At 41.7% G+C, this 119,176-nt stretch overlaps 3 protein-coding genes across 6 annotated transcripts; 2 read left to right on the top strand and 1 right to left on the bottom strand.

Moving 5' to 3' along the window:
* Positions 1-19,914: 19,914 nt before the first annotated feature.
* Positions 19,915-69,226, top strand: MYH15 (myosin heavy chain 15). 2 transcript variants are annotated; one of them, XM_075767510.1, is made up of 43 exons: positions 19,915-20,196; positions 23,159-23,304; positions 24,413-24,516; positions 25,026-25,169; positions 26,878-27,034; positions 28,460-28,487; positions 29,582-29,675; positions 31,250-31,270; positions 31,872-31,964; positions 33,264-33,327; positions 33,424-33,522; positions 35,153-35,256; positions 35,690-35,828; positions 35,990-36,108; positions 37,198-37,347; positions 38,354-38,524; positions 39,611-39,790; positions 41,086-41,218; positions 43,042-43,109; positions 44,546-44,633; positions 44,864-44,981; positions 45,269-45,392; positions 46,083-46,219; positions 46,748-47,003; positions 47,431-47,673; positions 48,169-48,345; positions 48,873-49,018; positions 49,615-49,705; positions 50,670-51,059; positions 52,010-52,136; positions 53,223-53,341; positions 53,814-54,010; positions 55,041-55,390; positions 55,942-56,066; positions 58,403-58,518; positions 60,919-61,111; positions 61,821-62,024; positions 63,035-63,160; positions 64,533-64,703; positions 65,218-65,322; positions 66,446-66,541; positions 67,053-67,190; positions 69,096-69,226. In XM_075767510.1, the coding sequence occupies exons 2-43, from the start codon at positions 23,214-23,216 to the stop codon at positions 69,111-69,113; spliced, it is 5,814 nt and encodes a 1,937-aa protein (XP_075623625.1). In that variant the 5' UTR covers positions 19,915-20,196; positions 23,159-23,213; the 3' UTR covers positions 69,114-69,226. The 2 variants fall into 2 exon arrangements, with proteins under 2 accessions (XP_075623625.1, XP_075623635.1); XM_075767520.1 differs by having other exon boundaries at positions 20,111-20,196; positions 23,164-23,304.
* On the bottom strand, positions 44,013-90,899 carry HHLA2 (HHLA2 member of B7 family). Of its 3 annotated transcripts, XR_012837866.1 has the most exons (8): positions 90,822-90,899; positions 78,439-78,535; positions 76,961-77,281; positions 76,237-76,497; positions 74,126-74,416; positions 71,416-71,519; positions 70,214-70,362; positions 44,013-44,088 (listed from the first exon to the last, which is right to left on the bottom strand). XR_012837866.1 is itself a non-coding variant. In XM_075767583.1 (7 exons), exons 2-7 carry the CDS (start codon positions 78,500-78,502, stop codon positions 70,297-70,299), a joined length of 1,107 nt encoding a protein of 368 aa, XP_075623698.1. In that variant the 5' UTR covers positions 78,503-78,535; positions 90,822-90,899; the 3' UTR covers positions 68,372-70,296. The 3 variants fall into 3 exon arrangements, 2 of the variants coding, with proteins under 2 accessions (XP_075623698.1, XP_075623709.1); XM_075767583.1 differs by lacking the exon at positions 44,013-44,088 and having other exon boundaries at positions 68,372-70,362; XM_075767594.1 differs by lacking the exons at positions 44,013-44,088; positions 90,822-90,899 and adding an exon at positions 83,652-83,812 and having other exon boundaries at positions 68,372-70,362.
* A 235-nt stretch (positions 90,900-91,134) lies between these two features.
* On the top strand, positions 91,135-109,795 carry IFT57 (intraflagellar transport 57). The gene is made up of 11 exons (XM_075767529.1): positions 91,135-91,358; positions 93,712-93,874; positions 94,995-95,113; positions 96,026-96,116; positions 99,349-99,417; positions 99,967-100,089; positions 104,393-104,464; positions 105,082-105,213; positions 106,153-106,215; positions 108,054-108,120; positions 109,362-109,795. Exons 1-11 carry the CDS (start codon positions 91,150-91,152, stop codon positions 109,538-109,540), a joined length of 1,287 nt encoding a protein of 428 aa, XP_075623644.1. The 5' UTR covers positions 91,135-91,149; the 3' UTR covers positions 109,541-109,795.
* Positions 109,796-119,176: the final 9,381 nt, after the last annotated feature.

The following is a 119,176-nucleotide window of genomic DNA, read 5'->3' as shown; positions in this document are numbered from 1 at the left end:
CGTCATCTTACCACTCCCCTTCTCTGTGGTCTTGATTCTGCATTCTTTGATCTTTTTCCACTTAGTGCTAGTGGTTTATTTAGGCTTTCACTTTCCCCTACTTCTGCATCGCTCCACCTCTCTTTTGCCACTGATTCCAAGCACAGCGCCTACTGCTTCCTCTTCCCTGCTGAAGTCTTTTGTCTTGTGTTCAAATTAGGAAGCTTTTCTTGGGTGCTGTTTGGATCTAGTAGTAGAGTCTTTCCTACCTCTGGGATAAAACAGGCTGTGGAATTGAACTCTGAATTAAGTGCAATTGATCATCCTTGCCTGCACAGAAGATGGAACGTGAAGATTTTCCTGAATCTATTCCCATGTTGTCATTGTCCTCCTGCTATCCTTATCCCCGCTATAAACAAGACAGAGCATGTTTGGTTTTTTTTATTGGTATGGTCAAAATATCTATGCTGTGGTATTTGTGCTAGCTTGTGCAACTTAATGTAGGTAAAAAAACCCTTTCCTCCTAGGCTTGTGAGACTTTGCCTGGAATTTTCTTAACTTCAGGATGAAGTTAACATCCTGCACAAACGGTAGGTAGGACTTTTGAGCCTTACAAACTGAAAGCATGGCCTTGCTGTAGGAAGTGATCCTAAATGTAAGTGCTGGTAAGTAAGGCTGTTTAAAACAAGCAATATAATGAACAGCTGATACAATCTCTGATAGATTTTTTTTTTTCAGTAAGTATTTAGTACTAATTGTGAGTAGTAGGATTTATTTAGAGATGGTGTAAACAGAATATAAACTTCCGACTAAAGTCTAAAAAAAAAAAAAAAGTTTATGTTACGGATTCAGCAGTGCTAAAAGTATTCACTGCTGGCCAGGGTTTATGTCTTTTTTATGCTTGCAATTTGCTTGATTCAGAGGTACGTGCCTAGTTCTCAAGGAATTCTCTAGCAGTGTGCTTTCCTGGAATAAGCGCAGGTCAAAAAATGGGACAAACGCCACTGAAACTGTGACACCCAGCTTTACAGATTTGGTTTAAGTGTTCTTGTGAAGATGTAAGGAGAGGTCCTCCGCTCCTTTTTCTTAGCGTTTATTGTTAGCAGCTAAAGATCAAGTATTTTTAGTTAAGTACTTATTTCACAAAAAATGCTTTCAACCTTGCAAAGTTGATTTATATATAAACTCCTCCATGTATTCCCATCTGGTTACTTCTGAAATCTTCAGATTTGTTCACTGTCTGAAACAAGCTTCCTTTCCAACTCTTTCTCACCAATTTCCATTCTGCAGCGTGATGAAATTGGGAACAGTCTGCTAGCTTTATATCCCCAGTGACACATTCATGTTTCTCTACCCCAGTCCAGTCTTAATTGGCTACTTTCCTAGGAGTACATAGAAATGAGGGATAACTAGTTAGGCTGAATCATGCCACACTGAAAACTGTGTAGAGCTGTTGATGTAAATATCCTGGTAGTCCCAGACCATGCCCGACAACCAGGGCAAGGTACTTCCCCACCTGCTGAACGGCAGCCTGGAACGTTCTGGTCGCTGCTGGAAAAATTAGGTACCTTTTATCAAATAAGGCATACACTTCAGGACAAAAAACCCCCAAAGTAGTATGATCCTCTTTTTTTTTATGTCCAGCTTCTGTTTGAATCTGCTATGCCCAAGGTTCTCGTAGTTACAGTATGTTAAACTTCCTAAGGAACAACCTCACGTCCCTTCTGGCATGTTGCCCTTTCACCTGGGATGGTCACTGATGGTCTTGACTGAAGAGCTGGAATATCTTGTCTTATTATGAATGATTCTCGTAAAGGGGAGTTAGTAAGAGCAGCTGGATCCATGCATGTGTTTCACACTTGTCATTAGTGTCATATATATGTGATTAGAAACTCTCTATATCTCCTCTTAAGCCTGCATGGCTTCTAACAACTAAAAATGTGGGTTTGAGTCTAGAAGGTGGGGGTGGTTTTGGAATGAGGTTTTTTGGTTGGGGAGTTTTATGGCCATTAGCTTTTGCCTGAAAATGAAAGCTCAGGAATTATGGGAGCCCTTATAAGATACGTTGCTACCATTGACGTGTTTACAGTCTGTCTTCCTAACCCATTATTGTTGGGCTGGTAATAGAAAACAGGTAATGGAAAACTTTATGGGGGCAGGAAGGAAGAAGGTACAAAGGACCTTGAAGCGTATTTGGGAATGATCTGAAGGATCTTTTCAGTCAGTACACAATCCCAGTCCTGAACACAGCATACTCTGTGTGTGTGATGCAAACCTCTGTGACCCTTAAAGAAAGGAGAGGTAAAATCAAGGCCAAAGTACATTACGCAGGAGTGGGCATTGTAGCTCTTGTTGCTGAGATGGACTGTGAAAACACTGCTTGATTACAGGGCTTTAAAACATCATCTTCTAAAGCTCTGCATCAGAAATGAACTCCTCAGTGTTTGAGAAATGTGATGAGGGTGGCTTACACATTCCTCATTGCAACATGGGGAGCCTAGGGAGATGGCCTCTGCAATTGGTTTGTTTTGGTTTTGGGTTGGTTTTTTTTTTTTTTCTGTGGGAAGTTTCCAGCACTGCTTATGCTCTGGGATAAGGAAAAGAGAAGGCAGGGAAAGGGAAGGACTGTGTCACCAGATCCTAAAGAAATTGATAGGAGTGGAAAAATACCAGATTTCCTTGACTAAGCTACTGAGTATAATAGTTAACTGCAGTTTTCTTTTAATGTGGTTGGCTCGTGATACAGAGTCTCTGTTCTAACCCCAGCCTGTGGGTTGTCACTCAATACATGCTGATTAAATTCTGTAGGATCCTGTTCCTTTGGGCTGAAGTACATCTTTGAAAAGATTATCTCTGCATGGAGAATGAGCAACCCATACTGCTGGGATCTCCCACATAGCAGGGATGGCTAGCCCTTGATTTCCCCATATGTAGCTAAGTCTTTACAAGAGAGAGCAAATACTGTATTAGTTATTTTTTTCATCAGAGTAATTGAGCTATCAATATGTTTTAGGGATTTGCACTGTATTAAGTTATTAAAAACTAATTTTGTAATTAAGCAGCTGTTGTTTTGGCTCAATTTTACTTCAGAATAGTCTATCTGGGTGTATTATTTGCTTATATTGATACTCAAGTGTTGTGTTTCAGTTGTGTTTTACAGTACAGCCAGAATGTCCTATAACCTTTGAAGGAAATATAAGGCTATTGTGATTTAAAAATCCAGAGGCTTATGATAAGCCCCAGGGGAAAAAAAAAAAATCCAGTGCTGCTCAGTAACAATATACTGGGACCATGATCAAGAGCCATTTCTGCTTGCTTATGTGTCATATCAAGTACCTTAATTGTTTCTCTTTTTATCTCTTGAGGATAAAGCTTAGAAAAATATCTTTGGTTTATTTTTATCATGTATCTAGCAATTAGAAGTGAATCTAGGTTTTAAAAGAAGCCTTTAATTTTCTTATATTGATCCACCTAATCCTGAATATAACTTTTGTTGTGGCTTTCTAAGGCAGCAGGAAATCTCTGAGAGCTGTTGTGTTCGTTTCAGTATCAGTTTAACGGTTTGCTTCAACACCAAAAAGCTCCTCAGAATATGCTTCAAGGTGTTGTACTGTTGCCTTGCTTGTGTTCTGCAAAGACCAAGTAAATGCCTTTATGCCTCTTATTGGCAAGAGCAGAAATCATTTTAACTGGGGGCCTGGGAGTGTTAATGTGGTGGGGTACAGCACCCTGTCTGCATGACGCTGTTGTCACTTCTTCACCTGTTTAACGTCTGTGGCTTGAAGTGCTGTATATTTTTAGGTGTGGGTGCAATCTTTGGGCTGGCTAATGCACGCTGCCCTCCAAGGTGACTGTTTTCCCCCAGAGAGGTAACAGGCTATTTGACTCTGTGGACTGCCAGAATAGAGGTTGCTCCTACCTCTCCCTGCGTGAGCAGAACATGGCTGCAGCTTGTAACAGCTCAGACACGTGCTGCTCCTTAGACTGTGGTCGAACATTTGTGTATGTGCGAAGAACCTTTGCCAGTATGTAGCTATTAAACAGATGAAGATAAAATATCGAACTTGCAGCTGCTTTCTCACCCATTCATTTCTATATGGTACTTATTATGGTATCTACAAACAATTACCTTTATGCTACCAACAGAGAATCAAGATGCAAATTGGGGTAAACTGCTAATTTGGGGCTCCTTATGTGAAGAGTTGAAAGCCTCCATTTGTTAGTCCATAACACTTTATACACGCATGCACAGATGTGCTTTCTATAGCTCCAAAGAAGGTAGCTTTGGCTCAGCCCTGGCACGCAGTACTTTCATGCACTTCCACTCAGAGTTTTCATGCAAATCAGGCAATTTCAGCCTAGTTGCATAGAAGATAAAACCAGTTATGGTGGTTCCCAGTCTAAAGGTTGGTGTAAATGGTTTGCTTGCCACCACACAGGTACTTTGTGGTGAAGACTCCTGATATTGTAATTCAGCAAGCAATTACTTGAATTGTAAAATCATCTCTCGTTTCCCACTTCTGACTCATATAGAAGGCAGCTTCTGCAACAGAATGAAAAGGGACATGCAGACAGCAGAGTCTCCTTCACCACCTGACTTTGCCTTCCTCCCCACACATGCCTATCTCATATGCAGAATGAGGCAGAGCCCCCAGGGGAAAAATAGCATCTAATCACATCACTGGAAGCAGAGTGCTTACGCACGCAGGTGCTGAAGCGAGGTCACGCAGCCTCCAATTTTAGTTCTATTTCTGAAGCCTGGAGTACTCAAATGACACTTTTCCTTCCCCCTTTCCCTCCTGCTCCCAAGACTTGTTTATTATAAATCTAACTACTCAAGGCCCCTGATGATAAACTGTCATGTTTATTCATGAGTTGGTGAGAAGAAAGGATAGAAGTTAGACCTAAACTGCAGATACAGTTTTATTAGCTTACCAAGTCTGCACACAAGGAGGATTGCAAATGATCATTGCTAGATGGTAAAAAGCCTTTTGGCTGAGCCCAAGCAAGTGCAAGTCCCAAGGTATGGTTCTCCAGGAGACAACTTCACTGTTTGATAGGGTGATGCTTGTTAAGTCTCCTCTATCTTTTCTTAATATCCTGTTGAGATAAAACTGATGATTTGTGTCAATGTCTCAGGTTAGAGGGACAGTGTTTAAAACATCAGTGTTTAAATTAGGTAAGAATTTTACCATCATATGTGATGTGTGCAGTTTAAAAAACTATTACACTACAGCCATAGATAGGCAGGCCATAGGAGTGGTTTTTGCTCCACAAGCTAAGAAGCATGGGATGGCTTACATTACGGAAACTGGAGCATCCCCTCCACCATCACCTCCCCAAAATTCTTCCATTTCTTAGAACTTAAGGTAGAGAATGATTAGAGGAGAGATAGGAGGAGTGGTGCTAATCTTTGGGAAGCATTTACCATTCATCGCAGTGTGGAAGTGTGATAAAATGTTTAAATCAGATAGCTGAAGTCTGGCATTAGTCTCTGTTGATTGGTGATAACATTTTCCTGGATTTCCCCAGACTCATTAAACATTGTCAGTCCCAGGCAAATCTGACAAGGACGTGTGCTTGGATGAGAACTCTGCTGGACTGAAATATTAAACAATGACCATTCATACCACTGATACAAACTGGTAATTTTTTTGTTGGATAGTTACAAAGATGCCTCACAACTTAGGGATGAGCTGAGGGATTCAGTGAGCTACTGATGCCAGCTGGGCTCTGGTAACTTCTGCACTTGTGCATTGCCCAAGGTAAAGTTAAGCTCAGCAATTTAGGTCAAACCTGTTTTACTGCTGTCTAAAATAAGTTGCTTTCCACAGTTCATGCACGTGGAGTAAGGTACGGTGTAACAATTAAAAGCATCACAATAGCTTTGAGCTTTTGTTTAGTCTCTATGTATTATTCCTCTATGCAAAGGTCTCTGTAATCTCTTTAGTGGTTTCTGGGGAAGGAGGCAGGATTTTCCCTTCTTCCAGGAACAGGTCTGTAGTCTAAGCTACATCTGAATCATTAACTATATATATATAAACACCACTATTTACTACAGAGAGCTCAACAACTACAGTAGTACTTGCTACATGTCCTTTTGGGGTAATCTTTGCTGCTTGGCTCAGTTCTTCACAGTGCACATGTACTTCCTTCTCTGCAATGTTTTCGTCTCCATAAAGGGTAAGAAAGGATGTGTTTATTTTTACCCATTTAGAAAGGGATAATGCTTAGATCAGATCTGGGGCTCGAGTTCAGCACTCGGGTAGCAACACTTACAAAGGCTGATCTAGGCAAGTAAAATTGGATTTTGCTATCTTGTGTTAAAGGCTCTGACTTGCTTATATCTTTAAAACACTAGAAGCTAAACGTCCTCCGATTCAAGAGCCTTTAGGCAGGCAAAATGCTGATGTGAATGCTAGCCACGAAGGTATTTTGTTCTGAAACTCCATGAACTCATTGAAAATGGTTTTCCAACACCTTAAAACTATTAATACCTTTAGCTGGAAAATTGTTTGGGGATATTACTACACATTGATGTTGCATTTTTAATAACCCTGGTTAGCAAAGAGAATATTGGCTGGTTTATATAGACTCAAGTGGGTCGATAAGTGGGTAACAGATGCATGTGACATGCTGGAAAACCACTTACAGAACAATAGCCAAGGTCAGTCCATGTCATTTCTGCAGCGTGTCACAGAACTGAAGAGCCAGGTCTCCCTCACCTGCTCTTCCAACCAAGAGAAATACAAACTCCTCTTCAGATCCATGCATAAATAGATTGACTTCAGAAGAGAAGGAAGACTCAGTGGCAGGAGCTGGTTACTATGGCTATATGCATTAGTCACTCTTGATGGAGAAATCAAGCCAACAATCATTGTATACATTAACTATATTCGTATATGAAGGAAGCTCATTGCCAGCAGCTGTGTGAAGGTGTCATGCTGAAAATCCAACTTTGTTCATGCCAGTCAAGGACTTAGTGACTTTCATGCATTTAAAGCAGTGTATACTGAAAGCAGCAAAACTTATGCACTGGGGGATTGGGTCCTTGTCCTCCATAAGCTCTTGTTTTGCTCTATGCAAAAGTGACCTCGGTTTCCTCACCTCTGTGCCCCTAGTGATCCTAGAACAGCCCAGGTTGGAGGGGCCCTTGAAAGATCATCTGGTTCATCCTTCTGTGGGAGACAGAGCATAGATGAGATTATCTAGCACCCTGTCCAATCACATTTGGAAAGCTTGCAGTGACAGGGGCTCTACTACGTCTCTGGAGGGGGGTTGTTTCACTGCAGGGGGGAAATGGCATGTCATGATGCTGCCTTGCAAATTACAAAGGTGCTAGCTGGCCCAGGCTCAGGTGCACAGAATATGAGGAAAAACCAACTTCTGCCCATGTTGGCTTCAGAGTCCAGCTTCTAGCCAGCTACTGACTTGTAGGAGTGTCACCAGAGTCACTTTCCCTTCGTCAACTATTATTGGAAGTGATCAGTGAGGGTAAAAGTAACTGTGGGTGAGGAGAGATCTATAGCGCAACCACAAGCCTTATTTTCATTGGCTACAAGCTTAAAATAAAATATTTTACCTTTTCTTTTTGACATTATCCACTGAAGCCGGTGTTTCTGGCAAATGCGGTTCCCTTATTTTATTGCAGGGTGACTGTCAGAGCTGGGCATTGGTTCCCCCCTTTATGCAGTGCCGCACAAACAGGTAGGTAAGCGTTTGGTGGGTGAGGGGGATGAAGCTGAGGCTGTTACCACCACAGGCTCTGGCTGAAGCTCTTGTTTCTGTCTTCAGTGCCTAGATTTTCAAGCAAGTGGGAGCAGCGGACTCAGGTGTTCTTGAGACACGATTTGTAGCTTAGAGCCTGAACCGACGGAGCATTTCTATCACCTGCTGTCAGTTGTAACTCCACTGTTAAGGCCGAAGAGGTTTTTGCACTTAAAGTAGGGGCTGAACCTTTAATCTGAGCAGAAAATAGAGTATATTTTCTGCAGATGTAAAAGACTTGCCTTTTGAAAATGGACTAGCCTGTTGCAATCTGCAAATCTTTTAATTAGCCTGAGTTCAAATTAATTAAAAACTGTCATTTAAAGAATGAAGCATTTGCGCATTTTACTGAGTTCTGAATTATCTTAATGAAATAAAACAGACACTTAGAACTTTCCATATAATTAAACATAATTGAAATATCTTGCCTGCATGTATATGAAGAAATCAGCTAATAATTAAGCCAAGTTATTAACAATGGCTGTATTTAATGTTACATATAGAGTACAGCCAGGCTAAAAATTCTTAAATAGGTCCACTGTGACATCAGAGATACTGCAACTTATTATTGGTCTTCTGCAGCATTGTCATTTAACGTGGCAGGCAGCTAAAACAACTACACAGCCATTCGCTCAGTCCCCCCCAGCCCCAGTGGGGTGGGGGAGAGAATCGAGAAGAAAAAGGTAAGCCTCATGGGTTGAGATAAAGACAGTTTAATAGAACAGAAAAGGAAGAGAACAATGATGATGATAAAAGAATATACAAACCAAGTCATGCACAGCACAATTGCTCACCATGCGGAACCGATACTCAGCTAGTTCCTGAGCCGTGGTGCCTCCCAGCCAAATCCCCTTAGTTATATATGGAGCATGATGTCATATGGTATGGAATATCCCTTTGACTAGTTTGGGTCAGCTGTCCTTCTCATGGGCAGGCCAGTATATGAAGCTGAAAAGTCCTTGACTGCTTGGCAATAACTAAAATCATCGGTGTGTTATCAACATTATTTTCATCCTAAATCCAAAACACAGCACTATACCAGCTGCTAGGAAGTTCACTCTATCCCAGCTGAAACCAGGACATGCAGATAATTTGCAGGCAAGCACTTTACTGGCTGAAATGCCACCATTATGGGGGACAGGGCACACACAGACTTTCACTAGTGGATTGATGGTGCCACTTAGCTTTAGTCTTCAAAGGTTGAATGACTTAATAGTTGAGTGGCTTGCATATTTCTGCTTGAAATGTCCCCCATACCACTGAAACCTTGCCTGCTGGTGAGAATGAGGGAGAGCCACAGAGAACATCAGAAGTTTGGTGCTCACAGGACTCAAAGTAGGATCTTCACACCATCTCTTTGTGTGTTCTCACTTAAAAAAAAAAAAAAAAAAAAAAAAAGCCAAACCTGTGAATGGAATTGGCTGCTTTGTGAGGCTCCAGTTGCGCAAAATAGGTGCAAGCCTCTTTAGAGGACTGGAGACCACTGGTTGTCTTATGCTTCCCCAGTATCTCGGCCCTTAAAATAGCGCTCTGCTGTTCGGTGCTCTGCTCCTCCAGAAGGCCAGAAGTCTTGTGGAGGAGCCCCAGCTGGCGCTCCTCGCTCAGTCTCCACGTAGGCATTTTGAAATGGGAACTTCCTGAATGGGGGAAAAGAAAAAAAGCTTGTTAAAATGAATGAATGCTAGTGATTACTCATTCAATGACTTCAGAAAGGTGGAATCAGCTTAAAAAAAGCTTGTAGGAATACAAACACTCAGATGCTTTAGTCACAGTCTGTCCTTACTATAGAGCAACATTAAGACTTTCTGAACTCCCTAAGTATATGTCTCCAATTTCAATTTAGTTGGGGTTCTTTTTATCTAATCTCTTAATTTCCTGGATCAGTGGTACTAGGTTGGAGGCTAATGGCAGCATTCTGTCCTTAATATGTATTTTTCTTCAAACTGAATACATAAATACCAGGTTGGATTTACTTAGACTGGCTGATCAGAAATACTGTTGGTGCGGGAGGATGGTATATTTTCTGTGTATTTGCATTTTTAATCGTCAGTTCATGCAGAATTTTCAGCTTTTCTTTTAATGGCCCTAATCCTTTACAGCTAGGAAGATACTCTTTTAGCAAGTGCTGGACTTCCAAAGAAATTCTAAAGAAAGTGCTGAGTCTTGAGAATGATGAATTAGATGTCAGTGCTTAATATGTTTTGCCAGGTTGTAAAACTATCCAAGGTGATGTGTCCATCCTCTTGTTTCAATGAGGGGGTTATTTTGGGGTAGGACGGGGATGTCTTTGAAGACAGTAATGAACAAAGGAGGAGTAAGATTGAAACAATATCTGCTAATTATTCTTTCTTGCCCATGTATGATTGTTGTCTGTTTTGTAAATGCAGAGCCTCAAGCGATGGGCTCTCCTGGTGCTCTCCTTCTGCCACGTGCCTTCCCCAAGTCCAAAAAGAATGGCGTGGAGGGAGGTTACAGGTTGGCTCCTAGATCATCTCGTCCTTAGGAAGGGAGAGAAAGGAGGTGATGCTAAGGAAAACTAAATGATATAGATATATATAGAGATAGATAGATATATATAGTATTTATATAAAATGGTATATGTTAAGGCACAGCTGAATGGTTGTCATTTGGCTTGCTCCTTGAACGCACGCTGTTACGAGCAGCCTTCGTGACTGGTGGAGGTCCTTACGCACGCCCTCGCACACACGCGCTCTCCCCGCTCAGCCCATTGCTGCTGAACAGTGGCAGTCAGATACGAACCCCATCCAGTGAAAGAGCACTGTGCAAATTATCTTTCCTTTGCTAATACCTTGTCACTTCTGGTTCTGATAATGGTGGTGGGAGACGCTTAATGGAGATAGCTGGATTAAGGCAGGCATTGCTGACTCCCAGAGCTTGGCTATTGTGAGGGGACTTGGATGGCCCTTTTTTCCATGTTATAACTTTATCAGTGATTTAGTGTCAGAGGTCTGGAGCTCAGCTCAGCAGAGCCCCGTGTGACATGCCACACGTTGTTACTGCTAACAAACAGGCTGTGGTATGGGAAATAGGAAGAGACTGGAAGATTTTGTTTTGTTAGAATCTCCTTTCTATAAGCTGTACAAAAGGGCTCATTCATACTTGGCTTTTTTTTTTTTTTTTAATGTTCATTAAAATACGTCTTGAAGCCGCAGTCTGAAAGACCGTGTCCTTTCTGGTTAAGGGAGTATTTGGGTGGTTTTTCCCTTTGAACTTTATGCATGTGCTGTGATCAAATCAGACCTGCCTGTATTGCATGGGTATGGGATAGAATTGGTGCCCGCTGTTGGACTCAGTCTTAAATGACATGTGGTTTATTATTCGTGGGGAATGGATCTATATGTCTGTTTTCTGATTCTTTCTCCTATTGACATAAATTCTACTGATTGGTACTCCAATTTCCATGCTTCTTTCACACCAAGACACAGGCACCTTGTATGGCAATAGAAAACTGTTAGTTCAGGTGTATTCGGGACAGTTTTCTGATTGCTGCAAGTAGCTAAAAATCAAGTCTGTGTGTCCAATGGAGAGTGAGCCAAATTTCCCCGAGATGTAACTTGAAACGTAATGGGCATTGCTATTATCTTTGAACATATCTACCTGTTCTATTTTGAATAGCGCCACTTAGTGCTACTGTTCCTTATACTCCCAGTATCTAAAATCTGCCCCTCTTGTTCTTAATTCAGAATAAACTGGTTGGGCAAGAACAGCTTGCCATTAGTTTTTACATGAGTAAAATTCCTACTTTTTAAACCAAATGTGAAAGAGATGACCTGTCTAGTGAGCAGCTGATCTCCCCATGGAGAACGGTGAGACTCCAGCTCTCAGGGGTCTGTCAAATTCTTACAGCCCTATTGCCTGGTAATTTTTCCTGGTCCAACAGGGTGATCACGATCAGACTGCTCAGTCCCTTTTCTTTGAAAGTAATCAGTTTTGTAACTCCACACAGAGAAAGCGGGGGGAATTAAATGCCTCATTGTGTATATGTATGTAGCCCATACCCTTGCCTTGATCCCCTTCCCTTTCCTAGAAAGGTGTCAGTAGTTTCTATATCACAGTGATTATTTTTTTATTTATTTCTCTCCTTTTTTTTTTTTTTTTTTTAGGATGGATACATTGTAGATCTTGAAGTATGAAAAGTGTGTCAGTACTGGATGAAAGTAGGTATCCAGACCATGCTGGCAATGCAGTGGAAATCATCTGCACTTAAGCTCTGCAATTCCTTCTCTGCGGTTCTGGTGCACATTTGGGTGAGGATGGGAGGGGAGATTTTTCTGCTGTGGAAAATCCTTGTGCATCAACTGCAGTACAACAAGAAGAACCGGAGTTTCCACCAATATATCCTGACAGGCAAGAGGCAGAATAATTCAACTTAAAAAATAAAGTTCCTTTTCTCTTTTCCCATAGTATATTTTCATACCCCAAAAAGCCCACATTTTTGTCAAAGTTCTGTGTCAAATTTTGCAGCTAAGCCTTCTGCTGTAAATTTGGATTTTTTTGAAAAACATTAGTGATGATTTAAAAAAAAATACATCTTTCTATAGCTATATGAATAAAAATGTTATTTTGTTGCCCTGCAGCAGTGATTGTTAAGATCCCATTCTCTCCTCTAGCAGAGGCAAGGCACAGGCACTGGACCTGCAGAACAGCATCTGGAGAGACAAGATGAATAACCATCTGCATCCACAGGGCAGTACAGCAACAGCTCTTCAATCAAGATTGTTCCAAAATGCTCTTTTGGTGAATAGGTTTGAATAGATGGAGCTGCTGGTGAGAAGTTTCTGTGGGACGGGCTGGAAAGATCAAAACCTGAGGTTTTCTGTTGAGTGAGTTGTGATGAAAATTTAACAAGTTACTTAGCAGGGCTGATGGTCCTGTCAAACGAGCTGTTTAGTGTTTTCGTGCTGCTGAGCTACTGGTAGTTAAAGTGAAGCTTGAGGCCCCCCGTGAGACAGGGCACATTTCCCGTTCTTGCTCGGTGTTTTTACAGCAATCTAGTTTTGCATCATCATACCAGATGCATTATTTCATTTCTTCTTCCCTTTTCTTTTTTAGACCATTGTGTAAGACCAAAAAATATGTTTGTGGCAGGTACTTTGGATTATGCAATATGCTCTGTGGAAGCGTATAATTTTATTTTATTTTTTCCCCCATGTTCTCACACATTTTCTCTTTATAGGTGAAAAAATTATTTCAATTGCAAAAAAAGACATTTAGGATCAATTCTGTTACAACAGGATTAGCTGCTGCTGGGGAGCAGCAGGAGTTGTGAAGGGAGTTGTGCCTGTAACCTCACACATCTCAGCTGCTGCTCGCTGTTGTGGCAAAGGCAGTCCTCCTCCGCAAAGGCAGTGCCTGGCCAATCTTGGCAATGGTCTCTTGGTGGGTTTTGGTCTAGACATGCAGCGTGGCCTATCTTCAAAGGGCTCTGTGGGGTTTCTCTGAGTGGTCCAGCATGGTCTTTTCTCACTGCAGTCTCCTGGACCCCCTCTCCTGTAACTCCTGGCACCTCAGCAGTCCTGCCTGCCCTTCCCAAACTGCGCTGAAGCAGGGGGAGCGCAGCAGCCCGGCGTGCTGCAGCTCACCCCTTTCTGATATTGCCCTGCCGTGCCTTTTCAGAAACTCATCTGGGTATAGACGTGATGTGCTCATTCAGCAAAACAGAAATGCCCTCTGCACAAAAGAGTCTGAGCCTGAAGCGCTGCAGGGGTTTTTGCTGGTGGCAGGATTTCAGCTGTAGCGTCAGCCTCTGTGTCTTGCTGGTGCTGAGCCTGGGTAGCAGGAGCCTGGCACAGGGAAAGGGGGGAGTGCGGCGGTGGGGGAGTCCACCACAGTTTGGCTGTGGTACAGCACCAATTTGCAGGATCGGTTCTGCAGCTTTCCAAGGGAAAAGTTCATTTTATCTCATGTTAAGCTGTGAGGAGCATCATAGCTAGGAGGGGAGAGGTTAGAAAATAAACTCGTTTTCACATTTATAAATATATGTGTGTATATATATGTTTAGATAAATATATATGTGTGTGTTTATAGATATATATTTTATGTGCACACACCAGCCAGTCACTCCAGAATGTTGCTGCTGGAGAGAAGGATGTCATGTCCATTTTTGGAGGTGTTCAAATTTGACTGACAAGAAGCATCAAGTCATTAGACCACGTGAGAAGCATAGACTTGTGCTTTTTCAAGTTCGTGGTAGAAAGTAATACCTCTGGAAATAGATTTTTCTTTAAAAACTGGCCTTATTTACTCAAGGAGCTTTGCTGACTGAGTTTCCTGCTTGAGTTGATCAGCTCAGCATAGCTGTGCTTGGAAAGAAATAGCGTCGTGTCTTTGCTTACAGAATGTAAATGTCGAAAAACTCAGAGTCTGCTTCCTGCAGTGTCTTCTTGCTATTTAGTGTCATGTCAATCACATTGGGTTTATTCTGTTGGCACTTGTAATTTTAATAAAGTATCCCCCCCATGGCAATTATTTCACCAATTAAACTGTCACCGCATTTTTTTAGTATAGTTTGCAGCTGGCATAAGGTAAACACAAGATAGCGAACAATCCTTGACAGAAACTCAAGTTATGATTCAGAGTTACAGAAGCAAATATTGAAAAATTGCTTGTCTAAAAAGGCATGAATTTTCCTTTCTTTCCCCCCTCACGTTCTCTGAAAAATAAACCTCCACAGCAGCAAAACCAGGGGATCAGCAAGGACTGTACCCCCCTCTGCCCATACCTGAAAGGCAGGCTCTGAATCCTTGAAGCTGAAATGTAAAAAAGGCAACAAAAGGCAAGTTGTCTTGCAGGAGCTTGGCACCGGGAGCCTAGAATATGTCATGTCTGAAGGCCCAGGAGTATTTTAGGGCAGTGCTGCTTATTGAAATGGAAATGTGGTTTTCAGGCTGCTTGAGCAGAGAGTGTGCATCATAGTCACAGGCTGAAGTAGGGGTAATGAAGTACCCTGTCTTTGAAACCAGATTGTGTAATACAAACCCTAGAGAGACATTTATGGATTTTTTTTTTTTTTCTGCAATGATCAAGGCTAAAGTACTTCTAATGATTAACTTCAGAAGAGCATAATAAAGTTGGTGAATGGGCTACAGTAATTCTAGTGACGTACTGTGCAAATAAATGCTTAATTAATGAATACTGAAAAGATTGACCTGAACTACTTACATGCATTATTAGGGCTTTTAACTCCCTGCCTTCCCTCAGTGGTTATGGAAAATGCAGAGCAGTTTAAGGTGGGGGAAAAAAACCAACAAAACTCACTAGTGGCAATTAGGAAATGTGAAAGTCGGGAAAAGGATGCACAGCATTTCTGAAAACATGCCATTATGTACTGTCTGGCCTGACTGGCAAGGTGGGATGCTCAAGATTATTGAAGACTGAAAACTTCTTGGAGGTGATGGGGCACGTCAGCTTTTGGAGAGAGAAGAGTGAGAAGGCACATGACAAAAACCTTCTTTCCCTTCCCTTCCCTTCCCTTCCCTTCCCTTCCCTTCCCTTCCCTTCCCTTCCCTTCCCTTCCCTTCCCTTCCCTTCCCTTCCCTTCCCTTCCCTTCCCTTCCCTTCCCTTCCCTTCCCTTCCCTTCCCTTCCCTTCCCTTCCCTTCCCTTCCCTTCCCTTCCCTTCCCTTCCCTTCCCTTCCCTTCCCTTCCCTTCCCTTCCCTTCCCTTCCCTTCCCTTCCCTTCCCTTCCCTTCCCTTCCCTTCCCTTCCCCATCTTCAGGGCAGAAGAGCTGAGACCATTTATTTAATTAGGCATATTTCTTACTGTTTTCACCTTCCTATTTTTCTTAGGGCTGTGTGTCAGTTTGAGATTGATTTATCAGCGCTGCTAATCTGCTCTCAAAGCACCGTCAGTCTCACTCCCAGAAGCCGAGCTCTCCCATTAAAACCCTGACCTATTTAAACGTTCTTAAGATACCGTAATGATCGAATGTCAGCAGGGGAGAGGCAGCAATGACAGCTCTAAAATGTTTATTATCCTAGCGCGGGTTAGGAGGGGAGCGTGCCGATGCAGCCTGGAGCTCAATGCTTGGCACGGGATGAGAGGCAGGGGCCTGCTGGCAGCGTGGCCGAGGGACGGACGCTGCTGTGTGCTACCGAGCTAATAAGATCGGCTGCTCTTGTGGTTTTGTGCATTAATTCTCCACAGTCACTGGTGATGTCAAGCCGTTCAAAGTGGGAAGAGGTATTCCATTTCAGGGGTCTGCGTGCTGATAGCAATAGATCATGGATTTCAGTGGCTTAAAAAGCACTTAAAACATTTTTGGTGGCTTAGAAATTATTTCCCCAGGCATGTTTGCATGAAAGCAGATGCTTTCCCTAGCGAAATGTAAATTTCCTTTAGACTATCACTCCATGCAGTAGCTATCAGCAAAGAATTAAGTGGAGGAAACTACTTAAAAATGATGATTCTGAAAGGAGCATGAACAGAAGCTCCGGATACCTCCTCAGGTTGCAGATGCTTGTGTCCACTGCCCTGCATGTGCACTGCAGCAGGGGGAGCACAAAGGCTTGCAGAAACCTGAAAATCTCCAGTTCTAATAAGCAAATCTAGCTGTTGTAAGCACACTTTAAATGTACTGTTTAGTGCCAATTTTCTCATCCTTTAGAGGTGTAGCAGAATGCAACTATTTTTAAAGCTAAGCTTCTCTTCCCCACTCTGGTTTTGCTTTGGGACATCAATGGCTTGAAGAATTAAACCATAATTCCTCACAAGAGAAAGTACATCCACTCCTACAGAATGGACCAGGATTTGCTGCTGGGTACTACATTCGCATTTTTCTTCTGCTGAAACTGTTCCCACGTGGATGACCTTTTTCTTCCAAAGAGCATCTGACTAGGTCATTTTGGCTCTTTCCCATTTGTCCTTTAAATGGAGACTGCAACAGCAGCAGGGACCATTAGCCAGAAAAAAAACCCCAACCAACCCTGAGGTAAATAATAGGTTTTCAATCTCTTTAGATACAGTCACTTAGATGCATCTCGTGAAGGGATAGTCTTTCTGCCTGCTTATGGAGCAGTCCAGAGGATCCTGACTCGGAAGACGTTTTCTCCAAGCATCTCTATCTTGAACTAGTGTCCTTCTATCTCATTGATCTTGCTTTTCAGGAGTGCCAGATTATTACAGCGCACATTTTATTAAGAGTCGTCGAAAGGCCAGCTTTTGTCAAAACACAGCTGGCTGGTCGATTATTTTTTTTTTTCCCCTCCCCCTAAGAAAATAGAGAGGGTTCATAACTGGGCTTTTGCAGATCCCAGATGCCAGCTTTTCTATATAAGACCACAATATTGACACTATCTGTGCCTTGAGCTGATAAACGTTTTTGCATTCCTTTCCAATATGTAATGTTATTAAAAATAGGCTAGTCACAAGGGCTTCTTATCAAAGTCCCTTGTTTCCCTAGAAACGGTGACCAGCATTAACCTTTCTAAAAGTAGTCCCTGCCAGAGACAAATGTCTTTGGGTTTCACTGTTACAAATTTAATCTAGGGGAAATGTGCTGCAAATTCTGGTTCATATTAAAAGAAAGCAAATAAACTCTAGAAAGGCAGGAATAACATGTGTGGTATCAATTCACATAGGCTTGCAATACAATAAATTCATCATGTTTGAACCAGTGGCGGCTATGTCCCTTTTTAAGTGACACAGGCATTGAAATTGCATTGGCATCAGCTACACAAACAGTTGTTTGCAGCCCCAAAACAGAAAAAGGGAGGTGTGGGAGCGAGATTGTAGTGTTCATGCAGGACCGATGAAAGCAGAATATTTGCAGAACAGATAAAATGTAAGTGATAACAGCGTATTTGTAAAAAGATGCCGCCTTCTAAGCAAAGTAGATGGTAATGGGAATATTGTGTTTAGAAGTAAAGCTACTGGCAACGTGAGAGAGGAGCAGGAGGGAGAGAGCAGCAGCGCGTTATACCCTCATGGCATGAAATAATCATACTCTCAGTCTTCACAGCAGATTAACAGCATCCATAAATTTTGATGATGCATGCAATTTACCTTGTTTCAGATCACACTATTGGGAGCATCTGCTTGAGCTTTGCACAGTCAGTCACTGTTCAGCTAAGCAGCTGAGATCGCTAGCTCTATTTTCTTTTTTGCCAGATATGAAACAAAAAGGTGATGATTTAGATCTGACATCAACATACATCCCTGCTGCAGGGCACTGAGCACCTCTAAAGCAGCAGGCGGGGAAGGGTGGGAAATGATTCTGGTTTAAGGAAAGGAGTGAGAAGACGACGACAACCAGTTGAGTGCTGGAGTGTGACACACGCTGCTCCTTTTCAGCTCAAGCACAGGTTCCTTTCACAGATGTATCCAGGTCAGGACTGAAAGCCCCACCCCTAGCTTTAACAGACGGCCCTCTCCTCAACTTAAGTCAGTCTGGAAGTGGGCATGCCTCTAGCAAAGCAGTAGCGATTCACAGGATCATAGAATGGTTTGGGTTGGAAGGGACCTCAAAGATCATCTAGTTCCAACCCCCCTGCCATGGGCAGGGACACCCTCCACTAGACCACGGTGCCCAAAGCCCCATCCAACCTGGCCTTGAACACTTCCAGGGATGGGGCATCCACAACCCCTCTGGGCAACCTGTGCCAGCGCCTCATCACCCTCTCAGTAAAGAATTTCTTCCTAACATCTAATCAAAATCCACCCTCCTTCAGCTTAAACCCATTACCCCTTGTCCTGTCACTACACTCCCTGATAAACAGTCCCTCTCCAGCTTTCCTGTAGGCCCCTTCAGGTACTGGAAGGCCGCAATTAGATCTCCCCGGAGCTGCCTTTTCTCCAGGCTGAACAACCCCAACTCTCTCAGCCTGTCCTCATAGGAGAGGTGCTCCAGCCCTCCGATCAGCTTCGTGGCCCTCCTCTGGACTCGCTCCAGCAGCTCCATGTCTCTGCTGTACCAGGGCCCCCAGAGCGGGATGCAGTACTCCAGGTGGGGTCTCACAAGAGCAGAGTAGAGGGGCAGGATCACCTCCCTCGACCTGCTGGTCACACCTCTTTGGATGCAGCCCAGGACACGGTTGGCTTTCTGGGCTGCAAGCGCACACTGCCGGCTCATGTTGAGCTTCTCATCAATCAATACCCCCAAGTCCTTCTCCTCAGACAGGGATTCTCTGTCTCTTGGTTGCATTCCCCAAACGCTAAAAATACCAGGCCACTAAAGCCTGCCACATCAATCTCCTATCTCTGAGTCTATCACTTCCATAAATCCCGCTGTTTCTTACAAACCTACTTTGTCTGTGCAACCTGTCACTGTCCAGTCATCAGGACAACAGCTTTAAAAATAGCCGACTCAGTGCGCAAATGTTTTTCTTCTTGCCTGGTCACAAACCAAACCACTTGCTCTGCGGGTATCTAGGAATTCAATGAAGCTGCGGATAAGCTCCCTCCCTGCTCCCCCTTGCTGCCTTGGGAATGAGTTTTCTCAAGCACTAATATATTGTCTTTTCTTATGGCAAACAAGCAATATCCACAATATTTATTTTTTTCCTTTGTGCTTTTAGATTGAGTTTTTACTGGAACCAAGAGAAACCTATATATCTACCCAATGCTGGTAAAAACAAATCAGTCTGGATGTGTCAGTTGTTTTGTTATTTATGGGTTGAAGTGAAATGAGACCTGAGTTACTTATGGCACTTGCTTTACAGGAAAAATGAGTTTATAGTAAGAAGGCCAGATAGTGCCTAAATTCGGTCTCATAAATGAGTTTTCTGAGGCAAAGCACTCACTAAAATTGATGCCTACTTCATTCGGTATCTGTGGTTCACTTTCCAGGCAGAATCAATATATTCTTAAATTTCTTCATCGTCTCGCCTTGTTCATAAACTGAGGAATACCCATGTATCCCAAATCTGAGCCTATAGGCTTGGCTTTTATTCCCCTGAAGAAGGGGATTTAAAGTCCTTGACTGGGATGTGAGAACTCACATCCTAACTTTGTTCCTTGAAGGCAGTTTGGCTCACATAACCAAATTCCCTTTAAAATCACTTGTCCCTTGTGCAAGAAGTTTTGATTTTCCTATTCTACAGGAGTTATGTCTGAATGGTCTTAATTTCCATCCCACCCTCCCCCAAGTCCATGGTAATTAAGTTCTGAGGCACTTAGAAAAGCAATACCTGCCCCTGTGAAAACACAGAGGCAGGAAAAGCTTCTTCCATGAAGTCATGGAGCAAGAATGGTGCGGCGAGGAGCACGCCGCTCCCCACTGACATTCCTGCCCCCCCTTCCCCTCTTCACCAGGGCGCAGCCACACGTGTCCCCTCCTCGGGCATTGTCTCCTCACCCGGGATCCGACGGACAAATATAGGCATGGAAGAAAACTGATGATGCCTTTAAACAGTTATCACCAATGACCTTGAGATAGGAGCATATAAAGTCTGGACCAAACAGAGTCGTGACACTTTCTGTGTGCTCTCCAGGGTGAGTACCAACCTCTATCACTTCTAAATGCGGGTAGCCAGCTGGGCTCTAACACTGCACCGTGGGTTTGATGTGACTAAGGTTTTCATGTGGCTTAAGGTTTTTGTCATAATATCACTAAACATAGGATGACTATGTTAGTCATCCTAGGATGCTGCCTGAATGCTAGGATGGCAAATACATGTTTCTTCTCTAATATCAGCGCATTCATTTAGCCAGCTAGAATAACCACTTAACAAAGTGTCAAGTCCCTCGTAATTATGCGTCTGGGTGGACTGATTAGCCAGTACCTGCAAGTCATATCTTCTGTCTTCTCTGTCATCTGCAAGAGGTGGTGGCTTATGCAGTTTGCAATTTTAAGCAGCTCGTTGGTCCAAGGGGTTCTTTAATCCAGCCTGAGTTACAACCCTTGGAGGATTACTGGGTTCCCTTTCAGAGACAGGTGATGCCTGCTGTCATCGCTACTGCAGGCAAGCCGTTAGAACTGCGGTCGCTCTTCCAACAGCCCCAGCGAAGACTGACCAGGTCCCTTCTTTCCAAGTCTGAACACGCCACCAAATTGTTGGTGGTCCTGGGCATGCCACTTAACTTTGTGTAACAATATTGGCTTTCTACAGAGTGTAGGTGTTTTCAAGGATCTTCCAACATTCATATACGAGGGCTGGCTCTGTTGTTAGCTAGAACAGACTGAAAGGAAAGTGAACGTCTTTAGCTCTGCCTTGTCTTTCCCAGTTATACTGCCTTTGAAAAATAATCCTATGACCATAAACCAAACAACATTTCCAATTTCTCATCTCTGGCAATGGATTTGCCTCACTGAATTCTCTGCACCCGCCAGGGGTGTGCTGCCTGGGCTCTGACCTCTGTCATAACTCCAAGCACATCAGACTGCTGAAGAAAAAGGGATTCTCTCCCAGCTGCTGTAGTGCTCTTTTACACCGTAACATGTTTGCTGTAGTGGTTGGTCCTGAATACACATTAAAAAAATATATTAAAGAAATAAAATAAGGTGATAGCTGAGTGACTGTCCCTAAGAGGTCTGCATATGGAGCTAGGTTGCACAGAAGTGGTTTAGAGTACTTCGGTGTGTGTTAGGACTTGTGAGAATCTGTCCTGAGTCCCAGAGATTAACACTGGAGTGGCTCCTCTGGCATTTGCACGTTTAATGTGAAATGACACTTACATGCTCTAATACTGTTCTGTTTAAATGTATGAACTGATGTAATTTTATTGCTCCACTAGAGTTAAGACAGACTCCCCGTGGGAGAGAGACTTTGCCACACTAGTTTTGAGGTTTGCCTCCAGTTGGGAATTTCGGTCAGCTCAGATGATGTTAAAATAATTGGCGATAGTTGTGCTTATGTAGGACCTTAATCTTTAAAAAGGAAAAAAAGTTGAGGCTAGGTCTGAGGAAGACAGTTTTTGCTCTACAGCAACAAGACAGAAGGTCTCAAGCTTGTACTGCAGCAACAGGAGAGGGCTGAGTGTAAAACGTTTGGCAGCTCTGCTGTCTTAGGGCTTTACATTCCCCAGGAGGAATGTGTTGAAAAAAATCTGCCTTGGTTGATGAAGAGTTTTTATCCCTACCAGAATTTTGTTAGAAAGAAATTGAATTAAATTTTGAAAGATTACAGTGTCTGTCTTGATAGGGCTCTTGAAAATTTGTCCAGCTGCTCAGGATATTGCACAGTAAATAAAATAAGGGAAGAGCTAATATCTGAGGGTCACTTGTACAGCTCCGAATAATAATCAAATGGTGTCTTGACTTTAAAGAAAAAAAAAATCTCAAATTCTTAAATTTGTGTGTGTGTGTGTGTGTGTACACCTTTTAGCAGTGGAACTTCTTTTAGACCTTTTCTGGACAGCACCCTGTGCTGTGTGTGTATGTATTTGTGTATTTAAAAAAAAAACCAAACAAAAAAACCCAAAAAAACAAACCAAACATACCTGTACGATTACTTTGGGGAGTACATAACAATCAAATAGTTGCTTGGCAGTACAAATGCAGCAAATCAGTCTCACTTACACCCATGTCCCCTGCCATCTCTTTCATGATAAAAGGCTCCTAAACATCGTGGCCTTGTCGTTTGAGGAAACAAGTGTAGGTATTAAGCTGGACTAATAAACCAGACTAATATGCTCAAATCAATCTAAAAAAAACATGAAGCCCTTGCACCATCTGCAACATGGCAGATACATGTGCCCTCTGCCATGCCTTGCTGCAGGGGGATACCCCAAATGGTGAATTCGGAGGTACCAGCAACTTGGGAAGCTGCACCAGCACAGGACCTGCCTGAGCCGTGTTAGTCTCGGTTTTACTAACGTGCTAATTCGTGCAACCAGAGGAGCATGCTGCAGGTAGCAGAGCTGTTTCCAGCTTCAGTGCTGGCTTTCTCCAGCACAAGCGTGGGCACACATCCCTGGAGCCGCACCAAGGCTGTAACGCACACCCTTGCAGCAGTTCTCAGTTTGCAGCAGTGAAGTCTTGCTCCATGATTCCCAGAAAACGCCTGCCTGAGATAATGCTTGAAGTGTCTGAGTGGCATGGTCCCAGGGAGACGTGCTGGAGACATGCTGCATGCCTGCTCTGGGTGAATTTGAAAGGGGCCAGAACAGACCCCCCTCCAGCTAAGTGGTTTTTAAAATCACAGCTTCAAGTGGTCCAATTTATCTCCTGCACTTTAAGCACCATTCGTGCCACAAAGAAGAGATTAAATTCTCCTGCGGAGATAATTGCGACCCATGTCCAGGTTTTGAACTACGCAGGATCTGGCTGGCTTTAAATAAGCTGAGCCAGGGAAGGGTTTAACTAAGGGTGTAGTATAGCTCCAAATCTCTGTTAGGTATTTGCGATTCAAATTAATCATCACTTTGATCAGCCGCCTGCCACATTGTGCTAAGTGTTTTGTATTTCCTCAGATCATCCATGAAATAGACTTATTCCCCTCCTTTTCTTTGGTAGACCAGGTCCCTCTCTTTTTCTTCTTTGAGCTGTGCCACCTTGAACCCTTGCCAAGATGATGGACATGTCGGAATTCGGGGAGGCTGCTCCCTTCCTCCGAAAGAGTGAGAAGGAGCTGATGATGGCACAGACTGTCGCCTTCGATGGTGAGTTGCAGGACCCTTTATGCTGCCAGTGGCCAGTTAAGAGGGATAGTGGTTACGTCTAAGTGTAGCGGTGGGAATGCAGAGCAAAGCGGGATGCAGAGCTTCCGTTGTTGCTGCTGGGCTGCTGCTGCTGCTTGAGGAAGCTGGTTCAAGCTGGTTCTGGTTCCTTTATTCTGCAAAGCTCTTAAAAAACCCCAGGTAGTACTAAATAGAAATAATCTATCCATTTATGGTAAGTAAGTAATTAACTAGATTTAGAAGCAAGGCGTATTTCTACTGCCCTGCTAAAAGATGAACCACTTCTTTGTCCATCTGAAAGAAAAATGTCACACGTTGTTGTTCCTGTAATGGGAGAGATTCTGTGGCCTGACTACGTGTCTCATTATGTTGTACCTGTTCATCTGTTTGATTTGCAGGCTGTATGACAATCTTATGTTAGCTTTTACTTTCCCATAACTTATTTTCCATGAAATGGATTTATATGAGCCCTGAGGTGTAGTACTAAGTATAAATACACCAATAACCACAGCATTTCGCTATTCAGAATAGTTGCTGTAACTAATCACCTGAAGTCTAGTGCAGCTGCACCAAACTCTAAGAAGCTACATACATAACTCAATGTGGGTTATTAATATTGCTGTTTTTCAAGACAAACCTCAGCAGAATGTGCAGGAATAAGGTTGAATCTGATAACTGGCAGGCAAATAACGTGGGCTGAAGTCCTCACTCAGATTGCAATTTTCTGTGTGACTTTTTAGCAACTGCCTTAATTTGGGCTTGGATCTCAGTTCCTCCATCTGCACTCTAGTGATAGTGATTATGGATTTCCCGTGGAGGCTGAGGCTTAGCTAGCATTTGTGAAATATTTTGACACCTTGTGCTGGAAGGATCTAGAGGAAGCCAAGTGGTAGTTTCAAAGGGGAGACAACATTTGGGAGCCCTATGCCTTCTGCTCTGGCAGGCAGCTCTCCAGCACTGCCGATCTGCTGTGGTCCCAGAGGTTTTGTGTCGCTTGCACAGAAAAAGCAACCCAGCAATCTCGCTTAGCTAGGCAGGGTGTTACTGTTTGATGCAAGGCTGTGAAGCCTCAGTCTCCTTAATTTCACAGGGAAGAAGAAATGTTGGGTTCCTGACGAAAAGAAAGCTTACGTTGAAGCTGAAATTACAGAAACCAGCGGTGGCAAAGTGACCGTGGAGACGACAGATGGAAGGGTACAGAATTGTTTTTGTCTGATCCATGGCTAACAAGACCGGAGTAGCAAGCTCCAGAAATTACCTGTCCCACCTTAAGCTCAGTTTCCTGTTTCGTGAAACAGGCTGCGAATAGGAAGCCCCGGTAACTGATGCCGTATCAAAACGACACATGTAAAACCACCAAGGGAAAACCAGCGATGTGGCGGTGGGTGAGCGAGCGTCAGCTCGGGCAGTCTGTGAGCAGATACGCAACCAGCCGGTTCTGGTTTGGACAGCAGAGTTAAAAGCCTAGGCTGTAGCTAAATCGCACGGCTCCTTTCACAGCCACAGCACCGCGCCCCTTACTATTATCTCAGCCTTCCATTCGTACGATAGCTGTGAAAACAAATGGTGTTACATACATAGACTGGGTCTGAGCTGAAGGACTTCTCTCTGCAGGGGAAAAAAATATAGTTTCCTATAAGGTGTGTGAAGCAACAGAAAATCCCAGTGTTTTCCAGTGTTGCTGTACTTATTTGTCTTTGCAGACCATGACTATAAAAGAAGATGACTTGCAGTCAATGAACCCTCCCAAATTTGACATGATCGAGGACATGGCTATGCTGACCCATCTGAACGAGGCATCTGTGTTGTACAATCTGAGAAAGCGCTACAGCAACTGGATGATCTATGTAAGGGTCTTTACAAGGGTATATTTAGAAATCTCTCTTTCAAGTGCAGATTTCATGTTTGAACATGTTATGTTCTTCATATTCAGTTTACAACTTTGATAAGTCACAAAACTGAGGGTCTAGCTCATGTTTTCAGTAAAGAAGTTGCTTGGAGCTGGCTTGTGTGTGAATACAGACAGACAAAACTGAATGAATAAGATGGTGTAAATAAAATTCTTTGGTTTTGCTTGCTTGCCTTGGGGAGGGGTGTTAAGGGACATGTTTTCAGCAATCAAGGCACTGGGGAGACCTAGTTTATTTTTCCTCTCCTAATATTAATCCATGTCAATACCCGTCAAGAGGATTTCCTTGTTAAGAAACAATGCCTCAAGCTTAGAGCACACACATAACTTGTTTTAAGTATGAGCCTTTCTATCTTTAGTTCAGTAATATTATTCCCTTCATTTTCAGTGCTGACATCTCTCTTGTTTCACTCTGGCCTTTTCCCTTGCTCTGTATCTTCCCCGTGACATCATTAACATAATTCCTGTCAGCACCAGAACAAGCTTCAGTAGCATCTAATTTTATGAGGCCAAACTTTTGCTCTCAGTTTGCTGCATTCAATTGTGTCTGAAATCAGTCAGGGGAATCTATACATCTTTTTCTAGCCAATCTCTGTTCTGGGTTTTGGTGTTCATCAGAAGAGCAAATCCAACTTTTTCTTATTCAAATTGTGATTGTTAATAGTTTTCTGCGTTTCTCTAATAACCTCTGTATGGACATGTATGGCCTAAAGCATAGCTTTTCTTGCAGGTCAATATAGGTAGCAAATTAAATTTATCATCTTGCTGGCTGGGGTTTTTCTTTTCCTTGTGGAAAATAGGACTGAGGACTCGTGCCAAGACCAGTCCGGAGCAGGTCCTAATTTTTTAGGGGAAGACACCTGGATATCACCTGAACGTAACTGGGCTCATAAATCTATATGCACATAGTGCTTGTGGCCATATAATAACAGGGTTTCTTTGAAGATTTTTGCTTCAACCTGGACTAAGTACGTGAAAAGTTACCAGCTAGCACCGATTCCCTGGGCTAACAACTGCAAACTCATTCTTCCTCAGAATGACCAAGCCCCAGCTACCTGATGTAGATAGCCCAAAGAGCGACTATAAAGATAGATTTTTTACCAACTCTCTTTCTCCAAAAGCTGAAAAAAACCTCCACAGCTTTGGGGAATAACACTATGAAGTTGTTTTCTCTTTGAACACCCACCAGAAATTGCCCCAAGGTGCTCACATCAAATTGACAACGGGAGAATGTTTCTCCTTGTGAGAATGGAGTTCAAAGAGGAAAGCTGTAACTTTTCTTTCCTTCGTAAATGACTGTTGTCAAGAGGAAAGAACTCTCATGGGGTAGCAAGGCAGAAAGTCAGAGGTAGGTCTATTTGCTGCTCCTTTGTTTTGTTGAAGGGGCTCTTTCTGTTTCTGGTTGTCACCTTAAAAATACTTTTGCCCCTCTGGAAAACTGTTTAATATCTGTAGTTTTTATGTCAATTGCCAATAGGAAGTCACTTAGCGGACCAGTAGCTTTAGAAATTCAGATCAAAGGCTGAAATTCAAGTCAGAATTCAAACTCAAATCAGAAGCTGGCAACACCAGGTCCTGCTTGGTTAACTAAGACTTTTTTCTTATTCCTTGAGTGATGTTTCTCTTGGTTTTGTGTTCCTCTCTAGACCTATTCTGGTTTATTCTGTGTGACTATAAATCCCTACAAGTGGTTGCCTGTCTACAAGCCAGAGGTCGTTGCTGCATACAAAGGCAAGAGGCGCTCAGAGGCTCCTCCCCACATCTTCTCCATTGCTGACAACGCGTACCATGACATGCTGCGTAGTAAGTGGCACTGTTCACTTTCAAATTTCATTTCATTTTATCTAGCCGAAGTGATGGAAGTTTGTGAGACCTTTTGCAATGTGTAACAAACATGCAAATACCCTACAAGCAACAACAAGGGGCTTGGCTTGGCAGTCTGCATCAAATTTTTATTTTTTTTTTAAACTTCCTTGAATGTCCCTGTGGTACTTATGGTAACAGTAGGCTCTGTATATGGATTATCTACAAGGTGCACAACTTTAGCTGTCTGAACTGGGTGAACCCATCTGTTTGTAACAGAAATGGGGCCATGCCCCAAAGGTCTGTAAGTGTTTTCCCAACCTCAAAAATAAACTTACAATCAGTTTATGCTCAGTATTCAAGTGCCTATAAGATGTATGCATTCAAAGGTTAGTGAAGCCAGTTATCTACGGTGTTGCGTGCACATCGCTTGCATGAACCTGCCATAGGTCAGTGTTGCACTGACTGCCGTGGGTCTGGACACCAATGCTGCAGCAAAGAACTCCAGATTTTCCTGTGAAATTTTCTCACCCTGACCCTCAAGTTACTGGAAAAAAAAGAGTTTATCAGCGGAGGGCAGCAGTGAAGTGTTCCCCTCAGGTTCTGTAAGACAGCAGGGTAAATCCCAAAGAGACTTGGTGGGAACACATCCTGCTGTCACCTGGTTTTAATAAAATGGAAAGTGCCACAGCTGTGAGAGGACAGAAGGTGCTGTGCAGTGGCGATGTGTGTGTGGCTGCAAAGAGATGCTCTTTTATCAGATAAGGGTGAAATATGGCCAGGCTGCCCAATATGTAGCCTGTCATGATGACTGGAATTAAAAAAGAAAAGAGCAATTTAGGCTCAATGGCTTGGGAACGTCCTATGATTTAGCATTTGCTGAACTTGGTTGATAATATATTAAAGTTGCAAAGTGTTCTAATAAATACTTATTTCTGGTCAGGCCATTGACAGTAGGGAAATTATAAAACTCCATTCCAGCAGCATGGCCAGCTGAAGAAGAGTATGTATGCATAGTAAGGAACAGCCTGTGAACAAACAGCAAAATTACTTAGGCTGGTCTAGTATTGCAGGAGCAGAAGGGCCAGGTGCAAGCAAAGACTTACTCAAGAGTAAGAAAAGAAGCATTTTGATGACAGGAAATTAGTCTATTATAGTTTCCCAGACACAGAGGGAACGTGCATGACTGACAGGTCTTTAATATCAACTTGAACAAAACACAAGAGGAGGATTCAGGGCAGGGCTAGAACTTGCACTGCTGGAGGTCGGACTAGGTGATACTAGTTATTATCTTTCCGTCTCTGCTTCATGTGATTTTCCTCTGTCTTTGCAGGACTGATTATGGAATAGTTGGTACTTCTTTGCAATTATAACAAAAGTGATTTGTACAACCTACTAAGTTCCTCTTTCCCCCCCCCCCCACAGATCGGGAGAATCAGTCTATGCTGATCACGTAAGTGCTTCTTTTTTAACTGATTTGAGACTCTGTTGCTGTGAAAAACTTAGAAGACAAAAAAATCGTACTGAAATACAAGTCGTCCCTTGAAAGCTCAGCTAAATTGCCTGGAACTTGATTCAAGCCAACTAACTGGCTATTTGGCCATCTGATGGCTGCCTTGAGCCCCATGGGCAACGAGTAGCTAAGGATTTGATGGACTCTGGCCCGTTTCTGATCCCCATGTGGTGTTCATTCCAAGTAGGCATGAAAATAACTCAGCAGGCAGTTAAATAAGCTTCTTCCAGGGTTAGCCTTGCTGTGGCTGCCCTCTTTGGACACGGAAGACTCCTTTCACAATGAGAACAATTAACCACTGGAATAATCTGCCCAGGGAAGTGGTGGATTCCCCAACATTGGATGCTGTTAAGATTCGGCTGGATGGGGTGCTGGGCCATCTTGTCTAGACATTGCTTTTGTCTAGACAGAGTTTTTTCCAAAAAAGGTAGGACCAGATGATCCTTGAGGTCCCTTCCAACGTGGCATTCTATGATTCTACAATTCTTTTCAATGTGGTTGCTCCTGCTGCAAATTATATTTAAGAATGTTGTGTAGACACATCTAAATGGAGGGAGATGACCAAGGCAGAAAAGAACAGGCACGTCATTTACTGGCAAGCATGAAAGATGGAGAGTTGGGTATCTCTCTGTATAGTTCATATGTGCTTCCTGGATAACGCCAGCAAATTACTGCAGCTTTTCTGTATGTTTTCTAATTCATTAGCTATATATAGGTATACCTCAGATCCTCAGTCTGGATGTCTGTAATAAAACTTCATGCCCTTAAAAGAAGCTCAGTATAGCATGGGTTTGTACTAGATTTCTGAGTCCAGTCACGTGAAAAATTAATTGCTGCTATCATAGGCATTCACCTCTTCATTCAGTCACTTTAATATGGTTTCCATTGACGTGGCCAAATGACAGGCTGCAGAAATCGGAGTCAGTGATTCCAAGAACAGCCTGTGTGTGGGGAGGAGCTGGCAGGACAGGAGGGTGAAAGGATGAGTTACAACTGTTTGAGAAATGCCTATGTTATCTCCCTCCTTCCTTTAGTGGAGAATCCGGTGCTGGCAAGACTGTCAACACGAAACGTGTCATCCAGTACTTTGCCACCGTGGCAGCCCTGGGTGAACCTGGTAAAAAGAGCGTAAGTCTGCTGGTGGCTGTTTCATTTCACACTCCCAAGGTTTTCCTGTTGTGTACAACTAACCTCACAAGTCCGCATCCCGAGCACTAGACCATGCGCTAGACCTCAACAGGCACAGTTAGGAAGAAAAACTGTTGGAAAAAGATACTGACGCTTCTACAGAGCGTTACTGAGAGCATGCTGTTCTGAAGGCAGGAGGGCAGTGCTCCCCTGAACTTGCCACGCTCCAGATGCAGCAGCAAAACCTCTCCTGGTTCTGAACAGCTGTTTGTTGCTGCTGCTTTTTTCTAGGAGTTTTAGCATTTGTGTGTGTCTCAAAGGGTTCGAGATAACGACAGATTTGATTGGAATGTGCTAGTTTGAATTTATAGGCCCTGCCAGTGGGTTGGCAGGGGGTGCACAAGAAGTTGGGAGGGGACACAGAGAGGACAGCAAATCCAAAACATAGCCCCATACTAGCTACTACAACAAAAATTCACCCTCTCAGCTGAAACCAGGACAGTGTGTTAAATGTTTCTGATTGTGTTAAAGCTGGTCAAAAGATGGGGAGACTGTGAAGATTAAGAAATCTGGTTCTTTTCACAAGGAAAATAGACTTCAAAAGGACTAGGATTATCATTTCTCATCAAAACGTCTGTTTTGTTGAAAGCTTTTTTTGTCCACAAAAAAAGAATGTTTTGACAAGTATTTTTTTTCAATCAGCTTTTCTATATTTCTCTTTGGATAAGTGCTGTTCTGCTTATAAGTGCTCTCTAAGGTTACTGTGAATACCATATTCACGCTGCTTTTATCTTGTGTTGCTCTGAGCTTATTCACTACAAGCTTCACTGCACTTGAAGGCTCAACGCTCTTTTGTGGTGAATTAACTGATTCCTATGAACTATATTTATAAGGCCAAAGTTTCAGCTAGGCTTGGATTCTGTACGCATAATTCATGTCACCAAAATCTAACATACATTCATCTGAGGCCAGCAAGGGTCTCTTAACAAATGATTGAGTGGTCCAGAGCCAGCTTTCTGCGAGCTCATAATGGTGTCTGAAGCCTGGCGTGGTCATGGAAAAATTGTGCACATAACAGATATTGCAGCTGGAAGATATTCCATGTAATTTATCAACCCAGGTCACATTTTATTTTCATTATCATAACCTCCTTTTTTTTCAAATATCCAAGAGTTTAAATGCAGCACGAGCTAATTGTCTAAAACTTGTCTGTTTGCATTTACATCCTTTTATTCTTACTACCTGGCACCAGTCTCTTTTTTCTGTCCAGTTAGTTAGCCTTTTGGTTCATTGTGGAACATCTCCAGAGCAAAACCAGGTAGATGTTTGGAGCAGCGGTTAAAACAACAAGCTTGGTACAAACAGCACTCGGCTGTTTTGTGATGTATGGTGAACACAAAACAACAGTCGCACATGCTTTTTGAAGGAAGGCTTCAAAAAGTCCTACTGGTGTGTTGGTGCCCATAGACGTCTAACCTTGCTAATCTTTATCTTTTGTGATGTCCTTCATCTTAGTACTGACATTCTCTCTCTCTTTTTTTTTTTTTTTCTCTATTGTGTTCCTCTTTCAACAGCAACCAGCTACCAGAACTGGGGTAAGTCATCAGCTTTGCTATTTTATATTTTCCATGTGAAAATGGTACCAGGATCTGTCAGTCCGTGTCTCGAACCTCAGCATTTCACTTTGTGTGGTTCCCCTCATGAAGGATCCCTGAAGTCCAGGCAGTTAAAGTAGTTTGCTTCAGCAAACTGAAGTTTGTGTGAGTGACAGACAATGCTTTTCTCATCTCCAAAATCCCAAATATTACAAGCTCTGAATGCTTTCAAATCTAACCCATTTTAGTGCTTGTCACTGTCTTCGATAGCCCCTCTTCTACACATACTCACTTGGATGTCCCCACATGCTTCACAGTACATGGGAAGATATGGTGATTTCTTTCATAGGCAGATGGCATAAAATATAAAATCTACAAAGCAAAACAGTAGTGAGCAGCAGAATGTTTGAGGCCTTTTAAGCACTCATAATTGACTGATGATCTTGCTGTTATACCATTCACACTGTGCCACCCCTGGGGTGGAGCTAAATCACTTTGCTACCCTGTCTTGTCTGTAAGTGAAAGCATGGCTGAGTTATAGTTGACAGCTGAGTTTGTGGACAGTAGGTTTCTTCAACAATATTTCAACCTTGATTTCTAGGGAACCTTGGAGGATCAAATCATTCAAGCAAACCCAGCCCTAGAAGCTTTTGGAAATGCCAAAACCCTGAGAAACGATAACTCCTCACGTTTTGTAAGTCTGTAACACAGCGTAATGATGTCCTCTTCAACAATGGCCAGTTAATAACATCTCTGTAGTAATCCCTTCATAAGTTGCTTCTCATTTTGTCCACTAAAATGGCTGGATTTCCACACAGAGGAAGAATAACAAAGTAGGATCTAACCAGGAAAAACTACTGAAAAGATAACAAGAAACAAAGAAAGATCCACCCTGAATAATTGTTTAAACTGTACATGATCAGGAGACAAGCAAAGTCTGGGTTTATGAAGCCCTTTGAATAGTAATGGCAGATCTTCCGCCGGACTGCCTCTGCTGCATAGCCTTATTTTTCTACCATGTCTTCCACCAACCTAAGTCATTCCCTCTCCCTGTATTAGCTCTACTTTGTCATGAAGTGTCAGAAATGCACCAAGGTCCCTGCTCCCTCCCACAACTTACCCCTCTGCAGACCCACACATCTGCCTTTCAGCCATACCATTTACCTTTTTGGCTGAGTAAGCTGCCCCTCCTTGTCCCTCAGTGCTGATGTGACCTTGGGCCTCTCCTCATTTCCATCAGGCTTGCAGGAGAGCAATCCCCTTGGGAGCTCTGCCTCTGCCCCATCTGGTTGACATTGGCTCAGACATCCAAAAGGAATGGCATGAGCATGACTGAGTTTATAGCCCATGCTTCCCTAACAAATCCAGTTAAAAATGAATTTGGAAGGGGTGGAGAGGGTCAACGGTTGTAAGCATCTGTGAAAAGCTAAACAATTGTATAAGGAGTTTGTCAGCTGGAACAGAAATTAATTATTTAAAAAAGTGGATGTATTTGAATATGATAAATTAAATGAAAACTAGTCAATTTTTAGGAATTTTGGAGGATAAATATGCAAATTTAATGGGTAAAGCAGTGTAAAATCACAGCACTCTTTTGACGTAAGTAGTTGCGTGTCAGTTAGGACTGCAAATGAGGAGGAGTCAAAAAAAGGAGCCTGTGTGTCTCATGCCCGGGCTTATTGCTCTGAGTCCTGCATTACAGTAAACCTGCATCATGAAACTGGAAGCTACGTGCATTCCCCTGTCTTAGCCTGTCAGATAAGTACACTGTTATCCTTTCCCCACAAGCTGATTACATAGCTGCGTCTACAGATTTAGGCTTGGAAAAGTGTAATATCATTGTTCGATATTTCTCATTCAAAATCTGCCTGTGCTAAGCCAAGGAGTTAGCATAAACTGATTCTTTGGGTTAAATGATTGCCTTCAAACAGTAGCCTTTGTTTACCTGTGTATACTATATGCACTAATTAGAATATTCTTCTGTGTGAATTAGGGTAAATTTATCCGAATCCATTTTGGAACCACAGGCAAGCTGTCATCTGCTGATATTGAGATTTGTAAGCAGCAAACTCTCTCCTTTTAAAAAATACAATTGCTCATTTGAAAGCTTGGAGAGCCTTTCTTTCTCACTGAATTTTCCTTTGTGTGACTAGATTTATTGGAGAAATCCCGAGTGATTTTCCAGCAACCGGGCGAAAGAGACTACCACATCTTCTACCAAATCCTATCAGGAAAGAAACCAGAGTTACTGGGTAAGCATTACGTGGATCCACAGCTTTTAAGAACCAACCTTCAGCTGAATAGAGAGTGGCTGAGGAGGGATCAGGGGGCAAACTCACGTGCAGAAAGGCCCTTACGCTTCCACTTGACGAAACCAAACTTCCATTGGCAAATACACTCTTTTAAAGATGCCCTTCCAATGGCAGCAACAGCGACCATTTTTCTGTGATATACTGATGCAGGTACCCTATAAAGTGAAGTGATATTACAGATTCATCTAAGGGAATAAGACTCAGACAGGACTTTTAAAACGTAGCATTATAAAGGCAAAAAAATGTCACACTGAATTTGTGTAATCCAAGGTCTCGAAACACCTCGAAAATGCTACACCTCTAAAGCATTTGTGGTGATAAAACTTCAATTATTCATATTTTCACATATGAGGAGATTTGCTTGTAGGTCCATGAAGAAAAGCTAGTTTCCTCTTTCAGCCCAAGTGCCAATACAGGCATCCTGGCATGTTGTGTAGCAAGAGGGAATAAGCAAAGCTGCCTGTTGCTGATTGCGTGGCGATTACCCCTTTCAAGTTTTCCCTGGCTGAATTGGGTCCCGTAGACCTGCTGGAGAGGAGCGGAGAGCAGATGAGGTGTCTCTGCTCCCATCTCCTAATGCTTTGAATAAAACCTTCACTAGTTATTTAAGTGATGTGGTTTGCTGAATTTAATTTCTGCTCTGAAGATACATATTTTATAAAATACATTGAAAAGTCACTTTATTGCTGCACTAAACTGCTACTAAGCCATAGCATTCATAATCTGTTTTGAAGTCTTATTATCCTGACAGTGCGTGGCCAAGTCCCTAACCCTCTTAGCTTTTACTAGCCTAATTAATGACAATTACAGGAAAGATTTCAAGGAAGCATTGCACTGAGATTCCTGCGTGAATCCCTGTGCTGGGAAAATACGCTCTTTCTCATAAACGCTCTGTCTGTATACTCCACAACAGCACACACTTTTCTGGCCAGCACAAGCTTGTCTGCAGGCTCTTGAAGCAGGGCTCTCCCTGTAGTTTTGGAGTGAGCTAGCTTTCTAGAAAACAACTCTACATTTTGGGGTTTTGATGTGAAGGAAAAGGCAAGACGAGAGAAAGAGAGCACCATATTCAGACTTTTGTTCATCAAGAGCCAACTGTCTTCTGCAAAAAGTCCTGGAAGTTGCTGTTTTGTGAGACTGTTATAAAAGAGAGGAACTGTGCTCATTGTCCTTGTCTTGGATAATATTAAAATCTTTTTTCTCCTCTGTACTTAGATGGGATTTTTACCCCTACAGGCATGCAAGGCGGAAAGTAGGGCTACATGGGAAATGATGAACTCAGCTGCAAAACATGCTTAATAGATGCGTATGCAGTGTTCCCATATTTTTTTTATTCACGCTTTCTCTAAATCTTGGTCTTCAGATTAGAATAGTAGAATGAGAGTTGGTTGCTCCGTTACTGCCCTGCAGTTGTAAAAAAACAACCAAACAAACGAAACCCCAAAACCCACCAACAACTTTATACACAGTTGTGCAGAAACAAATGTATGTCAGAGTTGATCTTTCAATCACCATTTTTTGGGGATATCCTGAATAGATAGCAGTTTTGACCTTAGCAATTCTTTTACAGATATGCTACTGGTATCTACCAACCCATACGACTACCACTTTTGCTCACAAGGAGTAGTTACGGTGGACAACTTGGATGATGGAGAAGAATTGATGGCGACGGATGTAAGCCTGTATTGATTTGACTTTGTGCTTCATAGATTAGGTGTATGTGGGGAGGAAAAGTGCTGGCAGGAGCCTAACCTCTGTCACTGAAATTATTGGACTAAAGTGAAAACAGAAATGGGTCTTAATTGCATTCATACTATGAAGCACAAGGCCTGATAAACTATTATACTTTTGAATCTGACCTTGCTCCATGTAATGCCCATGGGCACAATGTTCTTGTAATTTTGATATATAAAATCCTAAAAAAGGGAGCTCTCCTCCTGTCTCCCAGCCACTGCTGGGTCTCCAGGGTGTTACAGTGGCTGCTTTGTGAGATAACACCCCTTGGCAGGTTAGTAATACCTGCCATGCACAGGTAGATTGCTGAGCTGCAAAATCCCATTGCTTTTGAATAGGGAAGTGACAAAATATCTGCATTTCCTTTTCACAGCAAGCCATGGACATCTTGGGATTTGTGCCAGATGAGAAGTCTGGTTCCTACAAGCTCACAGGTGCCATCATGCACTTTGGGAACATGAAATTCAAACAAAGACCCAGAGAAGAGCAGGCAGAGGCCGATGGCACTGAAAGTAAGAATAACACCTAAAATTGCTCCTTACCTTCAAAAGTCTGGCAGGTATCATGCACTGTGAGGAAGAAGCAGTGGATATACTTAGTACTTTTTTTCTTGGCTAGGCATGTTTCCGTGTAGAAGTTCAAAGCCAGTTGAAACCTCATTTCTCTTGATCAGGTGCTGACAAAGCTGCCTACCTAATGGGAATCAACTCCTCTGATTTGATTAAGGGCTTATTGCACCCTAGAGTGAAAGTTGGCAACGAGTATGTGACCAAAGGTCAAAGTGTTGAACAGGTAAGGCGAAGCTTTCAGGGTATTTGGATACCTGTCCCGTAAGCCTTGAGGATTCATCTGTAACGTCTCAGAGAGACAGACAGCTGCTAGAAATATTAACATCTACCTCTGGTACCTGTTCTCATTTTATATGCCCAAACTTGGGGAAATAGACAGTGAAAGCGCAGGAAACTGGTAAAGAGACTGACAAAGGAATAGTGGCTAGCACTGCCTTTGATAAGATTGTTTTTCTGATGTGTTAGTAGCAGCTGCCCAAGGAAACTAGGTGCAGTAAAACTACATGGGGATTGGTATCTAATTCTGGATGAGAATAGTTACCTAGAAGAGTTGAGCCATGGATTATTTATTCACTCATCACTCATTCATTATTCATATAATTTTAAGCTCTGTGTGACCTCAATCAGCTAAAAGCAATATCTACTTAAAGGTATCTCTCAATTTAGGAAACAAAAGTCCTTGGTTTAGCACTGCTGCAGCTGTAGCAGTGTAGTAGAAGACGCTGCAGCATTTGGTTACGATGAAAATTATTGTTTGAAGAGAGGCTGTGGGACAGGCTCAGAGACAAGAAAATTGCTGGAGAGGTGTCCATCCTATTGGTGCAGCCGTTCATAGGCTAAAGAGACTTTTGACAACCTTTCCATTCACCTGCTTATGCCATAGCATCCCTCAAAAATTAGAAGCAAATGGCAATGAGCAACTTGAGCAGAGACCTTTCCTATTCTGGCAGTAGCTCTGGGCATCATGGCTGGCATCCAGCCCGTGAGCTTTCTGGTACCTAACTTCCACAGCAATGTAAGGGATTAAAACATTTGCAACTTGCTGTCTACCTCTTTCCCAAGAGGTACTTTACTAGCACTTTATGTACGTGTTAGTATACATACATATACATAACAATAATTTGAAGAAAAGTCAGTATAGATAATGGGAGAAGCTGTGTGTTGTATTAAGTATGCCTTGGTGATTCCAAGAATCATTGTGAAATATCATTTAAACCATAAGCAGGGACTGAAATAGGCTACTGTACTGAAATTCTTTTGTTCCAAAGTGAATTCTGTTCCACATAGTGGTATTTTGAAACATGTATTTTAGGTTTTGTATGCTGTTGGGGCCTTATCCAAGGCAGTGTATGACCGAATGTTCAAATGGCTGGTGGTCCGTATCAACAAGACTTTGGACACTAAGCTGCCAAGACAATTCTTCATTGGAGTCCTGGATATTGCCGGGTTTGAAATCTTTGATGTGAGTATTAATGTGTGAGGACTTGGTGGAAGGACATAAAAGAGACCAAGCGATAGCTCTTGAGTGGGTGTTTGTTTTTCTAAATGAACAGAAGCAAAGTGTTGAGAAAGCCACAAAGGAAATAATGTATACAATTTTACAAGGTTTTGCCATGAATAGATGTAGAAAACACTCAACATCTAACACAGCTGGACAGGCTGACAGTTCCTGGGGAGGAAGAGGGTGGCAACCCTTAGCAAAGACAGCATCTCACATGCTTTGGGCTATGTTTTAGGAGAATGCATTCTCTTTCTCTTTGAGACAAAGCATCTTTTATAGGGTGTGATATTTCTTCCCCTTTGTATCTCAGTGTAGGAGATCTATCTTCATCTTGATGTAAGAAAGAATTTTTTTACAGTGTGCACAATCATTCACTGGAACAACCTCCCCAGGGACTTGGTAGAGTCCCCATCACTGGAGGTTTTCAAGATGCAATTGGACAGGGTGCTAGATAATCTCATCTAGGCTCCTTTTCTCATGAAAGGTTGGACCAGATGATCTTTCGAGGTCCCTTCCAACCTGGGCTGTTCTGTTATTCTGTCATCGTTGTAAACAAGTGCATGTGAGAAAAGCACATCACAACTTCTGTTTTTCAGAATCCATTCCTGAAGATAAGTGCTTAATGCTGTTGTTGCTATGTATTGCTCTCCATGCAGAGTGGAGCAAAAAGCGTGTCGGTTCTACTTTACAGGACTGGGGTGGCGTGCTCCTGAAGGAAAGGCACATGTGTCCTGAGTGACCTGAACAAATCTGGGCATCCTCACGCTGTGGGGGACAGTACATGAGGCAGCCAGCAGCCTGCTACTGACTTCCCCCTCCTTTGCCTTCAGTGCGATGCTCTGTAGTTTCTCAACCAGTTACTGTTTAGAAGGTTTTAGATGTAAACAGTTTCCTTCTTGCTGTTCCATCAAGCCCTTGCCATAGGTTAACTGTGGTGCAAATGCTTCTTTTTTATCTCCTTCTGCAGTTTAACAGCTTTGAGCAACTTTGCATCAATTACACTAATGAGAAACTGCAACAGTTTTTCAATCACCACATGTTTGTCCTGGAGCAAGAAGAATATAAGAAGGAAGGGATTGAATGGGTATTCATTGATTTTGGCATGGACCTGCAGGCCTGCATTGATCTCATTGAGAAGGTATGTACAGGAGTGCTAAGGTGTGCTTACTGAATTGGTTTTATTCATGATGCTCCCTTGGTGATGTCCTTAAGTACCAGAGAACAGAGCAAGATAAACAGCAGGACAAGTTTCTTGCCTTTCTACGTGCGATACGTAGAATCAAATGAAAATCAGTATTTATAGCATTTATGGCTATTTGGCTTTACCCCTTAAGTTTGCCTTACAGAGCCAAGAGTGACAATAAGCTGTTAATGTTAATTTGTGTGGCTGTATAATCTTCCTCAGGTTTTACTTTTGTCTTTCTCTGGCCCTATTGTTTTTCCATTTACTTAGTTTGACGTTAAGCATATGTAGAACATACTTGTCAGCTTTTCAAGGCAAATGCCATGTTTCAATCCCATGCCCTGTACCTCTCCCGTGAGGCCCTTGTTTCTTATGTTACATTACATTGCATGTTGATGTGCACAGTCCTTCATGCTCTTCCTAGCCTGGAACTATAGCTTCCTTCTCACTGCTTCCGCAGCGTGGGATATGCCTTTCCTTTTCCCTTCTTTGTGAGTATAATGTGGTCCTGGTGAGGACAGCTGTCCCTTGTTGTGTCTCTCTTTCTGCCATGTCTTATGGCATCCATCTAATCCTGCTGATCTGTGAGGAAAAATGAAATTTTGAGTCTTGCCTTAGCAGGACATTTGGAACAGTTGGGAGTAGAAAAGCTGATTATTAGGCACCTTTGTACTTGATCACTTTTTTCTCCAGGGGTAAGATATCTATATACATGATCCTAATCCCTCAATCTGTCCAGTGCTAGGAAGTTGGCTCATCTTTCCCAGAGAGACGGACGCTAAAATGGTAGTTGGTCCAACTGCCTTGAAAGGTAAATCAAATCCTTTCTGAAGTCATCAGAAAGCCTCCTAAGGCAGAAGTGACATACTGAATAGCCAAAGGTGCAGTTACTATTTTAACAGAATAGGCAAAGGTTTCCTCCTCAAGATGAGAAGAAATTTTGCAGGCTTAAAATTCCATCAGATCAAACTTAAAGGCTGCAGAGCTACTGAAAGCAGGCACCCAAAGCATTTTCCAACAAAGATCTTCTTAAATCCACAGCCGTTGGGAATCCTGTCTATCCTTGAAGAGGAATGTATGTTCCCAAAAGCTACAGATATGACATTCAAAGCCAAACTCTATGACAATCATCTTGGCAAGTCACCTAACTTACAGAAGCCCAGGCCTGATAAGAAAAGGAAATATGAAGCTCACTTTGAACTTCTCCATTATGCCGGTGCAGTAAGTTCCTCTGCTGGTGGCTAGACTTTGTATTAGAGGTCTTCCAGGTGGGAAGTCCGTAGCACACAATGAGGGAGGGTGGGAAGGATGAAGAGGGTACAGTGAGGAGTAAAAGCAGATGTCTACTCACTCTGCACAAGTAGTGCACCAAAATAAGATGTCACCAGACGCCAGGACATCCGGTCCTTGGATACACAAATAAAATGAAACAACCTAGGGAAAGCTAACAGTGCTTTTGCTGAAAATATGCCTTGCCTTGGTTTTATCACTTTTCCTGTAATCAGATTCAGACTAGTGATTAAACATCAGCAGCATCCAACTTTCCATTTTGGTTCCCTGAACAAATGGACTGAGTCATCTCTGCCTAACTTCAGGGATGTTTAAAAAAAAAAAAAAAAAAAGATTTGACATCCCTTTTAACTCGTGTTAGGACTGGTGTGTCAAAGTAGCAAAAGGAAATGTGTTTAATTCTGCTGTGAAGGTTTTTAGTTAACAGGTCCATTGATGATAGGGTGAATGAGAATACAATCCAGTACTGTGATACCTGAGCCAAAACTTGCCCAGTGTCAGAGTTCAGTTTACAGACCAGATAGGCAGAAAGAATTTGAGAGGGACCCGGGAAATTTTTCATCAAACTAGAGTTGATATGAAGTCTCAGCACAGCAGAGCTGGAACATACTTGATGTTGTTAATTTCAAATTATAATTGAACATTAAACTAATTTTGTATTCATTAAGAAAAATAATGCCCATCTTGCTCTTTATTTGTCATTGTTAAGGTACTCAGTGAAGAAAATTAGAATTTCTATCCCCTTGTGGTACTAATAACAGAGCCTATTTTCCCACTAAACAGAGCTGTGGAACAGTCCAGGAGTTAGATTTTTAATCATTGAATTCCTGTCAAAAGATCTTGATTATTCTGGTGTAGCATGCTGTTGTGAGGTGAAATTATTACTTGTGCATTTTATAGTTCAGCACTTATTAGTAGGGTTCCTGGGACACTGATATCATGTGGTACCTCTACAGCCAACCACATGGAGTCCATGAGAAGATGTAGGGACCAGATAGTTTGGAAGGGGTGTGTAGGATTCAGATGGTAATTATTAGGAAGAGAGGTTTGGGAATTAAGAAGCAGAAATTTGGAGGGGAAATGATGAAAAATCGGGTGGCTGGTACTGCTCTGAGAGTAGCATCTCACAAAAGGTCATTGGCCTCAAGCCAAACCATAAGGAGCTACTGGCTACTCTGAGGGAGAACATTTGCAGCCTCTGGTTTGTGTTCATTGCCTTGCTGCAGGTTCCCTATAACATCATCGGGTGGCTTGAGAAGAACAAAGACCCGCTTAATGAAACGGTAGTAGGTATTTTCCAAAAATCATCCAACAAACTCCTGGCAAGCTTGTTTGAAAGCTACGTTGGCGCTGACAGCGGTAAGCAGAATCAGCTCACATGGGCTTTCTTTCATTTCTGGGATGTGTGCTTGGGAATAAATTCAAGAAAAAACAATTCTCTCAACTGCAATTGACTCAGTGCTAAATGAGGCAGTGACTAATTATTTAGATGTGCACAGCATCTGTAGGAGTTTGCCAGTTATACCAAGGAGGCCATTAACTCAGCTAGTTTGAATGTGTAATACCTCTGAGCAATTTTGGCAAGGAAATCTGTGTGTTGTGAACACTCCAGTGGGAGGTTGAGCATGCAAGTGTTCAGATATGCAGTCAAGTGTTGCACAAATAATTTTGTACATAAATGCCTATGAACAAGAACAGCTCTTGTTTCCCATGCTGTAGTCTTCCTTGTTTGCCACTCTGTATTAAATAAGAAATACAAAGTTTAAGAGGGAGGTCTGGAATATTTTGTTGGATTAGTGGCAAGTAGACATTGAAGGTACCTGAACACCATTCCACACTGGCCAAAGTAGAAGATTTTGCCAATATGTCTTCCTTTTTGCTTGCTGTTGTTTTTTGTTTGACAAGATTAATGTATGTCTGAGAACTTAAGCTGTATGCATTACACAGAACTGTTTTATTTGTGAGAAGACAAATAGCAAGCATCCAGAAAATTGATCTTAAGTAAATAAGACTGGCATTCATTACAAAGATGTAGCTCTTACATCCTGAAGTTGCAATCACTTACAGCCTATTTATTAGTAACCTCATTTCTATGGAGGTTGTTGTCATGAATCATAAGACACTTTCTGAGGGAGCAAGCAGGCTGCAAACTTCATAATGTGAATGAGGCAGAGCTGAATGTAAATAACAAAAATCCTGCCACTAGCAAATTCTTGCAAGTTACTAACTGCCTATTTGCCTGTGGATATTCCTGTCTGTCAGAATACTACCTTGTTTTTCCTCAGCATCAGGAGAAAAGAACAGCCTGTCCAGATTAGCCTCTTCCAGTCTCGGCAGTGTCACTTTCAAAAGGGGGAAAGGCTGTGGATAATTGCATCAAGCATATTGCACTCTTCACTTCTCCTTTTATGTTAACTGTTGTTGACAGGTGACAGAATGCCAGACCTCCTGGGAATGATCTAATAGTTCAGTGTTTAGAAAGCTACCACAATTGCTGTATGTTTTTGCGTCAAGTTTGGCTCTTGTGAAACTTCGTAAAGGGCATGTCAGAAACCAGCATTCCTTTGGAGGATCTGAGTGGTTTTGACTCTGAAGCTTTAAGCAAAATTCAGGGGATGTAAAGCTACTACATCTAAAATTACAAAATAAATATTCGTTTCCCTCTATTCTGGACCAATGTTACTTGTGCATGTTCAGTGTCCGCATAGCAGTCACAGGACAACCAGTGTCTATACAGTACAATATAAAGTATAAATTTTCCCTAAGCGTTACTTTTCTGCATCGTCTCACCCTATAGGCTTTTAAATGAACTACAGGTGACTCTATTCAGTTAAAAGTTATTTCTCTTCCTTAGTCATATTTATGGACTTTCTGCATAACAAGTCATGTTGTGTAGGTCTGAAATGCAAACACAATCCAGAAAGCTTCCAGTGGTCTTTGACAAAAATCCTAAGTATGGACAGAGAGCTGCAAACTTGTGATATATCATACTTGATGTTCAGGATGTTTTGTATAAGATTTGAGCAATCAGAGCCATCAAGTCATTAGCTATGCCTTCCATTCAAAGAGAGTTGCACTATCAGAACAGTTCATCCATCTCCCATGCCCTGCCTGCACCCCTTACTGAGATACAAGATACAGATTATGATTTTTCTTTCTTTTTTCTTTTTTTTTTTCCTTAGCTGACCAAGGTGGAGAAAAGAAACGCAAGAAAGGTGCTTCTTTTCAAACGGTGTCCTCATTGCACAAGGTTTGTTTTCTTCGCCCCACCTGATGGTCTGAGTTAAGACAATACATTGAAGAGGAATGTTAAGGATTGTAATGGGCAAAAAAAATTGAAATCCAACATCAGAATTTGATTTAGACCTGGGTTATTGCCCTTGGCTAAGTGAATATATTGTTATTAAAACCACATGTGTGAGGGACTGATCCATTTTGTCATCTTTGAGCATTCAGGAGATTAAGAGTTTCCTATTCTATATGAGAAAGTATCACAAAATCTTGTGAACAACATTTATCACTTATTTTGTGGCTTATTGCTTCATGCATGTCTGTGGAACAGGAGCTGATCACAAGTAATTTGCTAGTTCCTATCTGATTACTGTTTGTAATTGGATCCCAGGGTTAGAGCAGTCATGGAAAACAAAAGTTGTTGAGTGGAATGTCATATAGCCTTTTTTCCTGAGCAATTCCCTTCTGCTGGGACTGGCATGTGCTCCTGGTAGAAGTTGTCACCAGGATCATCCCTGGGGAAAAATGGGACCTGTAATTTACCATTAGTACAATTTCTTCTGGGTAACACTGAGGAAGCTGTAATGTAGGCATACCTCAGGTAGGGAAGGAAGTAGTTATCTCCCACCAGTGATGTCATTTTATCTTGTTTGGAGGTACACCTCATGCAGGGAAATCACAGGAAATTGAGACTTGTGTCTTACCAGGTGAAGAATCATAAAGACAGCTGAAAGATCACTCAGTAATTTAATTATCCACAAATAGAAGCCCGCTTTCCAGCACACAAAGAGCTGCTAAGTACCCAGCTCAGGTTCTCATTTATCATCCTGCCTGGCGAATGAGGAATTTTCCATTTGAACTGTTGTGCTGATGACATTCTATTCCACCTCCAATGGTCTCTATTTTCTGCTTACTAGACAAAACACTTTCCTTCAGAGCTTGGTCATCACTGGTAGGCACTGAATGGTTGGCTTCTTCCCAGCCAGCTTGCTGCCTGCCTAGGAGATACCAGATTAAGATCAATAAAGGGGAAATGTTTGGCCAGGAGGACAAAAACCTAGCTTTTATGAGGAACAGATGGGAAAGGTGAACTATCCTCACTGAGTGGGGAAGTGAATAGGCAAAAATGCAGTTGGCTTTACAGAAATGCTCTGCAGGATGACACAGCATCTTGCTTGCTCGTCTTGTTTCTGACACTTCTGGGGTTGTAAGTAAAACACGTGTCATCTTAAAACTTTGCTAAAACTGATGTGGATTCCAATAATAAAGTTAATTTTTACTTTGGTTCATTTGAACACATTTATCTGTAATAATTTTGGTAAGCTTATAATTTTGTTGGAGACTATTTAGAGAGATGACCTTAATAAACTCAACAACCAACAAACCAAAGAAATAAGTGATTGAAATTCCACTAAACTACTAAAGCTAATTGTTTTTTTAATATGTCTGTTCTAGGAAAATTTAAATAAGCTGATGACTAACCTAAGATCTACAGCCCCTCACTTTGTACGATGCATTATTCCCAATGAATCAAAAACTCCAGGTATGGAAAACATAACAGTCTTAAAATTTTGGTATATTTGAACTATGTCATTCCAATACTTACTTCCAAGTCACCAGACTATACTTTAATACTGTCTGTGTTTTTCACCTTTTCCAATGGTGTTGCTCTTTCAGGAGATGACACCTCACATTTTCCAGTTTCCTTGGTGAAATGAAGATTAAGCCCTATGGAGAAGCTCCATTTAATTTAGCCTTGGTTTTCCCCTGTAGGTGCAATGGATGCTTTCCTTGTCTTGCATCAGCTCCGCTGTAATGGCGTCCTGGAAGGCATTCGCATTTGCCGTAAGGGTTTCCCAAACAGGGTGCTTTATGCTGACTTTAAACAAAGGTAAGGCAGAGCTGTGTCATCTCTCGTCCTAACCCATCAATCAAAATAAGCAAAGCATGTCTTCTCATTTTTATTTGAGCTATTTTAGTCAATTCAAGTCTATTTTCCATTCAGTTTGCCTGAACATGGAAGGCAGAATTCTGCTCTTGCTTGTGTCTGTGTAGATGCAAAGTAGGAAATTACCCTAGGTGATTTTTTTTTTTTTTTTTAAGTTTTGGGGGAAAAGGAGGAGGGGGGAAAAGCAGAATCTAGGCCAATTTTACTCATTGCTTTTCTGTTATTAACAGGTACCGCATTCTGAATCCAGGCGCGATCCCAGAGGATAAGTTTGTGGATAGCAGAAAAGCTGCTGAAAAACTGCTGGCATCTTTAGATGTTGACCATAACCAATATCGTTTTGGACACACCAAGGTAACCAGAAAAGACCATCACTGCTTATGTAAAGAGTAAAGTGATGTATCTAATATCTAATTTGCAGAATAGGACATTATGCAATTTCTGGTGGTGGTGATTAATGAAGAGTTAGTAATACAAGGAACCAGCCATATAGCAGCAAAGTGATATTAATTTCTAACCCGTGCTAGAAGAATTTTATTTATCTGTCTCAAGCTCCCACAAAACTTTTATCATAGCAACACTACAACTGGACACAGCAGCAGCTGATGCTCCATGCCCCCAAGTAAAACAATAGCTTATTTAATATAATATAGGTAAACTCAAACATATATGGATCACAGAATCAGCTGCAGCTTTTGAAATGAGGCCATGTGCAATTATGACATGATCCCATTAGCAGGGATATGGGAGTTGAGACTTGCAGTTCAGTTGACCTGCTTTGAACCCTGCCACAGCTGAAAAGTGCTGTGGCAATTAAAATACGGCAATAAAATAGTTTGGCCTATTCAAAACTGGGGACATGAGACCTGGTTTTAAAATAACTTTGGAACTGTACAGTGCAGTCCCTGATGCAAGTAGTATTTGGCCCTCTGTACTCTTTCACTTTATGCCAATAAAAATAATATTCTGAATGATTTCATTAAAGTCTGTAACTCTGGAATAAAATCATTTGTTATGGTGAAATGACATCTGTGCATGTTCCAGGTGTTCTTCAAGGCTGGTCTCCTGGGCCATCTAGAAGAAATGAGGGATGAGAGACTTGCGAAAATCTTAACAATGATCCAGGCAAGAGCACGTGGCAGATTGATGCGGATTGAGTTTCAGAAGATAGTGGAACGCAGGTATGAAGGCGTCCCCTTAAAACTTAGCAGATAATCACAGAATGGTTTGGGTTGGACAGGACCTCAAAGATTATTTAGTTCCAACCCCCCCTGCCATGGGCAGGGACATCCTCCACTAGACCAGGTTGCCCAAAGCCCCATCCAACCTGGCCTTGAACACTTCCATAATAATCATTGCCATTAAATTATATGTTGAATAGAGCCATTATTACAGTCCCTAAGGCTGTAACAATATATTAAAGGTTTAAAGATGTATGATAAAAATAATAGCAACTGTATATTAGTTGCCTGCAGCTCTGGTAAAAATCAGATTTGGAAATTTTTCTTGTCCTGGAAAATCAAGAGATAGGGAGGAAGTTTCTTGTATATCTTGGAACCTAGTACAAGTTCCCAATATTACTGAGAACAAAGACATAAAACTAACTAAGAATGAAAAAAAAACACCAACAAAAAACAACCCTAACCATTCTCACTTTCTCAATTCAGGCTAAGCTGTAGGGAATTTTGTTTGTTTTCTTCATAAACCAGGGATGCCCTTCTTGTAATTCAGTGGAACATCCGTGCTTTTATGGCTGTGAAGAACTGGCCCTGGATGAAGCTTTTCTTTAAGATCAAACCTCTTCTGAAGTCTGCAGAAACTGAAAAGGAGATGGCCAATATGAAGGAAGAGTTCTTGAAACTGAAGGAGGCCCTGGAAAAATCTGAAGCCAGGAGAAAGGAACTTGAAGAAAAGCAAGTCTCTCTAGTTCAGGAAAAAAATGATTTGCTGCTCCAGCTCCAAGCTGTGAGTAGACACACACATTCATATATTTATTAGATGTTCTTTGAAACAAAAAGGCTTACAGACTGGAGTGTTAGTACAATTCAATTAAAATAAGCTGTTGGTCCTGCCAGAGTCTTGCCAAAAATTAGAACAGATAGAAATTCTCATGTTCTAGCAATGCAAGTCTTAACAGGTCCTGTCCAAGGCAATGTCCGTGGCAGTTAGATGTGGAAGTAATCTTATATGTTACTAGCCATGCTCACCACTGTCTCATCCCGCTCCTTTAATTACTTGTTGGTCTTGTCTTCTGAAATGAGGAGTAGGAAATTTTCCTTATGCTGCTCTGTAGCATTGGATCAGGCTCTCTGACCACTTACAGGATAGGGGACAAGTGAGGAAATAAAAAGGCCAGGCAGTCATTGCTGTGCTCTTCTTTGTGCGACACCAGGAGCAAGACACTCTGGCAGATGCCGAGGAAAGATGCGACTTGTTGATTAAATCCAAGATTCAGCTGGAGGCCAAAGTCAAAGAACTGACAGAGCGGGTTGAGGACGAGGAAGAGATGAATTCTGAGCTGACTTCCAAGAAGAGAAAATTGGAAGATGAGTGCTCTGAGCTCAAGAAGGATATTGATGATCTTGAAATAACACTTGCAAAAGTAGAGAAAGAGAAGCATGCTACTGAAAACAAGGTACCTTTAGAACTCTACCATGTATTCAGAAGAGGTTAGGCATAGATTACCTTTATGACAAGGGCTACTGGTCTTTTGATGGTTTTACACTGTCTGTTACACAGGGCACACTGAAGGATCAGTATATACAGTTATTTGACCTTATGAAGGAAAAAGTGTTAACTATAAGCCTGTTTCCCTTTTACTGAAGTGAGTTTTGCTGCAAGTCAGCTAAATAATTATGTCTAGTTTGGGCATTTTTAAGTAAACAATTTTCTACTGTGGCCATGAGTTCTTAGAGCCTGTAAATGTAAAGCTCATCTCCTACTTCTGCCAGAGAGAATCAGAAGCTGGAGTCCACCACAATGAGAGTGACACTGAAAGAATCTAGTACATTTGAGAGGTCCCTTTCTTTCCATCGTCTTCCTGCACACAAGTTCAGTACAGTCATTTGAGCCAGGTTATGATGATCCCTTGCTTCAAAGTCTTACAAATATATCTTTCTTTCTCAAACAGGTCAAAAATCTGACAGAAGAAATGGCAGCTCTTGATGAGAATATCAGCAAACTTACTAAGGAGAAAAAGTCATTGCAAGAAGCTCATCAGCAAGTTCTGGATGACCTACAAGCAGAGGAGGACAAGGTCAACACACTGAGCAAAGCTAAAGTGAAACTGGAACAGCAAGTGGATGATGTAAGGTGGCTCTACCTTCATGTTTCCCCAGGCTTGTTTGTCCACCACTTACAGTTTGCATGTGTCTGAAATGTTGCAAAGCTTTGAAATGTATTCCTGTCCTTTTAGAAATGATCAGGGATTTAGAAATGCAGTCCTTGTATTGTCTGTGAAAGGTATAATTACAGGAACACTATAAAAACTTACCTGTGTAGTTCAGCCTTTGAAAGGAGTGTAATAACAAGGGAAAATACACTCAGTTTACAGTTGCAGTGTAATTGGCATGAAGTCAAACAGAATTTTGCTACTAAGATAACTGTAATGCTTGTACAAATGTAAAGCGTAGACTAGCCCTTATGTTGTATTTCTATAGCCCATATGCCCACCGACTGCTAGAAAACAAAAAAAAAGTAAAATAGGATGCTTGTACTTAAGTACTTCTGCTTCGCCACTTGCTAGAGTTCAGCACAAAGCTGGGCTTAGCGTACATCTGACTGTTGTAAACCATCTGTGTTCAACATATTTGATAAATGATTTTGTTCCTAAAGCTTGAGGGCTCGCTTGAACAAGAGAAGAAAGTGAGGATGGATCTAGAAAGGGCAAAACGCAAACTAGAAGGGGATTTGAAGCTGACCCAAGAGAGTGTCATGGACTTGGAGAATGATAAGCTCCAGATGGAAGAAAAGCTAAAAAAGTAAGAGACTGATTCTGTTGTACAAAATAAAGCAGCACAGTTACCAATGTCATTTCAGAGCCTTCAGATGTGTCATCCTGCTCTGATGGTGGCTAAAAGGCAATTTCATGAGGAGAGAGTGTGTAGCCAAGGAGGGAGGGAAAATCACTCTTACTTGTGCACGGTATTCCTGAAACACTAGAATTCATTACACTTTCCAGCATTTTAAAAAAAAAAAAAAAAAAGTTATTTATGTTTTTCATTGCTCAGAGGAGAAAGCTGAAGAAAGTCTCTAAAAAGTTGCTCATCCTAACTAGCTATGACGGTATTGTTGAAAGACCTGACTCTGTTAGATATATTTTTCCACCGAGTCTGAAAATAACGTTACTTTTCTATGACACAAAGATCCAGAAGTATAATTGCACAAATGCATGCAGAATCTTGACTTGGAAACTGCTGCTCAGAGGAAGATGTGTTTTCATGCAAATAGCAATACAGGAGGATTGGTTTCATTTTTAGATACATTAGTTTTATTGAACAACCCTTCAAAAATTGCAAAAGCCTAACTTGAAGCTACAGGGAAAATTGTCATAGTAGGATTTTTCTTTCCATGGCAGGAAAGAATTTGAAATGAGCCAGCTGAATTCCAAGATAGAAGATGAACAAGCTATAGTGATGCAGCTGCAGAAGAAGATCAAGGAGCTTCAGGTCAGCTTGCTTCTTTCTCATATCTTAGGATGAGTTTTTCTTTGTGCCTCACTGAAGGGCTTTGCAGGGACTTTTCATGGCTAACTGCAGCTTGGCTTTGAGATCCAAAGTGGTGCAACTCCATCGTAGCTTCCCAGACTGATCCCTTTTCCCCTCAGGGTGCTGCTCTACAGTGGTTCCTTCCCAGTAGTAGGACATATGACCACAGAATGCAAGGCAGAAAGTGTCTGGTATTTTATTTTAAGAAACAATATTGTTCCAAACCAAGGAGCTGAGGATGGTTGCTGGGGAGGAGTTCAGCAGTGATAAGCATGGATTTGAAATTTAGAGGAAGGGTCCAAATGCACAGGAAATTTTCAACAGAAATGAAAAGGCCAAAGAAAGTCAGCACAGTCCAAACAAAATGTCTTGACCCAAACTATCAGCTCCACTTTTTTGTAAATAAAGAACATTTGCATAACTTGGACATGAAGGGCAGGTTGGTCAAAATAACTGTTGCATAAAAAAGACTGCTCCCAGTGAATATTTGTTTTTCATGCAATTCTACACAGTTGTATTTGAAATTTTGACTTAACAGTCCTAGAGAGAAGTTACTTAAGTCACAGAGCTTTTAAAATGGGAACAGAGTCCCCTTCAATCACTATTTCTTGCTGCAACTCCTACTATCAAGTAACTTCTCTCATGTACTTCAGCTGAATGTCAAGTAACATGACTATAAGGTCAATATATTTGACCTAAATGTCTTGAACTTGAGCTTGTAGAGCAATATCTACTGTGAGAAAGATGTGACTCGATCAAGACCTGATTTACTGGCACAAATGGGCAAGTCCTTTAACTGTTGTGCTTCCACCTGTGTTGTAAAGTGTGGGCTGGCAGAGGGTTTAACAATTTTTAAGGTGCTTCATGGTCTTCTGGTGGGAATCATCATGAAGGTGATCCAAAGGTGCTCATGTCTTTTTGGTAGGCTCGTATAGAAGAACTAGAAGAGGAGTTGGAAGCAGAAAGAGCTGCTCGAGCCAAGGTGGAAAAGCAGAGATCAGATTTGGCCCGAGAGCTGGAGGAATTAAGTGAGCGACTTGAGGAGGCTGGGGGAGCCACAGCTGCCCAGCTGGAGATGAACAAGAAACGTGAGGCAGAGTTCCTGAAGCTGCGACGGGACCTCGAGGAGGCCACACTGCACTATGAAGCCACAGCCGCCACCCTGAGGAAGAAGCATGCAGACAGTGTGGCCGAGATGGGAGAGCAATTGGACAACCTGCAGCGGGTCAAGCAGAAACTGGAAAAGGAGAAAAGCGAGCTGAAGATGGAAGTGGATGATTTGTCATCCAACATGGAGCAGATGGTCAAGGGAAAAGTAAGGGTCCTAAGGCTTCCCAAACTCCCAGAGGTCATGTGTAGCTAAGGCTGGTCTGAAGGTTTCCCAGGACACTGAGGGTGCTTATGTGCACAGTGTTCCCCCCCTCCTCAGCTGATGCTATAACCCTTCTCACCTGGAGATGGGACAGCAATTAAGATGGCCTGTCTAAAACACATAGTGCATCCCCAGTTCCAGGTATATTGTTTACCCATATATCTCAGAGCACAAAACTGTGTCACTTAAATTGTGCTCCCCTAGGCTGGTGATGACTAGGGTGATGGCATCCAAGGCTGGATATCTCTCATCCTAAGCAGAGTCCTCTCAGATCCTGCCCTTGGTTCACAGTTTTGACCAATGTTAGCAAAGGGTGCAAAGCAAAGGCTTGAATGGCCATCATGTGCATTTTTACTTCTCATGTCTGAATTGTAGATTTTGTTTCCTGAGTAGATAGTATTGATAGCTTTCAGAGCACTCTAAAGAGTTATTTCCGTGTAAGCGAAGAAAAGAAATTTCAGTATTCTGAGAGTTAGAAAGCTGTCATCAAACTCAATTTGTGATAAATGGCAATTAAAGCAGAATCAGTAAAGCACTCTTCATTGGAGGCGATTTTCCCATCTAGCAATTATAAGGAGGCTATGCCTGAACTTCATAGGCATGTGATTGCTTTTGAAGTTCTTGCAGAGTATTTTTACGCTGGTGCTTCCATTCAGAACACAGTTCAGGGAAAACAAATGCGGAAGGTGGTCTGATGGGGAGACCCATCAGACTGGGTGACTGTAGACACAGGCTACTATATTCCCACTCTACTGCTGTGGTATTTGTGTGTCTGCTGTTTGCCGTTTCTCTGAAAGATAAACAAAAAAAAGGATACAATTGGAAGGCTACAGCTTCCAAATGGCTGCCTGGAGGCTACAGCTTTTTTTGTCTTTTCTCCTGATTCCCTTTAGGCAAATGCAGAGAAACTTTGTCGCACTTATGAAGACCATCTGAACGAGACAAAAACAAAACTGGAGGAAATGACTCGCCTAATGAATGACCTCACTACTCAGAAGACAAAACTCCAGAGTGAGAATGGTATGTGTATGTTCAGCCCAGATAGACTGTTTCCCAGTAATTTGTCAGGTGTACCTCAGCACTGCATAGGTGAGATATATTGTGCAATGACATCTGCCCTGAAGGTGACTGGATTAGGATTGCTGAATGGAGCAGTAGCTTTGTGTCTTTTGACATTCTGATCTTCAATATTTTTATAACCTTGGGGGGGGGGGGGGGGGCGGGGGAGGGGGAGAACTTTGCCTCAGACTGGCTTTTAAAACAAAATCTGTAACCATATTTACCAGCATACTGGTAAATATCATCTCATGAGCTGAAACGGACGTGCTCGCTAGGTACCCAGTTTCAGGAACAAGGTCTGTACATCTATCTTGCAATGCTAGAGGGAAGATGAAGGAGTTGGCATACTGCTGCTGCCTGTGTAAATACCATCTTCCTCAGGGTGACCTTGGGCATTGCACTCTAGAAGATGCCCACATCTGACCAAAAATACATTTCCACTAAGAGCTTGCTATCTTTTTAGCCAGAGTAGTACTATTTAATCTCTGCATCCTCATCAGATACCACTGCTCTGTATTTTCAAAGATATATTTTTCATTTCCTTTGTGTTTTCTTGTTAGTTCTATGTACTCCTATAAAGCTGCAGTTTGCACCCCACAGTGGTGCCCTTCTTGTGATAAATGAAGTTTTCCTTATGTATCCCTCTGTTCTGTACACTGGTTGTTCTGAAGTTCTCAGGGTGCTTTGCAGCCCTCTGAAAAGAAGTCTGTGGAAAAGCAATGTTAAGTAGTGAAGAAAAGTATAAACAAAACCAGCTACAACTTCACATGAAAGTAAGCATCAGCCTAGTCTGATCCATGAGCTGAACTAAAATTAACGAATCAAGGTATGAAACCACAAAACCCATAACAAACAAACAAATCAACCTAAGGAAAACTATCCTAGTGAAGTGTCTGATTGTTACAACTTTGGAAGAAACTTCACAAAAGGCCAGCCAGAATCACTGTTAGTTCTTTTCCTCAGCAGAATTGGACAGGTGGGACTTTAATTTTGGCTGGGACTTTGTCATTTCATCATCTTACTTTTTTTGGTTAAATCCTGTGGCAGGTGAATTTATAAGACAACTTGAAGAGAAGGAGTCACTGATAAGTCAGCTATCCCGTGGGAAAACATCATTTACGCAACAGATTGAAGAACTTAGGAGACAGCTAGAAGAGGAAACCAAGGTAATTCTTTGATTGTCCCCCATTCATTGAGATGGAAAGGGGAAAACTGTTCACATTCATTTGTAGCCTGGATAAAAGCTGAAATGAGACAGAGGAGTGAGAATGCTTCTTGGTAATTGTACTGATACAAGTTCCTGCCCCTGACTGATGCAAGTCACAGGAGAAGAGTATGGGAAAATAATCAGCTTCCATAATTGTTACATAAAACTTACTCCATAGATCACAGATCTTGCATCTTTAAAAGTTTGGATGCTTCCCCAGAGGTGTTAGATTATCTTCAGTCTAGATAGCTTCCTCAGCATGTCATCAGTTAGGGATGACTTCAAACATTTCTTACTTCACTTGGCCTGGACTGTCAAGGCCAGAGGCAAAAAGAAAAAAAGGCTTAACCCTCCTCTTGAATTTCTGGGGCTGTTTGTTTTGAGTTTGCTGCAGGTAACCCTGCAATGCTGTGACCTTTCTATCCCTGCAGTCCAAAAACGCCCTGGCTCATGCCCTACAAGCAGCCAGGCATGACTGTGATCTCTTGCGGGAGCAGTATGAGGAGGAGCAAGAAGCCAAGGCAGAGCTGCAGCGGGCTCTCTCCAAGGGAAATGCGGAAGTGGCACAGTGGAGAACAAAGTACGAGACCGATGCCATTCAGAGAACTGAGGAGCTGGAAGATGCCAAGTAAGTGGGTCATGTGGACTTCATCGTGCCCTTGGCTGGCAGGACTGTGCTCCCTGGGACTTGTTATAGTGCTAAGGAAATAGGGCAACCTGGCTGGAAAAATCCCTCTGGCTCATTGCTGTCATTTGTGGCTGTCCTTCTGTTCTTTTCATTGCTTGAGCAGGTCAATGCTTCTGTTAAGTCTTTGTCCATGCAGTAGTGGATGTGGATACTGGGGTTTATTTAAGAACTAACAAGACTGGATTACCCTACTCAGTTATCTTGCACACTCGCTTGCTTTGCCCTGGCCCAGTGCTATGTTCCCTCGGTCTTGACTTCCCTTCCCAGTAAGGAGATGATGGCTGCCCTGGGAAGGGAGGGCAGAAAGTCACACTGGCTCATGCTGTGCAGCCACTCCCAGTTACCAGTCTTGGGCATTATTGGGCAAGGTATCTGAGCATCTCCAGCACCTGCCTCCACACATCTCTGAGCTGCAGGATTTACCCCCACTTCCAGTATATTTTCTCCATCTAGCATCTTCACGTTCTTCTTTCTGGGCTCTCCTTTCTTTCTAGGACCTCTTCTTGCCGGGACTCCCAGCCCCATTTTCCCAATCTAAATAGTCTATGAACAAAAGCTCAAGGCATGACCAGCCTCCTAATTGGTGGTTCTGTCTCATATCTCTTAACTGGAGGAAGATGACACTTTCATTTAGACCAGGTCTAAATACTGGTTACAGCTAGCAAGTAGCAAGCTGCTGCTTGAGAGTTCAAAAGTTCAATTTCAAATATTCACACGCATGCACAGATGCACAAAATTATCTGCCGCATGTCAGCATTCATAATTTAAGCTGGTTTTATGCCTGTCATAGTACCTTCTCTCTAGAGGCTTGATTTCCCCCTCCCTTCCCCTTGCCCCCCCCCCCCCCCCCCCCCCCCCCAGTTTTCCCTTTCCAAACTGATTTATTGAGATAATGCTTTGGTGTCATATTTTCTGGATAACATGGCAGTGGTGGCACTCAGTCATTTCACTGTCTCTTCCCACCTGGTAGGAAGAAGCTTGCGGCTCGCCTGCAAGAAGCTGAAGAAGCAATTGAGGCGGCCAATGCCAAGTGCTCTTCTCTGGAAAAGACAAAGCACAGGCTGCAGAACGAGCTGGAAGACATGATGATTGACCTGGAGAAGGCCAACTCAGCAGCTGCCTCCCTGGACAAGAAGCAGCGCGGGTTTGACAAGATCATCAATGACTGGAAGCAGAAGTATGAAGAGTCACAGGCTGAACTGGAGGCTTCCCAGAAGGAGGCCCGTGGCCTCAGCACTGAGCTCTTCAAGCTGAAGAATGCCTATGAGGAGACGCTGGACCATCTGGAGACGCTGAAAAGGGAAAACAAGAACCTCCAAGGTAGGCTTTATTTGGGCCCCACATCCAGTGCAAGAGCCACACCAGTGGACACCTGCATGGCAGGTGCCCCATAACAGCTGTAGGGAAAGGCATTTCTCTCATTGTTGAGCCTAGCTTTCCAATGTGTTTGGAGACACTGATTGATGCTGGCGATAGAAATTGGTATGGCCAGAGGAGAACAGGCTTCCCTTTGCTCACCTGTCAATGAAACTCACTGACAGAGGTGCCAGTCTCAGGGGAGGAACAAGAAAGATGGCAGAGGTGCAGTGGATGAAGCCTAGACAGCTCCCAAAGCAGAGCACAGTGTTGCTAGCCTGCAGATCACAGATAAAAACTAATCTGCTATAACCACTTAAAAAAGCATTTACAAGGAAGTCTGTGCCTTCAAGTTAGGTAAAAAAAGTTGCTATAATTGATAGTAAGGCAGCGCTTGCATACAGACAAGCTCTTGAGGTAGTAGTCTGAGGCACAGGTCCTGTACTCATGCTCCATGAATTGCAGTATGTTTGGGACACTCTGATCGCTAAATCTGTCCATCCTTTTTATTTCAGAGGAGATTTCTGATCTGACCAATCAGATTAGTGAAGGAAACAAGAGCCTCCATGAAATAGAAAAAATCAAGAAACAGGTTGAACAAGAGAAGTCAGAAGTTCAGCTGGCTCTGGAAGAAGCAGAGGTAAGGAAAGAAAGTTCAAAGGAAGAGGAAAGAGTGTCTTTATCATGATTTTCCTTCCTTTTTCATCCTCTTGGCAACACAGCCAATGTGTTGATTGTTAGCAAGCACATCTCTGCACCCAGCTCCTCCGGCCTCGCTAGCTGGTGTTTTCAAGAGTGACTGGTGACTTTTGGAGATGTCAGCTCCAAGATCATCAGTGGAGGCCCTTTCAAAGGAGGTGCTTTGTAGGTTTTGGTTTTTGTTGTCGGGTGTGTTTGGTTTTTTTCCCTTTCAGGAAGCTCAGAAATCTTCTGTCCACCTACTGAAAATCAAGTCTTTGCTCTCTTTGGCATAGAATATTTAAGTCTTTCAGGAAACAGGAACTGCTGAGAATTATGGTCTTATACCATTTTATCAGATATTTCTAGTGTCTAGTTTCCAACAGCAAATTCACCATTTCCTGGTGTTGAGAATAAGAAGTCAAACCTCCTGATGACTCTAAATTTTATAAGGTCTCAGATAGTGTGTTGGATAATGCAGCCTGCTTAAAAAAATGGTAGCAGTCTCAGAAATCAAATGAAAACAGGCTACTTAAAAAATCTTTTACTACCATAGGAGTTTGGTAAAGACACTTAGCAACACTGCATTAATTTCTACAGTAACAAATACACATGTACCCCAGAGGGATGCCTTATCCCAGTTTCCAGAAACAAACCAACAATACGGAACAAGCCAACTGGAAATCCTGGTTATTCACTTCAAGGGCCCAGTTGTCAAGGGTTTTTTTGAAAGTTTGGTGCATTGCAGAGCGAGGAAGGTGTCTAGGTGTTGCTGGCTAGAAGCAACACAGCACATACCAAGGGATTTTTAAGTGACAGCTGCATTTCTTTTGAATTGTACTCTAAATAATATCTGCTAAAATGAACATCACCCAGTGACAGGGATCCATTAATACCTTAAATGCTGTGCAACTTCTTTTGTCTGTTACAGGATGCTTTATACTTTGCAGGGATTTCGCAGCCAAACAAACAGGTGTCACGATCAGAGCAGAGGAAAGAGCATCCCTTTCTTCCACAGCTCTGAGATGTGGAGAGTGATTATATGCTCTGTCAATAAACTTGATAGAAAGAATACATCAGTTCTTGAGGGATCTAAGGGGCACGCTTTACTTTCCTGGACTGTGTGGAATGGCTTCCTAAAGCTGAGTGATAATAGGAACTAACCAAAGTAAAGTGGTGATGTATCTTATTTTAATTGTAAAAGAAATGGTTTAATGCAGGTTTTCTCCCTTCCTCATGAATTTGGGTCTGTGGCAGTCACCACTGGTGACGCAGTACTTCTGCATGCTGTTTCCATTAATACGTTGTGGCTCCTTGGCATGAAGTGTGCGTTCGACTGACCTGTAGCTGCTGTGCGATGGCCAGAGATTAGCGAGGATTTTGCACAGCTTTGTCTTCAGAACCTCCGTTCTGTTTCCATCATCTCTTGAGGGAAGCATATCTAAGCCTGCCCAGTTCTACCCTTCAGAGAGCACTTCTAAAATATATGGCGTTCAGTTCTGTGCTTTCCTTCCCTGTTTGATGCAAGCAGCAAGGAGACAGAATGCCACTGAGCCTGGTTTATGCAAAACCTGGAAGTCAGGCGTGTTATTTCACTATGGGCTGTTGTCAGCTTAGTTCTTGACTTCCATACATGAGAGAAATGTAAGAACAAAGACACAGGAACAAATGTCCCTTGTTTCATAGACTTGTCTGCACGTTAATTGGAAAGAGCGGACAGAGTATTTTTGCATTTTGTCATACAGAGCTGATGTCTGTTATTTCTTTCCTTGAAGTCATATTGCCCAATAAGATGGTACGACTGGGAGGCTTTCAACACTTCCTGATTTGGAGAGATCTTTGTGAGCTGGGGGATGTGTGGACCCCTTCACCCTCCCAACAACAATCTTGTTTTAGCTTTTGCCTATCGCTTACAAGCCTGTGAATTTCTGGAGCGTGTCTGTACAGGGATGAGGAGCAGGGAACGTCTGTTGATATCAAAACCACACAGGCAGGGCCTAAGGTTTGGGTTTTTTTGTGAGCTGTGGACTGCTTGACGATTTGTCCTCTGAGGAACATGCTGCTCAGTTTTCCAGCTGCCAACTTGCATTAGAAGGCAAATAAATGCATTGTTTTGCCACATAAGCCACTCATGTCCTTGCCTAGAGGGAGAGGCAAGGAGGAAACAATGCTATTGGGAATGGGAATAAAAGTGTGAAGGGATCATCTTTGTGTAGCAGTTTGTGATTTTAAAAAAAAAATTAAATTAATAATAATAGCAACTCCTGGCCTACAAGCTCTTGGTGCTTTCTATTTCAGGGAGCTTTGGAACATGAAGAAAGTAAGACCCTTCGTTTTCAGCTTGAACTTTCTCAGCTTAAAGCAGAGTTTGAAAGGAAACTGACAGAAAAGGAGGAAGAAATGGAAAATATAAGGTACTGTGCAGGAAACAGCATGGTTTTTAAGAGGAAAGTCTCAAAAGACCAGAAATATTCTCAAGACCCAAGCCAGTCAAATGCACCACAGGTAGTTATGCCAGCACAAGCAGATACTGTCCATACCAGGAACCAAGACAGCTTTGGCTATTTGCCAAAGGGTAGTCCTACCACATTATATTTTCTTAGTTCAAATATTCCTGTCAGTTGATTGTCTGCTGATATACACATAAGCTCATCATACATATCACATAGCAGCCGTAACATAGCTGACTGGCACACCCAAAGTCTCAGCAGACCAAAGGCCACTAAGTCTATATGTTTAGACCATGGAGACAAGTAGGTCTAGAGAGCTGCCTTCTTCTAATCCTCTAGGATGGCTGCCTCCCAAGGGGAGTCACGGGCAAAACCAGCAGTACTACCTCAGTGTTGCTCAGACCTCTGTTACCTCAAGGCACTTAGTTAGTTTATGCAGTTATAGCTGCACTGATTGTGGGAGGACATGAGGCGCTTACTGTTATCTGTACACCATTTGGGTAAGCAGTGAGAATGGCTGAGGTACAGAAAGTATGAATATAAAAGAAGAGCAGCTTGCAGGTGAAAGGGGTAAACAAGAAAAATGGAAAGCAGTTAGATGAGAGGAGGATGATGCCTTTTGTGTCTCCCCTCCCACCCACCACAAATGCTAGTCTGAAGAGTTACACTCTTAAATGATGCTATGCTGGGCCAGATTTTCAGATATGTGTGAGTGCAGTCCTTCAGAAAACTCTGGCCTTGAATGAGTCAGTGTTGCAACACTATTAATCCAAGAACCATGACACCATTTATTGGTAGGTTAAAGGGGAGGGGAAGTCCAAGACCCACCTTGGCCAGCATAGATACAAGGATTGATATGTTAATTGTTCCAAAACCAAGAATGTTTCGTCCCTTTCAGATACTATCTTCTAATGTCCCGCAGATGTCTGGATTACAGAGATGTCAGGACAAGCTATCCTAATCAGTGCTTTCTGCCTCAGCTTCATTATGAATGGTTTGCTGCAAAGTTGTTCAGCAGATATGCTGTGTTGTTCCCTGGGAGTCTAGGGCACAGTTCAGCATCTTGCTGAAGCAATAAGGCCCTCAAGGTTTTCCTTGTTGACTCTGTGTTTTCCCGGAAGTCCTACATTTTCAGTAAAACTTGGCCAGCAGCAAGATAAATGTTTGCCTGTGAGAGTCATATTGTGTGCTTTGAGTTACCTTCTGGTTTTAAGAGAGCAAAACTTTCATTGCAGGATTTCACTGTTACCGAGTCAAGAAAATGAAGCACCTGTCTGTATATATTTTGCCATCTTTAAATTGACACTAAGCTGCCTTTCACAGGGGGACCAGGCTCTTCATTGAGTGGGCTTAACCTCTTCTGACTTTAGATGTCCGTAACAGAGATTTCTGTTCCTGAATTATTCTCCTTATAAGTAGCATAAGAAATGTTTTTCAACATCTACTTTAAGACACAATAAATTGTAGCTTACATGTGCCATTTACTATAAAGAGCACCTAGAGTAATTAGCTTAGAATGTAGCTGCTTACCTTCAGTTTGATTAATCATCTCCTCCACTAATGCCTTCATAAAAAGGCTGAGATATAAAACATAGAATGGTTTGGGTTGGAAGGGACCTCAAAGATCATTTAGTTCCAACCCCCCTGCCATGGGCAGGGACACCCTCCACTAGACTACACTGCCCAAAGCCCCATCCAACCTGGCCTTGAACACTTCCAGGGATGGGGCATCCACAACCCCTCTGGGCAACCTGTGCCAGTGCCTCACCAACCTCACAGTAAAGAATTTCTTCCTAACATCTAATCTATATCTCCTTCAGCTTAAACGCATTACCCCTTGTCCTGTCACTACACTCCCTCATAAACAGTCCCTCTCCAGCTTTCCTGTAGGCCCCTTCAGGTACTGGAAGGCCGCAATTAGATCTCCCCGGAGCTGCCTTTTCTCCAGGCTGAACAACCCCAACTCTCCCAGCCTGTCCTCATAGGAGAGGTGCTCCCAGTAAATGATTCAGTAAATATCTTGGCAAGTGTTTGCTAAGCTTGAAGTGCTTCTTGCTAGGTTCAAACCTGTACCTGCTTGAGTTTACAAGAGATCAGAGAGAACTCCTTGCTGCAATATTACCAAAGGAAACCGGGGAAAAGAATGCTATAGGTGCTTACAGATCAGGAGTTAGCTGAGGGTGTGAAGCACACCAGCCAGTTAAATGGCAGTGAGGCACTAGAAACCTGCACTATGTGTGTCATTCAGAAATACACTGTTTGTGGAAGTGAGACACTTTCAGAAAATGAAGTACCATTGCATGTAGTTCTGTGTTCCTGTGCAGAGAAGAAAATTACTCCATTCACCCTTCATGTCCTTTTCAGGAGAAATCAGCAACGCGCCATAGATTCACTGCAGTCCACCCTTGATTCTGAAGCACGGAGCAGAAATGAGGCCATCCGGCTGAAGAAGAAGATGGAAGGGGACCTCAACGAGATGGAAATCCAGCTCAGCCATGCTAACAGGCATGCTGCAGAAGCAACAAAGTCAGCACGTGTCTTGCAGACTCAAATAAAGGTACCGTGAGAGCTGCCAGTCCCAAGCACCCAATGGCAGGAGCGGGCTGGGTTTCGTCAGCACAGAGCAAAACAGCAATGGTGATGGTAATTAAGAGAGAGCTACTGCCAAGGACATGCAGGAAAAGACCTTAGTGATGATGTCTGGAAAAGAGAATACTGAAATATGGATTTCTTCCAAGACTTGCATATAAGCTGGATGACATCCAGTTATAAACCCCTTGCTGGCTACAGCCTCCTGTGGGGGCAGAAAGCTACAGCATGAGGAACTGAAAATCTATGATTTTCTTGTGAGCTTGCAAGTCCTTTAAAAGCGGAGAGCAAGTCAGTTGACAGGACTACACAGAGTGTGTGTATATTCAGCTTTGTTATTTGCTTTGACGTCTGTAATAGTTAAAAAAAAACAAAAAAGCGCTTTGCTAAGACACCTCTTAAGTCATCACCTCCCCCACACCTAACCAGCTAGTTCTGCCTCAGGCAGAACTGTGAGCTCTGACAGATACGAACACATGGGTTTTCCCTCCATTGCATCACACACCACAAAAGCTATTCAGCTTAACTTGTGGAAGAAGCCTTTCTTACATAAAGAAGCACTGAAATTCTTGAGGTGGGTCCCACACAACCTCTGCAATCTGGGGTCCTCTTATGTAAGCACAGTAGCTTGAAATGGAGTTGCACTGGTAAAAAGACAAGTATCTGTTTTGTTGTAGGAGCTTCAGGTGCAGCTGGATGATTCAGGACACGTGAATGAAGATCTGAAGGAGCAGCTGGCAGTCTCTGACAGGAGGAACAATCTTCTCCAGTCGGAGCTGGATGAGCTGAGGGCTTTGCTGGACCAGACTGAACGGGCGAGGAAGCTGGCAGAGCATGAACTGCTGGAAGCCACTGAACGTGTGAACCTGCTTCACACACAGGTTGGCTTTTTCTGTGCTCTGTCCCTCATTGGGTTAAACAGCCTTGTCTATTAAGCACAGACACTGCTTCTCCATGGCCATCATAAGCCAGACACACCTTGCCCTCCTTCAAGTGAGAAAATGAGTGAGAGGAATTAAGTCACTCTGTAGATAAGCCGCCTCACTCCCTTCAAATTAGCTGGAACTGATGATTCAGCCAACTGCTTTAAACAATTTCTAGAAAGAGCAATGGTGGAAGATAACAAGATTAAAATTTATATTTGTTTCCTTCTTTCATGCTGTAAAACCAGCCTCCTGCTTTAGTTAAGCCATATCTGGGATGGTGCAGCATTTCCTTGAAGAAACAACACAGGTTCTGTTTTTGTGCAGGGCGCTGCTCTTAGCAATGAAAACTGCAGAGGCTGCATTCTTACAATAGGTGTATTGTGCAGGGCAGGAAACTACCCCAGATCAAAGTGCTCGCTGCCACATCACAGGTCTTCATTAAGATAAGCCTTTGGACTTTGTCAATATGCATGCTGCAGTTTTTATAGGGCCATAGAGGGGCATGCCCTGACTCGCCAGCATTTTTGCAGCAAGACCAAAGCTTCGCTTCACAAAGTAATGATCAGAAAAAAATGAAAATGTGCTACAGGCTGGTGATCTTTTGCAATGTTGGTGCCCATTGGTGATATGGGGCTTCTTTTTTAATCACCTCCTTGACTAACTAATTATGGATCATTTATTTTCCAAAATGAACTGCCTTATTCTTTTATTTTATCTGAATCAAAACCTGAATATTTACAGCACTGAGAGTATTTTTAATATTTCCTCAGTCTGAAGCTACATGTGCTAGTCAAGGCTGGCCCTTACCACGTACCTGGGTCTCCCTTCCCAAATACTGCTCTGTGCAATCCAGGAGTTGCAAAAATCAGTAACCCTTGGTGTGCTATGGTATTTAGAGGAGTTATGTCTCTAATAATCACTTTTCTTCCTTTTCCACTGTTCCTTTGGGGAAAACTTAATAAAAGAACACAAGCCTAATCAATCAAAAGAAGAAGCTGGAGGGTGACATTTCCCAGATGCAGAATGAAGTGGAGGAATCGATCCAGGAGTGCCGGAATGCAGAGGAAAAAGCTAAGAAAGCAATCACAGATGTAAGTAGGCTGACTCCTTGCTCACTTTTTTCAGTACCACAATGTCTTAGGACAGCCAAGAAAGTATTTCCCAGGTCACCATTTCTGTGCTTGGTACAAAGCTCATACATCCAAAGCGCTCCACAGTTATCTGGAGGTAACTGATAAAACTAAAAAATTAAAACAGGCTGGAGGTAAAAAGAGAGGAAGGACATTTTCCTGATGTTTAGGTTTGGTTGTTTTCTTGTTTGGTTCCCCCCCCCCCAAGAATGCAATTTCCACTGATCCTCAAAGTCTCAGATCATGTCACCTTTGAATCAGGTACATCATATACCCAGACAGGCTAAACCAGTTCAGACTGAACAAGCGCTAACCGGTCTCCCCGTGTACATAGAATCTGATGTGAGAAACAAAATTACTGAATCCCAAATGAGGTTCCCTAGAATTAGCTGTCTATTGGAAAAACATGAGGCCTGAGATCCCAGGAGGAGAGACGGAGTGCACTCTTCCTCTAGGGAAGACATAATTGGGGCAGGTATAGTTTCATTTCCCACAGACCTGGGGAAATCCATGTCTTCAGAGTTCAGTTGATGTACCACATCATACCAACAGATAAAATGCAAGCTAAAGCTGGAGGTTTCTGCGAGTTACTTGTCTGGACAAAGCTATTCCTGCATCATGGTCTTTACTGCTTCTCAGCTGACAGAATTACTGCCTGCCAGACAGAAGATTGTCCTTGATTCAGCTCCAGCTTGGATTGCAATGGCTGCTCTCTTCCAATGACTCCTAAGTGATGGATACAAAATCTGTAAATAGCTCTTGGTGGCAGGCACAAACATCAAAGCAGGAATGAGCTAATTGGCACCCTTGTTACTGGTCTTACAGAACGGCCAGGGACTATGTAAAATGTTGAGACGGAGCTTTCTATCCCAGCACAGACTGCAGAAACTGCTCTGCTGTTACAGCTGCTCAGGAAGCTTTTGTCTGCGGCTGTGCAGGGAAATCTGTCTGCCAGTTGTTTTAACCTTTCAAGAGCTCCAAACACCAAGATTAGATTTTGGATAAATTCTATATAAAACGTCTGTAGTGAATGGCACAGACTTACCTGTAGGCAGTATAAATGAGGAGATGATATAGCATAGATACTAAAAAAAAAAAAAAACCAACCTAAAACCAAAAACCAACTCCTCCCAAAACCCCCACAGCATTAGAATTGGGAGGAGAAAAAGGCCTCCAAGGCTATTCTGTCCTATGGTTTCTCTGTCTAGGCAAGATATGCACACACAAGATATTCTCTGGAGCTTTGGGTACAGTGAATGATCCAAATAGGGGATAATCCAAGATCGATTTTTCCATCATTTAAGAGTTGCTGTAAAATGTGGTTGTTTTTCAGGCAGCAATGATGGCTGAGGAGCTTAAAAAGGAGCAGGATACTAGTGCTCACTTAGAGAGAATGAAGAAGAACATGGAGCAAACCATTAAAGACCTCCAGAAGCGACTGGATGAAGCAGAACAAATAGCCCTGAAGGGCGGCAAGAAGCAGATCCAGAAACTGGAATCCAGGGTAAGTTTGTGATCCAGCTTCGGACCACTGTCTCCTGCTTACAGGCCTGGGACCAGGTAGGTACCCTAGGGCTGCCTGGTAAGTTCATAGAGGCCAGTAAGGGATACTATGAATGCCTTTCCTCTGTTTCACAAAATGCAGTTGAGCAGTTCTCGGAGGCATGCTTCCCCTTCAACATCCAGCTACAATGAGCTGTTGTAGCACAGCAGATGACCAAGCCCTTGATTAAAAAAAAAATTTAAAAAAACAACACCTAAACCCAGCAAAAGCCCCTTCACTGCTTGCTTCAGTTAAACCTTTTTGGCCTTTGCATATGTCTGCACCACTGACTGCTGGTGTAGCTTAAATACATTTATGAAAAAGCAGAATGGATAGGTGACATTTTGATCTGTTCCTGAAATTCAACTTTATGGAGGTGCTGAGAAAATTAGCATTTCTTGAACTGTGAACCAAATTATCTGCTGCTTTACATATGTATGTAGCATAATGGTAAGGGTTTTCCCTTTTTTTGCAGGTTCGTGAGCTGGAGAATGAACTTGAGACTGAACTCCGTCGGAATTCAGATGCCCAAAAAGGAGCCCGCAAGTTTGAGAGACGCATAAAAGAGCTGACTTACCAGGTATGCTGAGAGCTGTGGTAACCACTAGGTCCCTGGAAAGAAATGTGTTCTCCCAAAGAGTGTCTTAAGTTGCCTCAGTACTTCAGTGAAGGATGGCATTACCCAGAGCTTTCTGATTGTAGGAAGCTTTAGGGATAAGAGGAACATCTCCCTAGGGCTACCATCATCCAGCCTGATTCATTGTAACTAGTGTTAGAAAGCCTCTCTTGCTGAGATTTGAACAGTTTCAGCACAATATTAATATGGAGCAGGCTTAGATGTCTATTCAGACTGTGAGAGAAGAAAGACCCCAGCTGTCTCTCAGCTGTGCTGATGTTGCTAAAAAGAGCCAGGAGGATTCAGTTGACTCTAAGGCATCATTTAGTGTAGGGTTGCCCAGTTCCAGGGCTCTGTCACCTATTGCTGAGCAGCAAGGTCCAGTCCTGAGCCCCCCGCAGCTCTGCTAACAGCTGCTGCTGCTTGCCTTTTGAAAAAGGTCTTCAGCACACAGCACTGATCCTTTTGCTTTCAAGAAGAAATTATTATCTTCTTTTTTAAGAAGATAATCCCATCCATCTGCTGTAGGAGGTTACTTAGCCTCCTACCTGTTGTTTGACTTTTGTATGCAGAGCCTAAAGGTTGTTTACTTAGAATACAGCGCGCAGGCAGAATTAGGTGGTCCTTCTGCTTATGGACTATGACAGCTTAAACCTGGCTCCTTTTACCAGAAATGCCTCCAAAACAGATGTTAAATATGCAAATAATGTATTTTTAAGCCTGCCCATAAATCTGTTTCACTAAATAGTAACACGCTTTATAATGACAAGAGTGCTCCTCACCCTTGAGTGAGGAACTCTGTGTGTATGTACGTGTATACCTCTGAAAGTGTGTGCACATATATAATTGTGTTTATATGTATCTATATTTATATGCATATAAATGGGGAGAGTACTCTCTTTTAGTCCTCAGCCTCCAGGCTTACATACATCTTCAATCAATCTATAGACATTTTTCACTTGTATACACAGGCTTGTTTGTATTTTGAACTGTATGTTTCTGAAATAATATATGTGGCACCCATACCTATTGCATTGTGGGAGGTGCTTTTTCAACTACCAACCCAATTAATGGTGTTTTGTTACAGTCAGAAGAAGATAAGAAGAATCTGGCCAGGATGCAGGATCTGATTGACAAGCTACAATTAAAAGTGAAGAGCTACAAGCACCAAGCAGAGGAAGCTGTAAGTAACTATTTGGGCCTTTTTACCTTTGAGAAATTTAATTTCTAAACCCATAATCTTTAATCCATAGAAACTTTTAGTACAAATACACATTTTTTTGTGTGTATTAATGTTTTTACTTATATTCATATAAACCTTGTATGTATACATGTATTTATAATATAAGTAAAATAATATATGTAGCATATGTGTTGATTATATATCAGAAAAAGTATTCAATTTTATCTTAAGATTGCAGTATAATTTGCAAGGGAAGGGGGGAAAGGAAGGAACAAGACTTTTTCCCTCCGTCCCTCAGAAGGCATGTTGAGAGTCTCCCAGTTCACTTAACACAGAGAGTGCCACTGGCAACATCAACCTTGTAAAACAACAGCCTCAGTTCTCCAGGAGGCGAGTGGTTCCCACAGAGCTGTTACCTACTCATGCTGAGCACTCTGCTTCCTGCTTGAAATGGAAAGCTTTTTTTCCACGTGGACGGTAGGAAATCAGCTGTGCTGTTTTCTCTCACCAGGAAGCACAAGCCAACCTGTACCTTTCGAAGTACAGAAAACAGCAACATGATCTGGATGATGCTGAAGAAAGGGCTGAAATAGCTGAATCTCAAGTTAATAAGCTGAGGAGCAAGTCAAGAGACATTGGCATGAAAAAGGTATGGCTATACCACATGGGGTAAATGTGGCTGTTTAATACACAGTCGTGGATGCAGGAAGATCTCTTACATCTCTTAAAGGAATGTGGACTAGAATAAACGGTTGTTTACTACATATTTTTTTTTAGTTTTGGTCTACCCTTTATTTTAACAGTAAGATAAGCCTTTAGCACAGCAATCTGATGCTTAGGCAAAATGAAATCTCTGTCCTCTTGGTGTTGTTGTTTAACCTCTGTGCTCAGCAGCCAGAAGTTTCCAGAATTGGTGATTTGGGGGTTTTTGCAAGTGATCTTAAAGAGTTCCATCTTTTTCTCCCTCTGATAATGTACGTAATACAGCCTGGGGATTACTTCACTAGCAGATTGCCAGATATTCTAACATTGCTCTTTCAATGAATTTATATTGATTTGAAGAGCTGGATGAAAGGAAAATATTAGTGATTAGACACTTAAGTGCTGAGGAGTCATTAGTAACTAGAAATATATTTGTGGCATTTTGCACTTGAGCAGAATGGTAGTAGAGTAATATTGATGAAACTAAAAGGTGCCCAAGAACTTGGTGCGGAACTGAAAGAAACCTTTGCTTATCTAAGCTTGCCTCGTGGCAACCAGGGTGAGTAAGAGTGGCGTCGTTACTTGTAGGAGTGATAGAAAGAGGAACTCGGTCATTGCTTTTATCTGTTTCATTTGGAAGTGTAACACAAACTCCCATGTTTAATGTCACATAAATTTTATGGGGGATGACAGCTCCTCAGTCAAGAAAGAGAAGAGAAACTTTTCTGTGTAATTTTGGTATTTTTATCACACTTGATCCCAACACCTTCCTGCTCTTTTCTGTATCCGCCGTTCTGTGGGAGGAAACACTCCAATTTCTGCTTTTGTATTGGACCAATAAAGTCACCTTTAACTGATATAAATTACTTTAGCTCCACCACTGAGAGCAGAGCTACGTTAAAACTAAATTAAGATCTGGCCTCACATATTTATTCATGATGAAAGCAGTATTGCATCTGAAGCTCATAAGTTCTGAAGCTTTTAAGAGTAAAAAATTTCTACATATTTTTCTTTAAATTATTTCTTTAAATTATTTCTTTAAATTATTTCTTTAAATTATTTCAGACCTAGGAAAAAAACCCACTTTGTACAATTTCACAAAGCCATGGAATCACACAGACACTGAAATAGGTAAACCATAAGAGTAATTTATTTTTTTAAATAGTCTTAGGAGTGCTGTTTATTCCCTGTATCTTACTAGTGCTCTCTTTCTGTCTCAAATCTGCAAAGTTATAGAAAAGTGGATGCTTGTTTTCATTAGTCAGATTGATTTGGTGTTGGCAAACGAGCAGCTCTGGCTTGTAGCAGAGTGTTGCACTGTCAGAAGACAAGCTCAATGGTACACACAGAGGTGTCATATCCACCGAAAGGGGCTTGTGGCAGTATTGGCAGTAGCTGCCAGCAAACATGTTCAAGCAGTGAGTGCTGTCCCAAAAGTCATGACACATCTCCTTTGGGGAGAGAAAAGCACTGGAGAGACTACTTTAATAATGTGGCATTAGAAATACCTTGTCTACCACTACTAGTACCCATGTTCCTGGAAACTCTAGGAAGCGTGCGTGATTCAGAACGAACACCACCATCTATTGAAACAGGGTTGCATAGATGTCATCTGCTATCAAAGGGATATATAGCCTAGCATGAGGAAAAGAAACCTGTATTGTTAGCTGAAGTAAGACACAAAGGTTGGCTAGATTGGTTCTAGTCTATTTCAGATACAAACTGGTAATACCAGGGAGCAGAAGCATTAGTGAAGATAAGCTTTTATCATTTACTTGTGAACTTGCTCTAAAACCCCCTCAACACTTCCAATTTTAACAGTTGTGTACTATCTATCTCAATTGTATTTCAGGTTCATGAAGAGGAATAAGTACACTCCAAGCTGACAGATATGAGAAGATGCTTGATATAATCGGGCACAACTGAAAGCAGATGTAGAAAAGAAAAGCACTTACAGAAATAAACATCAAGTGAAAATCCAAAGAGACTGTAGTGTAGTGTATTCCATTCAATTCTTTGTATTTCTATTTTGCCAAGCCCCAGGGATCAATAAAAGATTACATCTTGCCAACAGCCGACTTCATTATGTTGGAACAAATCCTAATTGGCAGATCTCTGACAAAATCAAAACCAAGGGCAAATCCAGTCACGCCTCACAGCCTCATGACTTTCATGTGCAGACTGTTAAAGCAGCACAGATTAAACCTGTGCAGGAGGACAGCCCTTAAAGCAGAGATAACCCAGCTCCCATTTGTCCTGCTAGTCGGGGTCTGGATGAGTTTTGTAGGAAAGCACAAACTAATCTCTTTTCATATGAACAGTCAGTTTAGAAGCTTCCACTGCTACCAGCCAAAGGACTTTTGTCTGCCAGCTGCAGGACAGACATAGGAGATGCTGTGGAAGGATTTGTCCTGTCAGGACTGCCTGTGGCTCAGAAACAGAGTGTTCTCTTGGATCTTTTCCACTTTTAAACAGAAGTTTTCTTTGCTTGAAATTAAATGAAGTGCAAAACAGTAAGCCTTCTCCTTTCCTCATACTGAAAAAAAAATCCATCAAAACTAAATCTTCTTCTGTAGAAACTTTTTCATTGTCCGTTTAGGATGTTCAAGTTCCAATTTTTCATGCCGACTCCTCGCATACAGGTGTCAACTGACATATTTTTTTCTGTCAGTTCAGTTGTTTGTTACTGTTGCTTGGATAATCACATCTCATTGGCATCCATCTGTGCAGAGAGGGATTTTCTTCTCTGTCCTGGTTTTGGCTAGGGTAGAGTTAACTTTCACAATGAGCTGATATGGGACACAGCAAGGACACGTGATCCAAACTAGCCAAAGGGGTATTCCATACCATATGATGTCATGCTCAGCGCAAAAGAGGGCTAGTCGGGGAGGGGCGGCGCAGTTTGTCTTGTGTTATCAATCCTTGTGTCTATTCCAAGTACTGTCGTCGTTACTTCCCTCTCCCTTTTACCTTTGTCTTCCCATTCTCCTACCCATTCCTCTGGGGGGAGGGGGAAAACTCCTCCTCTGGGGGAGTGAGTGGCCTCTTGGTGCTCAGCTGCTGTCTGGAGTTAAACCATGACATTCTGGTATGTCAGGATGCTCATCATTTCTCTTCTTCTGCATTGCCATTAGAACAAAAATGTGTAAAAATTAAACCTCTAGTGGGAACAGAACAAGACACACTCACTATGAAGATAAACCAGCATTTTCCATTTTAACATCAGCTGAGTAGAATAAGCATCCACATGCAGAAACATTCCTGTTTCTTCCATCTAGTCCTCCATCGAAGTAACCGGAGCTGAGTTAACCTGTAAACTGTTCCACTTCCTCTGATTATGGTATGTTAAAGGTCTCAACAGGTCCCAAGATAAATGAATCTTGCTTAAAAAGTTAAACAGCTGCATCTCAAAAGTATGTTATCATCTCTAAAGCATGTTAGCATTAAAATTGACTAATAAGCAGCATGCAAGTGAATCTCTTAAGTGAGAGAAAAATGAAAAAAGATAGAGACTCAGTCATTTTACAGTTGCCTTTCTGGTGTGTTCTTGTTGAACCTCATGGCAACCATTGCAAAATGTCTCCTGAACCTTACCAAATTTAGGCTGTGGCAAAATCTTAAGGCCCAGGGAGTTCAAAGGTATATCTCTCCATGGATAGGGCTGTACTGTCAGACACAAAGATGTACCCTAAGGACTAAGAGCTAAAGTTCCTTTTTTAAGGATACTCACCACAAATGCAAAAGAAGGAGACAGAATACTCTAAGACAGAGCCGGTATATTACAAATGCACAAGAACGAAATGCATCCACTTAAAGATGCCATACTCTACTAAAAAGGAGAGCTGTATAGAGAAATGAGATCAGGGACCGTACAATTATAAAAGTCTCCTAAACAAAGCAATTAGTATAACTTCACACTGAAGTTTTGGTGAGCTTGGACACTGGTTATATTTGAAATAGTAATCTGGGACCTAGATGTACTAAAGAGGGCCTTCTGGAGATAGAAAATAACAAGAATGAGGACAATTTATGGTGAAACTTCTCCTACATTTTCAATCTTTTTTTATGGTCTAACCCATGAAAATCAAAATTATGTTTTGGGCAAACATTCAAGGTCTGGCTTTAAGCTTAACAGTACCTTTAAAAATAAATCCCCTAAAGATTGTACATACCTTGATACAGACAGAGATGACCGCTACTGCTACTGCTAGTGCTGCTATCGCCAACAGTACAATGATCACTTTTAGCACAATCTTCGAGGTGTTGCCTGAATTTTCTTTAAAAATACAAATTCCAAAGAGTTTAACAGAAGTGCTTTATATTGCAAATTAACGTTCACTATTGTTCAATACATATATATCAGAGCTATGATTTTTCGCTTATAAGCTAAAAGCTGTGATTTAGGGAGAATGTCTCAGTTTCCTTTTAATATTACTAATACAACAATGTTCAAGTTATTTGACCCATACTATAAGACTTCAAAGTCATACTTTAAGGAATTAAGTGTGAATAGCTGAAAGCAGATTATTTTACTTAACTGTGCTGATATAAAATTCCATGAGTTCTCATGTAATATGATTTGATGACTTCTTAATACAAACGCCATTTAAAAATGCTCAACTGCCCAGTATGGTAAACACCGCCTCCAGGTACAGTGCTTGGTGCCATTAACGGTACTGCTGATTTCCAGTAGAACAACTCAGTAAGCGTTATCCAGCCTGGACCATAGATTTCACTATTTCTGTTGCTAAATCTTTGCAACTTTCTCTAAACTTCACGATGCAACCATGCAGTCCAGGTGGGCACAAGAAGCAGCAGATGCTGAGGTGGGTGGTAACAACGGATTCCACAGGAGATAATAGCCCATCTAACAGAAATCTCTGCACAGCAGCAAGCATCTTATTACTCCAGCCAATTTCAATGTGACAACACTCAGACCAGGAGGACTCATTCCTTTAAGTATGGTTCTTCTACTTCAGGCTTCCTTTCCACTGCCGCACCTCATCCAAAGAATCTGAAAAATTCTACACTCCTCTGGACACTCTCTGTGGATGTTTGGCAAATAGTTCAAAAAAGAGAACTGCCAAAACAGAACATTTAATCTAGTCATCGCCTTTAGCTTGGCTCTGTCTCTACATGCAGACTTACGTTTACATCTTGCCAGTTGGTCTGACAGAGCAGCTTTAAGCTGCGGCCTTTCTTTACACAGGATAAGGCCTCTGAAATGACTGCAAATTCATCTCACTTTTCCCCTTAAAAGTCTCCTTTTCAGTTGCCCATGGAAATCTTTCTGATGGTTGAGCAGCTGCTTTGCTATGACCACTATCCAACATACTGATCTAGCTCATTTCCTTATGCCCTACTGTATCTACCTGCTTATCTGCTTTCAGTCTGTGCTGCCGCAAGGATGCTAATCTCTCTGGTAAGTATCTTCTCTGTATTTCTGTTCCACCTGTAGGAAAATTCTGTGAGCAGCACAGTAATTTAGCCACTGAAGAGGGGATTTGTGTCACCTATGGCTATTGTAAGATCCATCTACAGAAAGCAGCTAGAGAAAGGCATTTGTAGAGGATGATCCAGATCGTATCTGCACTGGACAGGTGCACGTGTCTGTCTCCAGTAAATGTACAGGGAGACTGATGGACTTGTGCACATAGGTTAGGAGCACCACTTAAGTGTGTAACTCCTTGAAGGCGTTCAATGATCTCAATGCAGAGGAACAACATTGGGTTTATATGATAAGGAAGATCATGCTGGAATTTGAGCTGCAAGGAAGTTTGTTTGACTGACTTAACTGTTTAATCTAACTCCCCTCCTTCAGGTTGCATATAGCCACTGCCGTTTAAAACACACCCAACATCAAGTTTTCAGACTGAAACTAAGTTATCATGGAGGAGGGGGAAGAAAGGAAGAAAAAATATATAATTACTTGTTCTAGCCCCTTTTCTACTAAGTTGCCTCTATTTTTCATGTCCTATTGGCTTGTTTCAAGTTGTTTTCTTTCTTTAAAAAAAACAAAACAAAAACCACCAACTGAGGTGCCCTATATTAATTTTCAGCCTTTTAGGTGACTGCATTTAATTGCATAAAAGGCCTATGTGCTACTGTTTGAATGGGTTTTTTTTTTCTCCTCCCTTTGGACTGAGATTTAAGGAAGCTGCAGCCCAAACAGCATACTGTTTTTGAACAAATCTATAATTTGTTTGCACTATAATTTTAGAAAGCTGGACTAAATTTTTTTTAACCTTTGGTAAGAGTTTTCAATAGATAGAAAAGTTAATCAGTAAGTCTCCTTGAAACTGGAGACAATGAAATAACTGTAACTAAGACGTCACAGCTGGAAATTTACTACAGTTCATAAAAACACAGGCATTCATACAAACATATATATCCCCAGGTCTAAAAATGGCCTGCTGTGTAGAATTAAAGCTTTGAAAATAACAACTGTGTGTACTCCTCAGCAAGGTTTCTTCTGCAGGCAAATTTATACTACATCTTTGGGCTTCCCTTCATCTGCCTGCTCCCTTAAAAGACCGTATTTGCTATCAGCAGAGCATTTAGGACATGATTATGAGAATTTCCCTGTGCCCTCAGCTCCAAGGGCAGCCACTGATTTTGAGACCTTTGCCACACGAGCTGCTGATTGAAAAAAAGAAGCTTCAAGTCTTTAAATAAATACATCTTAGGTAATGTGGTGGGGGTTTTTTGGTTTTGGGTTTTTTTTTCCCTGGGACAACAGTAATAAAATATCTCTTTTACTCACCTGTACTAATTACACAAGATGATTTTTCTTAACATTTTACAGATTTCTGATTGACCCCTTTGCCTCTGCATTCCCCTCACTGGTCCCCATCCTCCAAAATGGAAAGAGTGGCAACTTACCAACTTGCAAAGTTCTCACAGTAAGTTTTGTGTTGTGAGGTGTTGAAATATTACACAGATATTCTCCGCTGTCATTTGGAGTAATATCAACCAATATCAGTGAAAAGTCACTTTGGTTAATCTCGACTCGAGGCTGGTAAGAGTGAGATGTACCATTGAAGGAGGCCAGGACTGAGATCACTGCATTTCTAGTTAACGTCCAAACAACACTGAAGCCTTCGGTGTTTGCAGTGTTACTGCTGTATTCACAAGGAATTACAATGCTACTTCCTCCCACAGTAGACAGTTCGTCTGAAACAGACAATTGAAGAACCCTCTACCATTTGCTTTAGAAAATACTATGAAGGTTATTTAGACAATTTCTGAATTTTAAGTCCAATACTCTCATGAACAAATGTAAAAACATATTTCACTATTTTGATATCATCTTCAAACATCGCAGTGTGCTTCCAGAAGCATGTGAAGATTTTAAAATCAAACCTATCTTTCTTACACTTCAAAAATTCTAATTGGTATTAGCTATACTTATGAAAATTATTTTGTTTTCATTTGCCTATTTCTCCTCTAATTGGGGGGGCTCATTAATAAAAGTGATTCAGCCTAGTCTAAGTTACTGTGTAAAATAGCATGAAATGCCACATGTTGGGAGCAGGGAAAAAATGTAACAGATACCTGCACATTTAATGCAAAAGGGTAAAGCTGTTACAACATAATTTAATTAAAAGAATAAAAAGATTGTAATTGTTTAGAAATACGTTTCAACTATGGTGGGCTTAAGTACTTTACCTGTGTGGAACACTTACAATTAATTAATAGCTTTAAAAAAAAAAAAAAAAAGGAAGGGGAAGGAAAGAGCAGGTAAGTGGAACTAATAACCAATGTATAAAATACTAATATAAGACAAATTAATATCATAGCACAAGTATCAGTTTGACAGTAAGGATTTATTGCAAAGGAAGAAAAAACAGAGGAGGTTGTTGTGGTTGGCAGTTGCTGGAGAGGAAACTAATACGTTATTTTGACATGGTATAACCATGCTTCGTTTCCATGTGTGGATCTAAATGAACAGATGTTTGGGTTGAAAAACCACAACAAAACCATACCCCACATTGCTGTTATACAAGGAAAAGGAAAAGCAGTGTATTTTCAAAATGTTCCAGTGAGAGGATAGAAGGACACAGGGAAATTCAAACGAAAATGTAATAACATGTACCTTTTTCTCTTGTGGATCAGAACGGCAGGTTAACAAAATAGACACTTCAGTGGACTTGTTACCTACTATGATACCATACTTGAAACCTTTCATAGTTGTAAGCTACTGTATGTAAATTAAAAACTGCACTCTTGTTCTGAAGCATATGCAGGGGATTAGGAACTGAGAGTGTCTGGGTATACTTTGGGGGAAACCAGGGCAATGGAAGTAGCCGTGCACATCTCACAAAGGAATTGCTCTCGCATTGCTATTGATCCAATTAAGAAAATACTTCCTAAGAAACAGGAGAGGTTGAAAAGTACCAGTTACTTGAACTGAATTTCCAGTAAAAGCTTGGGATTGCAGGAGGATAAAAGAGAGTTGAAATTTCATAGCCCTGTTTTCCCTTAACTAACAAAATGAGCTGCTCTTTGCTGTAATGTAAACAGTGCTTGCTGCTCTCCACTCCCGTGAAGAGAAGTACAAAAAAAGAATCAAATGGTACTGATAAAACTCTGCCAAAAGATGGGGAATGGACTGAGTAAGGAACATATGCATCTACAGCAGCAGGCAAACTTTCCCCTCTCTCATATAACCCACAGCGTCACTAAGGTTTCCATGTATTTTGTCCGAGTTCATGCTTTTCTTGATAGAGTGTAAAGTTTGATTATTGCACACCTCTTGAAACGTGAAACTGATACAGAAAAAATGTTTAGAGTAAAGCAAACATACAGAAGTGTGATTAGCCCTACTTCTAGGACATGCTGTCTTGTAACAGATGAGTTTCAAAGAGAAAGACACAACTTTTTTTACCATCCCTACCAGTGTTGCCCCACTGTAGAAAAACTATTCAATTTGGCTCTGAAACCAGCTGTTACATTCAGTAACACTGCAGGAAGAGACTTCCATTCGCTCCTACCTTGCATCTTCCATTCACCAGTCCACTCTTCATGAGGGAGATGAATATGACAGTAGTAAGGATCAGCTGTGTTCATAATGTTCTGGTCGCTTCTAACAGAATACAGAACTCCATCCCTGGTGTCCTCCCGACCTGTTTCTTGGGTGGATGTATTGCCTTGTGCCCAAGATATACGTGGTGCTGGGTAAGTGAGAAAGGCATAGCACTTCAGAGTCCTTTCTGTGTCTGTCTTTTGGTATTCCAGTGCATAGTAAGAGCAAACTGTAGATTTAAAAAGAAAAAAAAAATCCTATTAGTTTCAAAATCCTTTTTAACTTGAAGTGATTGGTCTTTTGAAATAACATTAGGGAGAATAAACATAACTGGGAACAAAATTTAATGTGTTTGATTTCAGAAGAAAGCATATCATTACTTACTGCCAATGCCAGAATCTGTACTGTTCTGAGAAGCCACATAATGCTTTAAAATTCAAGTACACTACCTAGTTAACCTTTAGAAATCACGGTGCAGTAGGTTATGAGAACAAATGCTGCACTGTAATTTTTCAACTCATGTTACAGTGTCTCACCAGAAAAAATGAATTGCCTGGTAATACCATCAGGCCCCAAAGGCACTCTGTTGGGTTGGAAGATTTTGATTCCATGTGAGAAATAAGACGAGAAAATCTGTTGGTGTAAACGCATTTCCACTGGTGTGATCCAAGCACTTTTGAAGTTTTACTGACCTCTTACGCGCAGGGTGACTTCAACTTCTGTTTTAGTTTGCTGCGTTCCTACATAACAATTATAAGAGCCCTCATCAGTCACAGTCAAGTTACTAAGTTTCAAGGAGGCATTTCCATGAGAAATGTTCTGGTAGAAAAGGTGTGTTCTATGTCTGTAATTTGGGTCTTGTCTTTCCAGCTGATCCATCTGGTAGTAGTAGCTGTGCACATTTTTGTCCCCTTTCTTCCAGTAAATTACTTCATCATCCCCAGGTGGGAAAGTACAAGGGAGGATGCAATCCTTGGAAAACAGCCCCGTTACTGTTTCCTGTTCTGTAAAACCTAAAGCGTGTAAGTACAAGTGAATAAGTTAAATCTAGTCTACATGCATATTTCTGCCCCTCCTTATCCCTGACAAAAAAATCCGCCCTGGCAGGCAGCACATTCCTACAGAGCATGCCAACAGCCCTTTCATGGCTTTTCTGTAGCATGAGTCTCTGGGACAGCAAGGGTCTTCACTTTGTTTAATTAATATTATAATGCAGAGCTCTTGTCTTTGACCTCATAATCATTTTAAGTAGATATCCTGAGTAAGCACCTACATATTCAAATCAGCACACCGCCACCTTAGCACCTGAGCTTCAAATGCATTTCCAAAAGCACCACCTTCAACCTCAAAACCTTTTGAGCTGCAGTTTGTTACTCACTAAAACGTTCATAGTGCCATGTTGCAATGACCTGGGTTACCAACAACCTCACATAGCACCACACAGTTGTACTATCACAGAAAAAAAGGGGCATGATGGTGCAACCAACAGGAAGGACAGAACTTGAAACAGCTTCAACACCACAGAGGGTGTCAGGGAGCTCTGCCCCAGTCCCTGGAGGTAATTAAGATGTGGACTCCTCGAAATTAATGTACACAGGTGCATCTGATTGCTGTTAACATTTAATTTAGGCCTTGCTGGCATAAAATAACAATTTTAAATGAATCTTTTTTAAACTGACTGCATAAACTTAGCATCATCATACGGACCTTCTTGGCCAAAGTCAGACAATCTGTTAGGCTGGTAGTGAGTGTCCAGCTGCAGCTGTCTTCTCAGAAACTTTGATGCCCTCTCCAGCTCATCTGGCAGGGCAATCCAGATGATTTTTCCTCAGCATTCTCAATGGGGCAAATTCAACCAATGTACTTCAAACCATTTTCAGTACGAACTGACAACTACTGCCCTCTGAACACAATACACTCACCAGCCAAGCCGTGGGGCAGAAACATGGGCAGGTAACAGCTTGGGTACTCAACATTTTTGATGGCCATGGCCATCCATGCAGCCATCTTCCAAACAGTCGTCCATTTGCTTCGTAAGTGTTTTACATTACCCCATATCGATTATTTACCATTAATAAACAGTGCTTGAATTCATTCCCACTATTAAAGAAAAAATGCATAATAATGGTCATCTTTATTGTTTTTCATAAACAATAGAGCTAAAACCTACCCCAAAGTGTAGCACCTATGTGAAAGAAATAGATGAGAGGAGATGGTATTTTCTGTCCCTTCATGTCGTCTTGGGTTCATAGCAGACTCACATCAAACTGACAACATAAAAGGAGGGGAGAAAACCTGGTTAAATGCAGGTAAAAGACGTACCCTAATTATATAATTTCCCTTGTACAGCTTATTAAGAACTGTGGGCCTTTGTAACATGCTTTTTGTTTGCAACAGTCTTGGCCTAGATTTTTGGCCTAAAGGTCATTATGTAATACTATACATTTCGTAATGGCTGAGGCCCTCTCATTACCATGTAATCCTTCGCAGACTGATACTTTATGTTTAATAAACAGAAAGTCTTTACCCTCAGTGTTCTTATAGGGCTAGGGAACAGGACACTGAGGAAAAAAAGGTCAAGTACCTTTTCCAAAAGGGTGTAAGATGTCCCTTGTCAAGTCACATTTTTCTACTCCCTAAAATATATTTCTGATTACTGCAACGTCTGACTGAGGTAGGCAATTTGCCTGCATTTGCAAATACTGCAGATGATACAAAGAACATTTTCACACTTTACTCTTCCCCAGATCAAAAGAGCATCTGAACTTCCAAAAACATGTGTATGGAAGTCTCAGGTAGGAATGCAAAGGAGGAGGAGGTTCTCCCATCATATATTCTGGTCAGTTAAATGACAATGAACTAGAAGCTCTCATGCACAACAGAAAAGAATAATTCTATTGTAGCTCATAGACCACACTCTTCCTCCATGTTGTGGTGTAGGCCCAGCCGGCAGCAAGGTACCACGCGGCCGCTCGCTCACCCCTCCCCCAGCACAATGGGAAGGAGAAGTATAACAAAAAACTTGGGTCGAGATAAGGACAGGGAGAGATCACTCACTAATTATCATCACGAGCAAAACAGACTGAACTTAGAAAAGAGATTCATCGATTACTAAACAAAACAGAATAGAGCAATGAGAAAAATAATCTCAAGTCTTAAAACACCTCCCCCCACCCCTCCCATCTTCCCAGGCTCAACTTCACTCCCGGCTTCAACCTCCGCCCCCCTCAGCAGCATGGGGCAGGGGGAATGCAGTCAGTGCAGCGCACGTTGTTCCTGCCGCTTCTTTGTCCTCAGGGGGAGGACTCCTCTCAACGGTCCCCTGCTCCAAAATGGAGTCTCTCCCACGGGCTACAGTCCTTCATGAGCTGCTCTGGCGTGGTGTCTTCCATGGGGTGCAGACCTTCAGGAGAAAACTGCTCCAGCGTGGGTCCCCCACGGGGTCACAAGTCCTGCCAGCAAACCTGCCCTGGCGTGGGCTCCTCTCTTCACGGGTCTACCGGTCCGGCCAGGGACTTGCTTCAGCCTGGGCTTCCCACAGGCCACAGCCTCGTTCGGGTGCCTCCACCTGCTCCGGCATGGGGTCCTCCACAGGCTGCAGGTGGAATCCCTACACCCCCTCATCCTTCCTCCATGGGCTGCAGGGGGACAGCCTGCTTCACCATGGTCTTCACCACGGGCTGCAAGGGAATCTCTGCTCCAGTGCCTGGAGCACCTCCTCCCCTCCTCCTGCACTGACCTTGGTGTTACATCTTCATACTTCTCTCTCTGGCTGCAAAATCTTCCCCCCACTGTGGTTTTTTTTTTTTCCCCTTCTTATCACAGAGGCGCTGATTGGCTTGGCCGGGGTGGACCCATCTTGGAGCTGGCTGGCATTGGCTCTGTCAGACACTGTGGAAGCTTCTAGAAGCTCCTCACAGGAGCCCCCCCCCCCCCCCATAGCCCCCACCCGCTACCAAAACCTTGTCACGCAAACCCAACACACTCCATCAGGCATACTATTCTAAAATACAGCATACCACAGTGGAAAAATTACCTCATGAATCAAATAACTTGAAAAGAGTCTAAAGAGCTTCCCCTAGTTCCTTTTCCCATCCCCAAAGGATGGCCATAAGTACTATTCCTGACTTACACAGGACACAGGTTTAGCCAGGTTTTCTAGCCAGCTCTTTTAATACTAATGAATAATTTTGATGGGTGTGTGTCATTGTATTTGAATCTCATGTCCCAAGGATTTTTGCACATTATTTCTTTTGTAAAGCTACTGTGATTATTTTATGTATTCTCACTTTCCTATTGGGGGGGGGGGGGGAAAGAGGGGCATCAAAATATTCAACGCGAGACAGAGATCATGCAAGAGTAAAACTAACACTTATCATATATATTTTTGTTCCATGTTAGCAGCAATTGCCAGTATCTGCCGCCTTTTCCTTGGCAAATGGCGTACATCATATTTTAATTTATTGGACTTTTTACTCATTTGTCCATCACTTCCAATTTGATTAATACAGTATATTGTGCCTGATGTTTCAATTTCAGAAACTGCAATCAGTGCTAAATCTCCCTTAGTGAGTGATCTGCCACATTTAACAGACAGCCTGTGCAGTTTGGCAATGATGCTCTGAGAGTAACATGGTTCCAACAGCACCTCTGCAATGCCTTTGGGGGCTGCATCAAGGAGTGAAGCCTGGACAGCACAGGCTGCTTCACATCTTCTAGCTGTACTCCACAAAGCCATACTGAAATACATGGACAGTGGGATCGAGTGCACCCTCAAGTTGGCTGATGACACCAAGCTGTGTGGTGCAGCTGGACATGCTGGAGGGAAGGGATGCCATCCAGAGGGACCTTGACAGGCTTGAGAGGTGGGGCTGTGTGAACTACATGAAGTGCAGCAAGGCCAAGTGTTCAACAGGTGACCTGGTTACCCAGGATATGGAGAAGGCTGAGGTACGCAACGACTTCTTTGCCTCAGTCTTCACCACCAAGTGCTTGAGCCACACTGCCCAGGTCACAGAAGGCAAAGGCAGGGACTGGGAGAATGAAGAACCACCCCTGTAGGAGAATACCAGGTTAGAGACCATTTAAGGAACCTGACAGAAATCAGAAGTCATAGAATCATAGAATCATAGAATGGTTTGGGTTGGAAGGGACCTCAAAGATCATCTGGTTCCAAGCCCCCTGCCATGGGCAGGGACACCCTCCACTAGACCACGTTGCCCAAAGCCCCATCCAACCTGGCCTTGAACACTTCCAGGGATGGGGCATCCACAACCTCTCTGGGCAACCTGTGCCAGTACCTCACCACTCTAACAGTAAAGAATTTCTTCCTAACATCTAATCAAAATCCACCCTCCTTCAGCTTGAGACCCTTACCCCTTGTCCTGTCACTACACTCCCTCATAAACAGTCCCTCACCATCTTTCCTGTAGGTGTTCTACGTACTAAAAGGCCACAATAAGGTGTCCCTGGAGCCTTCTCTTCTCCAGGCTGAACAACCCCGACTCTCTCAGCCTGTCCTCACAGGAGAGGTGCTCCAGCCCTCCGATCAGCTTCGTGGCCCTCCTCTGGATTCGCTCAAACAGCTCCATGTCTCTCTTGTACTGGGGCCCACTGGGAACTTCACCGGACTGCTATGACTTCTCAAATATGATGGAGAGTGGCTTGGCCACTTCATCCGCCAGTTCCCTCAGGACATGCGGATGCATCTCATCAGGTCCCACCAACTGGAAAAGGGGAAACATAACCCCCATTTTTAAGAAGCGGAAAAAAGGAAGACCCAGGGAACTACAGGCTGGTCAGTCTCACCTCCGTGCCTGGCAAGATCATGGGGCAGATCCTCCTGGAAACTATGCTCAGGCACATGGGGTAAGGGTCTCAAGCTGAAGGAGCGTCGATTTAGATTAGATATTAGGAAGAAATTCTTCACTATGAAAATGGTGAGGCACTGGAACAGGTTTCCCAGAGAGGTTGTGGATGCCCCATCCCTGGAAGTGTTTTAAGACCAGGCTGGATGAGGCTTTGGGTAATGTGGTCTAGTGGAGGGTGTCCTTGCCCATGGCAGGGGGCTTGGAACCAGATGATCTTTGAGGTCCCTTCCAACCCAAACCATTCTATGATTCTATTCTATGATCTGAAAATGTTTGTGTTCAGCACAAGTCTTAGCTTTGGATCTTCCCATTGTGGTGTATTGAGAAAAATGTTTGCTGGTCTGTAAAAAAATCTGAGGAGTGCAGGATCTGGCCAGTCTTCAGCAGGTCTAGGGTCTTACAGACATAAAGTATATGTATGTTGATAGTTAGAGTCACACTGCAAAGTACTGAATAAACTTGCTTTTCCTGTTTGTTACAGACCTAAATGGCACCACTAAGACATCATGCCCTACGGCTTTGTAGTAAAATATCAATATGAAATTATTTATACAGACAGCCTACAACTAGATTACTGTAGTCATGTCAGTTACCGATGCTCTAGTTTTCAGGAGACTTATTTCATACAGAACCACCACAGGCTCAGTTGGGCAGCAGGTCAGCCAGGGTTTTTGAGAGCAAGGCAAGGCACTAAAATGCGTCTTCCAAGACATACAGTGAAGTCAAGCACTGAACAGCTCAGATGGTGGTAGGGGCAACACTGCACTTGCTTTGGCCACTCTAGGAAACGAACATCAAACAGCACTTGCTTTCTTTTTCTTCCATTAGTTAGTGACCAAACCACATGTCCTACATCAACTTTGAACTTTGCATTCAATCTAAACCCTTATCAGGGCACTCCCCTAGCATACAGGCATTGGGATTAGTCTCTGCTCAGTGAACTTTACTCTGTGAGTACGCTTTACACTTTGAGAGCAGCCATGTGTATTGTAATGTTCTCCTAACCCTGTCAAACATGTTATGTATTCCTTAGTAAAAAGAATTCTGATTAATTCATTTTCAAGGTAACTTAACAACAGCATGTTGTAATCACAAACACACTTACAAGGACTGGAAATGCCCGAGGATTTCAAATTTTACCAACAAGCAAACAAGAAAACTAAATGTGTAAAGTTCAACATACTGCTAAAATCCTATACTAGCTACAATGATACTAACTTTTCAGAATTTCCCCACTGAATCTTCATGAGGATTATTCTGTAGTAGAAAAGAGAATTAATTCTCTGCCTCCCGTCACTGAAACCCCGACAACTTAAATGCTAACTCCATACATGAGTTTTGAGAAATATGCCCAAAAGAAGAAGGATCCCACATTCTAAACATCCAAAATTGTCTCAGGAAGTAGACCAAACCCACTGTATCTTACCTCAATATGCACATATCATATATTCCCCCCCATCCCATACAATTATAACATCATAGAGCTGTTACAAGAATGTCAGGGGTTTTTTACCTTTTCTGATTTCACAAGTCGCCAAAAAGATCAGAATTTTGTTTTTCAGGTGTTTCTTGCAGTCAGGAATTATATATTTGTATAAACAACTAAAACAAATATGCAGCGTTCCGAACTTCGTCTCTTCCCTGCTTCTTTGGAAGCCACACCTACACATTCCAGAGCTCAGCTAACCAGTAAATGCCTTCTTGTCCTACGAATGAAAGCAGTTGTTTCTGTAATGTGAACCGCGTCTACACATGTGAAGAAGCATTTTCCACAGCTTTTGCATTCACTTCTCCCTCTTCAGGCCTAAAAAGCTTTTTCTCTTAACCATTTCTTTTGCCTGGCTTTGTTGAACAAATTTTTTAATGATAACGAAAGCAAGCTGTAACTGAGTAACAAAAGCAATCAGTTATTTTCAGAAATTTCTACAGCAGTGGTGATCCTGCTCTGGGATTGTGCTAGGCCATTACAAGAGCACAAGCACTGAAGTTACAGTGGAGACCAGCAATTCTCTTCCAAAGGCAGGGCACAGGAACCTGACACACGGAGAGAGGTAAATTCTGTACAGGCACAGGACAAAAGAACCTAAACCACAAATTATCACGACACTCTTCTCAGAAAGCTGCTAATCCGAAACAAGAACAGTAGATGCCTTAGGCTGTCTGCAGGGTTAGGTAATCTATTTTCTCTTTAATAAAATTTCATTAGTGCTTCATTTTCCCTGAACAATTCAAGCCTCGTGTGTGCTATCCAGTAGGAGAAACTGATAGAATTGATACCTGTGAATATTGAAATATTAAGATCAATTCAAGCAATTAGAGCCATTGCTCAATAGATGTAACCAAACAAAAGGGAAACCATTGTAACTTAGAAAATAATTAGTTGTAAGATAAGCAGCTCTGGAACAATCTCATTTTAAACAGCCCGGCCTCGGAAGAACGGATGCGCAGTTACAAGGTGATCACAAAACCAGCCTTGCGGGATAAGGTATAGGTGATACCAGGAGCGAGTCTGAAGACCCCCGACGACCACCCGGAGGTGCCAACAAACATGCGCCAAAGACATTAGCATATGCTAACGAGTTCCCGGAACATCCATGAATGTGATAAGCACTACTCGGAAATATACTGAATATGTATATTAACATAGTATAAATACTTGCTAGTTTTGTCTTTTGGGAGTGCAGGTTAGGTGGAGTTATTGCCCGTGCACCCAGTGCTGCAATAAAGAATGCCTGCTTTCTAAAACTTCAAAATAAGTCTTAGAGAATGAATTATTTTGCTGCTTTCTGGTAACAGATTTTGGCACCCCAGATGGGACACTGCTCTTGAACATCAGCGGATCTGAGGGATCGCAGGACCTCCAGCCGGCACCGAGGATTCTCGGGGAGAACCTCCGATCCCCGGACCAAAGAGTTCTGAGCAAGGACCATCAGTAAGGTAAAGGCATTCTTTCAGTATTATTTTCTGTTGCCTGCCCGTCAGTTGTAGCAAAAGCTGCGCAGGGTTGGGCTGTATCCCTGGGGCAAAGGGAAAGTACCGTTTGATTGAAACTGAAGGATAAGTCTCCTTCCTGAAACCGAAGCTCGTAAGTTTGTCTGTTGAATGTTGAATACAGCCGTGATCGTAATTGTGTGGTTTTGTGTTTGTTGTTATAGTGTTTTTAAGTGCGTACTACTGTTTTAAAAAGCTGGGGTTAAATTGTTTTGTGCTTTGTTTTTAAAATGGAAACTGGAACTTCTAAAAGGGAATTGATCTTAAAGAAATCCCCTCTTGGGTGCATTTTATTATTATGTAGAAGCAAATAGCAGAACCCCCAGGAGGAGTCACAAAGAAAGTTGATCTAATCAAATATTATAATCAGTGGTGGCCATTGTATAGACTGAATGATGGAGAAAAGTCACCAGTTAATGGTACTTTTATGATACTCTGTTACAGTTATTCTTAAGACAGGAAGGAAAATGGCATGAAGTTCCCTATGTTGATTTATTCTCTGCTTTACGAGATCACCCTGAATGGAGCAGGGAATGTAAATCAACACCGAGAGATCCTTTGGTTCTGACCTTGGAAAAAGATAATCAGGAACTCTCTAAGCGTTGTTCGGCATGTAGTATCAGTCAACGGTGCTTCAAATACGGAGGACCAGACGAGGAGAATGTTTCTGATGAAGGGGAATCTTTTGCTGGAAATGAGAAATTCAGTGCTATTGCAGGGAGAACGAGGGGAGGATTGGGAGGTCGAGTTGTGCAAGCTCTGCTGCGACAGGCAGGAGGGGCAGAGGGACCAGTGACCGTTAAAGTACCCTTCTCAGTGACTGATTTATGCTTGTGGAAAAAGCTGGTGGGTATTTATAGGGAAGATCCTGAAAAGGAGGGAGATGCCTTGCAGTTAGCATTTATCTTTTGTGGAACTGGCATCTCTGGATATTTGAAGACTGGAGGAATTTGAGCAAGTTGTTGGAAAGGGCTGGGAAAATGTGTAATAACCGAGAAGTGGTTAAAGAGAATGGGGAAAGGAAAAAGTTGTTGCAGGAAAAGGTAGCGGCAGGCTGTGAAGGTGTTGCTCTGCTTGTTGTACAGGGCAACGGTGTTTAAAGTGTGGGCGTATGAGGAGGATTATTTGGAATTAATGAAAGATGTTGGAGGTTGCATGGATGGTTTTTGATAACAGGGAGAAAGAGAAGAAAATTACAGAAGAGCAACGAGAAAATGAAAGAGAGCGGAGACAGGCACGGAGAGACAGGAAAAGACGGTAACCTGAGAGCTGCGCTGCAGGGAGCCTCAGCAAACAGTAACTTCAGGGGAGGACAGCTACTATGGGGGAGAGGCGAGGGCCCTCCAGCACAAAAAAACAGGAATACCTTAGGAGATAATCAGTGTGCATATTGTAAAGAATTGGGACATTGGAAAGATTAAGGATCGTTTTAGGGGTCCTATTCCTATCTGTCCATAGGTTCTGGAGGAGGCACGATACAATCAAGAAGCAGCTCCTTTTCCACGTCAGTTCCCCTTAACTAGGTCCTGAAGGGGACCGGGGGAAACCTCCCCAGCAGAACCCCACAGTAGAGCTGGGGAAATGGAAAATAGATTTTCTTGTAGATATTGGGGTAACTTATGACTTGTCAAAGAAAATTGAGCGATGATACAGTAAACGTTGTGAGTGCCACAGGGAAAGCGGAACAGCGTGCCTTTTTCCATCCTTTAAATTTTAAGCTCGAAAAACAATGAGTAACTCACCAATTTTTATATATGCCTGAATGTCCTATATCACTCTTGAGACGGGACCTATTGAGTAAATTGGAAGCGCAAATCACCTTTAAAGATGGGGAGGTCGAGGTGTGAATTCCTGAATCTAAACTTGTACAAGCATCTGTGCTCCTATTGCAGGAAGGTAAAATTTTAGAAACTGGCATTCCAACTGAAGTGGAAAATGCAGTGACACCCCTTGTATGGGCTGGAGAAGTCCCTGGTAAAGCTAAGAACGCTGAACCGGTAAAGATTGAACTCAAAGCAGGAATGAAGCCGGTAAGGCAAAAACAATATCCTTTGAAACTAGAGGCTAGAGTCGGGCTAAAACCCAGAGTGGTTCACAGTTATAGATGTGAAAGATGCCTTTTTCTGCATACCTCTCGAGCGTGAAAGTAAAAAAATATTTGCCTTTGAGTGGGAAGACCCAGAAACGGGTTGCAAATCACAGTACACTTGGACAGTGTTGCCACAGGGATTTAAAAATAGTCCCACAATATTTGGAAATCAATTAGCCAAAGAATTGGAAACCTGGAAAAGAAAACATAGAACAGGGACTGTGTTGCAGTATGTTGATGATATTTTCATTGCAACTGTAACCTAGGAAGAATACTTACAATTAACCATTGATCTTTTGAATTTTCTGGGATTAAACAGTTACTGAGTTTCAAAAGAAAAAGCTCAAATCACACAAGAATCTGTTAAATATTTGGGATTTGAACTTTTAAAAGGACAAAGAAGATTGAGCACAGACAGAAAAGAAGCTATCTGTCAACTCCCAGAGCCCCAGAATGCACACGAACTGCGAACCTTCCTTGGAATAGTGGGGTGGTGCGGGCTGGGGATCGCCAGTTATAGACTCATTGTGAAACCTTTATATGAACTACGGAAAAATTCACCATCTGAACATTTGGAATGGGACCAGAAATGCTTTCAAACAACTAAAAAGAACTCTGATGAAAGCACCAGCTTTAGGACTCCCAGATCTAACCAAAACCTTTGAATTGTTTGTTCATGAGCAGCAAGCTGTAGCTCTGGGGGCGCGCTCTCAGATGTTGGGAGGCAACAGACACGCTGTGGCCTATTTCTCCAAGCAATTGGACAATACCAGCAAAGGATGGCCAGGATGTCCGAGAGCTGTGGCTGCTACTGTGCCGCTAATTCAAGAAGCCCAGAAACTGACACTGGGACAGAAGATTGGCTGGTTTTGTACCACACATGGTACTCACTGTCCTGGACCAGAAAGGTGGACACTGGCTGTCTCCGAGCCGGATGTTGAAGTGGCGCTTCTCAAGCAAGATGATGCTGTTTTGAAATCCACTGCAGTCGTAAACCGGGCAGTTTTCCTGTCATCCCAACAACTGGAAGAAGAGGAACCCACACATGATTGTTTACAGACCATTGAGGAAGTGTATTCCAGTCGAACTGACCTGAAAGACACTCCTCTGGAAAACCCAGACTGGTTTATACAGATGGCAGCAGCTTTGTGAAAAAAGGGATCTGGATGGCAGCGTATGCCGTGACCACAGTGGATACTGTTGTAGAAGCAAAAGCTCTGCAACCAAAAACATCAGCCCAGAAAGCAGCATTGATTGCACTAACAAGAGCCTTCGAACTAAGTGAAGGAGTATATGGACGGATTCCAAGTATGCATTTCGAGTATTACATGCACACAGAGCAATTTGGAAACAAAGGGGACTGTTGTCATCTCAAGGAACTGGAATTAAGCATGTGGAGCAGATTTTAAAATTACTTGAAAGTGTACAGAAACCAAGAGAAGTGGCTATCATGCTTTGTAAAGCTCACCAAACCGGACGAACTCCACAAGAAAGAGGCAATCAATTGGCTGATGTGACCGCTCGTAAGGTTGCAGAAAAGGGTAAAGGGATATTGGCAATAATACCTGAAAAGAAGACAGAATTAGGAGAATTCCCCAACTATGACAGTCGGGATAAGAATTTAATTAAAACACTGGAAACTGAAATACAGGAAAATGGATGGGCTGTTACTCCTGTGGAGCAGGTAATTCTAACCCCAATTTTGATGCATGAAATAGTAAAGAAAGAACATAATAGCGTTCATTGGGGAACTGAAAATTTATTGAAACATCTACAAAAATCAGTGGTGAGAGGTAATATGGTAGAAATTATAAAGTCCATAGTTGAAAGGTGTGAAACATGCCTTAGGAATAATCCAAAGACACAGAATAAAATTCAGTTTGGATCAACAAAACCAGGAAATATTCCAGGAGAACACTGGCAGATAGATTTCACTGAATTACCAAGAAAAGGAAGGTTGAGATATCTCTTAGTAGTGGTGGATACTTTTACAGGATGGCCTGAAGCTTTCCCATGTCGCACCAACAAAGCCAGGGAAGTTGTTAAGATCATGCTTAAAGAAATAATACCATGATTTGGGATTTCTTCGGATAGGGGACCACATTTTGTTGCAAACATTGTTTGACAAATAAGTAGAATATTACAAATAACATGGGAACTGCATGCCACCTATCATCCACAATCTAGCAAACGGGTAGAGTGCATGAATCAAACCTTAAAACTACAATTGAGTAAAATTTGCCAAAAACCCTCGATGATCTGGATACAAGCACTTCCACTTGCTCTGTTGATGAGAGTGGAAGGATATCTGAAGATTTAAAAACCATACATGACCAAACAACAATTTTACATGAAGTTACTAAAGATAATACCTCTTTTGGGTTTGAAGAGATATTCTTGGCTACCTAGTTGGTCGTGGTTGAAAAAAGCTATTTTTATTAGTGATTTTTATTATAGTGGTTTGTATTCTTGCTTGCATAATGATTCAATGCTGTCACTGCTGTACTAACTTCTGTTCAAAACACAGTAAGTTTGTATAGTGAGAAATTGTAGCATATAAGCTACAAATCCTCAAAAAGAAAAGAAGGGATTGATACCTGTGAATATTGAAATATTAAGATCAATTCAAGCAATTAGAGCCATTGCTCAATAGGTGTAACCAAACAAAAGGGAAACCATTGTAACTTAGAAAATAATTAGTTGTAAGATAAGCAGCTCTGGAACAATCTCATTTTAAACAGCCCGGCCTCGGAAGAATGGATGCGCAGTTACAAGGTGATCACAAAACCAGCCTTGCGGGATAAGGTATAGGTGATACCAGGAGCGAGTCTGAAGACCCCCGACGACCACCCGGAGGTGCCAACAAACATGCGCCAAAGACATTAGCATATGCTAACGAGTTCCCGGAACATCCATGAATGTGATAAGCACTACTCGGAAATATACTGAATATGTATATTAACATAGTATAAATACTTGCTAGTTTTGTCTTTTGGGAGTGCAGGTTAGGTGGAGTTATTAAAGTTAATAAAGTGGAGTTAATAAAGCATGCCTGCTTTCTAAAACTTCAAAATAAGTCTTAGAGAGTTAATTATTTTGCCGCTTTCCGGTAACAGAATGACTCAAGTATTTTAGGGAAGGGGGCTTACAAAAAACCCAAACAAAATGCAGGACGAATCGAGAGGAGGAGGTGTCTGATCTCAGAGACCCCAGCAGGTGTTAGCAGCCCGCACAGGATGTGCCTCGAAGCAGCCTTCCCACCCCCCGCAGCAGCTCCAGCGGGCAACCCGTCCCCAGCCACAACCCCCCTGCTTGCCACGCTTGCTGCTCCCTACGCCCAGCTGTAAGCTACCACACCTCAGGCCACGCAAGCTTTGCTATCACTAGGTATCGTCGCTGCCTCGTCTCAGCTTGCATGCTGTAGCGTGTTCACACCTTACTATTAAACCGCGTAAGCGTTTATCTGAGGAACCATCACGAAAGCCCCGTGCTTACACACGCAAGCCCGAGGTTAAGCCATGCATCAGGCAGAGAAGATCAGCAAGCTCCAAGAAACACACCCCACCGCCCCACCCCCCCACATGCTGAAGGGTGACCCCACACCGTGAGGACTTAGCCGCAGTCAGCAGTGAGAAAGCAGACATCCCTCCCCGCCCCCGGGCGGAAGTGGCGGAAGTAGCGACACACGATGCTTTACGATCCCTCCCTCGCGGCGGCGGCGTGTCGTACGTAGAGCCCAGGTGAGTGGTGCCTGTCACGCCTCCGTGGAGCGGTGATTGGGTGTTGACCCCCGCATGCCTCGCCGCCATTGGTAGTCCGCGCTGGACAGGGTGTGTGTGATTGGGGCAGGAGGTGGGTTTCGAAGCCGAGGCAGGCGGGGATTGGTAGGGACGGTTGCCTCGGTTACAGGCGGCGACGGAGGGGCTCAAAGATGGCGGAGGAGGCCGCGGGTGGCGGCGGGTCCCGGCGCGGGGCGGCGGTGGTGGCGGCGGAGCGGGACGAGGAGGGGGCGGCGGTGGAGCGGGGCCCGGGCGCGGCCTATCACATGTTCGTGCTGATGGAGGACCTGCTGGACAAGCTGAAGCTGCTGAGCTACGAGGAGGAGGCGCTACGGCGCCACAACATGCGGCCGCTCTCCAGGTGCCCCTGGCCTGCGGGCGGCTGGAGGCGGCGGCGGCGGCGGCCTCCCCCGGAAGGCGTCCGTGTGGCTGCGGGCGGGGGGCCGGGGGGTGTCTCTCCACGCGTGAGGGTGGGCAGCTGACAGGGCTGCAGGGAGAGGCGTCGGACAGTGATACCGCGCACGGGTGTGCGCGTCCGGCTGCGCACCCAGGGTGTTAGCAGGAAGAAATCCCAGCGGGCCGTTACGCTCCTGTGGTCGGGGATTAGGGAAGGGAACTGCTGGCTGATGACAAGATGCCTAGGTCAAATAAAAACCAGTCAACTTCATTGCTTCCCATGTGATTTTTTGAAGCTTTCAAAACGAGAGGTCCCTCTAAAGGGTGAGATGTGATAAGTAAATAATCACTTCACTTTTCCTGCCCCCAGCGGATACTGAATATTTGCATGCCAGTGTATCTGTGCAAAAAAATAATTCTGCCCTGAATGAATTTCTTGTGTTCGGGGCAACTATTTGGGGCTGTGTATATGTGTAAGGGGGCTTGGACCCATTGTTTTTAAGTCTCTTTTCATATCTAATACATATTTGTTTCATATGTTAGCAAATTTTTTTTTTAATTATGGTGGGAGAGAGGAAACTTGGGAAACGGGAGCAATGCGCTTCCACTATCCATCTATCCAAATAACTTTCAAATCCATCCATCAGTTTCAGCCAGGTTGCACAGCAGCATATCACGCAGTTAAGCTTTTTATAAGCAACAGTTTAGTAGCGGGGAGAACTATAGTCCAAATTATCCTCATGTTGGGAGAGACCCTCAAGTATGAGCTCAGTGGCCATAAGATGGTTTTAGCCAGCTGTTGGACCATCGGTACGTTTGGAGCAAGGAAGCAAACCTTTGTCCACGTTAGCGAGCAGCCGTGTCTGTACAGGGAAGCGCTTGGTTCCGAGTATCCAGCGTGCACACGATACATATTTTTGGGGGACTAACTGTGGTCTGATTTTATGGACTGAATTCTTGTTAGGACCATACCTTTCAATTTAGTGTCATCCAAGATAGATCCAGTTTGTGTACCGTGCTCTCTAAAGTGACCCAAAGCATGGTAGGTGAGGATGGGTGGAAGGATCGCTTCAAAAACATGCTCTTGATCTGAGCTTACGTACTGATTCAGGTACACCGGCCTCTTGCCCACCTGGTAGCCGAGGAATATGGGAAGGGGAAGAGGTTTGGGGAACTTTGGAGCAAAAGGAACTGGATGTATTTCTCTTGTCAGGAAGAGTATTTGGGGATGTTAAGGAGGGAATAGGAGGTGAGGTTACTGTGATATAATACCATGGATGAGGACAGTATGCAGGCAGAGGACACGTATCTTTAGGCAATGAGGCTTCAGTAAATTTGTTCTGCCCTCCTCAAGGAAGTGCCTTTCAAGTTTTTGTGTGGTCATTTGGTGCAATATTTAGTTCGTTAGCTAGTTAGTTTTAAAGAGGTATAGTCATATACCCAAATACAGATACCTTTCATTGAGCTATTTGTCAGGTCCCTTTAATGGAGAGCAATATGCACTTCTAAACCATTTTTCAATGTGTTCTACAGTAGATGAAAGAGGAGATAAATCCACCCTGCCTTCCAATATCATGGGTAAAGGTATAAAGCTTTAGCAATGTATCATTTTAATTTTGGTTTTGGAGTAGGTTGTTTGCTGTGTGGTGTTGACAGTAGTTATCAATCACTTTTGCTAAAGTATTCAGAGGATGGTTTTCAAATTTAAATTTTGTCTTGCACTGTAAATCACTTGCCCTGTGAAAAATGCCTGATATTTAGCAAAATCTTAGCTTATTTATGGCCTACAAGTTATTGGTGATTGCGGATATTTGACTTCTGATTCTTTTGAGCTTTTATGTATTTTATGCTATGCAAGGGACATTTGAATCAATCCATTGTATAGGCTCTTAATTAATCAGTGATGATGTTTTATGGAGTGATGGGATGGACTCTGTATCCATAAAATTAAATGGGAACAGAATTGAGCTCATTGTGATTTGAAACTGCTCAGGTAAATAAGAAGAGTAACTTGGGTTTATGTGGAAATGTTAATTTGGTGGTGTTTAACTGAAGCTGTATAATCCTGCTGGCAGGGGAGAGGAGTACCCAGTTTCCATTTGATTCCTTGGAAGTCTAATGTTGATGAATAGCTTACTCAAAGTAGGAAACAGATGAGCAGCACATAGAAAATTTAGTCTGAATTTAGTTCAAATGGATCACTCATTGAGAAAGTCAGTTAAAGAAACTGCTTTCTAGCCTGTGCTGGCCTATAATGGTGTAAGAGCTTCAGGAGCTCAAAAGATCTTTATTTACCATTCTTTCCCCTTTTTAAACAGGCACTACTTTGCACTGCCCACTAATCCTGGTGAGCAGTTCTTTATGTTTTGCACGCTTGCCGCTTGGCTGATCACTAAAGCGGGACGTCCCTTCGAACAGCCACAAGAATATGATGACCCCAATGCCATAATATCAAATGTACTCTCAGAATTGCGATCATTTGTAAGTGTTGAATATGCTGTTTTCCCAAGTGTGTTTCAAGCACGTGCACCACCTTCAGAAATAACAGTAATGACACACTTCCCCTGCTTTCTGATTATGTTCCCAAGGACTGGACAGACTTTTCCTATCTAGAAGTTTGTACTATGGTAATTAGTTAATTGGAAGTTTATACTGTGTGTACCTACTTGCTAACTTTTTGGCACTGCAAAAATGGTCTTACAATGTAATATATGATTCCATTTAGTTTTGTTCCACAATCCGTAAAATGGATTAAATCAGGCTTACTTTTTATAGTGCCACATATGTTGCTCATTTATAGTGGTATAATTTACAAAGATTTTATCTTGAAAGTTTTCTTAGTGCTTGTGATCATGCTCCTGCTGAAGTCAATGGTATAATTCATAGTGAAGGAAATGGTGTAGAATTGTGTTCACGTTTTCTTCATTTTTTTTCGTTAAGGAGTAAAAGGTTGCATAAACTGCCAGGAACTATTTGGATTTTTTTCAATAGTAAAAAAAAAAAACCAACACCAGAAGGTCAGGAGAGTGTATCAGCTTACAGGAAGTATGGATCTTATGGAAGATATATATACATAAATACATATATATATACACAAACACTGTTGTACAGCTGTGAATGATACTAAGAACACTGTTCTCTAAAGAAATTACTTGATTAAAAACTGAGATATTCTCTAGGACAGCAATAAATAAAAATAAAACATTTTATAAATAAAATCTGGAACAAATAAGGCAGTGTTGAAAAGCTGGTGGTTAAGTCTGAGTACATGAAGTTCCTCTGTAGCTCTTCTTGCCTTGTCAGCATGTCACTTGTGTGCTTGACATCTAGCTCCCTTGCAGCTTCTGACTCTTCTGCTCCCCATGAATATCCTTTTACCAGGTGCTTTAGCGTTTCTACACTGCATCTGTTCCTTGGGTTGTTCTGTCTTCCCTTCTGTTGCCTGACTGGAGCTGCATAGGGGAAGAATATGAATTAACATTGGTAAAATCTTCATACACAATGGACAGTTTGGTTTTAGTGTAGTAAATCTTGTTACCTCCCTAAGAGGAAGCTTGATTAATGGGTGGCCATTAGTAAACAGTGTATCTTTTTATTTTAGGGAAGGCCCGTGGATTTTCCTCCCTCAAAATTAAAGGCAGGTTACGGAGAGCAAGCATGCTATGTTCTTGATTGTTTAGCTGAAGAAGCCTTGAAACACACTGGCTTTAGCTGGAAAAGGTATAGTACGCTTTTAAGGTCCTCCCTTATGCATTATTTTCCAGCAAACAAGTGTAAGTTGTAAAGACAAAACATAGTAATAACCGAAAATGAAATGTTTTACTTGATGTTTCATGAGATGCAAGATTCAACTAGGTATGAAGCAGTGGGATAAATTAGTTCCTAATGCAGTTTCACACAATTTACTCTATTACCAGCAAGGATGAGTTTGGGCCAGTAGTAGATTTAGCTAATTAATAAAGATTTGACTGATTACTCTTTTTTTTTTTTTTTTTTTTTTCATTTTCCTATGCATATCTGCTTGTTAATCTGACAGTTGAGTTCAAACATGTTAATATTCTTTTAGGTCCTATCAATCAATCTTGACCTCTTCAGTTGGACGTATGCACAGTATGTGATCACGTGACAAGTAGGGTACAGTAACTTTGAGTATTAAATCCAAAGGAAATCTTAGGAGAAATTAGATGTCAGATAACTTCAAGTATATGAAAAATTGTTTAAAAGTTCTCTTTATTTCATTCTTTCCCTCTGATGGGTTTTGAAATGGATATAACGAAGTAATTTCTACCTTGGAAGTATTTACTGTTACCTCTATTTAGTACACAAATTCCACTGTAAGCCAAAAACTTGCACTTAAAATTTAAGAGGTTAGACCGAAAGAGAAAACGATGTCTTTGCAGTCTGAATGTACTGTACTGCTTGGTAACTAACTAACTAACCCTCTCTTTTAAGACAGTCTTAAGATAAACAAAGACTTTTAAGGCTGAGTATAAATTTTATTTGTTTGAGTGTGTGAGACACTGTCTAGTCCTATTCCACATCATTCATGCTTTGCTTGCTTAGGAGCAATTTACAGAGGTATTTCCAATTTACTGTGTTTAAAAGCTCTGCTGTTCTCTGAACTAATTTCAGGCCAGCATATCCAACGGAAGAGCTAGAAGAAGAAGAAATAACAGCAGATGATGCAGAATTAATGCTTAATAAACTGGAAGAGGATGTTGTGGTAGGTTTACCTAACTGGTTTTGATTATATTAGTATTGGTCAGCTATGAGGAAATTTTTCTCACTGTTCATTTTGTTTTGCTTTGTTTAAGAAGTCTTTTCTACTACCTGTTTCATCGCACTTTTTTCCACCGTCTCCTTTCCTGCATTGTCAGCTTCTCTGTAGAGTTTTTGTTTCCTTTCAGATAAGGTTGTTAACTCTTTGGGACAGAACTTATGTTCTTTTGTGCATTTATAGTTAAAGTGAAGTGGAATCTAACCATTCATTAAAATTTAATAGATTCAGACTTGTTTGTATTCTGCTGATACAAGCTGTTGATGTTAAAAGAAACTTCAATCCCTGTTTACAGAATTGGCTAATATCTGGTTAAAATTTGCCCAGTGCTTAATTAAGAGGAGTGCTCACTACTGTAACTTGGATTTCACTGCAAAGAGGAAACAGTAACTTTGGTACTTAGTTGATCATAAGATTTGGGAACAGGGTAGATGGAAAAGAACAACTGGAAACTGAGCATTTGTTTAAAACCACCTAAATAAAGGTTGCAGAATTGTTTCTGTAGAGAAAGGTCATAGCAGCTCATCGCTATATATTCCATGAATGAAATGGTAATATCCAGTCTTCCCTTCGGCCTGCATAATAAGTCCTTCTGTTTTGAAATACCTTTTCCCAACAAGATGGCAATGTTTGAGCATATGAACTGTTTTATTTAATCCTGCTTTTTAACTATAATAATTACAGTGAACTTGTCATGTCTGTGAAACAGCCTATGAAATACACGTGTAAGTTCAAATATGCTTTTAGGACTTAATGATGGATGGATGTTGAACAGAAGTTGCTTCTTGCTGATTGACTGTCTCAGAAGATGATTTTTATGAGAGTAGAAGTCTCCTTGTTTTCTGGTAGCATAATGTTATCACAAGACGTTGTCATTTTCACTGGCCTCTGTCAGTCTCCTCGAAGTCGGTCTTTTTACTGATGACTTAAACAAACTTTTTCTGGAGAGGGAAGTTAGCCAAAGACAATTAAAATTGCAAAAAGAATGTAGTTTCACATCCGATTTCTCCAAAATCTGATGATTCTGTGCAAAATAAACGTAGATCAAAACAAAAATATCCAAAGTTGTGAACCTGGAAGTGCTTACTTGCCGTGTCAGTAAATTACTTGAGGAGAAAACAATTTTCTGGAGTACTAAGGCCGAGCAATACTGGATAGAAAATGCCACAACTGTCCCATTTTTGTGTTCACGTTTTTCAAGTACCTGGGAAAAATTAAAGGTCATAGAAGTTGGAAATAGAGTGCCAGTAATGTTGTCATATGGTTTTGATCATAGTCCCAATTTATATGCCACAGTAGTCTACAAGAATGTAGCAGCTGAAGAGTTTGCTTCTCTTCCTCTTCTCACAGTTTTCCAAAGTATTGTTATTTTTCTCATTTTTATTAGCCAAGAAAAAATCCAAACTTTTATTCTTAAATTTCATACAATATGCAGATATTGTGATGTGGCTGTCTGGTTGCATTTTTATCAGCTTTGAAGTCTCCACAGAAAAAAGTCTTGAGTAATTCTGAGAACAAAAAGAGACATTTTGTGTTGCATGTTTGACCAGCCTCAGAAATGTAAGCTGTGGGCTAAAAGCTTTAAATATGAAAACAGTCAGCTGTCTGCTCTTTTCTGTGTCTCATTAAGGTCTAAGCTGTTTAAATTGGGAAGTGGGGAGGAAACAATTAACTAAAGCACAGTTGAAACCCTTCAAAGAACCTCTGGATTTGCTCTCAGGTAGTATCTTAGGGCATGATTTTCACAACTAACATATTTTATTAGCTCTTCTGAGTTTGTATGTTAATAAAACCATTAGGCTAGGTTTATACCAAGTGGATAACCATTTTTAGAGCCCCTAATGGTTCTACAGGGATTGATTATATGCTGATGTAATTATTTTTTCCCCAGTCCATTGTTACTGCCAATATATTGATACATCCTGGATGTATTAGCTGTATCCATAATTGAATTTAGCAGTATTTTCAGCAGTTAAATGCTAACGATGAGGTTCATTGATTGTTCTTCTGGTTTTGATTCTTCTGAATGAAATTGATGAGGCTGACGGAGACAAGCCTAGTTCTGTTAATCTTGGAGAACTAGGTGAACAGTAGTCAGTGAGACTAACTGCACAGTTTGGTTCCCCAGTTCTGATAACTAGTCTTGTTGTTGTTATGGTAGTGTTCTAATATGTTTTTCCAAGTCCTGTACAAATATACATTGTCCATTTAGCAAAAGATAGTCCCAATCTAGTCGTCATTAATTTCTTGCAAGTATTCAGGGGACTAGGGTGTCAAACATGCCAGAAGAAAATAAATCGGTCCCTGTCAGTTAAAAACTAAGTGAGGTACAGGAATAAGCTCCCAGGTTTTCACTGTGTCTTGAAGGGTTCTACACTAAGACCTCTGTTATTTCAGCATTCATGATTTGTCTAGGAAGGGGGTGAATGATGAAATTTGACTTTGGTGGAAAAGACGATGGCTACTAGAAGAGCTACAGAAGGACAAAATGTCTAAGCATGAAGTGTATGGGTGATAATGGCAGGTGAAATTCAGTATAGATAAATGGAGGGTAACACACAGCAAAAGCATCTTTGACTTATGCAGTGATGGGCTCTGAGCTGATCATGATCACTGAGGAATGCGATTTTGAGACTCTAATAGATAATTCTATAAAACCATCAGCCAGTGCATAGTATCATGGGCAAGAAAACAAATTGATTGCCTCAATTTGAATCGTATCATTCTGCACGCTTTTTAAAATGTGGCATCACTCTGCAGCTCCAAATCTGTAGTGCAAACATAATCTTGAAAACTGTGTTCAGGTCTGGTGGTGGTTTGGTTTTTTGTTTGGTTTTATTTTTAATGCAAAGCTTTAGGAAACACATAAGAAATTATAGTTACCATACAATTGTTGATAATGGCCCATGTGATGTGAGAGGGCTTAAGTTCTGGGCGGGGGGGTTTGTTTAGTTTTTAAATGCTGTGGCACCCTGAGGGAAATATGAGATAGCTCTCATCTTTCAGCTTGTCCCAGATACTGTGTCTCCTCATAAGATTTTAAGTAAACACAAGCTCCATTATCATAAACTCTCCATGTCAGAAATTTAGAATTTAACACTCCTTGTCCTGCAAGATAAAATTATGGAGAAAGATTGTGCAATACTTACTGAAGTCTTCCTTTGCAACTTTCTTTAAGGAAGAAGAGTCAGACAATGAAGACAGTTTTATTGACCTGAATGTTCTGAAGGCACAAACATACAGATCAGTAAGTTGTTACCCATCAGTCCTCTCTTGAGAGATTTTTGCATCTGTAGCAGCAATTTATTTCTGTTGGATTTAAATGTCAGAGTACTTATGTAGTCTAAACTTGAAAAAACATTCCAACTGAAATGAATCAGCTTATTTTAAAAGAAAAATCTACATCCAGTTTCTAAACTGTTATCACTATAAGGTTGCTGGAAACATTTCCAAGAAACTTTTGCAGAGACTTTTAGGGAAACATGGTATTAGTTTCTCGAATGTATTACAATTTCCCCCCCCTTGCTATTTGTGGAATGTAGTAAAATTTATTATTATATACATTTACTTATTTTCAATTCTAAATATGAAGATAAGATATATTTATTTTAATTTCTAGTCTTTATAAATTCAGAGAAAGCCATTAAAGAAATCTTCTATCTGTAGTCTAGATCATTCTGGATAGAAATTTTTTTTCTGACTATGAACACTGTAAGCCATTGTAACATGATTTCTAACAGGTCTTGCTGTGCATGATGATGATATTTTCTATATAAACTTTGTGATTTTTACACAGGATATGAATGACTCTGCAAAGCAAGAAGAGATTTTACAGTCCACAACAGATGCAGCAGAGTGGAATCTAGAAGTGGAACGTGTGCTTCCACAGCTGAAAGTTACGGTCAGGACTGACAATAAGGTATGCGAGAATGGCTTTGCATGTTATGTATACATGGTGATTAAAGTGTGATTTCAATCAGTGTTGATTACTTTCCATTTACAACTTTTTTTCTTTTGTCATGCCAAGAATTGTGAATAATGGGCTCTCCGACGCTATCTTGTCTGAATCTTGGTCACTTAATGTTGACCCTAGAAGCAATAATTTTCAGTAGGTTTTCTTCCAGTATTTTTTTTGCTATTTACAGGGCACCTTATTTCCAGGTATTTATTTCCAGGTATTTACTCAGTGGAAACCTCTTACACTGTTAAACATTTCCAATGCATTCATACTTCTGAAAAATAATATCCTCAGTTTAGCAGCTATTAAAACATCTTCCTGGAAGAGAGCTGAGGAACTTTCAACTGTTCAATTTGTCAACCACATGAAAGGCTGATTGCATGGAATTCATCATGCTGAACTTTAAACAGTAATAAAGTAGGTCTGTACCTCTGATCTAGTCATCGTGGGGTCTCCTTGTTTAGCAAAAAGAAGTAAGTACTTTTTTGACTGATTTTACTTACCTATCCAGATAATTACCTCAAAATGAAATTCATCATTTCTTAGAAATGACTATTTCTCTCTATAGTCTATTCCAAGGAGTCTAGAATGAGCAGCTTAGAAGTAGACATATATTTTTGGCAAGTCAAAGTCCAAAGCTAGGACTCATGCACACACTCCTGCTATTCCTGGCATTGCCATAAACCCTTCTAGAAGCTTGTATAGCACACACAGATCATTGCGGTATTGAAATTGCTCATTTGTTGTGACCCAGCTAGTTGGGGTATTGGAGCAATCTGTAACAGTGGTACAGAATTCAATGAAAGATAATTATCTTGCGAAAAATAGGCTAAGCTCTCAACTCTCTGTTAAATTGCTTGCCTGTCTTGCACTATACTGCATTCTTTTATGTGAAAAATTGCCTAGTTTGAGCCATCTTTATCTGATCCTCAGCAAACCCATCTGTTACAGAGAACATCATGCTTGATTCTCATACTAAGAAATTAAAACTCAATAAAGACATACATGGAAAATTAAAGCCACTGTAAGAACTGAGGTTTTACTAACTTCCAGTTTAATGGGCCATCTCTTGGCTTTAAGGAATATTTCAAAATTAACATGAAAACAGGGATTCTTCTTTTTCTAGCTTCTGTGCTATCATGCTTTCAGAAATAACTGGAGAGAAGTGTTTGGTGTTTTTTCATTCTACAAGAAAAACATAACGTTCTGTTTCCTATGTGGTGCATATATACATTGTACCAGGAAAGGGTTAATGGTTTAATCAATGGCATTAGAAACTAGAACATATTTGTAAAGTCCTGGGCAGGGGTGGGAGGTGTGCTTGGGGGGGTTGTTTGTTGTTTTTATTTAAACTTCAAAGTTTGACAAATCATGAACAATTGTCACCAGGCCAACAAAAGATAATTGAGTCTTCCACAAACTTAAAACCCCACATACAACATAAGCGCATTTTATCTACCAGCCTTTGTTTTGTTCTGGAAGAGAATAGTGGAGATGCTCAGCTGTGCTCTTCTGAGATAGTGAGACAGGAGAACTACCAGTCCTTTGGTAGTTATGTGCATGTCCTATGCAGGGGGATAGCCTCACTTCAAATTAGTGGAACTGCCTGTGACTGAAGGATGGCACACGTTTAAGTGTGCAGCTGTTTTAAGCCAGGATTTGTTTGTACCTGTTATGAGGCATTGTAATCCTCCAGGAGTTCCAGGATTGGGAATTCCTCTTGCTGAGGTGCTGCAGCCCAGCCCTGTGTGCTTGGGGACCTGCGGGTCCCCATCCGAGACTAATGGATGCAGCTGGTGCTTCTTTCTTGTTTGCAGGTTCAGAAGCATGTGTCTCGCAGACACAGAGAAGACCCTGACATGGCCAGCTACACCAACTGCCATAAACAAGGCCCGGTTTTCAACAGCACTTGTAGGAGTCCCATAACATACAAGTATAGACAGCCAGGCCCCCCTTCCTCCTCCTCAGCTAATTAAGATTGGAGTTCAGTAGTGAAAGAACACACCGCCTTCTCTCTAGATTCACAAGCACATGCACATTCATGGATCCCTCAGCTGTCAGCATGGTCCTTCTGTCTACCTGATCCCCTGCCTGGATCCTGGGCCCTCTTCACTGTTTCACTGCTCTTCTACTTGCCGGCTAGTTCAGCTTGACGCTTGCCAGCAAGCAGGTTCACACGCTCATGCGCTTGTCTTAAGGGCACTCCACGTTTGTGAGTGCCCCTGAATACCAGCGTACACCCTCTGCCTGCCTTATACCCAGGCCTGGATCCAGGGCCTACTACTTGATGGCTAGTTCACTTTTAAGTCTGCTGTTGAATTTTACGCACGCACAGCAGCTTTAGGGAAGACGCAAACGTTTCCCTGTGCTCACCCCAGCAGCTGGCACCAACAACATGGGCTTGTGACCCACGGTATCACTTCAGCTGCTGGCACTGAGCAAGCCCCTCACTTGCTTTACTCACACTAGTCCTTCCCCGTTGCTGGATTTTGGGATACATGCTGCTCCTGCCTTGGTGGCTGAGACCCTCACCTGCTACTGTAGCTGGCACTGAGACCACCACTCTCTCTGGCTGCATACACCACAGGTGTGGGACACCTGCAGCCCTGGTCTGATTTCAGTTGCTGGCCCCATATCCCTTCTGACCAGCAGCTAACGCCTAGTCTTTGCAGCACTCACACGCGTGGGATAGAGTGTGAGATAGCAAGAAAGATAATTTTAAAAGAATTTGAGAAGATAGGGCAGACTGCAGTGATCCGGCACAGGGCTCAGTCAGACAAGTGGACTGACTGGCAACAGTTTACACATGACCAGCCCCTCTTATACTCCTCTCTCTTGCCCACTTTGTTCCTCCCCAGTCTCCTTCCCCTGCACGTTGCTGTTGCTTCATCAGTTTGCACCAACCCTCTTCTGGAATATCCAGAACCCCCCTGTTTGCATTCTTATGAGTTGCAAGGGCCAGGTTTACCTTCTTTGAAGTGATGCTTGCAGTTTCTTGATAGCCCGTAAGTTAGTGTGACTGATGAGCTTTGTTTCTCGTCCTTGTCTCCCTTAGTGTTTGTCTGGCAGGTCTGTCTCTGTAGGTTTTGGTTTTTTCCCCCTCCTTTTCCTTATCCCACTTTAACAAGGTCTTAGATCAGATAATTGTACTGATACAAACATTCTCACACTCCACATGCCCTTATCCATTAGTATAACTGTCCAGGTTTGTTTCTTGGTACTGCCTCTATTATTGCTGTTGGTCAGGTTTGTGCCTCTCTATGTTTCGCTTAGCATTCTTTTTGATAAGGTCCTTGATTAGATAATTTTACTGAAGCAAACACTGTCACCTTCTACGTATTCTTACGGTACCTATTTTACAAGAAAGTCTCTAAGGTTTGATTTCAAGTGATAAAGATTTATTAACATCACTTTTTTTTTAACACCTAGACCAGTACAGTGCAAAAGCTTAAAAATATTAAAAATATTTTTAGCATGTTCAGAAACACAATACTGAAATAGCAGTAATTCCACAGTGCTGCTACTCTGCTTCATTTTGAATTCAAGCTCTGTCTGCAGCTGTGCTTTGGGTCTGGGAGATGTAAAAAGTTTGCATTGATAAGGAAAAATTTGTGATAAAGCTTTGAAAATGGAATTGATTTCTAAGTAAAAGATGCCTACCTGTCAAGTTAAAACAGCACCTTTTCTCATCCCCCATCTCTGAGTCTATGTATGTTTCCTGTGACCTACAAGCTGCTAGTAATTTTCCTAATTTTGTCCCACTATCAAAAACAAGTTTAGGTATTTCTGCCTCTTTCATTTTTTTTCATTGTTCTCCTGATAATAGTAAGGGCTGAGCAGAAAGGGAAGATCTGATAATCTGGAACTGGTAGGTGTTGGGCATTTGAAGCACTAATTTTGTCTAAGAACAAGCTGAGCTAGTGCAGCTGTAATCAATATTATCAGTATTTGTGCTCAGAATGGTTCTAGCCGAAATAGTTCCATGAAGATCTCACAGAATCTAAAAGCATAGCTATGGTGGTATCAGTGAGGGTGTCAGTGTTTGCTCGTGGATCTGAGCATCACATGTGACATTTAAGAAATTTATAAATTGTGCCATATGCCATGCAAGTGCCTCTGGATCTGAGCATGGCAGTGGCAGAATGATACACGGTAATAGTATAAAAGAGAACTGACACTGCCTTGCATACCAGCCTTTGTGTAGTAACCGGAGAAAGATAAAAGTTATACTTGCCTATGTTTTACTCTATGGCATTTTTTTTAGGATTGGAGGATTCATGTAGAACAAATGCATCAGCATAAGGATGGAATTGAATCTTCTTTGAAAGAAACTAGGGTACGTCTTGTACGTGCAGAATATTTCACTGATTTGTCAGCATTTTTATTTTCTTGTTTATTTGATATATGTCAAGAACTAAATTGTTTTTATTTTTTCTTGATTTTTATTTGTGCTAATGCTGTAAAACTAAAAAGGGAAACATATGATGATTAGGGACAGTGGTACTGGCAAAATATCTTGTGGGGGAAGAGTTGTATATGTGAGGATTAACAGGGATATTAGGGTTCATTAACATATGCGTTACCATTAGTACATCCAGACTACAGAGGGCAAAATAGAATAATACAATAATACAATCTGAAAATAAGTGCTGATAAAAACCCCAAAATACTGTCAAATACTGTTGTGAGAGTAATTTACTGACATTGACATTTGTAATTAATTGGGGGGGAGGGGGAGAGAGGTGGAAGCAGTAAAGCTTGAAATACGTGTTTTGGAGGTGGCCAAACCAGAACACATTAGGAATGTTTTTTTTGTTGACCAAACACAGCACTTCTGTACTATTTTTTTTCTCTCAGTTGTAGGCTTCCATATCCTTTCTTAATTACAGCACTATTTTAATACTTTTTGCATACTATCTGCATACTGTCAACCCACAGAATACGATTTTCTAGGGTTACCTCGACAAACTCCATAATGAAATCAGCAGAACATTGGAAAAGATCAATAGTAGGGAAAAGTACATCAACAGTCAGTTGGAGCACTTGGTTCAAGAGTACCGTTCAGCGCAAGCCTTGCTGAGTGAGGTAATGCACCAATCTTTTGTTGTTGCCTTCGCTAGTATTAACTTGCTATTAAGCAAGGGTGAAGGCAAAGAAGACTCGGAGGAGTTATCTGCGAATTCTGCTGTTGGATATAAAGCAGGGGAAATGCTGATTTGCTGTCAAACTATATAGTTTTTAAGCTAAACTAGCAATTTTTATTCAACTATTCTACAGGGGAAAGTAAATGGGTTTTTGCCTGAATATTATGTAAATCTGTTGCCAATCTTGAGCAGCTAGTAAATTGCTAGTTGTGCTTTCCCTGTGAAATTCACGCATCTGTGATGAGTGGAAAAACTACAGTCTCAGTCCAGCACTCATCTCTTATATTGATTACTTGTACTAACATGCACAAAGCACTCTGATTACTTCTTCATTTAATTTCATGCCAACAGAGTGCTGTTTGTGAAGCTTTTTGATCCCCTAGTTAGGAGGCCTCTATAAGCTGCCACGTGGCTAGCCTTCCTATTTATGGGCATGACATTAAAATAAGACCAACACATAACAGGATTTGATCTCTGTGCTTTCTGTTTACCTTGCTATTAAACTTTAAGAGACTTCAAGATAGTAATTTACTGTTGACAAATAAATATTCTGGGTTTTGGGATTCAGTTCTGTCTGCGTTCTGGCAAATTTTCTTTATGCTTATTTCCTCATGTAAATGATTAGAAAACATACTTCTTATTGTGTAGGTATTAGGACTATTAAAATTCTTAAAACTGCTTTAAATTTTTGAATGATAGTCATTACAGGGGCTGATGTTTCAAGCCTGTCCTTATAGATGTAGCACTGTAAATGACATTGGGGCTGTGTGGGAGTTTCTGGAATTGGGACGTGTGAGAGCAAGTTTTGTTGTTCTGTCTGAGCTATCTGCACACATCTCCGCAGCTTTGTCATTACAGCAAAAACCATGTTTCTTTCCAGGCTAAAGAGAAATACCAGGAAGGAAGTGGAGGAGTAACTGAGAGGATTAGAGTGCTTTCTGAGGTAAAACACATCTTCACATAATTTCCTTTGCTTATTTTAAAACAATCTTCAGAGAGTTAGCATTTAGTGTTTGCAGTTTGATGAACCCAGTTCTTTCTGGGTTAAAGATTCACCTGTTTGTTTAGTGGAGGTGATCTAGTCCAGTCCCTAAGTTTTAAACCCAGGCTGCCATTGATTTTTAACTTGTGAATTTGGGCAAACTATTGTGAGCTTTTAATTTCCCCAGTTTGTAAAAGAGGGTAAATGTTCTGTATCCTGTGACCCAGAGTTATTGACGATTAATGATGTCCATAAATTCTTTGGAAGAAGAAAAGCTTAACTCTTATTTTTAGTTAAAATTAACATTTTGAAATTTTCATCTTCCAAGCACTTAAAAGCAGTATTTGACTAAATAGTAACCTTTCCATACCAGTCAAATTATCTTAATATCTAAAACTGGTTTTCTATTGGGGTTTTTTTGGTTGCTTGGTTGGGGTTTTTTGGTTTTTTAAATCAGTGCTCTGACAAATTTAAAGAAAAATCCCCAGACTCTTAACTGCCTCAACTTGTTGAGTGCTTCATGACATTTCATTTAGAATTACTGCCTGATTTCCAAATTTTTCAACCTTTTGTTTAATTCAGAATTTTTTTTAACAACTCTGTTGTTTGGGTTTGAAAAACCCACTTCATTTATAAGATAATAAAATGTCTGGAATAGTCAGATCAACTATATCACACCATAAGAATGCGCTAGAAATTTAAAAACAGGTTTGAGACTTTTTAGAATAGAATAGAATAGTTCAGTTGGAAGGGACCAGAATGATCATCTAGTCCAACTGCAGTAGGTAGTAAACACAGCAGTTTAACGAGAGTTTTCTCACAAAGATTTCCAAGTGTATCGATTCTGCCGAATTAGAGCTTCTTTCTATTTCACTCTCAAGGAAGTAAGTTTAAAAAAAGAAAACACTTTACAAAGACTTCAGATTTATAATGTGTTTGTACTCCAGAAATTATTGGCCGATGAGTAATGATGAATACATTACTAGTTGGCAGCCTATGTGGATGCAGTGGTGCATAGCTGAGATAAGCTAGACATGTTGGGTATTACTACTGATCTGCTTTCAGGCATGCAGTCAAATCTCAGCCCACTCAGTGATATCAGTACTGCTGTAGGTATGCATTAACAATGCGGCAGTGTTTCTGTTTTGTTACTGAAAAGGCTTATTGAAGCCTTAATGAAGGACAATTTTTCTATTCTAGACAAAAATACTAAATAATTACCTAGACTGTACCTTCGAATCACATATTTGCTTTTTCTTCACTGTCTACAAAGGCAAACTGGTCAACAGATAGTCAATGCTGAAATGCACTTTCATTCTTCATTCTTGCATTTTACATACCCATACTCGTGCCGATGCCAGCAGGCTTGACTGCTGCACCATCTTTCACTGCAGTGCTGTTCCTCAGGTTTCCACTTCACCTGCTTAAGTCCTGACGCTTCCAGAAGGGCAGCTGGCATGGTCATGTGGTGAAACTTGGTCTGCGGGAATAGGGGTCCTTATCCAGCATCATACTACAACACTTACACTGTTGTTTTTATTGTTTTGGGATGCACAAATTCTCAGTAATGCCATGCTGTTTGGCCAACTTGTTACTTTTATTGCTGTAATTTTTACAACATTAATTTATGCAAATTAAAATTTTCTTAATGTTTGGGAAAAAATTGTTCTCCATATACAACAACTAAGATTATTTCTTTTTTTAACTAATGCGGTTATTCAGCAGAGAATTTTTTGTTTTCTTTTTTTAACTTCTTGACATTCATCTGGTTCAATTAAGAAAAAAATATCTATTTTAAGATTACAGAATTATTAGAAAGAGTAAAGCAGGAAACAGAAGAGAAAGGAAGCAGTATGACCGATGGTGGTAAGTATGTTTTTACTTCAAACCAAACACCCATTTTCTCAGTGACAGGTACATAATTTGTCTTTTATTAAAGAAAAATAAAACAAGACCAGAATGAGTGACTAGTCTAAAATATTGGTGTTAAAACTTTAAAAGGTGTCTAAGAAAATTGGGAGTCTAAACCTCTTTGAAAAGGTTACGTAAGTCTGCAGAAGGTAGAAATTCCAGGATTTCCTCCCCTTTGGTAAATTATTTGTAAAAATCTTAAAAAAAAAAAAAGGGGGGGGGGGTGTTTGTGTTTGCTTTGAATAGTTATCAACTCACTGGAAGAAATTAACCATCACAGGTTCAAGCCCTTTTTACTCTGTAATAGTTACTGGCAGTAGCTGTTAGATTCTCTGACTAAGGCTGGCTGGAGTCAGTGAGAAAATTCATTTTGGTGTTTTGATGTTTGGACTTTTTTAATATTTAAAACTACGTACCTGTTTGAATTAGTTTGTGTCAGACTTGGGATTTTTCCTGATAAATGCATTCTGTTGCAAATGTATAAGGAGTATGAATGCGGAAATAAATTGATGCATGTTACAGTAGGGCTAAATATGTAAGCTGTATCCATATTTAACTGTAACCATTACAGGTAATTTCCTTAAGTACTTGTAAGTGTTATTGTATAAGGAAATTTTGTGTACCCTTGCTTCACTGTGAAGGAGCTACTCACTTGCCTCACAACACCTTTTTTTTTTGTATTGTGGCATGGCCAAGGTTCAGGATAAGATCTAGAGCCCAGAATTATAAGGAGCAATGTGATGCAGCAGCAGCATCCCTAGGGCAATATTAGTGGGAAGTGAGGGATTAGAAAAAACGCATGGCGCACAAAACATTTTAATAGTTTTTTTACAGGTAACATGACCTCCTGTTGAAGTTCTTTTCAATTCTCTACCAAATCCCAAGTCAGCTATCAGGATGAGGCTTTCAGCTCAGCAAAACACATCATTGACAAACCTATCTTAATGTTGATGCGCATCTTTATGCAGATCTTAGATGTCAAGAAGACAGCAAAATTGTCATCGCCTATTTCTATATTTAAAGTGTCTTGCATATTAAAAATGATGTATCGGTACAATCCTGTCTTTAGAGTAGAACGCCCTTTTGTTCATTCAAGTCTTCAGTTTTAAGGAGTGAATTATAGAAAATAATGCTTTTGTGTTAAGTAGCTGACGCGCAGTTGAACTGTTGTGTTGATTTTTATTTTTTTTTAACAGCTCCTCTAGTGAAGATTAAACAGGCCTTAACAAAACTGAAGCAAGAAACCATTCAGATGGACATACAAATTGGTGTAATGGAACACACATTACTCCAGTCAAAGCTGAAAGAGAAATCCAATATGACTAGAGATATGCATGCAACAATGATTCCAGAAGCCACAGTAGGTGCCTATTAAAATTGTTTGGACCTAACTTGGTTTGCCCAAGATACAGTTTTCTACCATTTGCTTTTTTGTTACTTTAGAGGTCCCCTTTTTGTTGGGGGGAGGGGGCTTTTTTTTTTCTTTTTTGTTTTTAACAAAATGCTTGTCATGCACTTGTAAGTAGTAACATGCACACATTGGACTCAACATGGAGCAATGTTTGGTTTTGTCCCATAAAGATTTACTGCAGATCCCTTCCAAATAAACTAATAAATTCTTATTAATGAACGTCTCAGCTTCATTGGAGATTGTTATGTAGTGTGAAAGTTTATAGAATGATACTGACAGACTGTAATCTTGATATTCTACAGTGCTGAAAGAAAATGCTTGCAAAGACCTTGAATTTAAAATGTCTATTATTGCCATTTACATACAATTAGTGTAAAGTACTGATGATATTGAAATAATACAGCATTACCCTTTCTAAAAGGCTGGGTCAAAATTGGTATCAGCTGCAAGTAAAAGTAAATTGTTGTTTCAAATTGAAATTTGTGAATTACGCAACAAACTAATGTAATTAAATTAAATTTAGTAATTTAGTAATCTGCCCTACACAAATTTATGCATGGACAACCACCCTATTCCTCACTGTCCTTCTTTTTCAATCACCCTATTCCTCCTTGTTCTTTTTTTTTTTTTTTTTGGTTTGGAGTGGTCCTCTAGACATACTGGTATGGATGGGTTTTGAAATTATTTTTATTTTTACATTGCCTCTAACAGAAGCAATGGTAATGAAATCTATATAAGACCAAAGAATGTGGAAAGTACTGTGTGGAAATTACTGTTGGCTTCCTAATTTTCCTCCATGTGTCATCACTGATTCAGAGTCACTTCATATTAGCATTGGGTCAAATGCTGCTTTCATTTATTGTATGTAGTACAGCTCCATGGATATCATTCGGATTATTCTTGTTTTCTCTTCTTGTGTTAGAACACCTAATTTTTATCTCTCTTAAGGAAAAATGTTGCCAAATCTAGTTGTGTGATACAGAATCAGGAGAAAAATGTAGGAGGAAGGGGCTGGAAATGTAATGGCAACAAGGGAGCTCCCTTTGTCTTGGTAAATGTTTAGGGAAGGAGTGATTCTAGATGCTGTTGGTAATGAAGAAGTGCAGAACAAAGAGATAACGTTATTAAAGTACTAGTACATCATTTTGGATGGATTACCATTTTTCATAAGCCACAGACAATATTGGTAAAATTCCAGTGTTATTAAAATCCTCCTCTGACTCCTGTAGGCAATTCCATTCATCTTACAATTAATTTCTCTCACTTCAAGTTGAGCAGTATTTTGCAGAATCAGTGGATCAGTTTTGTGTCTGAAAGTCAAGATACTTGACACGTTCAGTACCATGAGCCAGTTTCTTAACTTTGTGCTTCAGAATTTCATTTGCCAAAAAGAAAAAGCCCTAAACCCGTCAGATTTTAATAAGTGAAAAGCTATATGTAAATGCCAACTTTTATAATTTACCTGTGCAAGCAACTGCTGAAAATCTCTATGAATCACACTGGAAATCAGTTTCCAACTTCTTTTGCTGCCTACCTATATCCTCCCACGTTCAGCTTAAATTAGAAAAGTTATTATTCATGTTCCCTTTGTTAGGTGGTGTTGCTACTGCATGTTTACTTTAACAGCGGGTTTACTTCAACTTAAGATACAGCAATCCCCTTCTGCATTGCCTGCAGAGCAGCTCACTGACGTTTTTGGATTGTAAATGTTGTGCTGTATAAATGCTGTTTATGTAAATACTTTCAAAAAAAACCCCCTCCTCCTTCATGCTACTATAACAAACACAATTAATCAAAAACCTTCCCTTATGAATTGAGCCTCTTATTCTATTAGAAGTGAATCTGTTGAGACAAGCATGGCCAAAACCCCTCTAATGTGGTAGAAGAAATCTCCAGAAGAAAAGCTAGCCTCCTTTATGCCAAAGTAATTCTAAAATAGTGTGCTAATTATATGTCATTAATCTACATTATTTTTCACGGTATTGTCTGAAAGTGCATTAATCTAAGCAAGACACTTCTGTTGTTGTCTCAAGAGTGATATGTGGCCCTTAACTGTCATCTGGCCAAGAATGGCATTTGCCCATTTAGACAGTAAAACCCCTTGACCCTGCTTTGAAAACAGTCTTTACTAATCCAGCAAGTGGCCGCACCACCTTACTTAAAAACATGAGGAGAGCAATGAGGTCTGTCACAAGCAGCCTGAAAGGCTGTTCTAAAAAAGGCAATTATCTGTGTAATTATCCCACTGCTGGATCAATGCAGGGAAGCAGAAGCCACATTAAAATCACTTGATTCACATTATTTCATACATTGCTCATTATCTAATGCAATGTCAGAACTGAAGACTTAACAAAACGAAGGTGTCCCTAAGTTAGCAGGATGCACGTGAAGCTGCGCTGTGCTATAAAACAGTCTCTCTTCTTCTGGAGAATATTTGGGGCAAAAGGACTATTCATAAGAGTTAACTTTTATATAGATTTCTCTTCTTCCACAGTCTCTTAACATTTTCACTACTCTGAAATACATCGGCATGGAGGCATGGCGTCACTGTTACACATCATCTAGAAGCCAAACAGAAGCTAGCTGCAGACAGAAGCAGTGCAGAGGGACAAACAAGGAGCTTCATTTTCTGAATGTGGTCAGAGAAGCCACGTGTTTTGTCCTTGGCATGAGGACTGCAACAGTTCAGTCTCATACGTGGCCCCAGGGAGAGCTGAGATTTGGCTCTTGGAAATGTGTAGCTGAGGAAGGCTCATCAGTAGCCAGCTTGCTCTCCTGCCTCTACTCTTCAAAGCTCCAGAAAAGGAACACTGGCAAGGTGTTACTTCTTAGGGTTTCTGCAGCTCTGAATCCCTCTGAACTTCATAATATGACTCCATGTCTTATTTCCCTGGGCTATCTTATCTCTGGGCTAGGATGTAATGGATGCAGGTGCCTTGGAACTGGAAGTAGCCTTAGCGTTTGCTACCTTGTTAAAGGTGCTGGTTACAGGCCATTTAGGATGTTTGGGAGTGATGTTACATTTATTACAGTATGACAGTAATGCATGTAATATTCCAATCCCCATTATCTTCTAATGTCAGCAGATGGCATGATTTGCTGAATGTTCTGTGCTGGTAAAAAGTGCAAAGTAAGGCCTGGATTTTACCTCTTGATCCAATTCTTGCATAGAGAACCTCCTATGGAGTTAGTGACTTAATATTGAAATTGCAAGACTTTAATAGTGGCTTTCAATCGTATGCCAAGCATTCAGTATTTTGGTAATGACACAAGTTAATAATTTACACTGGCGTCAGTGCAGGAAGGTGAACCAGAAGTTCACATGACTTTGAGAAACCACTATTACAAACAACTCTCTGATCTGGTCAAAATATACTCACTTTTTTCTGCTGATGGCATTAAAGGCCTTCTTCCCCTCTTCCCCTACCTGAAAGAGAGGAACTTCAGGGAAAATTCTTTCTTGAAAAGGAAAACAAATGCCCACCTACTCTTAAACATTGCCATTTTTTTTGGAGTATAGCTCTGTTGTGCACTGACATACAAAAAAATCACTGTATTGCTAATTGTAAGTTACAGTAAGAGCAATTAAGTCATCTCTGTATGACCTATAAAAAAAGACTAGGCATAAATAAAGAGCCTGTACATGAACATTTTCAGCTTCTGAGCTCTTTGAATTTTGCATCCAAATTTTGCAGCCTGGGCTTCTCTCCAAGTTTGACAAATGTTAAATTAAAAAAAAAAAAAAGAAGAAGAAGAAATTAGTGTGATGCTGCTTCTTTTCACGCTGGCTCTCAGCCGGCTCCCTGGGATGTCAGTGCTGCAGTGTGCCTCCACAAGGCAGCTGCACGTGCGTGCGCACATGCGGCACACGTATTCCTGCCTGTCGTTTGGCCCAAACTATCAGTAGGCTTCAGCAGTGTAACAACGTGCCTGCGTGTGCCCCGTCCCAGTTCCTGCAGCCTCACTGCTTTCCACTTTAACGTTGATGTATTAATGTTTTAGGAAATGACTGGGTGTTTTAGGAAATGGCTGGGTGTTATCTGACAAAGGCTTGAAATAAAACTTGGGAAAAACCTGGCCTATGACATCAGTGCCTGTGAGCTTAAGTAAACGGAGGATAGGAGCACGACCTTTTCTGTAGGAATACTGTTCATAAGTGGGGAGTTTCCACAGGAGGCTCTGAGATGATTGCGAAATTTATTTTTGTTTGCCATTTCCTCCTCTTGATGAATTCCTCTCCTCAGCAAACACCATTACCAGGGCTTTCTCAGGTATTAGCTAATACGTAGCTATTGCTCCAGGGCTTGGTGTTGTTGGAAATGTCTGTCTTTCAGCCTCCTAGTAACAGCCCTGACATTTTGCAGTTATTCCCAGGCAACACTGGTATGAGCAGGGTTGAGATTTTTATTGAGAGTAAATAACAATCTGAATAATGCTAGTCTTTCACTTACTAGCTAGTTTTACTCTGTTCTTTTTCATTCCTTAATGGTCTTAAGTAATTAAGAGTGGCTGTATCTCAGTATTCCATCCCAGAAGTGGCTGACAGATGCTAGTCACTCGCATGCCTTAGCCACCTGTTGTGAAAGTCAACAAAGATGAATGTTTTAAGCTCAGGAATACAGAATAATTATTTCTAATAATATTCGTCTTGACTCACTAATTGCAATTGTTCATGCAAAATATTTTCCTGTTTCTGTGGCTTTCAAAGAATGGCAATACTTCAAATGACATCTTAGTGTTACTCAGTAGTAACATGAAGAATTAAACTGTAGATTGTAGTCATCCCCTGGACCAAAAGTTTCCCATCCCTCCTCTAGTTTTAGGGCTGAAGTTTCTCACTCTATGTTGCGGATGGAGGTGTTTGACACAGTTACGATTTAGTCAATTCAGAACTTATTAATAGTATAAGGTAAATCAAAGGTTAAATTTTAGCAGCACTCAATGATTGACTAATTTTAAAGATTTAAAAATAATTCAGTAAAATATATTATGATCAAAACAGCGATTTAAAAAGAGATTTGAAGATGACAAGATTCAAACTGACTTTCTATAAGGTATCTTAAATCAAAGTGTATAGATAGATGTAGATATATATATATAAACATAAAACATAAGACAAATAGATACAGAGATATCTGGACCCAGTGATATATGCCACCTACACTCGTAAAGGCAAATGCATGTATTTGAAGAAGTATATGTAGAGAGGTGGATGAAGGAAGCTAGCTTATAGTTAGGATTTCCCTCTTTGAGTTTAGAGTAAATACTCACAATGCATGGGCATCCCTCAACAAGCGATAGTTGAGACTGGAGAAGGCTGGCTTCGCCCCGGCAGATGATTCTCACAAAGTCTGTGCCTTCAGAGGTGTCTCAGTTGAGGTGGGGGCACTGGTCACAGCCTACTGCAATCCAGGAGAGCTCCAAAAGGTCTCACTTAGAATCGCTATTTATAGGGTCTGAGATAATTGACTTTTGTGAGGTACCTTTCCAGTTTGGCCTAGCTTGGATGACGAGATATTCTGGTACCTTCCACCCGTTGTGTAGACTCAGAACTTTCTGTTATCCCCCCCTTTTGGGGCATGGCTTAGGCACAGGTGCGCCAGGTTGTCAGGAGGTGATGAATTATCACTATTGTTCCCAAGTAATAAGGGAACAAGAACGTTACGGTTGGAGCACAGATGTACCAGGCCATTCCCAAGGAAGCAAGAGCCAGGCACATTAAGGGGGTGCCTTAACGCTCTGGTCTGCTGCTCAGGTATGCAGCCCAGAAAAGGGGGAAGAGATTGCACCAAGTACTGAGTGGCTCGGGGTAGGGGGGGAGGTTTGCACCACTACCCTGTATCTTGAGAAGGGGGGCGTCAAGAGTTTGCTCTATCCTTCTCTCAGCATTGCTGGTCTATGAGCATTTTACTTGCTTTCAAAGAATCCATTTGGGAAAGAATACAAGCCAGTAGTCAGACCAAGGGAGACAGGCCACTTGTGAAATTTTGCTGGAAACTAATGCCAAAAAATGGTGCAGAAGGTTTCAGGAGATTTGACAGCACCTGTTGATCATTGTTTCCTTTGTTATGGGAAGTGCTCAAGTTCCCTGTATGATGGCAGGAGGGATTTCTGCCGAGTTTGACAAATGCTATCAAAGAACAGTAAAAACAATGAAAACTCTGTGATCTTAAGAATGTCATTCACTAATTTTGTACTAATCTGTCTAGTAGCCATTTCATTACAGCCTTCTGTAGTATGCCCATAAAGCTTAAGTAAAACATACTTGGAGTTTTCTGCCATCTTCAGCTGTATCATACTGGCAATAAAGAATAAAAAAATAATTGTTCTAAGAAGACTTTTTTCCTGGGGCAGAAAGGTATAGTCTAGATGTGGCAGATTTGGAGAGTTGTTTTGCTGTAAGTACTCCAGTACTCTTGACATTTCAGTTTGAATAAGAACATACTTAATACTGTGTTTGGGTTTGTGAGATCTCTATTGAAAAATGTAATTGCAGGTAACTGTGTTAGAGAAGATAAACAATTGGAAGTTAGATTTTCTCTCAATTGTGAGCAGGATTGATATACTGGTAATAAATTCAAATGAATAGAATGAAAAAGCTTCCTTTAAAAAGCTCTTCTATATTATCTTTGCTTAAATATAGAAAACATGCCTTCACTTAGTTATATTCCCTTTATTGCTTCTAGTTAATCCTCATCCCTCTCAGGTGCACAGTGTACTCCTCTGTGATGATGTTTCCCTCCAAATACTTTAAAGTTTGACAACATGACCTGAATATACCTGATGCGGTCAGTCTGTCTGAGCTTCTGCTGACCTGTCAAGCGCCACATGTAAGCAGCCACTGCCGGGAAGCCTGCAGGCATCAGTTGGGTGTGGATGTCAGGAGGAGATCAGAAGCAGGAAGCTGGCCTCGCCTATCCTGTCATGTAAACCTCAGCTTCCCTACAGAGTATTTCAGAAAACCCTGTAGGAGACTGTAGAAGGCTGGGCAGACTGAATTTGTTATTACAGCTGCATACAGAAGGAAGGCGAACACCATGGTGCTTGTCACCCTTCCGTTAAAAGCAGCTAATCAAAACTCAGTGTCTCATTGATTGCTCTCATCGGGGGGAGGAGAAAGTGGTGATGGAGCCAGGTGGTAACTTCTGTGCCCAGAATGAATCAAAGAAAAAGCAGAAAATGAAACACACAAGCTGCTCACAAAGTCAAGTCTTCTCTTGGTAGACTTCATCTCTTGGCTTGTTCTTGGGGTCAGGCTAAATGTTCTAAGTCAGGATTAGCTTTCCTACCTCACCTGTGGTTTTTTTTTTTTCCAGATCTTCACCACCTCTCTCTCCATACACTCTAACCTTTATGCCTAAAGCCTCACAGCTCTGTATGGATCTGCTTATCTCTTTGGAGGAGAGACATCTTTGTGTTGCAGCTTTCAAAACCCCTTATATTTCAACCACCTGCTTCTGCAAAGAAACTGCCTTCTTATCTGTATCTTGAAGAGCTGTATAGATACCCAGAGTTTCCAAGCAGCTTAACTTGACCTACATCAGCACAAGGTTTGGCTAGGAGGAGGGAACCTTTCGTTTGTGAAAAAAAGATGTTCTGCCCAGGGGTAGAAGAAAAGGAGAAATGTGACAAGATACAGCCACAGGATGTAGCCTTTAGAAAGCTATAATATTCCCTATAGGACCCAAATTTTTATCTTTTGGTCACATGTTGTGGGGTGTCTCTGGACACCTGAATTTGCCATTCCTGATTTTAGCAGAGTGACCCCAACATAAAGCTTCAAGAATATAGCAATGAATAGGACCCACAGCATGCAGAAAGATCTCTCACTGCACAACAGTAAACTAAGTCTACATCTGAGAAGAAACATGGCATTTATTTTTTAGTTACTCAGAATACAAAATACCAATTTACCAGAGTGAGGGAGAGTGAGGGACCTTCTGACAAGCAGAAGACAGAGCTTTGCTGTGATGCAGAAAATGCAATAACAGTAAAGGGCTATGAAGTCATAAAAAGACCCTCCATTTTATATTTCATCCCAGAGAATCCCGATGGCTCCTTTTCATAGACTCATAGAATGGTTTGAGTCGGAAGAGACCTTAAAGACCATGTAGTTCCAACTCCCCTGCCACACTGTCTGAAGTGTGCTAGCTCCATTATACAGATCCTGATCTTTGAACCATGCTTTGGCAAATGTATCCTTTGTGGCACTTCTGTGATCGATTATGCTTTACTCAGTGCCATAATTGTTTACAACACCACGCAGTCTTCCACTGGCTGAAAACACATTTATTACAGACAATGGTGCCAGTGCTGATCTGTTCTTATTGGCCATTTGAAAACAAAAGCCAGACAAAAAGGCATCTGTTTTCAGCGGCCGGTCAGGTTAGTACTGGAAGTCACTTCTTGGTGCTTTTCACCCTGTGTTGGAATACAGCTGCCAGTGCCTAGGGTCCCCTTTCATTCAGGGCCGCCTCCCTACAAGAAGCGTCGTGGCGGACTCCAGTCGGGACTAATTCTAGCTCTGACCTCGCCTTTCACAAGCTGCGCAGGCAAGTATTCACACTGAGTCATTAGAGCCTTACAAATGGTTTATACAGTAAAAACAGCCAAGAATTTGAAAATGAGTCATATTTTTCAAGTGACAATTGCTATTTTGAGGGACTGTGTTGCATTACACTTACCAGGACACCCAGGAACCAATAGTGTTTCCTGCTGATTTCCGTCCCACCACATGACCAGCTAGGGCGGTTGTGTCACTCGTATCGCTGAGCTGCACCTTGTTCTCACCCAGAAAGCATATTCCTGGGCATAAACTTCACTCTGGCAGGAGGAAGGGACTGCAGGTTTTTATGAAAAGTTACTTCAAAGAAGGGCATTGCTCTCAGTGGCCAGCCCGAATTGCAGACTGCATACCCAGTGCCTCTGCCTTGGGGAGAGCTGAAAATGGAACCGAGACCCCGTGGGCATCTGCGATCGTACCAGCATGCAGAGTGAAGAAAGGCAAGGTTAAGGATATGGTAGCTGTGATCACTCCCATGGAGGGGATGGACTTGGAGGACAAAAGCTGTTGAACACAAAGAAACAATTGGACATGCCCATGCAGAGAAACAATCCCAGAAAAGAAACAGGAAGGCTGCAGCGTGGGAAAAGGCATCAGTAGCTGGATGAGGCTGTTTCTGTGATGTAAAGGGGCAGAAGGTAGCTGCAACTGCACAGGAAGCCAGCAAGGAAGCAAAAGAACTGGAGCAAGCATATTTGTTATGAGAGTGAGCAGCAAGAGAAAAGCACAGTTCATGAGAAAAAGGACCAGCTCGCTTAAAGGAAGAGGGAAAGAGAGCCATTGTGGGTAGGGAGGACAGACTGGTGTGAAATTGGGGTCCACTACAGCCTTAACATAAGCTAATGTAAGTCACAGTACACCCCACCCCAGCATATGCGCACACACAAACACCCCAAACAACCAACCCAACCTTATGTTTACCAGAACTACCTTTGGTGTCCAAAAGTCGCAAGGTGAAATCAAAGGAAATAAGGAGAGGTGAAAAAACAGAGGGAAGTCAAAAGGTTAGGTGAGGACAGAGACTAAGCGACTTCAGA

The sequence above is a fragment of the Balearica regulorum genome, chromosome 1, assembly GCF_011004875.1.
Source record: "Balearica regulorum gibbericeps isolate bBalReg1 chromosome 1, bBalReg1.pri, whole genome shotgun sequence".
Taxonomy (NCBI): domain Eukaryota; kingdom Metazoa; phylum Chordata; class Aves; order Gruiformes; family Gruidae; genus Balearica; species Balearica regulorum.
This window is presented reverse-complemented; position numbering and strand designations above follow the sequence as displayed.

Excerpts from the sequence above, each read along its gene's own strand:
- HHLA2 (XM_075767583.1), bottom strand. The coding sequence starts at position 78,502 with ATGAAGGGACAGAAAATACCATCTCCTCTCATCTATTTCTTTCACATA. Across the intron at positions 71,520-74,125 it reads TGTGAGAACTTTGCAAGTTG|AAAATTCAGGCAACACCTCG; the intron begins GTAAGTTGCCAC and ends GTATTTTTAAAG. Across the intron at positions 70,363-71,415 it reads TCATCTCTGTCTGTATCAAG|AAGAAGAGAAATGATGAGCA; the intron begins GTATGTACAATC and ends ATGGCAATGCAG.
- IFT57 (XM_075767529.1), top strand. The coding sequence starts at position 91,150 with ATGGCGGAGGAGGCCGCGGGTGGCGGCGGGTCCCGGCGCGGGGCGGCG. Across the intron at positions 95,114-96,025 it reads ACTGGCTTTAGCTGGAAAAG|GCCAGCATATCCAACGGAAG; the intron begins GTATAGTACGCT and ends AACTAATTTCAG. Across the intron at positions 100,090-104,392 it reads CGGTCAGGACTGACAATAAG|GATTGGAGGATTCATGTAGA; the intron begins GTATGCGAGAAT and ends CATTTTTTTTAG.
- MYH15 (XM_075767510.1), top strand. The coding sequence starts at position 23,214 with ATGATGGACATGTCGGAATTCGGGGAGGCTGCTCCCTTCCTCCGAAAG. Across the intron at positions 47,004-47,430 it reads TGCTGCTCCAGCTCCAAGCT|GAGCAAGACACTCTGGCAGA; the intron begins GTGAGTAGACAC and ends GTGCGACACCAG. Across the intron at positions 63,161-64,532 it reads CTAAGAAAGCAATCACAGAT|GCAGCAATGATGGCTGAGGA; the intron begins GTAAGTAGGCTG and ends GTTGTTTTTCAG.